The sequence below is a fragment of the Stomoxys calcitrans genome, chromosome 3 (assembly GCF_963082655.1).
Source record: "Stomoxys calcitrans chromosome 3, idStoCalc2.1, whole genome shotgun sequence".
In the NCBI taxonomy this organism is placed as follows: Eukaryota; Metazoa; Arthropoda; class Insecta; order Diptera; family Muscidae; genus Stomoxys; species Stomoxys calcitrans.
In genome coordinates, this window is record NC_081554.1 from 115,605,049 (window position 1) to 115,736,554 (window position 131,506).

General features: G+C 37.8%; 2 protein-coding genes and 1 long non-coding RNA gene across 3 annotated transcripts; 2 read left to right on the forward strand and 1 right to left on the reverse strand.

The window, feature by feature from the left end:
* The first annotated feature begins 23,585 nt into the window (after nucleotides 1-23,585).
* LOC106088592 (mitochondrial basic amino acids transporter) lies at nucleotides 23,586-40,719 on the forward strand. The gene is made up of 4 exons (XM_013254183.2): nucleotides 23,586-23,792; nucleotides 39,132-39,249; nucleotides 39,317-39,778; nucleotides 39,845-40,719. The coding sequence occupies exons 2-4, from the start codon at nucleotides 39,216-39,218 to the stop codon at nucleotides 40,456-40,458; spliced, it is 1,110 nt and encodes a 369-aa protein (XP_013109637.1). The 5' UTR covers nucleotides 23,586-23,792; nucleotides 39,132-39,215; the 3' UTR covers nucleotides 40,459-40,719.
* Nucleotides 40,720-54,019: 13,300 nt separating this feature from the next.
* On the reverse strand, nucleotides 54,020-54,438 carry LOC131995516 (uncharacterized). The gene is made up of 2 exons (XR_009397472.1): nucleotides 54,354-54,438; nucleotides 54,020-54,287 (listed from the first exon to the last, which is right to left on the reverse strand). It is a non-coding gene; the product is annotated as an uncharacterized LOC131995516 (long non-coding RNA).
* A 161-nt stretch (nucleotides 54,439-54,599) lies between these two features.
* Nucleotides 54,600-76,582, forward strand: LOC106088596 (coiled-coil domain-containing protein 40). The gene is made up of 6 exons (XM_013254186.2): nucleotides 54,600-55,580; nucleotides 55,648-55,790; nucleotides 66,368-66,927; nucleotides 75,197-75,341; nucleotides 75,415-75,623; nucleotides 75,691-76,582. The coding sequence occupies exons 1-6, from the start codon at nucleotides 54,697-54,699 to the stop codon at nucleotides 76,498-76,500; spliced, it is 2,751 nt and encodes a 916-aa protein (XP_013109640.2). The 5' UTR covers nucleotides 54,600-54,696; the 3' UTR covers nucleotides 76,501-76,582.
* The last annotated feature ends 54,924 nt before the right edge of the window (nucleotides 76,583-131,506 follow it).

A 131,506-nucleotide genomic window follows, 5' to 3' on the forward strand; every position in this document is an offset into this window, starting at 1 on the left:
CCCATAGACACTTTTCCCGAATATTGATATCAAATTCGTGCTTTACTCCCAAAGACCTTTCATTTGAGCCCCATATTGCTATGGTCGTAAATTTGTCCCCTTTTGGGGATGTTTTTGGTGAGAGGCGGCCCCCAAACACTTGGATATCAAATTTGTATTATACGTTCAAATACCTTTTATTTAAGCCCCATATTCCCATGGTCAGTAAATAAGTCCTGTTTGGTTAGGGTGTTTTGGGAAAGGAGTGGACCCCCTGAAACGTGGTCCCACATTTGGATATCAGATTCGTATTCTACTCGCAAATACCTTTCATTTGAGTCCACTATTGCCATGGTCGGTATATATGTCCGATTTAGGGGTGTTTTGGGGCTTGGGGTGGTCCCCCTAGCAATTTGGCAATTTGGTCCGACAATTGGATATCAGATACGTTTTCTTATCCTAAATACCTTTCATTTGAGTCCCATATTGCCGTGATTGGTAGGATAGGTTTTAAGGTGGGGCAGCCCCCCTAGGTACTTTATCCGAAATTTGGTTACCAAATTTTTATTTTTAGGGTACTATATGAGACAAAATTAAAGTAAATCGCACCACCCATCTCCGAGATCTGACGTTTCTGAAAATTAGGATAAGGGGGAGGGTCCGCACCCCCCCTCCCCCCTCAGATATCAAAAAATGTAGTACCCTATTTTCACCACGGGGTCATTATGCACCATCTGTGAAAATTTCAAGAAAATCGGTTCAGCCGTTTCTGAGTCTATAAGGAACACACAAACATACAAAAAAACAAACACAAATTGATTTTTATACATAAGATTAATATTAATCTCCCGTCACCCGTCTAGAATATGGTCCAGATCAGACTATATTTAAATATAACTGCCATATAAACCGACATTCCCATTAAGGGTTTTTATCCCATTAAAAGCGAATTTGTTGCCCGATTTAGGTGAAACTGTGACTTGTATAAGAGTTCTCTGGACCTAAATCAAATATGATCCAGACAAACCCCGATTTGTATTTCACAATGAATATAGTAGTGGAGTTATTATAAAAGAGTATGGTTAATTTATCGATCGTGGTGGGTATCCAAAGTTTCGCACAGTAGAACATAACACATTTTTACTTTTCTTCACTATTGTTTATTTTTGGAATCGAAATATCACATAGGGGTATGATTTTCTTACTCCTTGGTTATGTTAGATATAAACAAGAAAAAGCGTGCTACTGGATCCTACTAAAAATTTATGCAAAATAAATTTAGATGAAGGGCATAATTTAAATCTACATACCAAACTTCTGTCAAACCAGCAAAAGTTAAAGCTTCTACGAACCGAACAAGGATAATCGAGAGACCGGTTTATATGGGAGCTATATCAGGTTAAAGACAGATTTTGACATTACTTTTCGCAGAACACCACATGCAAAATTTCAGCCAAATCGGACAAAATTGCGGCTTGAAAGGACTCAAGAAGTCAAATCGGGGGATCGGTTTATATGGGAGCTATATCAGATTACATAGCGACTTAAACCTTACTTTTCACAGTTGTTGGATATCATAACAGAACACCACATGCAAAATTTCAGCCAAATCTGACAAAAATTTCAGCGTGTAAGGGTTCAAGAAGTCAAATCAGGTGACCTGTTTATATGGGAGCTATATCAGGTTATAGACCGATATAGACCGTACTTGACACAGTTGCAAGAAATCATAACAGAACAAGAGATGTAAAATTTCAGCCAAATCTGACAAAAATTGCGACTTGTAAGGGCTCAAGAATTCAAATCAGGAGATCGGTTTACATGGTAGTTATATCTTAACCTGAACCAATATGGCCCATTTGTTATCCCCAACAAGTATCTGTGCAAAATTTCAAGCTGCTAGCTTTACGCGTTTGGCCGCTATCGCGATTTCGACAGACGGACTGCCATGGATCGACTCAGAACGTCGAGACGATAATGAATATATATACTTTATGGGGTCTTAGACGAATATTGCGCGGTGTTACAAACGGAATGACTAGATAAGTACAATATACCAACATCCTATAGTGGCGGGTATTAAAAATATTTATTAATTTAAAACAAATTCACTAAGTTATAATAACCTGTACCGCAGTAGTGGTGTGGGTTATAAATATATATGCTGAAGAAAATTGTGGAGGCAACTGATTTTCTGATGGGGACTTAGCTGCCCCCGGGATCCCAAGCTACGCCAATGCCATTCATATAAACCCATCTCCCGATTAGACTCCTGCGGTCCCAAGAAGCTTCAATTTGATGCTGATTTGGCAGAAACGATGTACGTAAAGTGCACATGTCCCCTTGAACTAAGTTTTGTTGTGTACATTTGTAGTAGAATTCATGGTGGTGGATTTCCAAGATTCGGGAACGATAAGCACGAGTTTACTTGTTTTGTTAAATATTATTTGCAAAAATTAAAAATTTTGTTTTATATTTCCACCTGACATAATTATTCTGGGTGCCTAAGATCCTCTCCCCGTATAGGCCTATCTACGCTTATGGCTGCCTCGATTTCGCTGGACAGTGACCTATGGTAGACATTTCGACATCCGTGCCATATATGGCTTAGATCGGTGAATATTTGGGTATAGCTGCCATAAGGACCAATATTCTGTTTTACAAACTACAACAGCAAATTGTATTTATTAGACCACTTGACGTCCGTGACGACTTTGGTCCGAATCGGACTATATTTCGATATAGCTGCTATGCGTTCATAAATGATTCATTTCTCACCAGATTATGGCGAAAGTTAGTTTACATACATACATACCCGAACTTAATGCCTTTTTTCATGTTTACTCGAATACCTTTCATTACAGCCCCATATTGTCATGGTTGATCTATATACCAATTAGTCGGTTTTTGAGGGGTGCGAACACCAGGCAACCCACTGGAAAAATGGATACCAAATTTTTGCTTTTAGGCTAAATACGAGTGCAAAAAAATGTTGGTTGCTTGGACCACCCACCATCGATATCTGGCGTTTTTGAGAATTAGGATAATATGAAGTTCTTTCCTCAGACAATGTGCCTTAGATATGGATATAAAATTCGTGATCTACTCCCAAATACCTTTAATTTGAGCCCCATATTGCTATTTTTGGTAAATATGTACAAATCGGATACCTGATTGACATGTCCCATCATGACGTAAGGTGATTTAAGGAGGATACCTGATTGACATGTCCCATCATGACGTAAGGTGATTTCAGGAGGTAGAGCGCCACTTGGATACAAGTTTTAATGTCATATTTGTAACCTATTCTCAACTACCTTTTATTTGAGCCTCATATAGCCATTATCAACTAATATGCCCATTTGGAGTCCAAATAATGGACTTGATGTTTAGGCCATATTCTAAATCTACTCCCCAATACCTTTCAACTGAGCCCCATATTGACATGAACTCAAATATGTCTGTTAGAAGGAGTTTTGGGTTGAGGCGGCCCCAGTTCACAAGTTTTAATATCGTATTCGTATTTTTCTCTTCAATACCTTTCATTTGACACCCATATTGTCCTGATAAATACACTTTTGATTTAGGGTGGTTTTTTTGGGTTTTTATACCCTCTACCATAGGATGGGGTTATATTAATTTCGTCATTCTGTTTGTAACTCCTCAAAATATTAGCAATTTTTATTCAATTTGGCTGAAATTTTGCATGAGTTGCTTTTTTATTATTATTTTCCATTCCATTTCGAGTTATTTTTGGTATTTTACCCCTATAAAGATCACGTTTGTACCTATTCCACAAAATCGGCTTGAAACTAGATCCATTTTGATTTTTTTTTCATACTTCAAATACGATTATTCAACTTTATTAAACAGTAAAAATCGACTTCGACTTTTTTACACAAAAAGTGGATGTATAGATTAGTCGAAAGCCGACTTTTAGATCCCTAACAACGAGCACTTTTATGCAGAATAGGTGCGGCAAGTGATAGCATGTGTAGGGCATGTGGGGAAGATGAAGAGACATGGAGCATTTCGTATGTCATTGCCCGTCTTCTGCAGCTAGCCGACCGGCATTTGGGTGGGGACACAATACCAGACTTGAACCAACTTAGGGGCGTGGAATGGAGAACAATTATCATATTTTTTTCGAGGTTATTTTGTTTAGAGCGTACAACATGCCCCAACACTCTTTTCAACCTAACCTAATCTATTGCTCAATGTGTCCATACTTAGCATTATGCCTTTAAATATCCTACATTTTGCAGGGACTACCCTTTTGACTAATTGGGTGTAACAGAAATCTCATCTGTTTAAAAACATTCCCCTATTTAGGAAGTTTTCGAATTTTTCCGTCAACAGTTTGGGAATGAAACTTGAAAAATTTTTCACTGTCAATGTAACGCCTGGCTGGTACATGGTTGATAAATAAATACAAAATAAAATGAAAACAAGTAAAAATGCATTAAGTTCGGCCGGGCCGAACTATGGATACCCTCAACCTCGGGTATATATGTAAATCCCGTTTCGTCACAATCCGGTGAAAATTGGATAACTTAACCACCCAAACTTAACACGGACATTAAGTGGTCTAATATATATGTCACTATTCAATTTTGTAGAACAAAATATTGATCTCTTTTGCAGATATATCCAATTATAAACCGATCTGAACCATATTAAGGTCGGATTTCGTGAGACTCAGAAAGACTCACTGTTTCAAATTACAGCGAAATCTGGTAATAAAGAAAGCTTTTATGGGCCTTAGTCCCCCTATCCGCAGATCGGTCTATATGGCAGCTATATCTTAATATAGTCCGATCTGAACCATATTAAGGCCGGATGTTGGGAAGTGAGTGAGTGAGTACTTTATTCACTGTTTCAAATTTCACTGCAATCGGGTAATTAATAAAGCTTTTATTGGCGTCAGACCCCTTATCGGCTGATCGGTCTATATGGCATCTATACCTAAATATAGACCGATTTGAACCATTTTTAAGTCGGGTATCAGGAGGCTTAAAATAACTCGATGTTTCAAATTTTAGCGAAATCGGTTAAAATATAAAGCTTTTATGGGCTTCAGATCCTTTATCGGCAGATCGGCCTATATATTTAAATATAGTCCGATCTGTACCGTATTTGATTCGGATGTTGGGAGGCTTAAAACTGCGCACTATTCCAAAAATAAAACTTTTATGGCCTTCAGACTCTCTACCGAGAGATCGGTCTATATGGTAGATATAGCTACCATATAGTCCGATCTGAACCATATTTGGGTTAATTCTCGGGAAGCTTTAAACTACTCATTGTTTCAAATTTCAGCAAAATCGGATGAAAAATAAAGTTTTTATGGGCATTAAACCCTTTATCGGAAAATCGGGCTATATCCAAATATGGTCTGATTTGGCCCGTTCAAGAGCTTAACCAGCGTGCATCAAAAATACGTATCTGTGCCAAAATTTCAGATCAATAACTCAATTTTTTAAGGCTCTTGAGTGATTACAACAGACGGATGGACAGACACACGGACATCGTTAAATCGTCTTAGAATTTTACGGCGATCCAAAATATATATACTTTGTAAAGTCGGAAATTGATATTTCGATGTGTTGCAAACGGAATGACTAAATGAATACACCCCCTATCCTAATGAAAGTTGGTCAATTTTGCCAGGCCAGTGCAAAATTGCCAACAACAAGAGTTTGGCAATGTTGATGTGTTTTGTTGTTCTAAGTATTGATGATTAGTTTGTATCGGAATAGTGGAAAATAAGACTTTCTGCTCTCTGTGCTTGCGAGAGCGAGTAGATTTATTGAGCCCCGATTCAGAACAAAAGCGAGTTCTATACCGTACTCAATAGTTGTTGGGTATGTAGAGCAATTTAATCTATTTGACAAAGGTGTTCATCCACCATGCCAGTCAAAGTCAAAGTGTGAAAACGGCACACACTTGTCTAACATTTATAAGTCCTTTGATATGTTTTTATACCCACCACCGAAGGATGGGGGTATATTCATTTTGTCATTCCGTTTGCAACACATCGAAATATCCATTTCCGACCCTATAAAGTATGTATATTCTTGATCAGCGTAAAAATCTAAGACGATCTAGACATGTCCGTCCGTCTGTCCGTCTGTCTGTTGAAATCACGCTACATTCTTTAAAAATAGAGATATTGAGCTGAAACTTTGCCCAGATTCTTTTTTTGTCCATAAGCAGGTTAAGTTCGAAGATGGGCTATATCGGACTATATCTTGATAGAGCCCCCATATAGACCGATCGGCCGATTTAGGGTCTTAGGCCCATAAAAGCCACATTTATTATCAGATTTTGCTGAAATTTGGGACAGTGAGTTGTGTTAGGCCCTTCGACATCCTCCGTCAATTTGGCTCAGATCGGTCTAGATTTGGATATAGCTGCCATATAGACCGATCCTCCGATTTAGGGCCTTAGGCCCATAAAAGCCACATTTACTATCAGATTTTGCTGAAATTTGGGACAGTGAGTTGTGTTAGGCCCTTCGATATCCTCCGTCAATTTGGCTCAGATCGGTCTAGATTTGGATATAGCTGCCATATAGACCGATCTTCCGATTTGGGGTCTTAGGCCCATAAAAGCCACATTTATTATCCGATTTTGCTGAAATTTAGGCCATTCGACATCCTCCGTCAATATGGCTCAGATCGGTTTAGATTTGGATATAGCTGCCATATAGACCGATCCTCAAATTTGGGGTCTTAGGCCCATAAAAGCCACATTTATTTGCCGATTTTGCTATGATTTGAGACAGTGAGTTGTGTTAGGCCCTACAACGTCTTCGTCAATTTGGCTCAGATCGGTTCACATTTGGATATAGCTGCCATATAGACCGATCCTCCGATTTAGGGTTATATGCCCATAAAAGCTACATTTATTATCCGATTTTGCTGAAATTTGGGACAGTGCGTTGTCTTAGGCCCTCCGACGTCCTCTGTGAATTTGGCTCAGATCGGTCCAGATTTAGATATAGCTGCCATATAGACCGATCCTCCGATTTGGGGTCTTAGGCCCATAAAACACGCATTTATTGTCCAATGTCGCCGAAATTTGGGACAGTGAGTTAAGTTAAGCCCCTTGACATACTTCTGCATTATCGCACTGATCGGTCCAGATTTAGATATAGCTGCCATATAGACCGATCTCTCGGTTTTAGGTTTTGGGGCCATAAAAAGCGCATTTATTGTCCGATGTTGCCGAAATTTGGGACAAAGAGTTAAGTTAAGCCCCTCCACATATTTCTGCTATGGGACATAAGTTATGAGTTTTGCACCGGATTTTGACGAAAGGTGGTTTACATATATAGCCGAGGTGGTGGGTATCCAAAGTTCGGCCCGGCCTTTAACGCCTTTTTACTTGTTCTTTGAACAGAAAGCAATGTATATGATCTCGAGCTGGAATATGTTCGAAAAATCATGAAAAGTTTTTAGAAAATGTCATCAGATTTTTGTCTTTAGGAAAAATTTTATTTCCACAAACTATTGAAATTTTGTCTTTAAAAACATAACATCCTGGTGTGCCTGGGCCAAATATTTTTCACTGATATATGATGGCCGCATCGGCGAATTGCTACAACAAAGCATCTTTTTTGGAAACTCGATACGTCAAAAATTGTAAACAATTTGCCGTAGCACATTTCGGCACATTTTTTTCAACCCATCAAAACAAGATTTTTATTTAATTTTAAATATGATCGCAATTGCCATCAGCTCCTAAAAGCTCAACCCATTGTCATGTCCAAGATGCAGTAACAAAAATAACATGTAGACGCACCCAAACGCAAGTCGAAAAATGCCCACAAAAGTATTAGGAAATCAAAAGGTTAGGAATCAGGAATAAGTAGTGCATCAGGTGACTTTATATCACGAGGATAGGGTAGGGGTAAAACCAATACCTCCCCGCCATGGGCTGCCAGACGTGACGATTTTACTTAATTTGGAAGATTTTTTGTCCAAAATTTGGCACTTCGACGCTTGACGATATTCGATTTGAATCCCTTTATAAATTGACGATTTTTTTTGGGATTTATTTGTACTGAAATTGATCTCAAGTCAGAGAAAAAAAGTTTAGAATTATCGTTTATGGCAGAGTTTGTATGACAAATCCGCATTTGCTGTGTTTTATTTTAGTACTGGATAGACAAGCCGTGAAGGGCAAGTCAAGGCAGTTCATGTCTGTTTGTTTGCCATGAAGTGGTAACGCCATTTGCCAACCTATCAAAACAATACGAAGAAAAAAGTGCAAATATTTGTAAAATGTATTACTAAAATTTACAAAACATGTGTGGACATAGCAGTCAAATAAAATTTATTATGATTTGTGCACACATTGTATAAATAATTGGCTATAATATTATTTCACCATTCACAATAGAGGTATTTTGCAAGTGGCCACACTTATTTGTGAAAAATATATCATGGCAATCCTGACAACAGATGTTCTACATAAACCTGCACTGGCAATTTATCCAGAACTTCGTTGTCCTGCATAGATGTCATTTTCATACAAGTTTCATTGCACTGCTCTATATTGTCCTATTTAAATGTAAAGGACGGTTTAATTTAAAAGCGCTGATGTTTATAACTTAAATGGGTTGCTCATTTGTGTATTTTTCCATCATTAAAATTGAGTTAGTCTGAAATTAAAAAATGTCAAATGGAATACAGGAAAGAGCTTGAGACCGGCCGTTAACATTAAAAAAAATGCAATTCGGACTTCAATATGATTGGAGGGCTAATAATATTTAAATGGCTAAATATTATTAGCCCTCTAATCATATTGAAGTCCATATTTCTTGTTATCGCTCGTTTTATTTTTGCAATAAAAATTATATCATCTTTTCAAAAAAATTTATATATATTTATATGTTTATTGAAAAAATATTAAAATTAAAAATTAATAAACCTTCAATGTTATTGAAGTAACTGGATTGGTAAACATTCTAGTTGCCTTCCATCCTTCGAAAATCGCACCATTTCATTGATTTGGTCTAATTTGGGGGAGTGACGATTTGTTCGCAAATTTTTGACGATTTTGATGATTTTTTTTTATCAATTTTGACGATTTTTTGCGAAAAATAGCTGGCAGCACTGCCCACGGCAGACAAGTGTAGTAGCACGAATATATGAATCTCGGGTGGACAAGAGAATTCTTCCTCTTCAAATGAGCTTGGCTTAAGAAGAACACCACAACTAGGGGCTATATCTCCTACTTTGAGTCTCTTGGTAATCAATGGAGTTTTCAGGTGTTTTGAAGAGCAGAGGGTGAAAGTTGGTGCCTACGAGGTCAGGGGAACTGTCCTGGATAGGGTGAAACTGCCGCTCTCACTAAAGTTGCATTGGCAACATAAAGAGGCAGGCTTCTCCGAATTTGCGGGGATGAGAAGTGGTAAACGAGTGAGCTATCGTTGTGACACTGTCCTGAAATTACGGGAAGAAGACACTGGATTATGGTGAACACCTGATTTTCTGTCTGGATTCTCTACAGCCACATGTTCCACTCGCCGTTCTTGACTACTATGGGGGCTTGATATGGCAACTAAGAGGCAATTTGGCCAGTGCGATTGGCTCCCAATATGATTATAGGCTTTGGATAACAATTAAGGTTGCGAGACGCGTGCCATTCAACCTATCAAAACTTAATTTTAATAATTACCACATCAGCAATCACCAAATTCATAAAATTTTTATTTTTAACTTTAATTAACGTTTGGTTTTTGTTACGCGAACTGTTTTGACATTTGCAGTTCCATCAGCTGTGCTGTTGCGACCACTTTTTAAATACGCCTTGACTGATATTTTTTCTTTAGATAAGTACAGAAAGTCAGAGGTTCAGAAAGTCAAATTGGGTGATCGGTTCATATGGCAGCTACATTAGGTTATGAACTGATTTTGACACAGTTGTTAAAAGTCATGTCAAAACGACATATTCAAAATTTCAACCAAATTGGATAAGAATTGCGCCTTGTAGAAACCTAAGAAGTTTAATCGGAAGATCGACTGATTCAGATCATACTTGGCACAGTTGTTGAAAGTCATTTCTCAGCGATATGTGCCAAATTTCAGCCAAATCCGATAAGAATTGCGCCCTTTAGAAGCCCAAGAAGTCTAATCGGTAGATCGGTTTATGTGGCGGCTAATTTAAACCATATTTCTCATCGTTGTTTCAAGTCATACCAAAACGATATGTGCAAAATTTCAGCGCAGTCGGGTAAGAATTGCGCTCTCTAAAAGCTCAACAATTCGAATCTGGAGATCGGTTTATATGGCAGCTACATCAGAAACCGATTTGAACCATACTTAGCACAGTTGTTGGAAGTCATAACAAAACACTACGTGCAAAATTTCAGCCAAATCGGATAAGACTTGGGCCTTCTAGAAGCTCAAAAATTCAAGACCCAAGATCGGTTCATATGGCAGCTATATCAAAACATTGACCGATTTGGCCCATTTGCAATCCCCAACCGACCTACAGAAGGACAAATCAACATCTACCATCTCTTTGTAGACACCAAAGCCGCTTTCGATACTCCTTTACGTTCAAAGGTATTTCAAGCCATATCTGAGTTTGGTATCTCTGCAAAATTAATGAGACTCTGCAGGATGGCATTTGCTGATACGCGCTCTTCAGTAAGAATCCCTCCGAACCATTTAATACCAAACGAGGTTTCTGACAAGGAGACAGCCTATCGTGTGACATCGGTAATATCCTGCTGGAGAAGATTATACGAGATGCAGATGTGAATAGATATGACAAACTAATCACAAGAGAACACATGCTACACGCCTATGCCGACGACATCGGCATCATAGGTCGGTGATTTTTTTGAGGTTAGGATTTTCATGCATTAGTATTTGACAGATCACGTGGGATTTCAGACATGGTGTCAAAGAGAAAGATGCTCAGTATGCTTTGACATTTCATCATGAATAGACTTACTAACGAGCAACGCTTGCAAATCATTGAATTTTATTACCAAAATCAGTGTTCGGTTCGAAATTTTGTTCAGCGATGAGGCTCATTTCTGGTTGAATGGCTACGTAAATAAGCAAAATTGCCGCATTTGGAGTGAAAAGCAACCAGAAGCCGTTCAAGAACTGCCCATGCATCCCGAAAAATGCACTGTTTGGTGTGGTTTGTACGCTGGTGGAATCATTGGACCGTATTTTTTCAAAGATGCTGTTGGACGCAACGTTACGGTGAATGAACACATTTCGAACCGAACACTGATTTTGGTAATAAAATTCAATGATTTGCAAGCGTTGCTCGTTAGTAAGTCTATTCATGATGAAATGTCAAAGCATACTGAGAATCTTTCTCTTTGACACCATGTCTGAAATCCCACGTGATCTGTCAAATACTAATGCATGAAAATCCTAACCTCAAAAAAATCACCCTTTAATAAAAAGTATTTGTGCAAAATTTCAATCGCCTAGCCTTATTCCTTCGAAAGTAAGCGTGCTTTCGATTGACAGACGGAGGGACGGGCATGGCTAGATCGAATAAAAATGTTATGAAATGTTAAGAAAAGCCACGCATAAATAATTTACCATTTTTATATCATCCACCATACTATGGGTCTATACCGACTTCGTCATTCTGTTCGTAACCCATTGAAATATTTATTATGAGACGGTGATCCAAGCTGCGAAAAAATTGGAAATAATCCAAAACTTTTTACCTGATCTGAACAATAAAAATATTCTAGACATTTGTAGAGGCGGACAAAAACTTTCAAGAAAATGGCTTTGTTTGTCTGTATCTTAAGTGCAGGGTGAGATAAAGGACTTCAAGGTCGCCCCGGCAGCTGAGTTAGTAGCGTGCGAGGGTCATGGGTTAGATTCTCAACAGAGGCCTGCTCTGTCGTTACTGCGGTATCACAATTAACTAAATTTGTCTGACTGAATCTGTATAGACAAACTTCTGGCGGCTATAAATTTTGATCTACTTAACCAATTTCCATTATTTAGGACTCTGGCGAGATCTAAAAATAAACGTCATCGTGTAGCGTTAACGAGATATGAAAAGTTCAAAATCTTGCCTAGTCATAAATGATGTCGTGGCAACCAAAATGCTAAAAAAATGGTTGAGGGTATATATGTAAGATCCTTCCTGGCCGAATTAAACGCCTGTTTATATTCATTCGTTCACAACCGAAATTTTATATGCATGTGTATACCTTTTTACAATAATTTTGCTATGTTGTATATGCATGGTTATGATTTTTTTAATACTTTCGCTATGTTTATAATACCTATGGTACTAAAAACATTTAGATAAGCCCTGGTTCCACCATCCCATCAACACTGACGAGAAAGTATGCACATTCTTTGATATCCCACATCTTTTAAAATTTTTGAGGAATCACTTTTTGGACACGGGACTACTTATCATCAAAGACCTCTTGACTATAAGAACCATTTGGGAAGTATTGAAACACATAAATAAGAGTGATTTTGCTATAATGATCAAAGTAACGGAACAACATCTCACGATTAAAGGTTGAGGTATTTAAAACTAATTTTGAACTTGAAAATTTGTCTCATGGTTTCAATTCTAGCCAGGCAAAAAGTTAAACTAGCCGCTCAACTGTTTTCAAATTTGTTTGTTCGGTATAGACTCAAAAACGGCTGAACCTATTTCTTTCAAATTTTCACAGATTGTCAGGAGTGGTCCGGAAGTAGCTCTCCCCCTTACCCCAAAAGTACCACCCAAAAATTAAAGTGGACCGATCGGGGCAATATGGGACTCCAATGAAAGGTATTCGGGAGTAGAATACAAATTTGGGTCCAAGTACCTTGGGGGCTGCCTTGACCCCAAAACCCCTTTAAATAGGCATATGCAGAGATGGTCCGTAAGACGATTTTTTTGGTTTCCGACTGTCAAAAAGTTGTAAAAGTCGAAAACGTCGTATACTTGTATAAAACGTAGACAAAGTCGCAAACGTCATAAACCTTAACTCAGTGTAAAAGTTTGATTTTTAACAAATATTATTGTCACTTATTTGTTGTATATAGAAGAGTTTATATGTAAAAAAATTTCGCAATAAAAGAAATATTAAGTTTTTTTTTTAATTTTTGCATTTACATTTTTCACACAATAAATTGGAAATATACGCAAATTTCAAGTCAATTTATAAAGTAATGTTTAAGGATTTTTTTGTGAAGCAAAAAATCAATAAATTATTAGTTTTCATCAATTATATTTAGAAATTGCAATTATTTTGTATCCTTTTGCAAAATTATTTGCTTCTCCCGTTTTAATTTGCTTTTTGAAAGCTGTTGTAAACGACATATGTTAAAAATGCATGACATCTGAGGAAGTGTCAAGTGAAATGGTACATGGAGTGTTAATTATGTTATTCAATAACAATACTTAAAAATAACATTACTTATTCAATAAAATACTTAACACGCCATCTTCCATTTCACTTGACATTACCTCACATTAGCATACTTAACACGCCATCTACCATTTCACTTGACACTACCTCAGATGTCATTCATTTTATAACATATGTCGTTGTCAACAGCTGTCAAAAAGCAAATTAAAGCGGGAGAAACAAATAATTTTGCAAAAGGATAAGAAATAATTAATAAATAAAAATGTCGCAACCACCCAATAACTCGCAACAGCCAGAGGGATTTTGCGTGTGCCACAATTTGTGAAGATCGGTTAACAAATGACCACATTATTGCAATATTGGTAAAAATCGTGTAAACCTACGGTAGCTTTTTCTAATTCTGAACCGATTTTTTCCAATTTCAATATTGTTCGTCTCCAGGAGGAAAAAATTACTTATGCCAAAATTTTTAGTTAATCAGATCAAAAATTCGACATATTTTCGTTCGAATTTTTTTTTCTGTCAGAAACCTAGTTTTTTGGCTAGGTTTACGACGTTTTCGACGTATGTAATATACGTCGGAAATGTATGTCATATACGTCACTGTTTCTGACAGGCCATCTCTGGGCATATGGGACGATAATGAAAAAATGGGACTCGAATGAAAGGTATACGGGAGTAGATTACGAATATTTTCAGAAAGGAGGAATAGGCTATATAATTTGTTGATATTGGAAGGGGCGGACCCTTCCCCGTTACCCCAAAAACCTCACCTAAAATCAACGTTTTTTGGGGTTACGAAGGATATAGGAGAGTAGAATACGAATATGGTATTAAAAGTTGAATGCAAGGAACCCATGGGCCACTACAACCCCAAAAGTTTCCCAAACAAACATATTAGACGTACAATCAATATGGGACTCAAATGAAAGATATTCGGGAGAAGATTACGAATATGATATAAAAAACGATGTCTAAATATTTGCGGGTCGCCCCACCCCCAAATGGGAGTTTTACTCGATCATAGCAATATAAGACTCAAATGAAAGGTATTTGGGAGTTGATTACGAATATGACATTAAACTTTATGTCCAAGAACCTAGGTCGCGCTTTAGCTCAAAAACTCGCCTCCAATAGATTATTTAACCAATCAAAACATTGGGGATCAAGTGATAGATATTTTTGTGTAAAGTCCGTCATTCAAATATATACTCAAGTGGCAGATGGAGTGTGGCGCACAACCCTCACATAGACACCCTTCACCAAACGGCTGTATACACCAATCATGACAATATGGGGTTACATTAAAGGTATAAAGTTGTGGACTGCAAATCTGAAACAAATAAATGTTGGCCGCCATACCCCAAAAATTATGACGTTCAGCGTGATAGGATGAGTTGCAAACCTTAACGCTAAGATTGCAACCATTTTTAGCTCAATGATAGACAAGACCAAACAGAGTACTGATGGGTAACAATTTTTTGTTCAAAAGTTTTACATGGTTTAATAGTTAGAACTATCGCTACCACACCAAATATATAGACTCGCTAATTAGTTCTTTATCACAGAAAATCGTTTGATATGGCAATTTCATTTGATTTAAAAAAGACTAAATGATGACTATATAATGGGTCATATAGTCATTTATAGACAACTACCACATGATGATCAATGTTATAGGCGTTAAGCCACCTCAATCGAGTAGTAGTACTAACATTTTAGTTAGCGCCGTCTGCTGGCTGTTTTCAAATGGATTTAGTTGATCCAATTGAAAAAGCCAGTAAATGGCGCTAATTTGTAGAAGCCTACATGACAAAACAAGTCCCAGATCGGTTTATATGACAGCTATATCAGGTTATGGACCGATTTGAACAGTTGTTGGATATCATAAAAAAACACGTCGTGCAAAATTTCATTCCAATCGGATAAGAATTGTGCCCTCTAGAGGCTCAAGAAGTCAAGACCCAAGATCGGTTTATATGGCAGCTATATTAGGTTATTGACCTATTTGAACCGTACTTTGCACAGTTGTTGGAAATAATAGCGAAACACGCCGTGCAAAATTTCGTTCTAATCGGATAAGAATTGCGCCCTCTAGGGGCTCAAGAAGTGAAGACCCAAGATCGGTTTATATGGCAGCTATATCAAAACATAGACCGATATGGCCCATTTACAATCCCAACCGACCTACACTAATAAGAAGTATTTTTGCAAAATTTCAAGCAGCTAGCTTTACTCCTTCGAAAGTTAGCGTGCTTTCGACTGACAGACGGACGGACGGACATGGCTAGATCGACATATAACGTCACAACGATGAAGAATATATATACTTTATGGGGTCTCAGACGAATATTTCGATTAGTTACAAACAGAATGACGAAATTAGTATACCCCCATCCTATAGTGTAGGGTATAAAATGAATTTGTGTTTGCTTGTTTGTTTGTTTGTTTGTTTGTCTGTTCCGTATAGACTCAGAAACGGCTGAACCAATTTTCTTGAAGTTTTCACAGATGGTACATAATAATCCCGTGATGAAAAAAGGGAACTACATATTTTGATATGCGAAGGGGAGGGCGGACCCTCCCCCTTGCCCTTATTTTCAAAAACGCCAGCTTTTGGAGATATGTCGTGCGATCAATGTGGGACCAAGTGTTCGGTGACCGCCCCTCCCCAAACACACCCCTCAAAGGGGACAAATTTACAACCATTGCAATAAGTGACTCAAATGAAAGGTCTTTAGGAGTAAAGCACGAATCTTATATTAATATTCGGGGAAAAGAGTCTGTGGGGCCACCCCCATATCACCACCCAAATAGTACGTATTTGCTCACCATTGCAACATGAGGTTCAAATAAGAGGTATTTTCGAGTAAAACAAGAATATGATGTATATTTTCATGGCCAAGTCACTGAGTGGCTGTTCCATCCCCTCAAAACACCCACTAAACCGGACAAGTATATCGATTACGGAAATATGGGGCTCAAATGAAAAATATTTGGGAGTAGACCACCAACAGTCCAGAGAACGTCCCACCCCCATAATCACCCTCTAATAGTACGTATTTGCCATTATAATTTGGGTCTTAAAGAGAGTGGAACTCGATATTGATAGTTTTTTGGGTCCATACCCCAAACCGGACATATTTCAGACCTTTGCAATAAGGTGTTTAATTTAAAGGTATTTAAGTGGGGCTCAAACGAAAGGTATCTACTGACCATCGCAATATGGCGCTCAAATAAAGGTATTTGGTTCAGCTAGTAGGTTATATAATTTGTTGATATCACAAGGGGGCAAACCCTCTCCCTTACCCTAAAAGTACCACCCAAAAATAAAAGTGGACCGATCGGGACAATATGGGACTCAAATGAAAGGTATTCAAGAGTAGAATACAAATTTGATATCAAAAGTTGGGTCCAAGTACTTAGGGGCCGTCCCGACCCCAAAACCACTTCAAATAGGTATGTTGGACGATATTGACAACATAGGACTCAACTTAAAGCTATTCGGGAGTAGATTACGAATATGGTCTGGAAGGAGCAATAGGCTATATAATTTGTTGATATCGAAAGGGGACGGACCCTCCCCCCTACCACAATTTTGAAAAATGCCAGATCTCGGAGATGCGAAACCCGATTTAAGCGAAATTTTGTATGCCACCTCATGGTACCCCAAAAACACGAAATTGGTATAAAATTTTGAGGTCAACTAACCTGAGGGGACGCTCCATCCCAAAATCCACCCGAACGAATAAGTTTACCGACTGGGACAATATGGATATCAAATAATACCATATTTTCAAAAACTCCAGATCTTGGAGATGGGTGGGGCGATTTAAGCAAAATGTAGTTTATTTAGAATAACTCGAAACCAGAAATTTGGCCCGCGCCACCTCCAAAAACCACCAAATGGAAATATACACCAATAATGACAATATGGAGCTCAAATGAAAGGTATTTGGGACTAGAGCACGATTCTGATATATGGGCGTCCACCTGCCCCCAAAAGTACCCCAAGCCTAAAATGAAAGGTATTTGGGAGTAGAGCACCAATATAATATCCCCAAACATGACTTATTTCCTGACCATGCCAGTATAGGGCTCACATGAAAAAAAGAGTGAAAAAAGACACAGCAGGGCGAGCCGTGTCCAAAACTTAAAGTGTGTTTGTTAGTCTCTTTGTTTGTTTGTTCCGAATAGATTCGAAAACGGCTGAACCGATTTTCATGAAATTTTCACAGATTGTGTAGGATGATCTGGAAGGAATAATAAGCTATACAATTTTTTTATATCGAATGGTGGGTGGCCCATCCCCCTTACTCAAAAACACCACTCAAAAATAAAAGTAGTCCGACATGGGCAATATGGGACTTAAATGAAAGGTATTCGAGTGTTAGGTACAAATTTGATATTAAAAATTGGGTCCAGGTACCTACGGCGTCGCCCCGACCCAAGCCCCTCAAAAAGGATATTACGAATAAGATCTGGAGGGAGCAATAGGCTATTTAATTTGTTGATATCGGAAGGGGGACGGACTCTCCCCCTTACTCAAAAGCTCCACCCAAAAATAAAAGTGGACCGATGGGGACAATATGGGATCCAAATAAAAGGTTTTCGAGAGTAGAGTACGAATTTGATATTAAAAATTTGGTCCAAGTACTTAGGGAGCCTCATCAAACCGAAAATACACTCAAAACGCTCACATTTTGGCTATGTGGGGTACAAATAAAGAGTATGGTATTTAAGAGTATATAAACAAATTGCTATGGGAAGATGCATATGGTTTTAAGAAAAAAAAAACATATTTTGCGCATGGTGTTAATGAAGACGCAGCGGAGCGGATCGGACGCAGCTAGTTTGTAAATATATACTATACTCTACCATTCTACCCAGCCCAGTCAACAAAAATGGAAGAGTTTAATGACCTTGATGAGGCTTACATAGTCGATACTGATCATCTCCAAGAAGATGCGCTAGAATACGTTTCCGAATATGTTATGCGAAAGTTGAATTGTAAAGATTTTGAAAGTGATGTCCATTATTATACTTGGGTTGATCAAGTTTCTCAAGGCTCTCTAATAAAGCCAAGTGAACAATTTCTTACGCAAATGAAACTCTTGGAAGTTCTCTTAAATAATACTAACAGCAAAGGAATTTTGCATGGCTCTAAACTTCGGCAATTCCTAATTTAGAAAATCAAGAATGTACAACTTCCAGAGAATGTAAAAGAATTATTTTTTATATGTCGCATTTTTTTCAGTTTAAAACATTTTAATAAGCTCCTTAAGGTACAAAAAGGTGAAACAAAGGATAATGGGTTATAAGAAAATGTTAAAAATAAACATATAAACTATTTATGATAGCAAGTATAATTTAGCTTATTTTATACCATTGATTATATTTCACTTTAGATAAATCCACCTTGCTCAAATTGACACAACTGCACTACCTACCAACCCAACACCGCAACGCCAACACGAGCATATCTATAAGTTTAATTACGAACACTTTGTTAAAAACCGCAGTACTAGAACTATAGCAATCAATTGTTTTTTCTTTCTTCAATATCCTTAATAACATTTGAATAAGTTTTTAACTTTGGCAGAGGTATTCAGATATCCTGTAAAATACTCCATGTTGTTCAATACACTCAAAAAAAAAAGTGACCCAATGGTTGAGTTAAAATAAATTTCTTTCGAATAAAGAAATACAGCGCTAAAGGCATTTTTATATATATGAACTTCGTTATATTATATATTCGTATTATTATATTCCAAAATATTTACTGTGTGGTAATATATCTGAACAAAATTTTGGCAAAATGTCGGCTTCTATTCCGTTCAGATTTAACCAATGCGCATGGAATAATAATTCAATTAATTTTAGATGTATTTTTCTTTTTTTTCATATTAATCCTTTTTTTGTTTTATTAATATATATAAATTTCGCATATATTAACTTTGGAAAAATTCCCAAATAAGTCACAGAGGTGTAAACAGCACATTTTCCCAGAAGTTCCGTTACGCCATATGCACAAAATTGTATAGACTGTTGAATAAGAAATGAAAGTGAAAGTCATTTGCGTTAAAATATTCCATCGCTGCATAAATTGTAGATCGCATTTCATTTTTAAAAGTTCCAGCAAACAAATTTAAATAAAGATCAGTAAAACAAAAGAATAGATTTTGGTTTTTTAATTGCTAATGCTTACCCAAATTTCGGGACGGGATTTCATGCAGTATGTTTAGCCTATTCGATTCGGAAACGATTAGAACTACTTTCTGCTATACCACTACAGCATATTAAATTTCTTCGTGTAATTATATTCTGAGACAAGAATGGAAAACATTATTTGAACAGAAAAAAGAGATGGATATCGTGACTCACCAAATTTACCATGGTAATTTTATGTCGTATTTATGCATTATTTCTTTTTTTTTTTTTCTTGCTCCACACAATCTACGTCCTCAATCTTTCTTGGAAAATACGTATAACACCCAGCGGCACATGCGCGTCACGGGAAAGATTTGCATGGTTTTCAGCTGTTACCTGTGTGTGTGTGTTGCTGAGCCTTTTTGTCGGCGGCACATGCTCATGATGCTTAACTGCACAACGCAGTTAAATAGAGAAAAATATAAAAGGGTGATTTTCTTCTAAATAAGTATTTGTGTCAGTTACAAACCTATAAATGACCTTAGAAACGGGCATTTTATTTAGAGTTTCTGACATGGATTTATTTATCCTATACAAAGTGAAGTCAGAAATCAAATGTTCTTGTATTATGATATGATAAGTTTTTAATCATTATTGATTATTGTATGACTGACAAACAACCTTTATAATTGCATTAAACCTATGTTTGGTATTACTAATAAGAATGGATTTAATCATCTTTGGTACAAAATCTGTCAACCTCAGTTTATTTTTTTATTTTAAACAAAATTTTAAGTTACAACTTGTTATTGAATTAAATTTATTCAATTATACTGAAATTTGAGAAATTCATAAACAATTTTGAACGAAAATTTATTCAAATTGAAGAATAAAGGTTTATAGTAAGCGTTGAACTTAACATAACAACATGTTTATATTTGGTAAATAAAAACGTTGTTTGGTTAAGTAAAATGACATCCCAAACTCCCAAGTTAATGAACTATTTGCCACTACTTACAGAAGAGTAAAAATTACTACAAATTTGCCAAATTAGATTACAATTTGCTAACTTACATTTCCACATGAATGTAGATGGCTTCAACAACAAAGTAGGAATAATATAATACTAACAGGCAAACTTCAATTCTAACTTCAATTGGGACTGGTCGAAAACACTTTGTGAATTTACTTTTTTCCAAAGTCAAAACCGTTTTCTGTTTCGCTTGTTGTACTTCCATCGTTAGTTGGATGATTCCATCGCAGATTATGAGGTTGCAAACAGTCCTTATTAACTTCTTGTACAAAAATTAATTAACAAGTTTAAGAGCATAACACAAGATAAAAACTCAATACATAATTGAGTTGGGAAAAGGGCTTCACGCACCTTAAACTAATTTAAAATGTTCATGACATAATAGGGCCGTAGAAGGAATCGTCACAACTAAAATGTTAAACACTTTCGGGTGCACGGTTGACAAAGTTTTTTTTTGCGCTGTTGTTCCCAAATACAACACACAAACATAGGTAGCCCGAAACGTGTATATCCTCCATGCCCGACATATCCAAAATACCTCTTTCCAGCTTGTAGTCAGATTTCATGATGGGCGCTGTGTCTTGTCAATATTGTCAATAGTGTCGTTGGCGGAAGAGCTTTGTTAATAACTCCAGCACAGGATACCTTAGTTTTTGCTACGTTAGTAGTTATCTTATGACATGCCAAATTTAGCACATGTTGAGTTGTACATGTCGAGTCGATACAAACAAAACTAACATATAAAATTCACATTTCATAATAGCACATGCAATTTTTTCGATTATAGCGTGCTCTATTCCTTCTGACAAAAATATAAAGAAATTAGCTGCTATTTTTTGTCAGTTGAATGAAAGCAATCCCAAATTAAATTGTTTTCACAAATTTATGATTTAACCAGCTTTCTCACAACTTTTTTTACAAATAAAAAAATTATTTTTTGCTAAAATTTTTGGTAAATTTTGACAAACATTTTCAGTTACAAAAAGTGACATGTCATAGGGCGTCTACATGCCGTGTAATAGCCCCTTAAGCAAACCGTTTGCTTGTGCAACATAATGTTGTGATATGCTTTACTATTACAATTCCATATGTTTGCTGCAGTTATGCGGCAGTAGCGGAAGTAAACTTTGTACCAAAAACTTCTTTTTAGCCAACATTTTGCTTAACATCGATATCCGGATGAATTTTTAATTGTTGATGCATTGCTGGCCAGCTTTTCCATAGTTCACATTTTGATTTCTTATTCTTTTCTAGATTATTCTCGGCTTTTAATTTGGTACGCGTCTGCACAATATCTTCGTGGTTTTAACGCTTCACGTGCTAATGGTATTTTTGTAATTTTATTTTTTCTTTATTGACACAACGGCTTGGCTCAAAAATAAATTCAAATATTCCGATTGGTTGAAACAAATTTGCCGAAAATTTTAAATGTCATGGCGAATAGAATTTTATTCGCCTTTCTTACAATCTTTGACCTATCAAGTTCCCAAAAAAGATGCTTTGTTGTAGCAATTCGCCGATGCGGCCACCTTATTAAATACGCCTTGGGTCTGCCCGTTGATTTAAACGATCCTTTCAGGTCAAATTCCAAATTGTTAGCCGTGCCGCTTAGCGACGCCACTTGTTGAGAAGTTTTAACACGGCTATTTACCCTACAGATGCCGCCAGCATTTGTAAGGGGATCGATCAATCAATCTAACCAAATGAAATTGTTAGTGCGCACAGTATGACCAACTTAGTAAACCTCCCTCTTCGCCTAAATATCATTTAAAAATAAACCCTATCTTTGAAAATAATATAAACATACATAGATTTGTTGATGTTTTTATAAGTTTTCAACTGAAACAAAAAAATATATTATTTTGTCATTGGGAATACGCGGCGTTCGGAAAATTATGACGTTCAACTCCTCATTATGGGCTATCTACGCCTTTCATAAGGTAAAGTTCAACCAATCGGAATGATTCAATTCGAAACGACAAAGTCGGCGTAGAGAGATTAAGTTGTGAGTTTCCTGCGCCGACGCCTTCGTCGGTTACCAACAAAAAAATCCTATCATTTAGGGCAGGGTGATTTTCCGATACCCATTGATAGCAGGCTGAGTTTTTGGACATCGATGTTCCATTAATATGCGGCCCACCATTGAGCTATGACGGCAGCATCTAATTTTATGTGGCCATAGAAAATACTGCGGTTACAAATGCATGCTCTCTTGGTCGTCCCATACATTGGTCCCGTTTGACATCAGCAATGCTCACCCAACAATCTACTCTCCGGAATGAGCGACAAATCGGTGACCGTTTTGTGCAGCGTATCTATCAAATGCTGATAACCTTAGAATCGAACTGCGGCTAGTGTTAATACTCGATCGGCAATAATAATATGTATTAAGCATAGAATGGATGAACAACGGACGCCTTAATGGAATGGAGCGGTCGGGAGGACGACGCACTGGCAGCGTTGTTTGGCGTACGTTAGGCAGTATGGTATGGTGTATGGCAATGACTGCGGCGGGGTATGGTATGTAATGATCCAAGCCCGGGCTCTTTTATTTGTCTGTTATGTGCCACACTGAAGTATCGCTGTATTTTTCCTGAATGCGCTGTTGATGATTGTCGTAGTTAAACCGAACCTTCTTATCTTTTGAATGAATTGTGCGATTTTTGTTTTGTTTTTATTTTTATTATTTTTTTTTAATTTTTAGAAACATCTTCAAGACAGCCTTCGGTAATAGCATCAGTAGCACATAGGCGTTTGCGTTTGACTGCGCCTTCGACAACGCACATATGTTGAGGAGATTTCTCAAATTCGATTTGAAAACAGTTTTACCAACCCAACCTATAGGGACGGCAGCGATTCCCATTGAATCGCCAAGCCAGTCTTCAGTAAAGCTCCGTCGCTATAACAAGCATCAAGAAAAATTCCACCAGTTAAAACCGCCGAGCACTATTACATAGATATTCGATCGGCCATTCGTTAAGCAAACAAAAAATAAATAAATACTGCAAGCTTTCGCGGGTATCGAGGAGAATCAAACAGAGCAATTGAAAATTTGCCAACGGTCCCATAGGTGTTGGACATCTCGCGAATGGTGCAGCTGAACGATATGCATATACTGGTATATTCCGTGTATTTTCTTATTGTGTTCAGTGGCATTTGTACTACAGGGTAGATTGCAGACTTTCCAGCCCCCTTTCCGAAACAAATATTCCAAAAATCTCTTGGCTTCATTCATTGCACCCCAAACCAAAAAATGTAAGTAGACAATACCGCAGCAGAAATGGCTTGGCTCGACATAATTTTAACATGTTGGATTTGCCAAAAAAAAACGCAAATAAAATATGCTACGTTCGGCCTTCCCGGATCTAGTGGGGATTGCATTTGCCAAATTTTATGAACAATTTTTTTTAAAGCAAAAACTAGCAACAATCCATATGCAAAATTTGTTTACAATTCGAATTGCAATTGCGCCATATTCACGCTCATAGAGATCGGTTTATACTGCAACTATATCTGGTTTTTGACCTATTCGTTCCATACTAAGCATAGCTGTTGAAAGTTGAAACATACAAGATTGCATCAAAATCGAATAAGAGTTTATTCCATTTTCTTTTCGGCTATGGCATGATTTTTGTCTCTCGACAGATGACTTTGTCCTTTAAATTGCCACTTAGTCCAAAGCGGCATATATTGACCGATATTAATCTTCTTTTGATCTAAAAACTGATGTTGTCTGTTTTGGTTATAGCAGTACCAAGGTTGATTATATCGATGTCTATTTCTAGTTACAGTTATCAACATTCAAAATATTGATGGCTCGTATTATACATAATTTTTAATCCTAATACTGCAGTAACTGCTCGCTTTGATTGACTCATATGCCAAATAGTGGGCCATTTGTTGAAAAGTGTGCCTTTTCGATTAACATCTACGTTGCGTATAATCTCCTCTAGCCGGATATTGCCAAAATCACACGATATGATATGCCTTCATATTTGAAACCTCGCTTCACAATGAATGTTTCGGAGTGGTTCTTGCCCATTTAAAATGGCGATAAAGTGTCAGTTAAGCTCAATCTGCAATGTCTTATGCCGCTATTACCGCGGCATGTAGTTGTCTTTTGACATGTCACTTTTTGTACTCACCTGTAATATAAAATGTTTGTCAAAATTGTCAAATTACATACGATTCTTCATTTTTCCTGTCACACCTGTTATTTTCGTATGGTATCACCTTAAAATGTGTCCATACCTGATTTTTTATGCGCAATCATAAATTTGTGAAAACAATTCAATTTGGGAATGCTTTCATTCGACTGCCAAAAAAACAGCTGATTTCTTGATGTTTTGTCAGAAGGAATAGAGTACGCTCTTAACCAAAAAACTATATGAGCTAAATTTGACATGCCATAAGACATCTACATGCTGAGTAATAGGGCCTTTACTAGTTTTTCACAAAGCAAATTAAAAGATGACTTCAAATGGTATGGAACAGGTGACAGCAGCCTTGAGCCCGATAGAAATAAGTTGATTTGTTTCTCATGGTGTTTCTTTGGGTGCTGTTTTTGGAGCTAATTCCAAAAATTATGAAGGCTATAACACATTTCAGACCAACCTAAGCAGTTTGTTATAAAAATCCAGATGGCAATAGAACTGATTTTTTGTTCCAAGGAAAAAGGAATCTTGAAAACAAACCACCATCGATTCTATTCATGGTACATTTAAGAGGTAGTGTCATTAGCACAACAACAAAAATCTACCCCAAAAGAAACTACCATAAATTCAAACGTCAAACTGGTTTTAGAAGTAAACGCCGTTTTGCCACTAATCAAGCTCAAATGTGTTTCATATTTGTATTTTCATTATTATAACACTGTTATGTTGCTTCTGGTGGAATATCGAATCAAATAAAACGTCGTTCTAAGGTCTTAGAAAAAATCACAGCTGTGTTAACAAGCATTTCACATTTAGATTTATTGCAAAATTAAAATAAAAATAAAAAATTGTACTCAGCTGTTCGCATGACCTCAACTTATAAGTCCATTCTGGATTCTACTAAAGATTTCTACATACCAGATTTCTGCCATACCAGGCAAAATTTTAAGTTTCTGGGAGCCATAGAAGGCTAATCGGCAAATCGGTTTATATGGGAGCTATACCAGGTTACAGGCCATTTCGAAACATACTGGGCACGAATATTGGAAGTCTTAATGAAACACTATGTGCAAAGTTTCAGTCCAATTGGATAACAATTTCGGTTTCTAGGGGCTCAAGATATCAAATCAGAAGAATCGTTTTTATGGGAGCTATATCAGGTTATGAGCCGATTCGCACCATGCATCGCACGATTGTTGCGGCTCTACGGGTTCAAAACGTCAAATCCAAGGACCACTTTTTATGGGAGCTATATACAAATCTGAACCGATATGGCCCATGCAATCCCCCAATGACCAACATCAACAAGAGGTAAATATGCAAAATTCCATGACAGTCGGACGCGTAATACCTAATTTCTACAGACGGACGGATGTGGCTACTTCGACTTAAAATGTCAAAAATAAATATATATATATATACTTTATTTCGAAAATATATATTCTTTATTTATTTCAATATTTTGATTCTACAAGTTGGTCTTTGCCATTTACTTTTTGAAAATAACTGTATGTAAATGTGACACGCCGCTCCCTTTCAACTGGTTCATCTGTAAGGTTCAATTTTGCTCCCCTGCTGTTGACTGTAACGTTTTCCACGGTCGTCTTTGCAAAAACGTGATGATAATGCTGCCTACCAGCCCATAAACCACACCAAACTGTCGTTTTTCGGGCTGCATCAGTAACACAAGTATAGCTGTTCTTCACATGTGGCAGGAATGAACCTCATAGCTGAATACAATTTGTCAATGAAACGGTAGACCAACATCGATGCTCGTTTGTGAATTTCTTCAAGATGAAATGGCAAAGTATACTGAACACTTTTCATTTGCGCAATTATCAGCCAGTACTGTCATCCAGAAAAACTTAACTTTAGCTTCCTATATCCTTTGCTTTTCTGTTGGCCCCAGAAAAAATATTCCTTTAAATCTATAAGCTATGATATGTATTTGACTATTGCCTATTACATTATAGTAATTGCAAATTTTGCCCATGAACATTCCGCTAAGGAACAGGGGCAAACTTCTCACATATCAATGACCGCAGTCCGATTGAAGTTTAAGCTCAATGATAAGGGGCCTCCTTTTTATAACCGAGTCCGAACGGCGTGCCGTAGTGCGACACCTCTTTGGAGAGAAGTTTAACATGGCATAGTACCTCACAAATGTTGCCAGCATTAGGAGTGGAAAAACCACCCCTGAAATTTTTTCTGATGGTCTCGCCAGGATTCGAACCCCGACGTTCAGCGTCATAGGCGGACATGCTAACCTCTGCGCTACGGTGGCCTCTATCTTATAGTAATAGAGTCCCCATATAGGCCGCATTAGGCCAGTAAGCAAAGAAAGCCAGTTCTTAGCGGTCGAGTTTAAGGACGTTGTTGCTTTTATACAAACAATTGAAACTAACAACAAAAGAAGTAACATTGGTCATGTTGGCTCAAAAGATTTAAAAAAAATTAATAAAAATGTTTAATTTCATGACTAGGCTACACTTATCTGCTAAGAAATCTTCGACTGTGGTAATCACACATACCGACTAATCTCAATTCGATGCTGTATATGCTTTAACCTGCCTATGAAAAACAACACTAGCACACTGAAAGATGCCATGGAAACAAGATTGGAAGTAAAGGAAATCTACAGACCAGAAATTCAGTTTGAAAATAAAATTTTTTTAATGCTAACAAATCCATTTACAAAAAGTTGCATATTGCCGTCATCACACATGGTTTGAAAGCAAGAACAGATAGGTTAGGTTAGTTTAGATGGGCAGTCTACTTTTTAAACAGATCCACAATGTTTTAGTGCATTGTGATTCCACAGTAGCGACAGACCAGGCCACGTTTGGAAATCTAACCCACGCCCCCTGCACTGGTGTACGAGCACGGCACCAACTCGGAAATATGTCTTCTATCAGGCTTTCAATACTGAAAGGCAAACGGATTATACTCGTGTTTTTAAAAACTTACAGTCCATACCACAAATTTTGCCCTTGTTCCGGAACATTCCAAAAAGAAACAGAGGCAAACATCTCACATATTAATCAATTAGTGCTGTCCGATTCAAGTTTAAGGTTAATGATAAGGGACTTCCTTTTTATAACTGAGTCCGAAAGACGTGCCCCTGTACGATGCCTCTTTGAGGAGAAGTTTTTAACATGACATAGTACCTCAATGTCGCCACCATTAGAAGGGGAATACCACCGTTGACAACTTTTTTGGTGTTCGCGTTTGAATTCGAACACATAGGCGGACATGAGCTAATGTCTGAGCTATGGTTTTTGCAATCATAAAATGCAAAAAAAAAGTTTTGACTCACATTTTTGCGTCTTGTAGTTCTAAGCCGGTATAGTCATGTCCATCGGTCTTCAGATTTTTTTAAACAAATGTGAGTCTTTGGGAATTGCCAATGGGCCATACCGCTTTACACTTTAGGTATAGACTTCATATATAAGATTCTCCAACGGCATATACATCAAATTCCGCTTTTATAAGTCTATAAATAGAAACAGCTCCCAATATAATCGGATTCTCAGATTTGACTTCTCCGAGCTCCGAGAAGCCTCTAATTTACAAATTTAACGGAAACTTGGTATTAAAAGTGCACTTGCAAAAGTCCTCTTACAAACACATAATTTCACCAAATGTTATCCAGATAGGAATATCAAATTTATCAGTCGATCTTCTCTATAACGTATAAAATTAAAAAAAACCCCAACTTTTTCCAGTCATTTTCACCCATTTCAACCTCTATGTAACGATATTCTCTATACTTCTAATACTTCTCTGTAACGTAATGTTTTTAGAGTGCAAATTGAAATCCTCACACAAAATAATCTCTTTATAAATAATCTCTTTCAAACTTTTTTTATTGAAGTTTACACAAAGCAAGTAAGAGCGTGCTAAGTACAGCCGGCCGAATCTTATATACCCTCCACCATGGGTCGCATTTGTCGAGTTGTTTGAGCGGTATAAGAATTATTATGGTATAGGAACTATATCATGTTATAGTCCGATTCGGACCATAAATTAATACAATGTTGAAGACCATAGTAGAAGCCATTGGGTAATATTTCAGTCCACTCGTAATCGGGAGATCGGTTTATATGGGAGTTGTATCAGGCTACAGATCGATTCAGACAATATTGAAGGTCATAGGAGAAGCCGTTGTACAAACTTTCAGCCAAATTGGATAAGAATTGCGCCCTCCGGAGGCTTAAGAAGTCAAGATCCCAGATCGGTTTAAAAGGCAGCTATATCAGGTTATGTACCGATTTGGATGATACTTGGTACAAAAAACATAATGCACAATTTCTGCCAAATGTGATGAGAATTGCGCCCTCTAGAAGCTTATGAAGTCAAGATCCAAGATCGGTTTATATGGCAGCTATATCAGATTATGGACCGATTTAAACCATAATTAGCACAGCTGTTGGAAGTCATAACGATCGTGACTGTCAAGAATATATTTACTTTATGGGGTCTTATTCGAATATTTCGAGTTGTTACAAAGGAAATGACGAAATTACTATACCCCATCCTATAGTGGCGGGTATAAAAAAGATAACGCACTTGCAGACAGACAAAACAAAAAACAGTGTAAAATATGTTTCATATGCATTGACTGCTATGCCTAGTTCCTCGTATACACCCAGCAGGGCTTTGTGTTTGCTTTGGTGTTCAAAAACAAACAGAACAGTGCCGTGCAAATAGTATTAGTTTAATATAGTTAATGATCGGAAGACAGACGAACCTATGGCAAAAGGTAATTAAAGATAAGTACCATATTATATCCAAAGTTGATAAAGGCTCTAAAATAAGAAGGAATATCGGCTAGAGCTAGGCTTGTCAGGTCCCCTAAGCTCCAAGTCGGGAAACGCAAAACTGACGGTCGGGATTAAAGAATTTATATTACGTCCACCCATTTTTGTATGGATCAATAAAAAATATGTACGCACAAAAAAAGATATATTGAATTGGAAACGCTTCATGTCAACCACCCTTTATTCTTCCATACTGTGAGTCGACAAGTTACTCCCCTTCCTCAGCTGCCAAAAATGTATAGAACTCATAGCAATTCATATTAGGGTTCAATCTTATTATTAATTAAGCCGATTCTATATCATTCTTTGGTATATACACTACTTAAAATACCGAACACTTTTTCGCAATGGGCATTACTTATAGCTATAGAAAATATACAAATCCCGATCTACACTGTTCTTAATAGTTGCTGGGTATGTAGAACACCTTAAACAATTTGACAAAGATATACGTTGTATCAGAAATCGCGATTCACTATGCCCGTCAAAGTACTTTTACAATAGCACGCACTTAACGAGCACTTCATAAGTTCTTTGCTATGTTATTTTTTGAATAGAAGGCATTGAATTTCAATGATTTCGAACTGGAATATGATCGAAAAATCATAAAAGAGATAAATTTGAAAAAAAATCCAGCCATAAAACATGTCATTGAGGTTTGTAAGATTCTTAGAAATTCTTCTGGAAACGAGCATTATTTTGTAATATTATTATTATAAGCTGAGTGCACTTGGGCAGACGAATCTGAACCACTTAATTTGTCCCAACACATTAATTTGATTGTAAATTTTCAATCGATTTCTGAGAACGATTAAAAGTCGGCATTTTGAATATTTTTTTTCCAATAATCTGGAGTCGGGACTGCCTCAGATAGTCGGGATAATCCCGACCATCTGGCAAGCCTAGCAAAATAGAAACGACATTCGCAATTTATTGTATCTAGCAAATTACAGAACGTAAGGATACCTGAGTATTCAGATGCTTTACAGTGGGTTGTAATCGAAAAAATCGAAAAAAACTTGCCGTATGAGAACGGGTAAAGAGTTAACGGGATTTTGTTCAAATGTCAAGACCTTAATTCGTCTGGGCGCCTCTCAGCAAACCACTAACATTGCTCACCTCGGCATTTCGAAATTTTTTTCGGGCTGGCAAATCTTACTTTGTCGTCCGATTTTTGCTTGAAAATCCCTATAAAAAGTCCGCTTGATATCTAAAACGGGTTTGCACCAAACAATATTTTAAGACCACCTTTGCTTGCCCGAAATGGGTATTTGGGAGTTTTATTAAAAAAAATCGGTTAGTTTTTAATTTTTGGTGTTATACCCACCACCATAGGATGGTGGTATACCATTCTAGTCATTCCGTTTGTAACACCTCGAAATATTGATCTAGGACCCCATAAAGTATATATTTTTGATCGTCTCGAAATTCTGATTCAAACTAGCCATGTCCGTCCGTCCGTCTGTCGAAATCACGAAAGCGGTCGAACGTGTAGAGCTAGCCGCTTGAAGTTTTGCACATATACTTTATATTGATGTAGATCGTTGGGGATTGCAAATGGGCCATATCTGTTCAGATTTAAATATAGCTCCCAAGCCAAGTACGGTTCATATGGGTCTATAATATGAAATAGCTCCCATATAAACCGATTTCCCGATTCGATTTCCTGAGCCCCTCGAAGCCACAATTTTTTCCGATTTTCTGTTATGACTCCCAACAACTGTGCCAAGTACGGTTCAAATCGCTCAAGAACATGATATAGCTCCCATCAGGAAAGTAGCCAGGGGGGCTCTCCGCCCTGAGCCCCCGACAAAATAATTTTGTCTAAAGAAAAAATTTTAATTAAATTTATTCTTAACAAAACATTTCAAAAATTTTTTTAAATTTATAAAATTTCATATTAATTATATTCTACAAAGACAAAATTTTTCTTAGGCCATTGTCGCCTAAAAATTACTTTCTTAAGGACAAAATTGTAATGAAATTATTAGTAAAAATTAAATTTTAATGAATTTTTTTCTAACAAAATTTAATGAAATTTTTCTGAACACAAAATTTCAGCGTTATTTTCTCTAATACTTCGGACGGTCCGGAACCCCTCGAAAATATTTTTAAAGACAGCATTATTAATAACATTTTTCTAAACAAAAAAATTATTAAAATAAATTTCAATAAAATTTTTTCTAAAGATTCATTTTAATAAATTGTTTAAGGACTGAATTTCAACGAAAAACTCTTTAAAGACAACCTTACCTCGAGATTATTTTTTAAAGCCAGAATTTCAATAAAATTTTGCATTTGCAACACTACATTTTGCATTGACGATTTTAAAGTCTTTTATTATTCTTATCTGTCCCAAACAACATTTTCCTAAAATTTTTTCTATAGACAAATATTATTTGCGCCTGACCCTCGATTGCCTTGCCCGATTTTGATGAAATTTTTTACATCATTTTCATTTTTGCCTGTTAGGGAGAAGATCATTAAATTCCACAGTTTTTTTTTTGTTTCTCTTTCGAGACGAACTCAATGATCGGAGATTTTGTTTGCAAATAGAAAAAGAAAGCCAGAGATTGCAACACACCCAACCACTATGTGACGCGTTTCGTCTTTTCGACTTTTCAACCATATTAGGTATGATGCCTTCAAGGGCCGTGCGTTGGTATGTTGTATTTCAATCGTATTTATTGCGAGAACGCCTCTATGACACATTAACTAAGCTCGACAACCCTTTCTATTAGCTATACTTTTTCCCAATGCATGTGTTTTTGTGTAATGGCAGATTTGTTTTTCTACTACAATTAAACTACTTACATGGTAGACATGATTCTGTACATCTGTTGGAAGTTGTATTGATGGATTCCGAACTAGACAACGGCCGCTGTTGATCCGTGTGACCAGGTTCGAATCACGGCCCTTGAAGACATTTTCATATTCATAATTTAGGGAATTTATACTGACGTATCAATTTTTTTAAATATTTTGCATTTTAAAGATGTTTGAAAAAATTCTTTATATTTCATAAGCCCCTATAATAAATATCTATTTTCTTAATATTTTATGACCTTTTAGGGAAGAAAGCTGGATTTAATGATTTCGGCATAAAATCGCACCTGCTGTCAAAAGAAGTAGGATAAATGCCATAATTGGTTTTTATATAGAAACTAAAACTTTGAGAATTTTTTTTGTTTGATTTTGGAGATATAAGAAATTGCCGACTTTCGACAAGCCAATTTATCTCCAAAACATGACGAGAAAATTTTTTAAACTGGTTTCAGTCATCCATTTTATGTTAATTCAAATTTTATTACGATACCTCTTTCCTAACTCGAGCTAAATTTTTTCTAAGCAGCGCTATTCTTGGTTATTTTTCGTCTTTGATGTGTTGATGCAATTTTTTTTAAAGACCGAATCGCAATATCTTTTTTAAAGATAAAGTCTTTGTGTTTGTTCTAAACCGAAAGTTATTAAAAGTTTCTTTAAACCAAAATCTTCATGAATTTTTTTGCAAAAAATTTTTTATAAAATTTGTTCCGGAAGACAAACATTTAACAAAAATTTTACTGAGACATAATTCTATATGAATTTTCTCTGTATTTTTTTTTATTTTAATTGATATTGATAAAAAAAAAATCTCTTTAAATGAAATATTTTGCTTGTTAGTCTGAAAAACTTTTCCGAAGAATAATTAGTACTAATTAATAATAAATTATTTGATTATTATTGCTGATGTAAGCAATGAAATGAGCGGGAATTTTCGAATTTTAGAAACGCAATTGTTTAATTCGATATTTATTTATAGAAGCTTTGACATATAAATGTATATACAAGTCACATAACATCCATTAAATACAAGATGAAATTTCATTCGATACGAAAGCGCACTCGATCACTTATGCGGTAATTCGGACCCAGTATTTAAGGCAATTGATACGGAGCTCATAGTGATTAGTAGAAATTTGTTAGTTCTGTTGACTTTGACTGTAGATTTGTGCTTGAGCACAGTGAAATATTAATTAAAACATTTAAAAAAAAGACTTTAAATTTTTGATTTTCTTTCAAGGTAAATCTTTTGTAAATGTCAATAGTAAATATATTCTGACTTACTATTGACTTTGTCACCAGTACTGACAAATTGTATCCAAGCCCATGCATACTATAGACATTTTATATATATGAGCTTGTCACTCAGAAGCCAAAAGTAACATTTTCAATTGTAAGTCATATATAGTGTCAATAGTATGTCAGTAGGGACATTATATAGACATTTTTAATTAACAGTCCGCAACTTTTGACTAAATTACAAAACGAACTGAATAAGGCAATACAATTAGTTAAAACACTTTGTATTTATTAATTTGTTTAAAATATACATATGTTTAGTAAAGAAAAAAAATTAATTTTTTTTTAAAAAGGGAAACCGGCATTGAGTGTATTTATCTGCCGTGTCTACGAAATACAATCAAGAAGTTATATGCTAATAAACATCACTCTCTAAATTCGCGATTCAATTGTTTTTTAGAATTTTTTTTTATGAACCGGCAAAATTATTTTCAACAAAAATTATATACCCTCTACCATGGATCGCATTTGTCAAGTTCTCTGAATGACTTTTCCGTATTTGTCATACCGCACAAATCATAGAAAAATAACCCCTCCAAAATTTCAGGCAAATCGAGTAATAGTTGCGCCCTCAAGAGCCTCAGGAAGTCAAATTGGGAGTTCGATTAATAAGGCGCAAAATTTAAAACAAATTGGATAACACTTGCGCTCTCTAGAGGACCACGAAATCTAATCGCGAGATCGGTTTATATGGCTGCCGTATTAGGATATGGATTGATTTGGACCATACTTGACACAGTTGTTGAAAGTCATACCAAAACGAAATGTAAAAATTTTCAGCCAAATCGGATAAGAAATGCGGCCTCTAAAAGCTCAAGAAGCCTAATCGGGAGATCGAGTATATGGCAGCTATATCAGGCTATGGACTGATTTAGACCATACACCCAGATAAATCATTGGTTGGAATTCGATTATATGTATAAATTGATGATAATGGTACATAATTTTTATTTGTTAGCACCAAATATCAGTCATTTTCTTAGTTCAGTAGTTAACTTGACGTCCATAATCAATCCATTGGTTGTGCCTATCAATTGCATAAAAAATAAATTTGTTTTGCCTCCAATTGTATCAACTACTTATTATTTGAAAATTCCTAACGAAACACTAAGAGTTAGCTCAACTATGATTTCAGTCATATGCATACAATTTCTGTTTCAGTTAGTACTTTAGTTAGTTAGTAATGGCCACAGTCATCACGGAAGGGGAAGATGGTCGCTGATAAAGGTAAGGAGCCGCCCTCTTACTCCGTAGTGGCAAGGAGGCACAAATAAGATTAGATGACTTATGCAGTCATTGATATCGGCTGTGCATCCGGTAGGATTCCACCAGATCGTCGGTCTTAGGTGAGGCATTTGGTAAACGATCGCGCTATCGAACATGTATTGAACCAATTATGAGCTGTGAGTATAGAGAGGACATCTTAACGCTGCGCTTTGCGTCAGTGGATTGTACTAATACCGTCAAAAAGCTCGTTGGAAGTATCCACACTTCCTGGGGCGCAAAGCTCGAGCTTGTGAGAAAGATGGAAATCCCACAGCTCACAAAGGCGACGGTCTTTAACAAGGATGTGGGCGGCGAAATCGCGACGGAATGCATTATGGAAGTCTCAAACAAGCAAAACCAAGATTTGGTGGCAGGATAAGGAGGAGGGAACTCTCCTGGTGGTTGGCATTGATCAAGTCTCCGCGACAAGTTTGGCTAAGACTAAAGGCATGGCGTACTATGGGGCCATGGCCGTCTTTTTCAAGATTGGGAAGAAAAGGATAGGCGAATATCCTCATATTGAGCCATCAGACGGTGCAGTGGCGGGACACTAAATAACGCCTAACGGGCAGGTGGCCGACGACGAGACTATCACCGACTCTCTCAATATTGGGAAGACTGGGATAAGTTAAGATCCTAGTATTAAAACATCAGGCAGTGCAGGGGCGAGAGACCAAACACAGCCTAACAACAGGGACGCGACGACGGAACCATCAACGACTTTCTCGAGATTAGGAAGACTAGGATGGATAAAGATCCTAATGATGAAACATCAGGCAGTGTAGTGACGGAGAACTCAATGCCCCATTACGCACAGAGAGCGACGATGAGACCACAACCTACTCCCAAGAACCCCATTTACTCAAGATTTGCAAGACTAGTACAGGCAAAGATCCTAATATTCGAACATCAGACAGTGCAGGGACGGTAGACTCAATAGAGCCTAACAAACTGGCACCCGATGATGGTACCATTACCATCGGAGCTATCGACGACCCTGAACAAAGTTTCTGAACTGAACCATACAAACTACCAATTATTCTTTGCTTACACTGGTACTCTGTCGAGGTCCTGCGTTATTTGTAATAAAAATTAAAACTATGTATTTTCTCCACAGTTGTCAACGTCGGATGCAACAGTGATGAGACTTTACACCGCCACCTATGTCGGAAGTGCAACGGTTGGTGTGGAAAGCAAAACAGACAGGAAATTAGGTACTAATGGGGTACGATGCGAACTCTTATCACATTTAGTGGGGTAGTACCAACACTAATAAGCGGGGCCAAGCCCCGGCAGAATTCTTGAATACTAATGCCCTAATAACACTTAATATTGGTAACACCGCCACCTTTGTTTATAGGATTTAGGAGCGGATTTTGGATGTGACTATATGTTCGGAAAATCTAATCGATGAAGTTAAGAATTGGAGGGTCTCCATGGAGCATTTCTTCTCAGACCATCGCCACATTAGGTTTAGAGTAGCACGGCCAGCGCCGAATCCGATAAGCTTCCGTAATAAATTGAAAACCAACTGGCCAATATTTGGAAGACTACTCAGAAAAAGACTTGGGAAAGATAATTTAAATTGTCCAAGCATAGAAGTCAATGTCTTCTATGCTTGGACAATTGGGAAAGATAATTTCAATTGTCCAAGCATAGAAGTCAATGTCTTCTATGCTTGGACAATTGAAATTATCTTTCCCAAGTCTTTTTCTGAGTAGTCTTCCAAATATTGGCCAGTTGGTTTTCAATTTATTACGGAAGCTTTTCGGATTCGTCGCTGGCCGTGCTACTCTAAACCTAATGTGGAGATGGTCTGAGAAGAAATGCTCCATGGAGACCCTCCAATTCTTAACTTCATCGATTAGGATGAACAGGATTGACATTTAGTTGAGTCTTCCGAAGATAGTTGTCCTCTTTGAGAACGGAAATCAGCACAAGAAAAGCCCTGGATGACTGGGGAGATTCGAAACATTGGGAAAGAGGTCCGCAGAAGTTTTAACAGAGCACGTCGTAAAAAATCGGATGTATATTGGTATGTGTACTGCACACGGCTCAAGGAATACAATAAGATTACCAGAGCGACAAAACGTGCCTCCTGGAAAATTGTTTGTGACCAGGTCAATAGCGTTAATGACGCCGCCAATATGAAAAACTTTCTCTCAAAAACTCATGTCCAATTTGAAACGATAGTAGACGACATGCGAGTGAGAGCAGAAACAACGGAGGCCATGTTGAGGCTTTTGATGAAAACGGGGACACCGGAATCTTGGAAAAATGAGGTTTATCGAAGGTTTATCATAACGGAATTTGTGATCAAGGAAGCCTTGAGGAGCTTCAAAACATTTAAGTCACCCGTAAGATGGAATATTTTTGGCGTGCCTATAAGTCTTACGTCCTTTCTATTCAAAACCATGGAATACATTGTGGATACTATGATAAAGAGTAGGACATCCAGCGAACTGCTTAAATACAAACAGCATGCCTATATCATGGAAAGGTCGGTGAAGAGTTGCACGAGGTTGTGCATAAAATAAAAGAACCCTTCGATGCCAAGACGTACACACTGTCGGTATGTATTGACATCGAAGGGGCTTTAAACAATGTGCGGAGCGACACACTGATCCAATCCTTAGACCAACACCGGGTGGACCGGGTCCTTAGAGTTTGTATAAACCATATGCTTAGGAACAGGTGGATAAATTGCGGGTCCCATGACATAAATATAAAGGAGAAAGAGACACAAGCCACGCCACATAAATAACATATTACGGATGCTGACTGAGGAGGGATTTGAACCCGTCTGCTATGCAGACGATGTTATAATACTTCTTAGAGGTAAGGATCCGAACCAGCTATGCAGAAGGGCCGAAAGGGTCTTACATATGACTGGGCCAGAGAAGACAGAAATATGCCTGTTCACGAGGAAGAAAAAGGTGGGCCAATATGACGCGCCACATTTCCTCAATAAAACGATTTCGATATCTCACAAGGTGAAATACTTAGGAGTGATCTTGGATAGGAAACATTATTTGAAGTGTCACATTTAGGAGCGAACTGAGAAGGCTCACAGATGTTGAGCACTATGAGACGGACACTAGAAGGATAGTCCACTGGCTCTAAAGAAGCGTAATTAGACTTACGCCTCAGTAGTGTTGGACTGCTATGGAGAAAAAGTTCAACGTTAGGACCATACAACAAGTTCAGAGAACATGATATCTTGGTACCAATAACATAATATGGCAATAACCTCAATTTCAACATTGGTTGTCGCTACCGAACTGTTTATGAACCTTCGTAGTATTTAAAACCATCAGCAATCGGTTGGCAAAAAAATTGGTTGAGGCAACGAATCTGTTTTCTGTGTGTACTTGGCACAGTTTTGGAATAATGAGGTTTATCGAAGGTTTATCATAACGGAATTTGTGATCAAGGAAGCCTTGAGGAGCTTCAAAACATTTAAGTCACCCGGACGATGAAATATTTTTGGCGTACCTATAAGCCTTACGTCCTTTCTATTCAAATTACGGCGAAATCCGACAGAACACAAACAAAAGTCAAAAAACCACATACAACAAAGTTTACAGTATTGAAGCAGAGTTGATTGGTGTCAAAACACCACGTGCAAAATTTCAGCCAAATCGGATAAGACTTGCGCCCTCTAGAAGCTCAAGAATTCAAGACCCAATATCGGTTTATATGGTAGCTATACCAAAAGATTGACCGATTTGGCCCATTTACAATCCAAAAATTTCAAGCACTTATCTCTACTCCTTCGAAAGTTAGCGACAGACAGACGGATCGACGGACATGGCTAAATAGACTTAAAATGTTATAATGATCAAGAATATATATACCTTATGAGGTCTTACACAAATATTTCAAGGCTTTACAAACGGAATGACGAAATTAGTAAACACCCATCTATACAATGTAGACAAGAGTGTAGATATTTTGTCACACACACGGCAGACACAAGTGGTGACTTAGGCACACCTAACCCCAGACTTCCTATAGGGTAGTTATAGCCCCCAATAAATAAACCGATTCCCCGATTTAACTTCTTGCGGCCCTAGAAGCGTCAATCATTACCCAATCCGATTTCTCCAAGCTTAACCAGATTTAAACCAAGTTAAAACGACACATGCCGAGTTTAGTTTTTAAACGCCCGTTTTATGCATGTCCTTGAAAGGAAAAACTAATTGCAAAATATTTATATTTACAATTTACAGTTAAAAGGACACCTGCTCCAGTTGGATTGTGAACAAGACAGGAATCGGAAACTTATAAAGACCGAGTATTTTTGGAATCGAAGAATGGCTTTAGATTTTCTAGCTGGTTGTATTGGAGGTAAGTGGCACATCTATACGAACCTCACCTGGACTGCATTGATGTCATTTCATTCTCAACTATTTAGGTTGCGCTGGAGTTTTAGTGGGACATCCCTTGGATACGGTCAAAGTTCATTTGCAAACCCAAGATCCCAAAAGTCCAAAATATAATGGCACATGGCACTGTATACGAACCATCGTGGCGCAAGATAAGATAAGCGGTCTATATCGTGGCATCACTAGTCCCATGGGTGGCGTCGGTTTTGTAAATGCCATTGTTTTTGGCGTATATGGCAATGTACAAAGATCCAGGACGGATCCTGATTCCCTAGCATCACATGCTCTGGCTGGTGGGGTTGCGGGTCTTTTTCAAAGCATTGTCTGTGCTCCCATGGAGTTGGCAAAGACGCGGCTACAGCTGCAAAGCGAATCGTCGCCTGGTCAAAAATTTAAAGGACCAGTGCAATACCTGCGCCATATTGTAAGACACGAGGGTTTGCGCGGCACCATGAGAGGTCTAACGTTTACAGCCTTCCGTGATGTCCCAGGTATGTTGTCCTTCGATTTCGCACACTAAGATCACCCACAACAAAAAGCCTTTGCGCTTATTTTAGGCTTCGCCAGTTATTTTGTCAGTTACGAATTCATGATGCGCCAGCAAAGTCAACCCAACATCGTCTATGGCCTTTGTGCCGGTGGTCTGGCCGGTATATGCTCCTGGCTGGCTACGTATCCCATTGACGTGGTCAAGACTTGCATCCAAGCTGATGACCTGAAACACCCCAAATACAATGGTTACATGGACTGCATACGAAAGGGCTATGAGAGCGATGGCATACGTTTCTTCTTCCGTGGCATGAACTCCACCCTGATAAGATCATTCCCAATGAATGCAGCCTGTTTCTTTGTGGTCTCCTGGATTATGAACTGGACAAAAAAACGTGACGTCGACGTGGTTGTCCACACGGGTGATGCCGTGGCTTTAGTGAGTGTGGCCACCAGCACGCCTCTTTGTCACATTCCGCACATTGACCGAACCGAAGACCAGCTGCGACATCGACGTTCACTACTGGCTCAGAGTTTACGATCGTTTGGTGCATTCAACGAGGCCGTCTGTCACAGCGAAACACAGGAGTTGGCCACCGAATTTTATCCAGACAAAGAAAAGTACTACATATTCGAAGATGAACGGTTGCTGCATAGGGCAGATGAGCCAATTCAATTTTAAATAGTTCGTAGTCCAACCCCAAATGGGAAAAACCAAACCAACATCCTATTTTTTATTATATTTTTAAACACTCCAATCTAATGTATACAAATAAGTGTATATACGTATTTATACATGTGAAAATGTACACATGTAAATACATACATACACCTATGTTTATGATATCTTGCTTATGTGCAAGTAAAACAATGATAAAAGCCTAGATCCTAATAATACAAACTATACTGCCTAGAAGCTTCAAGCTTCCCCATGTAAAACAAATATATATTTTTCAATTCTGATGCATATCCCTATGTAATAATAACGGGATCATGCTCTGGCCGTGCGATATTCCACATTAAGCCTAGTACTGACTTCATTCGCTGCAAAAATGCCCATTAAATTACTGCGAAATCCGACAGAACACAAACAAAAGTAAAAAAAAAACATATACAACAAAGTTTACAGCATTGAAGCAGAGTTGATTGGTGCCCATTTCGCAAACAGTTAATTGCATTTGCATTTAATTGAAGTGAAATCGTTTTAAATAAAACGCAAACGATTTGAGATAGTTCCAAAATTTAATTATCGGCTTAAAGTACAATCAAAACAGTTTTGAATGGAACTCGACTTTGTTGGTAAATCCAGCGCGGGCCCGTTTCCATCTGTCAATACGTTGGATCCAATTTTCGATGACTCGGCCACACATTGCTGACGAAACGGTCGCTATTTCCCGTTCAATGTGGGCTCTGAGCTCTTTCAACGTCGCACAGTGGGATAGAACCGAACAAAATAGAAGATATATGCTGTATGAGAACGGGTAAGATATCTCTTTGAAATTTGCAATGGTTAGAGCTAAGCGAGCTGTTAACGAGATCATGAGCATAATTTCAAAGCCCGAGGTTGTCCAGGCGTCACTTTGGTCACCTCGGTATTTCGAAAATTTGTTGGGGCTGCCAAATCTTAGTTTATGGTCCGATTTCCAAAACATATTGCTGGATAGAAATATGTTTTGGAAAATACAATAAGTCTGCTTGCGGTCTACAATATCTTGTCTTGTTTCTGGGATATTCAACTTTAATTTTTTTTTTGACCGAGACCTGCTTCATATTTTCCAATTAATGAAGGTATTTGTGGTTCGATTGTCACTTTTGTCCATGATTTGGATTCTTGAAAAAATTTACAATGACTGTTGCAAAAAGTGTTCACATCTGATTATTCAGTTAAAAGTAATGCTGTTTGGATGTTAAACAAGTAAAAAGTCGTAAGTAAAAAGTAACGCCCACCACCTCGGGTATATATGTAAACCACCCTTCGTCAAAATTCATTGAAAAATGGACCGATTTGGACCAAATTCTTATGAGTACAACTCATTGTTCAATTGTGTATAACAAAATATTGGCATTTTTATTAGCAATATCTAAAAATAAAATTATCTGAACCATATACGATACGGATGTCGGTAAGCCTAACATAACTCACTGTGCCAAATTTCAGTGAAATCGGATTATAAATGCGCCTTTTATGGGGCCAAGACTTAAAATCAAGATATCGGTCTATATGACAGCTATATCCAAATCTATACCGATTTGGGCCAATATTCAGAAAAATGACGAAGAGCCTAAAACAACTCACTGTCCCAAATTTCGGCGAAATAAATGCGCCTTTTATGGTCCCAAAACCTTAAATCGTGAGATCGGTCTATATGGCAGCTACATCCAAATCTCTACCGATCAAAGCCAAATTGAAGAAGAATGTCGAAGGGCCTAACTTAACTCACTGTTCCAAATTTCGGCGATATCGGACAATAAATGGGCCCTTTATGGGCCCAAAAGCTTAAATCGAAAGATCGGTCTATATGACAGCTATATTCAAATCTGAACCGATCTAGACCAAATTGAAGATGAATGTCGAAGGGCCTTACACAACTCACTGTCCGAAATTTTGACAAAATCGGACAAAAAATGCGCCTTTCATGGCCCCAAAACCTTAAATCGAGAGATCAGTCTATATAATAGCTATATCCAAATCTGGACCGATCTGTGCCATATTGCAGAAGTATGTCGAGGGGCTTAACTTAGTGAGTTAAGTTAAGCCCCTCGACCCAAATTTCAGCAAAATCGGATAATAAATGTGCCTTTTATGGGCCTAAGACCCTAAGGCCCTTTATCTAATCTGAACCGATCTGGGCCAAATTGAAGAAGGACGTCGAAGGGCCTAACACAATTCAATGTCCCAAATTTCAGCAAAATCGGGTAATAAATTCAGCTTTTATGGGCCTAAGATTTTAAATTGACGGATCGGTCTTCGAACTTAACCTGCTGATGGACAAAAAAGAAGAATCTGTGCAAAGTTTTAGCTCAATATCTCTATTTTTAAAGAATGTAGCGTAGTCTATGTAGAAGAATCTGTGCAAAGTTTTAGCTCAATATCTCTATGTTTAAAGAATGTAGCGTGATTTCAACATATAGACGGACAGACGGACGGACATGGCGTTTTAAGTAAAATTTTAACAAGATATGCCAACTTAAACGGGTGCTATATGAACTTCAAAATACATACTTTACTTTAATTGGCTACGACAGAACATTAGTCCCATTAGCCGAACGTAGAATAGCGTTCCAAGTTCCTCGATCTTCTGCGCTCATTCTATAATCTCTGACACTAAGTATCGAGGTGTCCCCCACCACTTGATCTTTCCATCAGGCTTTTGGTCGTCCCGCATTGCGTGTATCAGCGTGATTGCCTTCAAAAAGCTTCTATGCTGGAGCTTCTTTATCCATTTTGACAACATGACCTAGCCATACGTGTTACTATGCTATCGTCGTCATACAGCTAGTAATTCATACGGCGCCTATATTCTCCATTAACGCAAGCTGGTCCATATATTTTACGAAGAATCTTTCTTTCAAATACTCCAAGCACTGCCTCATCTGTTTCACAAGAACCTATGCCTCGGAACCATATAACCACACGGGTAATACCAGTGTCTTGTATAATGAAATCATGTACTTCAAAAAATGCACTTGGGCCCGAGACACCGCCCCAACCCCCAATCACACCAAAAATTATTTTGTCTATAAAAAAAAATAAATTAACTATATTCTAAACATCCCATTTTAGTACAACTTTTTAAAATGACAAAATGTCATATTTTTAATACTCCACAGAGACAAAGTTTTGATCAGACGTGAACCACCTTAAAATTATTTTGTTAAATAAATTATAAAAATTCTGTCCCAAATAATAGAAACAAAAACAAAATGAAAAATCACAAGTAAAATACAGAAAGGAATTTTTCCTATGAAAAGATTAAATTTGAAAAACATTTCTTTCCAAAAGCAAAATTTCTATGAAATATTCTCTAAAGGCAAAATGTTGCTCAGGCCTGAGCATCCTCGAAAATATTTTTTCTAAAAGAAAGATTTCGATAAATTTCAATAACATCAAACATTTTCAAACGAACACATTTTCCTAAAATTTTGTCTGTAGACAATTTTCAACAAATATGACACTCGATTCCCTTGTCCAATTTGGATGAAATTTCATATATTCATAATTTTGATCATTTATATTAACTTAGTCATTAAAAAAAATTTAACAACATTTTATTTGAAGAAAATTAAAAAAAAATCGTAAAAATTTTTGAAAAAATTAAAATATCTTTTTATTTCCTAAGCCACAATGTATTTACAAAAATAATTAAAAAATTAATAACCACTAAGCGAAGAAAGGAGACCGTGGCGCAAAGAGGTTAGCATGTCCGCCTATTACGCCGTTCAAATCCCGGCGCAAACATCAGAAATAATTTGGTTATCCCCTTGCTAATGCTGGCTACATTTGTGATGTATCGTGCCATTTTAAAAATCCCCTTATCGTTGAGCTTAAACATTTATCCGAGTGCACTCATTGGTATGAGAGAATGATTAGTGTGTTGACAAGCATCATAAAATTCAGCTCCGATTTTAACCAAATATCACTGCCAATGGGGCTGTTCCTGCAGCCAGTAGCGACCACAATTTTCAAAAAAAAAGTTTTGGGTATCTTTACCAATTTCACAGTAACAGAAAAATTTTGGGAATTTTCGATTTTGAAAAAATATGGGGTGGACACAAACCGAAAACATTAAGCAACTAAATACAATTGTTAAATATTTCAAAAAAGAAATTTCGACCAAGTTTTACAAAGGACCATCTACATTTTGCTTAAATGATGTCGATAACTTAATTAAGTTCGAAGAAGAAAGTCGATCGAAAATCAGTTTTTAATTGAACGATGTCCGGTAAAAATTGCATCGGGATTCTGCGACATCATACTGTGTAGTGGCAGGTGACTCTACACCACCCAACATACAGGGGGCCGACAACGAGACAATCACGGCATCTCTCAATATTGGAAAGACTAGGATAAGCAAAGATCTTAATACTAAAATATTAGGCGGTGCAGTGGCGAGAGACACAGCCTAACAAACAGGAACCCGACGACAGACCCTTCACCCTTCAGTCTCAATGCAGCCTAACGAACAGGGAGCCGATGATGGTACCATCACGTACTCCCAAGAAGATTTGGAAGGCTAAGATAGGAAAAGATCGTGGTATTGAAAAATCAGGCAGTACAGGGAATGGGAACTCAATACACCCTTACCAACTCGGAACCATTACCGACTTTGTAAATAGTCGGAAAACTAGGATAGGCAAAGAACCTAATATGATGACATCATGCAGTGCAGTGACAGGAAAGACATTGCAGTCTAAAGAACAGGGAGCAGACGATGAGATCATCACCTACTCCCCAGATGCCCATTTACTGGAGGACCAATGATTGAGGTAATCTAATTAAACTTCTACCGGAGCGAGACTAATACACACGCTCTGATGAAGAAAATCAGCAAGGACAAGATTCATATTGCCTTAATTCATGAGCCAAAGCCCTGGCAGAGTTCTTGAATACTAACGACCTAATAACATTTAATATTGGTAACACCGCTACCTTTGTTAATAGGATTAGGTATGAGGTATAAGATGTGACGATATGTTCCGAAAATCTAATTGATGAGGTTCAGGATTGAAAGGTCTCCATGGAATACTCTTTCTCTGACCATCGCTACATTAGGTTTAGAATAGCACGGCCAGCGCCGAATCCGATAAGCTTCCAGAATAAGTTGAAGACCTACTGGACAAAATTCGGAAGGCTACTCAGAAGAAGACTTGGGTAAGATAATTTAGATTGTCCAAGCATAAATTGACGAGAATGTCAACAGGATTACGACTGCACTGGTGGGATCCTTCGAACATAGTTGTCCTCTTCGGGAATGGAAATCAGCCCAAGAAAAACCCTGGATGACCTGGATGGGAGATTCGCAATATTGGGAAAGAGGTCCGCAGACTTTTAACAGAACAGGTCGTAAAAAAGCGGAAGTTTATTGGAATGTGTATTACACACGGCTCAAAGAATACAATAAGATTACCAGAGCGGCAAAACGTGCCTCCTGGAAGCTTTTCTACGAACAGGTCGATAGCGTTAATGACGCCGCCAAAATAAAAAGTTTCTCCCAAAAACCCATGTCCAAACTGAAACTTTAATAGTCGATATGGGAGTGACAGCAGAGACAACGAAGGACATGTTGAGGCTTTTGATGAAAACCCATTTTCCACAGAATACGACGGGACTCACGGAGACACCGGAATCTGGGAATAATTACGTTAATCGAAGGTTTATAAAAACGGAATTTATGGTGAAGGAATACTTGAGGAGCTTCAAACCATTTAAGTCACCCGGACCTGATGGAATATTTCCGGCGTTACTACAGAAAGAGGCAGACTATCTGGCGCCTCATCTGGCCAAAATTTTCACAGCATGCTCAGAACTTGCATATACTCCGAAAGCCTGACAGGAGGCATGGGTGGTGTTTATACCCAAGCCCGGCAGTGCAAGTTATGCGACACCAAAGGCCAACAGACCCATAAGCTTTACGTCCTTTCCACTCAAATCCATGGAATATATTGTGGACACCATGATAAAGAGTAGAACATCCAGCGAACTGCTCAAATACAAACAACATGCCTATGTCAAGGGAAGGTCGGTGGAAACTGCCCTGCACGAGGTTGTGCATAAAATAGAAGAATCCCTCGATGTCAAACGTACAACCTGCCGGTATGCATTGACATCGAGGGGACTTTTAACAATGTGCGGTCCGACACACTGATCCAATCCTTAGACCAGTATCGGGTGGACCCGGACCTTAGAGACTGGATAAACCATATGCTAAAGAACAGGTGGATAAATTGTGTGTCCCAAGGCATAAATATAAGGGAGAAAGTGGCACAGGGCACGCCACAGGGGAGCATTTTATCGCCACTCCTATGGGTGACCACCATAAATGACCTATTACGGATGCTGACTGACGAGGGATTTGAACCCGTCTGCTATGCAGACGATGTTATAATACTTCTAAGGGATAAAGATCCGCACGAACTATGCAGAAGGGCCGAGAGGGTCTTGCATATGGCATATGACTGGGCTAGACCCAGAGGTCTCAATGTTAACCCAGAGAAGACAGAACTATGCCTGTTCACGGGGAAGACGAAGGTGGGCCAATTTAACGCACCACGTTTCCTCAATAAGACGATTTCGATATCTGACAAGGTCAAATACTTAGGTGTGATCTTGGACAGGAAACTGATTTGGTAGTGTCACATTCAGGAGCATTCTGAGAAGGCTCACAGATGTTTGGCATTGTGTAGACGGGCCGTAGGCTCGAAATGGGGCCTGAATCCAAGGATAGTCCACTGGCTCTACAGGAGCATGATTAGACCAATAATTACTTACGCCTCAGTAGTTTGGTGGACTGCTATGGAAAAAAATTGCAACATAAGGACCATACAACAGGTTCAGAGAATATGTTGTCTTGGTATAGGCGAAGCGATTAAGACTACGCCCACTAGGGCATTGGAGACTTTTCTAGATGTCCGACCCATTGGCTTAAGACTTAAGGCGATGGGAGAATGGATTGAGGATGGGAGCTCAATTCATACCATCGCGGTATAATCGAGGCGACGATAGGAAACCTGGAAGGAAGGGAAGAGGTTTCCGATTGGATACCTGAGATGAACATTGAAGTCGAGTGCGAGGTACTGCTGCCATCGGCACAGTCTTGGATTGACGGAACCCTAGTATTGCCATCTGGAAGATCATGTTACACGAATGGAACAAACCTGGAGGTCTACGAAACGCAGGAACTGGGATCTGATTTAGACTGCCTGACCATAATTGAGTGTGAACATTTTACTGTCCAAATGACTATAAGGGCAATAACAACCAGGACAGTAAGGTGACAGGCAGTCGGGTGCCGGGCCATTACGGAATAAGGAGGTATGAAATGGCAGTGAAGGCCAGAGAACTTCCGTTAATAAACTTGGTTAAGCCTTTGGGGTCGACGCAGTCCGATGCAAGAGCGTGGGCGATAAACGCGCATGCAACACTGTGGAACAGCGAAACAGACGGTGGAACGGCGAAAATACTATGGGGCGATCCGAATCGTGAGAGGAAGAGGTTATTACTGAAAGTAAGTAAGAAGGAGGTCAGTATAGCTTTTGGTGTCATAACGGGACACATAGGACTACGAGCTCATTTATGCAAAATCAGTGCGGCAAGTGATAGCATGTGTAGGGCATGGGGGAAAGATGATTAGACGTTGGGGCATTTACTGTCATTGCCCGACTTTTGCGGCTAACAGACACCGGTACTTAGGTGGGGTCATAATAGCAGACATGAACCAACTTAGGAGAGTGGTATAGAAAACAATTAAGGATTTCGTAAGTTGCACGAAATTCCTAACTTAAAGTTTTCTTTTTAGTTTTTAGAGCGCGCAACAAGCCGATTACTGGCTTAGGGTTACGTCCATAGGCATGGGGCGGATAAATATCTTCACCGCCTTTTCAACCTAACCTAACCTATTTTTTCTTGCTTTAACTGTAAAAATTTTTTTTTTTATTAATTTTTTCAAGAAAATATTTCATTTTTATTTTATGACATTATTGTCGTTTGCTCAAAACAGCTTTGGTCTGAACATAGTATTACCCTATATCTACATTGATTCGTTTTGCTTTTGTCGTTTTGAAAAACATCTCAACCGTTCACACTACACCCAGAGAAAAGTTGATACCAAATGTGCTCATTTCAGTACCATGCGGTATGGTACATAAACAATACCGGTATGGATGAAACAAAAAATGATAAGTACCGTTTGGTACTAGCCTTATTGCCTAACTGGTATTGGTTTTAATGCCAAACTGTTATTGATTTTAGCACCAGACCGTTATTGCTTTTAGTACCAAACCGTTATTGAATATACCACCCCCTAATGAACCAAATAAAACATTGAAAATAATTTTAATGTAATTTTATTTCGAGAAGTTGTTTTATATGAATACACCAACACAGCATCTTTTTCCACACAAGAGACTATCATGTTTTTAATGTAGCATGTCCTTAGAATTTGTACTATTTCCATTTTCATCGCTTTCGAGTATTTGAACAGGTTTTGACGCACTCAAATTGTATTAAAATATTTTATTTATTTGATTAACAAATATTGTATAATGGCGTCAGTATTTTAAGTACAAAGCTCAACAGCACTTCTGGCGCGATGGCAAGAATAAAAATGTCTGGTATTGAAGTGATACCAAAAGGGAATTAAAAATCTTTGCCAATGACGCGAACAAAATAATACCAGACGGTATGGGCAAGGTAGGCCCTTAATTGCGATCATTTTTGTGGCAAACGTGAAGGAAAATCGACTTGTTTTCAGAGCATTATAAACGGAAAACATATCGTTTGCCCAAAACAAAAGCGGATTTATTGCCTGATTTCGCTGAAACTGTGACTTGTAAAGAGTTCTCGGGAACTGAATCAAAACTGATCCAGATCAGCCCTTATTTAGATATAACTATGCATATGGCAATGGAGTTATAATAAAATAGGATGATTAATAAATCATCCTTTGGCAACCCTATGCCTGAGTAGTGGTGTTTTAAAACGCAGCTGATCATTTCTCTGTTTTTTCTGCTTTATTGACTGCTTTTAAGCGTTCCTGTTGATTCGCGTTTGCTATTACCGATAATTAAATCAGGATAAATAGGAATTTTAATTGAAGTGCTGTTTTTTGCTGCGAATATTGCTGAAGTACATTGCATAACATTTACCACCTTCGTTTAGTAGGCATTGTTATTGTTGCTGCTTGCTATTGCTGTTGTTGCTGCTGTTTATATCTTGCTGCTTTGCTGATTGTTATTTATTTGCGAAATGCCGGGTGCAAAAACTGTTGATTGTGGCACTTGCAACACCGCGATTACGAAGACCCAAGGATGTATTTCGTGCAAGATCTGTTCGAAATGGATTCATGCATCTTGTGCAAAATTATCGGATAAGAATCTCATTGCACTAAAAGCAATCAAATCGAGTGCGTTCATATGTGCTGGTTGTGAGTATAACCTCACAAATCGACATGACAATGACAGTTTGCTGGTGATGTGCGGAACCTTAGCAAGAAATTTGATGAGTTTATCGTAAGCAATAAGGATGAACAAAACTCTATTAAGCTAGCCCTAGATGATATTAAAGGAGAAGTTAGTGCGTGCCTTAGTGAAATTAAGAGTGATATTACCAAGTGCAATGATCGTATTAATGGTGTTGAGACAGTCGCATTCTCTAAGATATCTAATTTGGAAGCTGGTTATAATGCCTCACACCGAAGATTGAATCGTGCTGATTTTTTGATTAGTGGGCTACCTGAGGGGCTTGACGATCTTATGGCTCCTGTTATAGCTGTAGCTGCCAAATTCAATGTTGACTTGAATTCAATGCGAAACATGTTATAAACCGTGTTTGCTACATCAATGGAAAGCGAAATATACTAGTAAAGTTAAATAGCGTTGCGAATCGTGACAAGATTATGAGGCAGTATTTTAAAACCCGTACACTCAGAGTTTGTGATATCATGGGAACTACCTTAAGCGACATTACTAGCCGTGTTTATTTGAACGATCATTATACACCGGCTGCTTCTTTCTTAAACACTATCTGCGTCAAGCTTCGTCGGCTGAACATAATCTCTAAGTTTAAAATTTTAAACGGTGATAAAGCCACAGCTAAGATTACTCTCTTGGATGGTAAAGAGATAATACGTGATATTGAAGGATGTAATGCTATGCTCAACGGTGCTGCTGCTTTAAGCTGAGTATTATATTCCTCGTTTTCCTGATGTTCCATTTTAGACCGGGATACAGTATATTTTTTAATAATGAATTTAGTTTTTTCCTCTGTTTGGTAAATTTGTATAGTGTACCTTCTTGTATTCTGGTTCTATTTCTTTTGCGAATTAATTGATCTCCATTTGGCTTATTCATTTGTAATGATTAGCTGCATTACAGTATGTATATTTTTTAGCGAATTAAGAAATGTATTTGTTAAAAGTAAGTAATTTTGATTTGTTTTTTTATTCCACAATTTGGTTCCCCGCCTTAATCTACTATGATGATTTCTGATGATAATCTTGGTCCTATAGTGCACGATAATTCATATATTAAATCTGTTCTCCTACGGTTTCGAAATCAATTAAGTATATCTCATATGAATTGCAGGAGTCTAAGACCACCTTTTAAAATTAACGAGCTGCGTTCTATTCTTAATGAGAACTTCTTTAACATATTTGCGGTCTCTGAAACGAGGCTTACATCGGATATTTCGAACCGCATGATCTCCGTACCTGGATATAAAATATGTCGAAATGACCGTCTAATTTCTGGTAGGGGAGGAGGTGTAGCGATGTACATAGCTAATGGGTTACGTTATAGAATTGTTTTTAAGTCGTCCGGTTCACGTTGTGAGTCGCTATTTATTGAGTTGATCTTAAATGAGGTTAAGCTGCTTCTTGGTGTTGTATACTTACCGACAGGTGATTTGGACGACTTTGAGAGCTGTCATAAAGATCTTTTTTCTAGGTATGCAGGAGTTGTTGTCCTTGGAGATTTCAATTGTAATCTCTTTAATATTTCTAAGGCGAATTCATGTCGTTCTTTTTGTACGAGATATAACTTAAACATGGTTCACAATTCCAAACCTACACATTTTGATTTAAGGTGCCGGTCTACTTCTTTAATTGATTTCATGTTAGTTAGTAACCCTTCTTTAATTTCTTATTCGGATCAAGTACAGTGTCCCTCCGTTTCTGACCATTCTCTTATATTTGCATCTCTTCATTATAATTTTTAGCAGCCACCTGAGTTTTTTGAGTTTCGTGACTACAAAAATATTGATTGGGTTGGTTTGTTTGCCTCTTTAGAAGATTTCGACCGTTATGCTGTCTTCAACGCCAGGGATGTTGATACTAAATGCGCACTGGTTTCCCCTCTCCTAGATAGTTTGTTCTCTTTTGTTCCTACAGTCAAGAGAAAGATACGTGATTGTAATGACAAGTGGATGGAGTCTAGAGAGATTTTTCTGGCTAGATCTTTAAGGGATTTGTCGTATTCTGCATTTCTATCTTGTAGATCAGATGAGAAGTGGAAAACGTATTGCAAGTATAGGAACAAGGCGAAGTCTGTTATTCGTCGGATAAGACGCAACCATTTTTCTAAACTTTGTTGGGGTCTTGATGCAACTGGTATGTGGAAAGTTCTCAAACATTCTGGATATGTTGGTGATGATAACTTCAATGATGATTTTGATGCGAACGAAGTTAATGAGTTTTTTGTTGAAGGTGGTGGAACGCACGATGATGGGTCTCAATTCTCATGTGAAGGAGAGACTGACTCTTCCTTTTCGTTTTGTTGTGTGAATGAGTTTGAAATCATTGAAGCTATAAGTAGGGTAAAGTCTGGGTCAGTTGGTGTGGATTGTATTCCAATGCGTTTTATCAAGACCGTCTTTCCTTATGTTTCCGATGTTATTTTGGATCTTGTTAATTTTATTCTGATGTCTTCTTCTTTTCCCTTGGCTTGGAAGATTGCCAGGGTTATACCGATTCCCAAAGCGAAGCATGTTAGAAGGGTTGATGATTTACGGCCTATCTCCATACTTCCTGCAATGTCTAAGATTGTTGAACACATAATGAAGAATCAAATATTACAATCATCGCAGCTTCGAATACACGATATGCAATATGCCTTTCGCCAAGGACTCAACACCACTCATTTGCTGCTTAAGCTAACTGATTCCATCCGAGTGAATGCCAATAACGGAAAACGCAGTGTGATGGTTTCTCTTGACTTGTCAAAAGCCTTCAATTCTATTAATTTTGTTCGATTACTTACTAAATTGCGTGATTTTTTCAATTTTTCTACATCTGCCTGCAAACTGATACTTTCTTACTTAAGTAACAGATCTCAGTTTGTGGTTCTGAGCGGTGCAAACTCAAGCATGCTTTCTCTTCATTCTGGTGTACCACAAGGTTCCATCTTGGGTCCACTTTTATTTATACTTTACGTGAATGATTTGCATCGTTTTACTTCTTGTAGGAGTTGTGAGGCGTTTATGTTTGCTGATGACATTTTCTTGCTTTTTAATGGCAGTTCTACAACACCTGATATTCTTGAGAATGATATAAATTGGGTTTTGGGCAGGGTTGTTAACTGGGCTTCTGCCAATGCTTTAAGGATTAATCCCTCTAAATCCAAGGCTCTAATGTTTGGAAACTTTACTACCACATCTCTTAACATTTTTGTTGGAAATTCGGAGATTGAGTTTGTCGACCGACATACATAGATGTTTGGGTGTTATTGTTGACACTGAGTTATCTTTTAGGTACCATATTGATGCCTTGTCAGGGAAGGTTTGGTCTTGCCTTCGTAAAATGTATTCTTCTATTATTTACCTACCTTTCAAGGTGAGAAAGCTTCTGACTTATTCTCTGTTAATGTCTCAGATACTTTACGGTTTGGAGGTTTTTTCAGGTACTATTCAGGCTAACTTTACAAAATTGAGGCGAATTGTAAATTCCGTTGTGCGGTTTGTCTACAATGTCCGAAGACGAGATCGTATATCTTGCTTCGTAAAACGTTTTCTTAATTGTTCATTTAAAAGGTTTGTTGAGTGTAGGAATTTACTACTTTTTCATAACGCTTTTGCTAATATTAGACCTGTTCCTCTAAGGAGGATTTTTGTATTCTCTCGGTCTACTAGAAACCCGCAATTATTTATTCCTAGAATTAGAAGAAACATATATGCGAGATCATATGCTGTTAGAGTAGCAAGATGCTGGAACCGACTGCCTCATGAATTACGCATCTTTTCCCATTCCAACAACGTTTTCCGTTTAAAACTTCTTGATTTTTATAACTCTTTTGCTGATGGTTAATTTTTTTCTCCTTGTTCTATTTTTACATCGGATTTTCAAAGCTGCACTATTTTTAAAAATAGCTGCGCTATTTTTAATTCTTGTGCACTTTGTTGGACCACTTTCTATTTATCGCTCTCTTCCATTTGGATTTCTTTTATATTCTTTATTTTTAATGGCTGGGGAGCCAAATATTAGGTAAATATAATAAAGTACCTCATTATGTTAAGAAATGAATTTAATTATCTGTTATACTCAGGCTACTGAAATGTTTGTATGTAATTATTTTATGGGCCTTATTGGCTTTATATTACATATTTGGTTAATAAATGAAATGAAATGAAATGAAAATCCATGGTGGTGGGCTTCCAAAGTACGGCACGGCCGATCTTAATACGTTTTTACTTGTTTTGGTTAGGTTTACGATGTTTTCGACGTATCTATTATGCGCCGGAAATGTATGTCATAAGCGCCAGAGTTTCCGACGGACCATCTCGGATTCGCATTAAAATTCATCCTTGGAGATTATTTTATTAAAAGCTTAGCTTTGAATAAATTTTTAATCTGAGAAAATACAGCTTACTTGCTTTCCCCTTTTCGCATCATGCGACTTCACGTGACTTTTCATTAACTGCACAAATTACCTTTCCGAGAAATCTTTTTCACATATTGCACACAATGTTCAGTTCGATTTAAGAAGGGTTGATGTGGAGGCAACCAAAATTGGTATTGTATCTATAGAAACTGCATTCCAGCAACTATGGGCAACATTTGTTTGTTATAATAAATAAGAATTTGTTTGCCTTACAGTATACATACACATACGATTCAGTATAGTTTTCGCTTCATCATACATAGACTTTGTTGTCTCTGTAATAAATCGCATATATTTGAATCGCATATTATATTTATATTTCGCATATATAATGCTGAAAATGTCTAAAAACAAGGAACAAAGTCTCCTTGAAGAAAATGATGAAAAAGTCCTCGCAGTGTTTGAAGATGATTCGGACCCCAGTGTATCGTGTGACGTGGACATTATTCCTCCAAATGAGGCAACAAATCCTTTGGATGTTCCGTTGGCTCTTTTGCCTCCCGACCATCCCTTATTGCAGAAGTTTCAACAATCTTTGAAGGAATATCTTTTGCGAACTCGAGACAAGCTTATCAATGAAATTGAAGAAATTAAATACTCCACCAAACAGAAAGAGCAGGAGCGCGAGGAACAAGGAGCAATTCTATATGACATGCAAGAAGATATTATGCGCCAGAACAAGCAGCTTGAGACCTTTGAAGAACAAATTCAAGATCATCTTCAGAAACGACATGTCGAGGAGGAATCAGTTCGAAAGCTCAAGGAAGAATACGAGGAGAAGAGCCAAATGAGCAAAGAGCAAAAGACGAAGTACAACAAACGAATGGCCGAATTAGAGAATATGCAAGAACTGGAGAAGAACATAAGCAGGTGGGCCGACGACGTGGAGGACGAAGTGAAGAATGCAAAACGCGTGGTAAGCCGGGATGCGCAACTGCAACAGGAGCTTTCGGAAGAAAAGAAAAAGTCAGATCTTTTATCTTACCACTTGGACGTGGAGGTAAAGAGAAGTGAAAAAGAGCTGGAAATAGTCCAGAATGAAGTAAAAGATATGGAGGAGGTGTTGAATGTTCTTGGCATGAGCGTTTCAAATGCTAATGCAGATCTGGAGGCCCTTGAAAGTGAGCATAAGCGCTTAAGCCAAGCCTGGTCCGAAGTCATTGTTGCAATATCATTGCGCGATCGCATACTCTATCAGGTTCAAGAGGCCATGAAGTAAGTGTTTTTAACCTCTGTAAAATATGTAGCTACTTTAAGTATCGCATAACATTCTCTTTTCAAGCAAGGAGAAGGAATCGATTAAATTGAGTACCGCTGGAATGCAAGCCATTCAAAAGCAAATACAAAAGGAACTGCAGCTTAACGAAAAACTTGAAATATTCAAAAATCGTTTATCAGACGACTTTATGGTGTTAAGACGGCAATGTAAGTATTAGCATTGTGAACCACTACGCCTTGGGGCTTTATATTGTAAGTTGTACTCAACTCTGGTCAAATGTTAATACGCTGATTATATGTATCTAACCAAGTTTCTAGCATGACAATTCATGTATTCGGACCATGGCTAATGACTGCATTATTTTGTTCACAAGATTTGTTAGGAAAAGTAATTTTAGTTAAGTTTGGATCAGGGCAGCCAAGACAGAGTCGGACGGAGTCGGACAAAATCACCTTGGCTTCGAGGCCAATGTAAATTAAATCTAGGAAATTCTATTTGTAATAGGAGGACGGTCCCAAATGTTATCGGCTATAGGTGGCCAAAATAGTTAAAATACGTTTCAAGCACTTAAAATAAAACGATCTTAGCGAATTGCAAATCTAGAAAAAATATATCACCTTTATGAAACACAATACTTTCATTTGAAAGGTCTATCTCCAACCAATATAAAAAAAAAAAACAATTTAAATAAAAGGTATCAACCAAAAAAATTCTAATTTTTAGGGATTTATGTGCACAAAATTTTAAGATTTCCATTTGTATAATAGAACAAGCAAAAGCGTAATAAGTTCGGCCAAGCCGAATCTTATGTACCCTCAACATGGATCTCATTTGTCAAGTTTTTTGCCCAATATCTCTTTAAAGGCAAACAAAGGATAAAATTGCTATGCTGTTGGAGCTATACCAAGTTGTGAACCGATGGGGGCCATACTTGGTTTGGCTGTTGGAGACCAAAGTGGAAGTCATTGTGCAAAATCTGATTGCGCCCTATAGAGGCTCTATAATCGGGAGATCGGTTTATGTGGGAGCTATATCAGGTTATGGATTTGAACGCAGGCGTTCAGCGTCATGCAAACCTCTGCGCTACAGTATATATATATATATATATATATATATATATATATATATATATATATATATATATATATATATATATATATATATATATATATATATATATATATATATATATACATATATATATACGGTAGCGCAGAGGTTACCATGTCCGCCTATGACGCTGAATGCCTGCGTTCAAATCCTGAACGACATTTGGGAGGTGCCTTGCCATGTAAAAACTTCTCCCCTAAGAAAAGTTGCTCTGATTTTGGTTTATGAGAAAAATATGTGATACATTTTTTAATAAATCGAATCAGATATTGATAAAGGGCTAATATGTATGCATATCAAGCCATTTGGTAGAAATTAAACAAACAGATTTTCGAAAAATTTTAATTTATTCGTAAGGCATTATTCTACATACCAAACTTCTGTCAGACCAGAAAAAATTAAAGCTTCTACGAACCGAACAAGGTTAATCGAGAGACCAGTTTATATGGGAGCCATATGACGTTATAGACTGATTTGGACCGTACTTGGCACAGTTGTTGAAAGTCGTAACAGAACAGCGCATGCAAAATTTCAGCCAAATCGGACAAAAATTACGGTTTGTAAGGGCTCATGAAATCAAATCGTGAGATCGGTTTATATGGGAGCTATACCAGGTTATAGGCCGATTTGGATTTTACTTAGTATAGTTATTGGTCAAAACAGAACACTACGTGCAAAGTTTCAGCCAAATCGGACAAAAATTACGGCTCATGAAAACAAATCGGATGATCAGTTTATATGGGAGCTTTATTAGGTTAGAGACTGATGTGGACCGTACTTGGCACAGTTATTGGAAGTCGTAACGGAATACCGCACGAACAACTTCAGCCAAATCGGACAATATTAACGGCTTCCTGGGACTCAAGAAGTCAAATAAGGAGATCGGTTTACATGGCAGGTATTTCAAGTTATAGACCGACTTGTACGGTACTTGGTACAGTTGTTGGAAGTCATAACAGAACACTATTTGCCAAATTTTAGTAAAATCTGACAAAAATTGCTGCTTCCAGGGGCTCAAGACGTCAAATCGGGAGATCGGTTTATATGGGAGCCATATCAGGTTATAGCCAAATCGGACAAAAATTGCGGCTTTCAGGGGCTCGAGAAGTCAAAGTGGGAGATCGATTTATAGGGGAGTTATATCCAAATCTGATATGGCCCATTTGGAATCCCCAACCAGCTACATCAAAAGTAAGTATCTGTGCAAAATTTCAAGCGGCTAGTTTTCGCGTTCGAATGCTATTTGTGATGGACGGACATGGCTAGATCGACTCAGAATGTCGAGACGATCAAGAATATTAAGGGGGTCTTAGATTAATATTTCGAGGTGTTACAAGCGAAATGACTAGATTATCCCCATCCTATGGCGGCGGGTGTAAAAAGCGCCAAAAATCCAAATTGGGCAAAAACTGTAGCAAATTTTGTAACATTGGCTTAACGCATAAAGCAAATAGGTTTGAAGTTTCAAAAATTACACGAAATCGTGTTAAATTGAAAAATCAAAAAAGTACGTGTTTATAAACCGACTACAACCAGTTAAGATGGCCTAAGACCATATTTTTCCGGAATTAGAAAGAGAATTTTATGCCCTTTTGCTGCATAATATTTCAGTAAAGCTTGGAATTTTAATTTTACCTCTTGGTACAGAAGTTCTAACATGGCAGGATACCTCACTCATGTGGCCAGCATTAGTAAGGAGATAACCAACGCTGAAAATTTGTATTATGTTCACGCCGGGGTTTGAACCCAGGCATTCGGCATTATAGGCAGACATGATTACCTCTACTCCACGGCGGCCTCCGTATTTTATATTTATTGATTGTCATTTACTATTGCCGATCAATATGATAATTAAAATGATTCTCAATTCTTAGAAATATTTTCAAAAAATCCAGCGTTATTTTCAAAAAGTTTTTGGCTGCGGCACTGTTTAACACGCCATAAACACAACTAAATACTTTTTCAAAATATTGTGCCATTTTGAAAATCTTCAGCAGAAGTCGTTCAGACAGTGACCTGTCATGACGAACAGAATGACTGAGGCGTCTGTTCTAGCTAGCGACAGCAAAGCGGTAGAACTCTTCAAGTCTAGATCAGGCCAAAAAGCTGCTCAGGCAATGAGTAATCCACACTGCCTGGAACATTTGACATTGCATCATTTTTGGAAAACTCTTCGGAGGTGTTTGTTTTTAATGTGTGATCATGGACCCAAACATAAACCTCAAATTAGTGTTCCAGGAGTTTTACATATGTGAACAATGTCGCATTGAAATCGAAGGTGCGCCCTACACAGCTCGCTTTTCGCAAAAATTAAAATATAAAATTTGAATTTTTTCAATTAAATTTTTTATTGATTCAACTAAAAAATTAATTGGAATTTTAGAAAATTTCAATCATTTTTTAATTGAATTAATTAAAAAACTCATTGAAAATTTGAAAAAAATCAATCATTTGTTTAATTGGATCAATTAAAAAATTAATATTGGAAATTTCAAAAATTTCCAATCAATTTTTTAATTACATATTCAATTTCTTAAACTGAAAATTTTTTCAATCACCCTTTTTTAAAAACTGTTATTTTTCAAAAGCTGTGATTATCATTTTCGTGATTGAAGCAGTTTCCATTAAAATATTAATTGGATAAATTAATTTCGTGATTGAAACCGATTTTTATTTTTTTCTGTGTATATGCAATTTAAATTCGTGAACGAGCAAAATTGGATCATTTTTTGAAATAGCCGCCATATAGACCGATCATTCGGTTTATTTTCCGATTTCGTTGAAATTATTAACAGCGAGTTGTACTAAGGCCCCCGATATCCAAACCGAACTTGTACACATAGGGCCATAATTAGATATAGCTGAGATAGGCCGACTTACCGATTTAAGACGAGTTTTTATTAAAATTTAAAACCAGATCAAACTATATTTAAATATAGCTGGCACTTAGGCCGATCTGTGGAATGAGGGGTTTAAGCCCATTGAAACCCCGTTTGTCACCTGACTTCGCTAAAATTTGAAACAGTGAGTCGCACTAGGCCTCTTATAGTCCGAACTGAACATAGTACAAATCGGACCAAGTTTGGATATAGCGGCCATTTAGGCCGCTCTAACTGTTTAGTGTCTTAAGCCCATATGGTTGGTTCCCGTTTTCCGAACTACTTTCATACTTTCATATAAATTTGGAAAACGGAGTTGCACTCGGCCGCCCGATTTCCGAACCATATGGACCAATCTGCAGATCAGGGACCTTAAGCCATAAAATCCTTATTTATAACATTATTTCCTTGAAGTTCTAAACTGTGACTTATATAAACTTTACCCACACTTGGACATTAATATAGATATAATAGGTTTATAATAAAATAGAGTAATAAATATTTCCATGGGTATCCAAAGTTCGGCACAGACGAACATAATGCGTTTCTACAATACTTGTTTCTTTATATTTGGCTAGGAACTGCTTCCGGTGTTAGTTTACGAAGTAAAGTCTGGTGATCTGTTTAAATTATTATGCCAAATTTGGTTCAAATAAAATAATTACTGAGCCTTCTAGACGCTTGGGAAATAAAACCGGGAGGTCAGATTATACAGGAGTTAGATGCCGTAGTAGAAATTATGCAAAATTTCACCCAAATCGGATAAGAATTGCTCCCCCTAGAGGCTCAAGAAGTACAATCGGGAATCGGTTACTTAACAAAAATGTTGTAGGTCATAAAAGAAACCGGTTTGCAAAATTTCGGCAAATTGAATAAGAATTGCGCCCTCTAGAGGCTAACGAAATTAATTCAGAAGATCGGTTTCTATGGGGGCTTAATAAGGATATAGTCCGATATAGACGTAGACCGGAATATATTGCTTGATGCTTTAAATCACAAAATTAATATATCACATCATAGGGCACAGTGTGTATAAGAAGAAATTTAAGAGGAGCGAAAAAAAATTTGCAGGAGCGAAAAAAGGTATCCACCCTGGATATAGATATGTCGATTTGAATTGTAAATAGGCCAAATGGATCGTGTTTACTTTCTCTTTCTCTTTTAACTAAAGGCTGGCAGTGTATCGCTTTTCACGAAATATTTTCGTGATAGCCTTTATTTGATAATAGATTTTGAAGCAAAAAAATCTTGCTGATCTCATTCAATAGGACATTCCCCCATAATTTATGAATCAATTTTAATAAAAGTATCATGTTGTAATTGGGATTTTTGTAGTGCTCCGAAAAAGTAAACGAGAAAAACAGACATAGTACCAGCCGTAAAGCAAAAAAAAAACTCAACACCATAGAACGAAATTTTGCCCAAGTAGGGCTCAAATGATCGACAAAATGCAGACAAATGACACGTTTCGATTTTTAACATCCAAACGATTTCTCGCTTAACCATCCTAAATTATTTGTTTATTGAAAAACGTGTCATTTTCAATTGCTCGATTATTCGAAAGGTCACGAATAATCGAATAGCGATTAACCGAGTGTAACACTAGGGTGATAACTTTCTGATTATTTTCTCAAAAATTATTTCCTGTAGCACGAATGAATGAACTCTGGCCTATATTTTTAAATCATACAAATCGAAAACTGAAGAAAGTGTCAAGAAAAGCCATATAACCTATGTACAAAATGAGACATTGGTATCTCATTTTTAAGCGAATGTACAGTGATGGTCATACAATTAGCGACACCGTTTTTAAATTTGAAAATTTTACGTTTTACTGAATTTAACATTTTTAACAAGGGTTCTTTTGTGTTCTATTTGTAATAGAAACAGATTATCCTTTGGTCTGCAGTCGGACAATATCCGATTGTATGTTTTATTGAAAATTAAAAATAAAACCACAATTTTTCATAAGTATACCATAAGTGATCGGGAAAAGATTTATATATACAAAATATAGGCGAAAAAATGCTGACATGCTAAGTAGGTTGGGTTGAAAAGATGGTGTATATATTAATCTTTCTCAAGTCACTATAGACATACACCTAAGCCAGTAATCGGCTTATTGTGCGCTCTAAAAACAAAAAAGTAACCTCGAAAAAGAAAATTTTAAGAAAGGTATTCCGTGCTACTTACAACATCCTTAATTGTTTTCCATACCACTCCCCATACCACCCCACCTAAGTACCGGTGTCTGTTAGCCGCGAAAACCATGCAATGACATCGGACGTCTCCAACGTCTTATCAACTTCCCCACATGCCCTACACAGGCTATCACTTGCCACACCGATTATGACACCAAAAGCTGCCTCTTTCTTACTTCCTTTCACTGTTTCTCAGTTCCACAGTGTTACATGCGCGTTTGTCGCCCACGCCCTTAAATCGGACTGCGTCGACCCGAAACGATTCGGGTTAACCAAGTTTATCGACGGCAGTTCTCTGGCCTTCGCTGCCAAATCGCCCTTTCATTCCCTCTTACTCCGTTATGGCCTGGTACCCAAACGATGTGGATTGTGCCATCCTCAGAGAAGGCGTTTATCACCTTCTTACACTGCAAGACTGTTTGTATCACGCATTCCGGGCGATCACGGAATGCGTGAGGTGGTGTGGTGCTAACGTGAGGATGTCGAGTGTGAACATCTTTACGGAGAGTAAAATGTATAAGGTAAAAAGGGGTATGATTTGTATAAGCTAATTTAGTTCTTCGGGTTGTTCTGAAGGTTCATAGATCTAGTTGGGTAACCCTTTCATGTAAGTACTGCTCTTCAACTTAGGGGAAGGCTTGCAACTAATTTTTTAACGCACTTGGGAGCTATTTAGCCAAAATTCTTGTATATTTCAGAATAACTCATCCAACTTGATCTCCTCCCCAAAGATTTCGAGAGTTTTTTAATGGGCGATCTGAGGGGATCAACCCAATAAATCTATGTATTTTATTGGAAGCCAGTATTTTATTAGAAAAGCCTCCAAATATCCCTGGAGGAATATTTTGGAGCACTATCGTCCATAATAACGAATGAAGTGGGCATGTTGTGGACCACAAATGCTTTCATTGTATTTTTTGTTACATCTCTATGGTAAAAGTATTCTTGAGTATTCTTACGTTTAGAAAAAAAATACGATGAAAAAGCACCTTAAAACCATTATGTTGCCTCCATCAAGATTTATATCCTTTAAAGTACACTGAGTGTCAAGTTTTTTGTTTGGAGGACGTCGTTTGTATTTTTCAAAATGAGAGTCAAACAATAAACTTAACCCTCAGTATATTTTAAAGGCCATAAATCCTGATGGAGCCAACATTATGGGTATGAGGTGCTTTGTCATGCTATGCTGTGGTTCCTAAACGTAAGAATGCTCAAAGAAAGGATCACCATTTCCACAGAGTTGTAACGGAACGAAAAAAAAAGCTTTCCGCTGAGGAAAGCTCCTCGTTTGACTGATTACTTGGTAAGCACGGAGAAGTGGAAAAAGCACTTTGACGTCAAACTCCTTGAGAGCAGAATCGGAGAAGGACCACAGAATGTGTTAGATGAGTTCAACCTGTGGGTATCAATTGTGATGATTGTTGCTGATTTAAAAAGCATGAATACCGGCAAAAAGACAGGCGTTGTAGTTCGACTGTAGCAATTGTTCGGGAAGAAAAGTCATCCCACACCCAAATTCATCAGTTTCATGTGCTGGATAGCGTTCTTCGCGTTGTCATGGACGATGAACTCCATGAGTCGACTAAAATACCAAACATCTAGTACATGATTTGAAAAACAATTATGACCAATTAATAGCAGCTTTCAGCAATGGTAAAATTGAGATTAAGAAAATAGGGGACTGCAGAGAAACATTAAGTTCCTTTTCCACCTCACTCGTATATTTCGTTACTTCACTGCAAATAGTGAGATTCCTTTTGTAAAGTTTAAACACATCCCAAATATCTGCAATGCAATCTACCTCCTACTAAGATCCATCCTCTCCAATGACAACGTGAATATTTAACTTCCATGTGTGTTTTATGATCCTATGTAATGTATCATATGCAGTTTGTATTCGATTACACAACTGCTTACAGTGACATCAAAAAAATGCCCAAATGCTGCAAAAAAAATATACAATCATTTTGTGCATCACCTTATATGTAAGATTTTATCTTGTCTTAAATAAAAGCTCATCCAAATATGATACAGGGATATGACGTTGTAAAAAAGTCATCACCCTAATGAACACCCTAAAAAATGTACAGTGACAGTTCGATAATTAGTGTAAGAGTGCGTTCACAAAACAAATTCAAAGTTGGCAAGACCCTTTTTAGATATTCCATAGAGATTGGGGTCTAAATTGTAGAAACTAAGTCCATATAAGTGAAAATCGGGTGATATGTCTATATAAGAGCTATATCTAAATTTGAACGAATATTTACAAAAATTTTAGTAACATGGTTAAACAGAATCAGGAAAATTGTTTGAGTCGAATCGTACACTGCCACATAACACCAGCAGTGGCCCAGATAGGCTTTCCAGGCACCCAAAGCTTAAAGTCGGGATTCTCCGAAAAAAAACATCATTTTAATCGAAATTCAGTTTTGATTATAAAGAAAAAACCAACCATTACAAACAAACAAATCGAAGGGCGGGTCATTATTTTTTAAGGCATTCTTGCTTTATGCAACGATGCAGCTTTCAAATCAGCTTTAAAAATATTTTCCCGATAAAAGTTTGCATTTAATAGTAACCATTGGCGGTCATATATGCCCATCCATTAGTTGAGATAGAAAATCTCTGGCTGTTCGTAGACATAAATTCTTGTACGTGCGCCCGATTGAATTAAGGAAATTTTTCTCGAAAATTGGGACAAAATTTATGACTTGTACTTGCACCGTCGACATGGTGCACCGTAGCGCAGAGGTTAACATGTCCTGAACGCCCGAGTTTGTATCCAGGCGGGAACCCAGAAACAATTTACAGTGGTGGCAGCAATTGTGAGAAACAATGGAATGTTCATGGACAAATGTACATTACTTGCCGATTTGATACAGGCAATTTTTTGGTGGACGTTTGAACTCAGAGTTGTTGTATTTGCCTTAATAACAACACTTGTTCGATGTTTCCTTAAAAAATGGGATTTTAAAAGTTCCAGTATGAGATGGTATTACTCGAATTTCGGCATTCCGTTTTTTACACCTTCAAATATTGGTGGAAGAACCTAATGAATTCTCAATCGCCATATATGAGTCGTGAATGGAGTTAGACCTTTAGGTTGATAGCTGAAGGTAATACCTTTACGATTTAATATTCCTTCTATATCTCTCTTCTTCCTTTTCATACCCTATTCAAGAGCTACCTTACTTTTTTTACTTTTATGGAAACGTATCCAAACTTACTTTCAATGAGAAAGAATCACCCCAAGACGGAGCACGGCACGGGGGCAAGGAGGTAGCCACTCTCGATGAAAGTAAGGCCAACGTGCGGATCGTTACACATGACATGTTAAGTGTCCGTATATCTGTTGAAATCACACAATCTTTTTATGAAGTACAGCTTGTAGCTCCAAATAATGGCCAAAGTACTTCTTATTGAAGTAAATCAGTTGGAATTGCAAATGAGTAAAATCCTAGAAGGCGCATATCTTATCCGATTTGGCTTAACTTGTGAACAAAGGCTTCTGTTAGGACTTTCAATCCATAAAACCCCATCTCTAGATTTGGCTTATTGAGAACCTGCAATTAGCTTTAATGAGCCTTAGAATTTCAGCTTAAAAATATATTAGTACAAAGAACATAACAAATGATATCCTTGGTGGAAAGTATGTACATGCTCTACTCCGATTTTACTTCAATGAAATATTTGTTCTAATACAAAATTAGATTTTGGTATATTTGTTCAAATTAAAACCAACGTTGGTGCAGGGAACTGTTATTAAATACGCCATCCATCCTTACGATCTGCAAATCTATCAACTATTTCTGACGCAAAGAAGTCCATACCGAGTATACCAATTCAAATAGGAATCTGAATTTGTACTCTTACACCTGTAACACGATCGTTTAGAACCGACTTATTTGATAGACTTTGACGAATTTTGCCAAGAAGTCATTAAGAAGTATGTGGTGCCCATGACATTAAGCCTACAATTAAAGAACAAGGAAAACTGCAGCTTTTATGTAATAAAATCGATCCTATTGATTAAATTTTAAGATCATTAGTATACGAATTATTTCATTCGTATAAGGAAGCTGCGAGCTACCGGGCAAGTTCACAGGTTACGGATAGTGGAATGCTCCATGCGGACTAGCTGCAACGGCAGTCGCGGACAATCAGCGGTATCGAGCGGAGAGTCTCAATGAGAGGCCAGGCGGCACCGGCTCTTGCACAAATACTGAGTGCCTATGATGCTCGATATGACAAGGCGAGTTGGTGGTGCCTTTAAACCGGAACCAGTTTGCTCACCTACAGAAGCTTGACGGGGATCGCCACCTCCACATGAAAACGTGGCTACAACAACAACAAGTGCTCCAGTGTACAGTTCATTTATGGCACTTAAATGCCATTTAAATGTGAGAATGAATGTTTTTACTCAAGGTCCGACTGCAAGGTTGAATGAACTGCAGCATTTTTGATCAAATTTTCTTTGTTAGTGCTGAAGATGTCTTCAGTAACCTAAAATAAAAATTTATTTTTTTATTGCTTATCTCACACTCGACATCACTCATTCTTTCGTTCTCTCTCTCATTCTCTCTTGTGTTCTAGGTAAATCCCAATCGGATATTTTAGCCGATTTAGAACAAAAACTTACGGAAGTACCAATTATGCTTGAGCAAACCGAAAAAGACCTTAAAGAAGCCAAAATGGAGGGAAACAATCTACAAACGGAAATACATAGAATCCAACTGAAAATCGACAAAGAGTATAATAAAAAATACGAAACCGAAGAAAATATTCTCAAACTGGCCCAAGAGCAATTGATAAACGATAAGGCCAGTGAATACCGCTTGAAATTGCTGAATAATTCACAAGAAGAGAGGCGAAGCATGGAATTAAATTTGACTCAGGCCCAAAATCAACTGGCCGAAACTCTTTTGGAAATGGAACGCCACAAGGCGAATAACTTTCGAAAAAGCCAAGAGAATGAGAGACTCAATGACAAATTATTGTCTTTAGAGCGAAAATCCGATTTGTTAAATATGGAACTTAAACAACTAGAGACTCAAATTGAAATTAAAATAAAACGAATGGATAAATTGAATAACCAGCTGGATGAGCTGCTACGTTCCAACGAGGGACAGGAGATAAGTCCAACCGAAGTAAAGGTAAACATTTAAACTGATCACCGAAAAACATCCATCGTGAAGATCTCAAACAGACTTGCACTAAAAAATCTTTTAAGTTTTTCAAACATTGTCCAAATAATCATCAGTTCATGCTATACAGCACGTGGAGATAAGTAATATATTAATAGGGTGAACAAAAAACTGAAGAACTCCGTGGTGTCCAGCACAAGTTTTTTCGGAAATACTTTTAAATAAGGGACAAATAGTTTTTAAATTAAACACGGTTTTATTTATTAAAGGCATTCAGAAATCAAAACCGTTAAAAATTGTTAATTGTAATATCACAGGGTCTTTAGAAAAGAGGATGCCATGTAATTCCTGCTGTTGAACCTGCCAGATCGCTTTACCCTTATAACATGCCTATGAATATTCACATTCGTTAATTCAGACAAATGTAAATTTCCCGACAAACATGAGGAACAATGTGAAATTCTCTCATACCAACTAGTTCTGTCCCAGAACAGAGCTCAATGATAAGAGACATCCCTTTGAAAAGTACTTCCTCCTTAAATATCTATCACAAACCGTTGGGTTCACTATCTGATATCAGAATAGATTTATTTCCAGAAGCAATTAAAGTTCTGACTATATCCTTCTGCGTGTAACATCAGGGATCAAAATACAACGATCAAGTGCTATGCCATATTGTCAAAACGAATGAAGAACATAAGCACTTGATCGTTGTATATTGGTAAGGTTAATACCGCCAACGTCGATATTCAGCTGGATGTTAGGTTAGGTTGAAAAGAAGGTGCAGATATTAATACGCCCCATGCCACTATGGACAAACACCTAATCCAGTAATCTAAAAACTTACAAGTAACCTTGAAAAAGAAAATTTTAAGTTAAGAATTCCGAGCTACTTAAAAAATCCTTAATTGTTTTCCATACGGTTCATGTCTAGTATCGTGTCCTCATCTAAGTACCGGTGTCTGTTAGACGCGAAAGCCGGGCAATGACATAGGAAATGCTCCAACGTTTCATCGTACACATGCTCTACACATGCCATCACTTGCCGCACCGATTTAACATAAGTAAGCTCGTAGTCCTGTGTGTCCCTTTATTATACCGAAAGCTATACTCACCTCCTTCTTAATTCCTTTCAGTTATAGCCTCGTCCTCTCATGGTCCCCATCTCCCCATAGCCCATAGTATTTTCGCCGTCCTACCGACTGTTTTGCTGTTCCACAAGTGGCATATAACACTTGTTAACAGTTGTCGCCCACGCACTTAAATCGGACTGTGTCGACCCGAAAGGCTTAGGGTTAACCACGTTTACTGCCAAATCGTTTGCCAAACGATGCAGATAGTGCCGTTCTCAGAGAAAACGTTGATCTCCTTCTTACACTCAAAGACTTTTCGTGGCCTTTCACTCCTGGTTGTTATTGCCCTTATGACCATTTTACTGTCCATAAACATGTTCACATTCGACGTCTTCGCGTAAGAACCACACCACCTCATGCATTCCGTGATCGCCCGGATCTCCTCCTGTTGGACCGAATTATGGTCAGGCAGTCTTAAACAGATCTCAGTCCCTGGGTTCTTAATGTAGACCCCCAGGCTCACTCTGTCCCCTAGCTTTAATTCATTCCCTGTATCATAATATTCCAGACGGCAATACTAGGGTTCCGTCAGTCCAAGACAGCTGTGCCTCGCACTCGACCTCAAGTGTCGTCTCAGATATCCGATCGGAAACCTCTTATTTTCCTTCCAGGTTTCCTATCTTTGCCTCGAATATACCGCGATAGTATGAGCAGCTGCCATCCTCAATCCATTCTCCTATCACCTTAAGTTTCATAGCCGCAGTGGCTACCTCACACTTAATCTGTATGTCAATGGGTCGGATATCTAGTCTCCAGTGCCCTAGCGGGCGAGGTCTTCATCGCTCTGCTTATGCCAAGATATCATGTTCTCTGAACCTGTTGTATGGTCCTAACGTTGCACTTTTTCTCCATAGCAGTCCAACAAACTACTGAGGCGTAAGTAGGTATTGGTCTAATCATGCTTCTGTAGAGCCAGTGGACTATCCTCGCATTCCTGCCCCATTTCAAGCCATATACATAGTGCCCAACATCTGTGAGCCTTCTCAGTACGCTCCTGAATGTGACATTTCCAATTCAGTTCCCTGTCCAAGATCACACCTAAGTATTTGATCTTGTCAGATATCGAAATCGTCTTATTGAGGAAACGTGGTGCGTCTTCCTCGTGAACAGGCATATTTCAGTCTTCTCTGGGTTAACATTGAGACCCCTGGGTATAGCCCATTCAAGACCTTTTCGGTCCTTCTGCGTAGCTGGTTCGGATCCTTACTTCTAAAGGCACTTTAACACCGTCTGCATAGACGGGTTCAAATCCCTCTTCAGTCAGCATACGTAGAAGGTCATTTATGGTGGTCACCCAAAGGAGTGGCGAAAAAATACACCTGTGGAGTGCCTTGTGCCACTTTCTCTCTTATATTTATGTCATGAGACCCGCAATTTATCCACCTGTTCCTTAGCATATGGTTTATCCAGTCTCTAAGGACCCGGTCCACCCGATACTGGTCTAATTATTGGATCAATGTGTCGGTCCGCACATTGTTAAACTCCCCCTCGATGTTAATGCAAACCGCCAATTTGCACGTCTTGGCATCGAAGGATTCTTCTATTTTACGCACAACCTCGTGCAGGGCAGTCTCCACCGACTTTCCCTTGACAAAGACATGTTGTTTGTATTTTAGCAGTTCGCTGGATGTTCTACTCTTAACCATGGTATCCACAATGCGTTCCATGGTTTTGAGTAAAAAGGTTTATAGGTTTATAGGTGAGTAAAAGGTTTAAGGTTTATAGGTCTGTAGGCGGGTCGCATAACTTGCCTTGCCAGGCTAAGCACGCTGTGAAAATAGTGACCAGATGAGGCGCCAGATAGTCGGCCTCCTTCTGTATCAACGCCGAAAATATTCCATCAGGTCCAGGTGAAGCTCCTCAAGGCTTCCCTGACCATAAATTCCGTTATGATAAACCTTCGATCGACCTCATTATTCCAAGGTTACGGTGTCTCCGTGAGTCTCTTCTTATCATGTGGAAAATGCATTTTCATCAAAAGCCTCAACATGTCCTCCGTTGTTTCTACCCTTTCACTCTCAGGTCGCCTACTAACGTTTCAATTTGGACATGGGTTTTTGAGAGAAACCTTTTCATCTTGCACCCGACGTTAACAACTCTTGGGAAAATACATAATTTAATTCTATTACAAATAACGCAGGTCTTCGGCCGAGTACCAGTGTTAGCATAGAATAATTGGTAGTTGATATGGTTCAGTCCAGAAACTTTGTTCCGGGTCATCCACAGCTCCTGAATTAATATGAATCTTGCACTTGCTGATTTTCTCCATCAGAGCGTGAGTAGCTGTCTCGCTCCCGTGGAGGTTTATCTGGATGACTTTAATCATTGGTCCTCCATTAAATGGGCTTCTTGGGAGTGGGTGGTGGTCTCATCGTCTGCTCCCTGTTCTTTAGGCTGCATTGAGTTTCCCGTCACTGTACTGCCTGCTGTTTTAATATTGGCAACTTTGCATATCCTTTGCAAATCCTGTGACAGTCGGTAATGGTTCCATCCCCGGGTCCCTGTTCGTTAGGCTGTATTGAGTTTCCATTCCCTGTACTGCCTGATGTTTCAATACAAGGATTTTGCCTATCTTAGTCTACCAAATCTTAAGTAAATGGGCTTCTTGGTGTGGTTTCATCGTCTCCTCTCTCTGCGTTTGCACGGTGTGATGTTTCTGCATTACGATCTTTATCCATCCGAGTCTTCCTAATCTCGAGAAAGTCGTTGATGGTTCCGTCGTCGGGTCCCTGTCGTTAGGCTGTTTTTTGGTCTCTTGCACCTGCACTGCCTGATTTTTTAGTATTGAGAGAGTCCTTGTCTTAAAAAGACGGCCATGGCCCCGTAGTACTCCATGCCTTTAATCTTAGGCAAACTTGTCACGGAGACTTGATCAATGCCAACCACAAGGAGAGTTCCTTCCTCCTTATCCTCCCTGTGGAAAACCTCACATTTCTCCACCACCAACTCTTGGTTTTGCTTGTTTAAGACTTCCATCATGCGTTCCGTCGCGATTTCGCCGCCACATCCCCTTTGTGAGCTGGGGGATGTCCATTTTTCTCACAGGGCCGAGTTTTGCGCCCCATGAAGTGTGGATACTTCGAACGAGCTTTCTACGGTATCAATACATTCCACTGACGCAAAGCGCAGAGTTAAGAAGTCCCCCCAATACTCACAGCTCATAATTCGTATGGGTGGACCCCCTTCAGAGTTCACTACAAGTTTGATAACCCGATCGTTTACCAAATGCTTCACCTGGGACCGACGATCTGGTGGAATTTTACCGGATGCACAGCCGATATCCATGACTAAGTCATCTCACTCCGGCGTAAGAGGGTGGCTCCTTACCATTCTCAGCGACCATCTTCCCCTTTCTGTGATGGCTGTGGCATCCTTTTGGAAGTCACAATCCTCCATGAAGACTCAGGAGCCGTGCGCGCTTCCTTCCTTTCCTTTGTCTCTCTCCACAGGATACTATCATGTTTGTCCACTGCGGAGGGGCTGGCTTGGTCTTCCCAGAGTACTTGAAAGCGGGGTTATCCTGCACTTTCCAGCATCCTGCACCTTTGGGCGATTGTGTTGGCTGTACATACTCCTCTGTCTCCTTCGTCCCCAGATTGCTTTCCCTGTCTGATTATGTGCTTAGCAAAACCATCGTTCGATTCGGATTCGGCTGCGATGACTGTTTTTTTAACACTGTCGATGTATGAATCCGAGTCGGAAACACCAACTTTACTTAAAGGCTGGGGACGAACTGTGCATCCCACTGGTTTAGTCTGACGACTAGTAGTTCTCTTGAAGCTTTACTCTCGACTACAGGTGCCAAGGCACCCACACCTATAGGAAGGGAGGATAACATGCTGCGATCTGACGCCACCACTGCAACTGTTGGGTTGTTGGAGTCCATTTTGACCCTACTCCAAAAAGGCTTTAAAATGCTTCGAGATACAGGCATTTTTCTTTGAGGAGCGAAATGAAAACACATCCGCTCCACTCACCGGTTACTTTGAGACTTGATCTTACTGTTGAAGCACGTTTAGATCTGTTTTAATTGCCATAAATACGGATTTATGTGAATAGGGTTCTAAGTTCGTGTATGCTTTATATGAAACTGAACATCTATTAATAACTAGCTGACCCGGGTCCGCTTCGCTGCGCCTTCTTTTACTTTATATGGAACAAAAGTTTCCTTGGAATATTTCTTTTCGACAATTAAATAACTTTTAGTGAAATACCATGCTACGAAAATAGTATATCGCTTGACTAATTGTTTAACAATATAAGTGATAAGAAACACACAAACATACAAACAAACACAAATTGATTTTTATATATATAAGATATCCGATCCATGGTGGCAACCGAACTAGCATCGATTAGCGCTCTTTTTTATCAACCACGGAACATGTAGCACTGAATTCTCTAATAAAAATTATAACCTGAATTCTTGAAATATAACTTCTTTTATTTCACTGGTAATTTCCGACTCCTTTCACACCTCGTGATTGAGTCAATTTTTGTAATAGCCTTTATTGGAACGTGAAACTACAGCATAATAGGAGCACAACTGTTAATGGTTTAATATTCCAACCTCCTTGAATATTATAACCTTAGCCACATCTTACCATTGTAATCATTGCTGAGTATCCAGCTTGTGTAGTTTTGAAACAATTACCCACAAGTCTCTATTTACAAAATCCACGAATTTAGACGTGGATTTTCTCGCGAAGATCAGAGGATTTTACAACTATTTCAAATCCGTCAAAATATGCTTGACTTTGCGAATATCTTAGTTTTTCGACGAATCAGTTTCAGTATTTTGATGAAATTTTTTCTTTTACGCTCATTTTAATTTCCTCTCAAACTAAATTTAAAATTTCAACAGATTATTGTTTATGTCGGGCAATTGGTTCTAAATGACTTTTATTTCCATAAAATTTTACGCAAACAACCTAAAAACATTAATCAAACTATAATTGTTAAATATTTCAAAAAAATTAATTTTAACAAATTTTTACGAAGAGCCATCTACACGCCAAAAAATAATTCGTTTCACATAAAGGAAATTTTCGCCAAGTAAACTTATTTTCAGAAAAACATTGGACATTGTTACCGATAAAAATACATATTTGTATGCGATAAATTCTTGCAAGAATATATGGCAAATATTAAGTTGTTTTTAATCCTGACAATACCTTTCATTTTTGGTAGTTTTTATACCCTCCACCATAGAATGTTTGCAACACCTCGAAATGTTCGTCTCAGACCCCATAAAGTATGTATATTCTTGATCGTCATGTCATTTTACGTCGATCCAGCCATGTCCGTCCGTCCGTCTGTCTTCTTTTATGCTTAGGTCAGTTGGGATTGTAAATGGGCCATATTGGTTCATGTTTTGATATAGCTGCCATATAAACCGATCTTGGGTCTTGACTTCTTGAGCCTCTAGAGGGCACAATGTTTGCAGTAGTAATATTTTGGTATCTTCTCCAATAACTGTGTTAAGTATGATTCAAATCGGTTCATAATCTGGTATAGCTGTCATATAAACCGATATTGGATTTAGACTTCTTGAGCCAATAGAGCGCGATTGGGCCGAAATTTTGCATGAGGTGTTTTGTTATAACCTCCAATAACTGTGCTAAGTATGGCGCAATTCGGTATATAACCTGATATAGCTGCCATATAAACCGATCTGGGATATTGACTTCTTGAGCCTCTAGAGGGCGTAATTTTCATATGATTTGGAAGAAATTTTGTACAACGGCTTCTCTCATGACCTTCAACATGGGTGTCTAATATGGTCTGAATCGATCAATAGCTTGATACAGCTCCCATATAAACCGATCTCCCGATTTAGCTTTTTGAGCCCCTACAAGGCGCAATTCTTATTCGAATGAACTGAAATATTATACAATTGTCAGCAAATATGTCCGGTTCGGGGTATTGGTCCTAAAAACTATGAATATTAAGTTCCATTCTCTTTAAGAACCAAATTGTCTTGGTGGGACGTCCGCTAGACAGTTGGCTCCTAATGTTGATATCAGATACGTGGTCTACTCCCACTTACCTTTAATTTGAGCCTCATATTTCCATAGTCGGTAAACATGACCGGCTTGGGGGGTGTTTTGGGGGATGGGCGGCCACTCAGTGAGTTGGCCTTGAAAATATATATCGGATTCGTGTTCCACTCTAAAAACCCTCTTATTTGAGCCTCATATTGCAATAGTCAGAAAATACTTACTTATAGGTGGTGTTGTGGGGTGGCGTGGCCCCATAGACACTTTTCCCGAATATTGATATCAAAGTCGTGCTTTACTCCAAAAGACCTTTCATTTGAGCCCCATATTGCAATGGTCGTAAATTTGTCCGCTTTGGGGGATGTTTTTGGTGAGAGGCGGCCTCCCAAATACTTGGTCCCATATTTGGATATCAAATTCGTATTCTACATTCAAATACCTTTTATTTAAGCCCCATATTCCCATGGTCAGTAAATAAATCCTGTTTGGGGGGTGTTTTGGGAAAGGGGTGGACCCCCAGAAATTTTTATTTTTAGGGTACTATATGAGAGCACACAAAATTTCGCTTAAATCGCACCACCCATCTCCGAGATCTGGCGTTTCTGAAAATTAGGTAAGGGGGAGGGTCCGCCCCCCGCCCTTCAGATATCAAAAAATTTAGTACCTTATTTTCACCACGGGATCATTATGCACCATCTGTGAAAATTTCAACAAAATCGGTTCAGCCGTTTCTGAGTCTATAAGGAACACGCAAACATACAAACAAACAAACAAACCTACAAACAAACACAAATTGATTTTTATATATAAGATTAAGATTTATAATAAAATTAAAAAATTTTTTAGTGAAATTTTATGTTTAGAATAAATTTTCTGGCTACCTCCCTGACCCACATATTCTCTGATAGTATGTTGGATGACTTAATAAATATTGTTTGCCGGTTTAGCAGGAATATATGTTCAATATTTTAGCAGATTTCATACTTGAATCAGCAGATTTTGTTAGTTAAAAACAGACCGAATTGGTTGCTAAAACAACAGGCCTATCTTACTAGCAATCATGACTGCTTTCCGATTATCAGCAGATAAAAATTGCTGTTTTTTTCATTTTGATTGCGCTATCTTTTCTTTTCTTATTGCTTCCAGATAAAACATTTGGAGAAGACTGTGCACGAAAAGGATCAGCAGCTGCGAGACTATCAGAAATATTGGATTATGTTTCAAAATCACTATGTTAACCTGTCCCAAAAGAGAAGTGCACAAATGAGTCAAATTCAAATAACCAGAAAACGTGAGTATACCCCATTTCGCTATGACACAAGGAGGACTCCCTAATCGATTGCATTGGCTCTTTTCTCCCAAAGAACTATCGATTATAAAACAAAAGTCCCTTAAGTTGGACCAGGAGCTCGAGCAGTCGGAGGTCAACACGAAAGAGCTGAATCGAGACATTCAAATATATCAGTCAAAATTGGAATTGTTAAACGCCAGAGTTGCCAAGAAACGCCAGCATCATGAATTGGTTGAGAATGAGTGCGAGCAAGAACACGCGGAGTTGGTAGAAAAACTCAAGGTAACCCTTAATGCCCATTATTCACTATGTCCTTATAAAACTTGCCTCTATCCCATTGTTTAAGCAGGACAATGAAATGCGTGTATTGGAATTAGAGGAGTCTATTAATGAATTACAAATCGAAATCGAACACTACAAAGACGAGGTGTTGGACAAACACAGAGAATCTCTGTCGTGGGAAACCAAATATAAATTAATTGAGGAAACTCTTCGTTGGCGCAGAGAGGAGGGAGCTCTTGACAGTGAACTTGGAACAATGCGCACTGAAATCCATCGTATGCAAATTCGACATCAACAACTGAAACGAGCTCAAGAGAAGCTTATCCAAGATCTCGATCACTGTGTTATGCACCGCGAGCACATCTCAGTGACAGCATCTAGCAAGCAGACCATGGAACAATCAAAACCCACAGCAGCTAGACAAAGCAACACTTCAATTAAGTACAAAATTAACGATTTACGCAACAAGCTCAAACAAATCCAGTCGGAAATCACTCTTATTTCCGACCAGCAGTCAAAACAAGCTACCAAAGAATATCAATGTATAGAAGAAGATATAAAACGATTGCGAAGCCACATTGAGCAGGAAACTGCAGAGGACAACAAAATCCGTTGCGAAATAGAAGCCGGCATGCTCCAAAAACATGAAAATTTAGAAAATATTATTCGGAAGCAGAACAGGGCCAAGTCCTATAGGCGTCTTAATGCAGCCGCACAGCCTTTGAAGTTGCCTCGATCGGAGGCTTCCATTCTGGCTCAAATGCAAAAGCAACTTGAAATGAATGACCACTTGATAGACGCGATCCAGTCTCTGAGTAGCGACCACCCTGAGAAGCAGTCATTCTTCTCTAAACTGCTCCATGTTCTTAAAACATAAATTTCTAATTAATTAAAAAAAGCCTTAATGTATTTTTCAATTTTAACATTAAACTTCAGCCTTTGCTATTAATAAATTTGCAGTTCTTGAATTTTTTTTTATTGAAGCTTTCCACATAGCCGCAATTTTCTTTTTTTTACACTGAGGCGGCAGCCGCCCGATACGGGATGACTATGAGCACCACACAGGTTGGAACTTTGAGCTCGGACTTGTGTGGTGCCCATCGTTATCACAGGAAGCTTAGCTGAAAGCTACCGGGCGCGTCCACAGGTTGCGGATGGTGGAAAGCTCAGTTTTTATGCGGACTAGCTGCAAATGCGGCCGCGGGCAGTCAGCGATTTTCGAGAGGAGAGTCTCAGTGAGGAGTCAGGTGGCACTGGCTCTGAATTAAATAGTGAGTGCCAATGATACTCGAGACGACAAGGCGAGTTATTGGCGCCTTCAAATAACCAATGGCCAACATCAGCGTCTGTTCCCAGGTTAGGAGCGGCTGGCGGCGAGCGTCGGATCTTGGAGCAAGCGGCTCGCCACAACGAGGGATACATGCAATCCCACAAAACCCATGTGGTTGGGGCGCTGGGCCAGTAACCCTGGAAAACATAGAGCTACTATGAAAAATGATATTAAAATCGTTCTGGGAGATTTCAATGCGAAAATAGGGAAGGAAGACATTTTTGGTCCAACAGTCGGAAAGTTTAGCCTCCACGAGGTAACGTCCAGTAATGGGTTGAGGCTGATAGATTTCGCCGCGGCAAAAAACATGGTAGTTAGTAGCACCAGATTTCAATATAAAAATATTCACAAAGCCACATGGCTGTCACCCGATCAAAACACGAGAAACCAAATTGATCACGTTGTAATAGATGGAAGGCATTCATCCAGCGTGTTACATGTACGATCGATCCGTGGAGCGAATATAGATTCGGATCATTATCTTGTTGCAGCAAAGGTTCGCACCCGTTTGAACATGGCGAGGAAAGTACGATCTGACACTGCACGGAAGCTGTACATTGAAAAGCTGCAAACACAACAAATGGCAGCGGCATACTCCACTCGACTGACCCAACTGCTTCATGAAAGCAGTCCTTGTTCCGATGATATAATGGCGCAGTGGCAAACTATTGCCCACTCCATGGAAAATGCCGCGAAATCCGTACTGGGGTACCGGAAGCCTCCTCCAAAAAACCGATAGTACGACCAAGAGTGTCGAGATGCTACTGAAGCCAAGAATGCGGCATATAGAGCAACCCTGCAATCAGTAGCAACGCCAGATAAAGGAGCAGTATCGGAAGAAAAGGGGAGAGAGGAGAAATGTCTATTCCGCAGAAAGAAAAAGGAAATGGAAAGACGTGAGTGCGTGCGAATTGAGATGTACAGGATTCAGAATGAAGTCCGGAAATTCTACCAAAGAATTAAACACCAAACCGATGGCTTTGGTGCAGGCACATCCTCCTGCAGAGACAAAGAAGGAAATCTGGTACCTGACACAGACAACATGCTGAGGATATGGAAAGAATATTTTACCCAACTGCTAGTGTCCGATGTTGGCGGCGAAGAGGATACCGCAGAACCAATCCCTGATGATGGTATAGAATGTTTACCTCCTAGTCAGGCTGAGGTCCAACTAACAATAACCCGGCTAAAGAACAACAAGGCAGCAGGAGCCGACGGGTTACCCGCTGAACTATTTAAGACCGGAGGCGACACGCTGATAAGGCGTATGCATCAGCTTATCTGCGCAATCTGGCTAGAAGAAAGCATACCCAATCTACTGTTTGAAGTACAAAAATCTCTTATGTTTGCCTGTTACTTGTCTTAATTACTTTAGGCATTTCTTTAGATTTTTTTAGAAAGCTACATTATCCATCCATTGTTATACATTTCGAAATGTGGCACTGCTCGTTGACATTTTTTGTTATTGCTCTACTTATGTCTACATGCTACACAAATAAACAGATGCAAAGACAATTTTTTTCTATTAACAAATCATTCAAGAAAGAGCAACTGATTCATAAAAAATACGTAGAAGTCATACTTCATCTGAAGAGAGACAGAACTGGAAACTACACTCATAGAAAAAAGTTTGCTGAAAATAGTAAATACTGTCTGCTGAATATTAGTAGTTAATTTTGCTGCTATTGTAGCAGTAGATTAGCAGGCTTACTATTGAAAAGTCTGTTGTTTGCTGAAAATGACTGCTGCTTGATTATGAAGGGGATGCTAAAAGAAAAAATGGAATACATATGTAAATGTGTCTCAGTGGATGTATATAATCACCACTAAATATGTACATTACTTTGTGTGATAATGGTCCTATCTGAGTAGCAGTCATTCTTCTCTAAACTGCTGCATGTTCTTAAAACATAAATTTCTAATTAATTAAAAAAATTACACTTCCCAATCACTTGGACGACAGAGTTCTTATTTGATTTGGTCGAAATTTTGCATGTTTAGTCCCATTGGTACTCAGAATCAGTCTCTAACCAAAATTAGCCCACCTTATGATTTGACTACTTGATAGCGAACAAAGAGAAATTCTAATCCGAATACTAAGCAAGTAAAATTGCGCTAAGTTCGACCGTTCATACGTTTCTGCTATATCAGCTAAAAATTGGAGCCGTAGAGGACTAATCAGATGATCAATTTATATGGGAGCTATATCACGTTATATCGAAGCAAAACAATACGTAAAAAATTTCAGCCTGAAGATCTTAAATCGGTTTATATGGGAGCTGTATTTTTTTTTATTTATTTAATGAATACCCACACAACAAGATTAAAGTCTCATATATATAGCAAAATTTCTTTCTTAAGAATTAAAAAAAATACAATTTGAAAGAAATAAAATTTGTTGAGCATCAATATAGGTTAGGTTAAGTTGAAAGAAGGAGCAGATATTAATCTGCCCCATGCCACTATGAACATACACCTTAGCCAGTAATCGGCTTGTTGTGTGCTCTAAATATTGTACAAAAAGAAGTAACTTCGAAAAAGAAAATCTAAGTAAGGAATTCCGTGCTACTTACAAAATCCTTAATTGTTTTCCATGGCACTCCCCTTAGTTGGTTCATGTCTAGTATAGTGTCCCCACCCTAGTGCCGGTATCTGTTAGATGCGAAAGCAGGGCAATGACAAAAGAAATGCTCCAACGTCTCATCATCTTCCCCGCATGCCCTACACATGCTAACACTTGCCGCACCGTTTTTTCATAAACGAGCTCGTAGTCCTATGTGTACCGTCATGATACCAATAGCTATACTTAGTATGAAGGAGGTTTTTCTAGCTTTGATCCATCCCTGTAATATGATCTTCCAGATGACAATACTAGGGTTGCGTCACTCAAGTGTGGTCTCAGGTATCCGAGCGGAAACCTCTTCCCATCGTTCCAGGTTTCCTATCGCTTCCTCGATTATACCACGATGGTATAAACTGCTCCATCCTCAATCCATTCTCCCATCGCCGCAGTGGCTGCCTCACATTTGATCTGTATGTCAATGGGTCGGATATATAGAATAGTCTCCAGTCCGCCTATGCCAAGACAACATATTCTCTGAACCTGTTGATCCTTATGTTACACTTTTTCTCCATAGCAGTCCACCAAACTATTGAGGCGTAAGTAGGTATTGGTCTAATCACGCCTCTTTAGAGCCAGTGGACTATCCTCGGATTCACGCCCCATTTCGAGCCTACGTCCCGTCTGCATAGTTCCCAACACCTGTGAGCCTTCTCAGTACGCTCTTGGATGTAACACTTCCAATTCAGTTTCCAATCCAAGATCACCCCTAAGTATCAGATATTGAATTCGTGTTATTGAGGAAACGTGGTGCGTTAAATTGAACCACCTTCGTCTACTTCGTGAACAGACATATTTCAGTCTTCTTTGGGTTTAGATTGAGACCATATGCAAAACCCTTTCGGCCCTTCTGCATAGCTGGTTTGGATCCTTACCACTTAGAAGTATTATAACATCGTCTGCGTAGGAGACGAGCTCAAATCCCTCCTCAGTTAGCATTCGTAATAGGTCATTTATGGTGGTCACCCATATGAGTGGCGATGAAACGCCCTCCTGTGGTAGAGCTGAAAAAATATCGATGGCACTATCGATATTAAATTTTTTGACTGAATATCGATTGACATTTTTCGACACTGAATTAAGATACATTGCGCCTATAGAGGGCGCAATTGTCATCCGATTAGGCTAATATTTTTGTACAAGGATTTTTCTCATGACTTCCAACTGACTTGATTAACCTTGGTTTTATTTAGTCAATGCGTTGATATTGCTCCTATATAAATCGTTCTATTAATTTTTTTTATTTCACATCTTCGCTTGAAATATAGGCGATGGGAAATTAACGATACACAGTGGGCCAAATGGCAAAAAAATTGGAAATAAGTCTACAACTTTTTATCTGTTGATTTTAGCCATACAAAATGTTCTAGACATTTGTAGAGGAGGACATAGGCTTTCAGAAAAGTGCTGTTGTTGGTCCATATCTTTAATACAGGGTGAGCTACAGGGTGTGAAAGTTGACCACTTTTGACTTCTCCAAGCTTCTGGGGGCCATAACTTTTGATCTACTCAACCGATTTACATGATTTAGGACTCTAGAGAAAGAGCTTGACAAGATCTAAAAAACTTATGCATAAAGTACCATGCCATCGTGTACTGTTAAGGAGTTATGAATTGTTTAATTTTAAAATATGAAAATTTGGCCTTGGTTTTTTTCAGTGTTTTTTAAATAACTCCGTCAATTTTAAAGCTATAAACTTCATACTTCACACAAATTATGCCAGCATATGTGTGCATAAAATACAAAAGGAATCACGTGAATATCTTTGGCGGTTTAAAAATGGCATCGTTTTCAATATGAAAAATATTTTTTTTGTCAAAAAATTGCAAAATTTTTCAAAAAAGATACTCCCATTTCCTTTAAGTTTTCGCAAACTTTGGCCATCAAAGCATTATCATTTCTTTCCATTTTCACAAAGTCGAGGTATTAAGAAAAGTTTTAAGTGCTAATTTGGCTAATTTCGATATCAAACAACACCGTTATCTTAAGACCAAAATGGCCAATTTTTTTACTAAACTTCAAAAGTTTCTCACTGGAAAAAAAGTTCCACGGGGATTTTTTCGCTTTTTTTGAACTTAAATGAAAGCTTAAAATGTTCCCAACATTTTAAGGTATGTCTCGCCATATCCTAGCCATAAATGAGATCGTAGCGATCAAAATACTGAAAAAAGTCAATTTTCAAGTAGTGCTATATTCATTGCTAAAAAACAAGTATTACGTCACATTTTATTGCAAAGATGTTAAATAAACTTTTATTTGGTAACACTTCTTCTACAAAACACAAAAAGAATCATGGAAATATCTCTATTCTATTCCATTTTATGGAACCGGCAATAAAAAAGTCAATTTTTCAAAAAAGTCGAATTTCCCAAATTTTGTTTTTGTTGTCCTAATTGCACATGACACACTATAGCCATATTTACGCAACATACCTTATCGTAAAGGAAATTTTCATACCTTTCCAACGATGTATAAAACATTTCTCAACTCGGATTCTATCTACTCTAAAATTCATTTACACTTCATTAAACTCTATATAAAAATGTCTATTTGTGAAATGGAACCTTATATGGGGCCTACACTAAAACATTGATAGATTTGCCCAGGGTTTACAATACAAATGTGTTAGAATAAAAAAAGGTCTCCTGCCAAAGTTTAAAAAAATTGGAATAAAAATATGTGTTTTAGAGCGAAAACACTTCGCATCGGCGTGCGTTTATATGTATATTAGCTACTCCCAAAATAAAAAAGCATTTTAGTTTTGTATTATTTGATTTTATTCTCTACCAAATAATCTAAGGTATCAAAATTTAAAAGCTCTTTAATTTGAATGGCATCGGGATCGTCCTTATCTATATCGTCACATATTTTTGGTAGCCATTTAGTTCTGATGCTGTATAGTACCGGATCAGACGATAACAATAAATATTGAAGTAAATCATAATTTTGGTTAAATTTGGTGCTCTTTCGGGTATTGAAAAGCCGGAACTGTTTAACATCTCTATTACGGGATTCCTGAGCTTCTTCTGTAAGTTCTCCTAACGGAAGTATGTTGTATTCCACAATTTCCTTGCCATGATGTAAGACTTTATGTACTGTCGGTGTTAAAGCTTTCCACGAATATAAATCAGATAAAATGTTTTTTGTGTCATTACTATAAGCTTCAAATTTGGTTGAATTTATCATCTTTTTGCTATTGATTACAGCCAAAATCACTTTGAATCGTCTTAGCAAGTGTTCATCAAGACCGGTTATTTTAGATGTCGATACGGGGTCCTCAAAAAACCGCCTTGCCGAGTTGCCATCATTTGTGCTTCCGTATCCGTAAAGAGGTTTATCTATTATAAGTCCCTTTTGTTTAAACTCCAACTGGATTCGATTCTTCTCTTCCTGCCTCATTTTGTGAAGATCTTGGTTGTTTCTAGCAGAGACATCGCGGTTTCCAGGGCTAGTCCGATATTTAAGGTCATACGATAAATGCAAACAATACTCCATGAATCGAATTCTACAGTGCAGGGGCGAAATACCGAAATTGAGCGCATTTTCGTTTACTAAATTTTCATCAGACTTGTCCTCGAATTGCCCATTCTTCTTGCCACAAATATTGCATCTCCAATTGGACATAACGCCAGTTAATGCGTTTGCCACCTTTCCATCGATCATAGTGAGTTGTAGTTGAAACGAAACTTTTATATTTCTTCCCAATTGGTTTATAACAATCATGGGTAATGCAGCAATTTCTTCCTTTATTTCGTTCACCAAAGATCGTGTTGTGTTCCGGTCTTCCTTTGTATACTCAAACCGAATTGGGCGACATAAATATTTTGACCCAGGTGTTCTATTTATCCATATATCTTGAAATGCATTTTCTTTCGATGATGAAGATTGGTCCTTGTACAATCTCATTCTCAATGGTACTAATGATGCCATGAAAATTGATGCGAAGTTGGTATCTATTTCTGTTTGTTGCTTATATTCGGAAAATCCAGATGATCCATCACAACCCCATTTGCTGATCAAAACCACTTCGGAATTATTACATGTGTTCAACTGTTCTTCAGTAAAATTAGAAATAATTCTAACAGCTGTATTTTCAACAAGATCAGCAAGTTTCACTCTTGCTTTTAATTCGTCCACGTATATATTTGATGGCACCATTTTCGTCCTGGTGTTGTACAATTTATGTTTTGAGGGTAAACAACCCCATCCTTTTTCACGAAGAGCCTTCCTCATTGTTGAGTATTTGTTTCTTGAGAGGCCTAGGTTCAAAATCAGGGCCAGTGCATCTTCCTCCGTGAATTCTGTAGTCGATTTTGGAGTTGGAATACTTTCTACCATTCTCTTTACCCTTTTCGGAGATGCTAATGGTAAAACATCGACAATTCGTCCAACATTTTTTGGTTGTGTTTTTAACAATGCTGTTTTGAACGTATCTTTTATTAAATTTGGCGGATGTGCCGCCAATAGTTCCTCTTGTTTTTTCTTTTTGGTTTTCTCCGTAACTTCGTCGTATGCTTTGCTAGGCCGGCCGGGAATCAGCGGTTTAATTTCAATAAGTAGATCCGATTTCAGCCACTTCTCATACATTTTGAAAAACTTGATTTTTGCGAATGAACATTCTGGCAACCTTCTCTCAAATGATTTGTAGAATTTTTCAAGTTTGTCTAAAGCGTCTTTATTTAGCCTTATTCCATATATGTGGTCCAAAGTGTAAACAAGTTCCTTAAATGACTCCGTGTATGATTTGGAATCATTTTTGATGTCCCATACAATTTTCGAAAGAGTGGAATACTTCAGTATGACTTCCATAACTTATAAATGTCCTTTACGCCTCTACAAAATATAATGAAGAAAATTTGGATTTTGTTCAAATATTTATGCAATATATTCACAATTAATGACCCATTTCAGGTATCAGACGCAATCGTAAAAAGGGGTCCAAAGTGCCTCTTTTTACTTACTCTTCTATAATTATTTACCTGGACTCGAATTTGGTTAAAAAAAATGACAATGAATTTTTTATGGGTAGGTTTTTTCACATTCATTGATACGGTGGATTTCCTGGGAATTCGACATAGCGAAACAGGTAACATTTGTCTGCATCAAATCTTAACACAAATATATATATATATGCAGGTATATTTCTAGGTTACTTTTTATTCAAAAATCATCAGCTTACATTAAAAATAGATGTAGGTACTATACAAACGCACGCCGATGCGAAGTGTTTTCGCTCTAAAACACATATTTTTATTCCAATTTTTTTAAACTTTGGCAGGAGACCTTTTTTTATTCTAACACATTTGTATTGTAAACCCTGGGCAAATCTATCAATGTTTTAGTGTAGGCCCCATATAAGGTTCCATTTCACAAATACAGCGGTCAAAAAAAGTATTCATCATTCAATGTTTTTTTTTTAATAAGTCTACAAAAGACAATTGGAATAAAAACATATTAAACTAATGATGCAGTAGTGCTTGTGTGATATATATGTACACAATTTCATTGTTTTTAAAGAAAAAAATAGTATTTATTGGAACAAAAAGGGCCATTTTACAGCTGAACACAAAAAATTAAACAAAAAAAGTATTCATCATTGCAAAAAAACAAAAAAATAAATAACATAATTTAAAAAAATTAATACTTTGTTATTCGACCACCGCGTCTTATAACTTCTTTTAAACGGTTTGACATCGATTGGACTAATTTAGCGGTTATATTTTGGTCTATATTAGTCCATTCCTCCATTATCACCTGTTGCATTTGACTCTTGCTCGAAAAATTGCGCGTTCTCAATTTGCGTTCGAGATGTTCCCAAAGATGTTCAATTGGGTTCAAGTCGGGACTTTGAGGAGGAGTTTTAATGACTTTGGGGCAGTTATACAGCATCCACATCTTGGTATTTAAAGCAGAATGTTTTGGGTCATTATATTGATAATATTGAAAGTTATTACCAAGCCCAAGTTTTACAGCACTATCTTTTAAATTCCTCTTTAAAATGTCAATGTAATACTTATGATCCATTACTCCATTAATAATTTCAAGATTTCCCGCTCCTGAAGCCGCCATACACCCCCAAACCATTAAACCACCTCCACCATGTTTTACAGTAGCAACTGTGTTTCGTTCTTCAAGCTCTGTATTTGGTTTTGTGTACACTATGACCTTTCCATCGCACCCAAAAAGATTAAACTTGCTCTCGTCTGCAAAAATGACTGTTTTCCAAAATGATTCGGGCTGTTTTGCATACATTTTTGCGAAGTTTAGCCTTTTCACTCGGTTTATTTTATTTATAAAGGGCTTCTTACGTGCAGTTCTTCCTCTGTAACTATGCCTTTTGAGTGTATTTCGAATTTTTTGTGTAGTAACTTCCTTCCCTAAATATTCCATAGTGTTTTTACGAAGAATGGTCGCATTTGTCTTCGGAGTTTTCTGAACTTGCCGCACTAGCCAACGCACATCTCCAACTGAAAGTGCTTTTGGTCGACCAGATCTTGGTTTATTGTCAACAGTTTTCGTTTCTGTCCACTTTCTGATGATGGATTGTATAGTAGATCGTGGTCTATTTAATATTTCACTGATAGTTTTTTGAGTTAAACCATTCCTGTGGTGTTTTATTATCAAAACTTTTACCTCATCAGAAACCTCGTTTTGCTTACGACCCATTTTGACAAAAACTATATTTTCAATGAAATTAAATATTTGCTGTCAAGGGCAAAGCCTCCTTTACTAAATAAAACAGAAAAGGGGGATTCCCAAATAATATTTGAATTTGACTTTGATGATAGCACATCAATGATGAATACTTTTTTTGTTCTGTTTTTGGTGTTATTATATAAAATTGCATTTTTTGCGCTAATTAAATTTATTTTTTGAATTTATTTTAAAACATATTACGAAAAATAAACTATTGCATAAAACTGCATTATTTGTTTACTTTAAATTTTCTTCAATTACCCAAAATAAGTGAATTTATTATCAATTTTGCTAATGATGAATACTTTTTTTGACCGCTGTAGACATTTTTATATAGAGTTTAATGAAGTGTAAATGAATTTTAGAGTAGATAGAATCCGAGTTGAGAAATGTTTTATACATCGTTGGAAAGGTATGAAAATTTCCTTTACGATAAGGTATGTTGCGTAAATATGGCTATAGTGTGTCATGTGCAATTAGGACAACAAAAACAAAATTTGGGAAATTCGACTTTTTTGAAAAATTGACTTTTTTATTGCCGGTTCCATAAAATGGAATAGAATAGAGATATTTCCATGATTCTTTTTGTGTTTTGTAGAAGAAGTGTTACCAAATAAAAGTTTATTTAACATCTTTGCAATAAAATGTGACGTAATACTTGTTTTTTAGCAATGAATATAGCACTACTTGAAAATTGACTTTTTTCAGTATTTTGATCGCTACGATCTCATTTATGGCTAGGATATGGCGAGACATACCTTAAAATGTTGGGAACATTTTAAGCTTTCATTTAAGTTCAAAAAAAGCGAAAAAATCCCCGTGGAACTTTTTTTCCAGTGAGAAACTTTTGAAGTTTAGTAAAAAAATTGGCCATTTTGGTCTTAAGATAACGGTGTTGTTTGATATCGAAATTAGCCAAATTAGCACTTAAAACTTTTCTTAATACCTCGACTTTGTGAAAATGGAAAGAAATGATAATGCTTTGATGGCCAAAGTTTGCGAAAACTTAAAGGAAATGGGAGTATCTTTTTTGAAAAATTTTGCAATTTTTTGACAAAAAAAATATTTTTCATATTGAAAACGATGCCATTTTTAAACCGCCAAAGATATTCACGTGATTCCTTTTGTATTTTATGCACACATATGCTGGCATAATTTGTGTGAAGTATGAAGTTTATAGCTTTAAAATTGACGGAGTTATTTAAAAAACACTGAAAAAAACCAAGGCCAAATTTTCATATTTTAAAATTAAACAATTCATAACTCCTTAACAGTACACGATGGCATGGTACTTTATGCATAAGTTTTTTAGATCTTGTCAAGCTCTTTCTCTAGAGTCCTAAATCATGTAAATCGGTTGAGTAGATCAAAAGTTATGGCCCCCAGAAGCTTGGAGAAGTCAAAAGTGGTCAACTTTCACACCCTGTAGCTCACCCTGTATTAAAGATATGGACCAACAACAGCACTTTTCTGAAAGCCTATGTCCTCCTCTACAAATGTCTAGAACATTTTGTATGGCTAAAATCAACAGATAAAAAGTTGTAGACTTATTTCCAATTTTTTTGCCATTTGGCCCACTGTGCGATAGTATCTATACTATCGCTATTTATAAGTTAAACTATCAAAATATCGAATTTTTGGATTATCAAAACCTTGCCAGCTCTACCCTGCGGCGTGTCTTGTGCCACTTTCTTCCTTATATTTATGCCATGGGACACAGAATTTATTCATCTGTTCTTTAGCATATGGTTTATGGGTGGACCTGGTCCTTAGAGACTGGAGGACTTTGGTGTAGCATAAGTTGCCTTGCCGGGCTTGGGTATAAATACCACTCTTACCTCCTCCCAGGCTTTCGGAGTATAAGCAAGTCCTAGGCACGCTGCGAAAATATTGGCCAGGTGGGGCGTTTGAAGCTCCTTAAGGATTCTTTCACTATAAATTCCGTAATTATAAACCTTCGATCAACATCATTATTCCAAGATTCCGGTGTCTCCGTGAGTCCCGCCGTTTCCTGTGGAAAATGGGTTTTCATCAAAACCTCAACATCTCCGCCATTGGCTCTGCTCTCACTCCCATGTTATCTGCTAAAGTTTCAGTTTGGACATGGGATTTTGACAGAATTTTTATGTCTTGGCGGCGTCATTAACTCTATCGACTTAATACACATCCCAGTGAGCTAACGCTTTTTTAACGCTGCGGACCTCTTTCCCAATATTGCAAATCTCTCTGGTCATCCAGGGTTTTTCTTGGGCTGATTTCCTTTCGAGACAACTATATATTCTTTAATGTCTTCTATTCATGGACAATCTAAATTATCTTGCCCAAGTCTTCCGAATTATGTCCACTTGGTTTTCAACTTATTCCGGATGCTTATCGAATTCGGCGCTGGCCGTGTTATTCTAAACCTAATATAACGATGGTCAGAGAAAGAGTGTTCCATGAAGACCCTCCAATCCTGAACCTCATCGATTTGATTTTCAGAACATATCGTCACATCTAATACCTCCTCCTATTAACTAGGATAGCGGTGTTACCAATATTAAGAGTTATTAGGTCGTTAGTATTCAAGAACTCTGCCAGGCATTATTGGTGTTGGTACTACCCCACGAGATTTCGCGTCGCACCCTATTAGTACCTCGTTTCCTGTCTATTTTGCCACCAGGGGTTGCAGCTCCGATTTTGGGTGGCGGTGTCGGAGAGTCGAAAGGTAGATAAAGTGATGCCAGGTATGCTCCACTGTCTCCCTGTCTCATCACTGTTGCCTCCGACGTTGACAACTCTGGGTTCATTCCAGAAACTTTGTTCCGCGTCGTCCATGGCTCCTGAACTAAGGCAATATGAATCTTGCCCTTGCTGATTTTCTCCATCAGAGCGTGAGTAGCTGTCTCGCTCCGCTAGAAGTTTAATTAGATTACCTCAACCATTGGTCCTCCAGTAAATGGTCATCTTGGGAGTAGGTGATGATCTCATCGTCTTTCCTGTCACTGTCGGTAATGGTTCCGAGTTCGTAAGGCTGTATTGAGTTCCCATTCCCTGTACTGCCTGATTTTTCAATACCACGATCTTTGCCTATCTTAGCCTTCCAAATCTTCTTGGGAGTACGTGAGGGTTCCATCATCGGCTCCCTGTTCGTTAGGCTGCATTGAGACTGAAGGGTGAAGGGTCTGTCGTCGGGTCCCTGTTTATTAGGCTGTGTTGGGTCTTTCGCCACTCCACTGCCTGATAGTTTAGTATTGGGATCTTTGCACATCCTAGTCTATCCAATATTGAGAGAGGCGGTGATTGTCTCGTCGTCAGCCCCCTGTTCGTTGGGCGGTATTGAGTCACCTGCCACTGCATGGCCTGATGTCTCAATATGAGGATATCTGCCTATCCTAGTCTTCCCAATATCGAAAAAGACAGCTTTGCTCCCTTAGTGCGCCATGCCTTTAGTCTAGCCAAACTTGTCACGGAGACTTGATCAATGCCAACCACAAAGAAAGTTTCTTCCTCCTTCTACTTCCTGTGGAAGACCTGCCACTTCTATGCGACCAAACCTTGGTTTTGCTTGCCCAAGAATCCCAACATGCGTTCCGCCGCAAATTTACTGTCCCGTCCCTTGATGAAGACCGTCGCCTTTGTGAGGTGGGGTCCATCTTTCTCACCAGGTCGAGCTTTGCGCCCTCCCAGGGAGCGTGGATACCTCTGACGAGCTGTTTAACGGTATCAATACATTCCGCCGATGCAAAACTCAGCGCAAATATGTCCCCTCTATACTCGTAGCTCATTATTTGTATGGGTGGACCCTCTACAAAGTTCCAGATATGTTCGAAAACCCGATCGTTAACCAGATCCTCCACTTGAGACCGATGATCTGGTGGAATCCTACCGGATACACTGCCGATATTGATGACTCGTCTCTGTTGTGCTGCCTTGCAACTGTGGCGTATGAGGGCGGCTCCTTATCATTCTCAGCAACCATCTTCACCTTCCCTTATAGCGGTGGCCCTTTCTTGGAAGTCACAGTCCTCCATGAAGACTCAAGGGACGTTTGCGCTTTTTTCGTTCCTGCTCGTCCGCAGGACACTGTCCGGAATCTCCTTTGCGGGAAGGCTGGCTTTGTTTTCCCAGAATACTTGAAAGCGGGTGGCTCTTTCTCTTCTTCAGCATTTTAGCAGTGTTATGCTCTTCGGGAGATCTCATTCTCTTTCCAGCTTCCGTAGAAGTGCTTAGAATGTCAGTTCTATCCCTTCCAGCATTTTGCACTTTCGGCGGATTGCGTTTCCAGTGCATACTCGTCTATCTCCTTCGTCGTGCCCCGGATCGCTTTCTCGGTCTGCTTGTGAGCGTTGCAAAGCCATCGTTCACTTCTGCCGTCATACCGCTGGGAACGAAGTGTACATCCCTTTGGTTTATCCGTCTCTTACATATCCGTAAGTCTGTGCGGTTAAAGCATTATATATAGGAGGGGAGGGCAATTTGATACGGTCTGATGCCACCACCGCAGCTGTTAGGTCTTCGGAGTCCATACTCCAAAAAACCTTTAAAATTTTTCTTAATAGGTAGTATCATTCCGAAATACGGATATTTTTCTTTGAGGAGCGAAATAAAAACACGTTCGCTCCATTCAACGGCTACTTAATGATAAAAATTTGTTAAACATATGTCTTTTTTACCAATCACATGTCATGATTCAATGCACAGTAGAATTTCAATGTAAAAATTTATCCAAGCAATTAATCACTTTTTTTATAAATGCGTTTATTAGCCAATAACGTGTTTGATTGGTAAAACTTAAGTCAATATTTTTTATATGTATTTTTACACCCTCCACCATAGGATGGGGTATACTAATTTCGTCATTATGTTTGTAACTACTCGAAATATTCGTCTGAGACACCATAAAGTATATATGTTCTTGAACGTCGCGACATTTTATGTCGATCTAGCCATGTCCGTCCGTCTGTCTGTCGAAAGCACGCTAACTTCCGAAGGAGTAAAGCTAGCCGCTTGAAATTACACAAATGCTTCTTATTAGTGTAGGTCGGTTGGTATTGTAAATGGGCCATATCGGTCCATGTTTTGATATAGCTGCCATAAACCGATCTTGCGTCTTGACTTCTTGAGAATCTAGAGTGCGCAATTCTTATCCGATTGGAATGAAATGCACGACGTGTTTTGTTATGATATCCAATAACTGTGCGAAGTATGGTTCAAATCGGTTCATAACCTAATATAGCTGCCATATAAACCGATCTTGGATCTTGACTTCTTGAGCCTCTAGAGGTCCCAATTATTATCCGATTTGCCTGAAATTTTGTACGAGGGATCCTCTCATGACCATCAACATACATATGGTCTGATTCGGTCTATAGTCTGATACAGCTCCCATATAAATCGATCTCTCTATTTTACTTCATGAGCCCCCAAAGGGCTCAATTCTTTTTCGAATTGGCTGACATTTTACACAAGTCTCCAACATATAATTTAATTGTGGTCCAAACCGTGGTAAATATGCCGCCTTATATTGGGAAGAGGGATGAATAAAATTCCCGAAGTGATCAAAAACCCTAAGCAGTGGCATTTGGAAGCTGCTTTGGAGCCATGGACACGTAAATATTTCGCCCATAGACAATGGACGTACCGACCAACAAGTCTCGGCAACGTGTAAATCAAGTACGGCTAATAAATCATGTTCCGCACTTAATTTCGCTCACACAGTGGCTGTCCAAGACTAAAAATATGCCAGTATGAATGCGCACTTCATTTACTCACACAGTGGCTGTCCAAGACTAAAAATATGCCAGTATGAATGCGCTAAGCTAATTGTACGGGGAAGCTATTGTACGGGTTGTCATAAGGAACAAAAGTGAATGGATTCTTAATTTAAGATTACATTTAAACCTTTTTGTCATTTGAATCAATAAAAAAATTCCACACAAAAAAAATCGTCGTTTCAATATTGTTCCTCCACTTGATCTTTCCATCGAAATACGTAAAGGTATGGGGGGGATTTCCCAAAATCGTTCATTCAATGGTTTGATAAGGTTGCCATATTTGATTTTTTAGTGTTTCTTTGGCCAAAATGTTGCCATTTACATATAAAAATTAATATGGCACCAATGAATTTATCAGCTGCTTACGTGCATGTGTACACAAATTTGAGTGTTAGAGCGATATCAAGATATGGTCCGGTTTGGACCACAATTAAATTATATGTTGGAGACCTGTGTAAAATTTCAGCCAACTCACTGAGTGGCCACCCATCCCACAAAACACCCCCCAAGCCGGTCATGTTTGCCGACTATGGAAATATGGGGCTCAAATTAAAGGTATGTGGGAGTAGACCACGTATCTGATATCAACCTTAGGGGCCAACTGTCTAGTGGACGTCCCACCACCATAACAACCCCCAAATAGGACATATTTGCTCACCAAGACAATTTGGGTCTAAATATTTGTAGTTTTTACGGCCAATACCCCAAACCTGACATATTTGCAGACTTTTGCAATAAGGAGTTTAAATGAGATTAGAAAACGAATTTGAGATCCAATTTTGAGGGCAATGGCAATATGGGGTTCAAATAAATGATATATAGATATAAGAGAATAGACAAGCTTAAATGAAAGGAATTGGGGGGTAGAGCAAAAATTGATATTCATTTTCGGGACCAATTTTCTGGGGTTCTACCCCTTTCCCAAAATACCCCACAAACAGCAATTTTTTAGTGACCATCGCAATATGGGGCTCAAATAAAGGTATTTGGGAGTAGAATACGAATTTGATATCCATATGTAGGACCATGTATTTAGGGCATCACCCCAAAACACCCCCAAAGGAAAAAAATGGTTCGACCATGCCAATATGTGGCTCAAATAAAAGGTATTTGAGATTAGAAAATGAATTTGATAACCTATTTTGGGGACATGTGTTTGGGGGACGCCTCATTCTGTAAACTCCTCTTAAGCCAATGGCAATATGGGGTTTAAATAAGTGGTATTTGAGAGAAGAGCACGATGCTGATATTTTTTCAGGGCCAAGTATCTAGGGGACCACCTCTCCCCCGAAAACACCAATAAATCAGACATTATGAGAATATCGGGCTGAAATGAAATATTATAGAATAGAGTACACCTTACATCCAAACTTAAATTCGTAGACCAATAAAGATCATGTGGGATTCAGATAAAGGCACTTATATTGTTAAACTGTTAGTCAAGTTTGCATGGTATTTCACTAAAAGATCTTTAATTGTCGAAAATAGATATTCCAAGGAAAATTTTGTTCCATATAAAGTAAAAGAAAGCGCAGCGGGGCGGAGTTTTACCGCGAAAACCGAATATTGTACCAACCTTATGATGCGAATTCATATGCTAATTATTACATTCAGCGTTAACCTCATAATTTTCAATTTCAATAATGGATATTTCTCATTATACGTCCAACATTTCTTATATGTTATCACAGTAAGCCGTATTTCATGTAGTTCAGCCATTATCGGCTGTAAAATTAAGCAGCACATTGATAGGAACAGTTTCCCCCTAACTTTTAACCGAATCGGTGTGAAATATTTGAGCTTTTACCGTTTTATAACCGTGAATTGACATAGAGCCGCATGTCTATGAAACGTGAAACCCCAATAAGCAATTTTTGCCGAGCGCTCTGATGTTAGAATATTTTCTGAAGTTTCCTGATGTTTTGTAAGAAAATTTGCCAATTTCTCAAATGTCCCTTAGAAATTAAACAGATTTTCGGCCAGATTTCTTCTGATCATTTTTGCTTTTTAGTCGTTTAGAAGCATTCGAGCGTTCGAACGTCAAACGCTAATTTTCTTGTAAACCTGTAAGGAAGGGCAAAAGTCGGGCGGTGCCGACTGTATAATACCCTACACCTACCATATAAGTACAATGTGGGAGCTTTATCAAATTTTGAACCAATGTTGATGGACTTCGGCGGATGTTTTCGGTGGGTTATTAAACACCCAAAATCTGGAGAACATTTATATGGGAGCTATATCTAATTCGGAACCGATTTCGAGCAAACTTCTCTTATAATGTGGTAGTCGTCGGGGAAAGCTTTGTGCAACATTTTGGCAAAATTGATCAAAAAATGCGCTTGCAGTGCCTCTTGGAGTGGAAATCGGGCGATATAAATCTGAACCGATTTGTATGAAATTCACCAGTAATGTCGAGAGTCATAACAAAATCCTTCCTGCAAAATTTCGAGAGAATCGGTTAACAATTAGCCCTTTTTTGCAATATTTCTCAAAATCGGAAGAACATATATAACATATATAAATCTGAACCGATTTCGAACAAACTTCTTAAATAATGTGATAGTCGTCGGGGAAAGCGTTGTGCAAAGATTGGTCGAAAAATGTGTTTACAGTAGCTCTAGGAGTAAAAATCGGACGATATACATATATGAGAGCTATATCGAAATCCAAACCGATTTTCATGAAATTCACCATTTATGTGGAGCGTCAAGAGAAATTCCTGCCAAATTTCAATAGAATCGGTAAAAAATTACCATTTTATTGTAATATTACTGCAAATCGGACGAAAATATATATGAGATCTATATCTAAATCTGAACCGATTTCGACCAAACTTTATAGACATTGTGGAAGCGCCGAGGAAGCGTTGCACAAAATGTTGGGAAGATTGGTCAATAAATGCGCTTGCAATGGCTCTAGGAGTGAAAATCGGGCGATATACATATATGAGAGCTATATATAAATCTGAACCATTTTCCATGAAATTCACCTGTAATGTCGAGAGTTATAAAAAAATCCTTCCTGCCAAATTTCGAGAGAATCGGTAAACAAATGACAATTAATTGCATTATTACTGCAAATCGGACGAACATATGGGAGCTGTATCCAAATCTAAACGGATTTTTTTCAATTTCAACAAGCTTCGCCTCTAGGCCGAAAAGCATACCTGTACTAAATTTTAAGACGATCGGATGAAAATTGCGGCCTGTACTTAGTACACAAATTAACATGAACGGACGGACATAGCTAAATCGTATTAGAAAGTGATTCTGAGTCGATCGGTATACTTATCAATGGGTCTATCTCCTTCTGGGTGTTACAAACAAATGCACTAAGTTAAAATACCCTGTACCACAGTAGTGGTGTAAGGTAAAAATTTGTTAAAAATTTTAAAATAGTGATAAGCCTAAGTACTATAGCCAATCAAAATATGTTGCAATATATATATATATATATATATATATATATATATATATATATATATATATATACAATTAACATACTTATTTTTATTTTATAATTTTAGATACGCTAAATAAAAGCTTAAGCTTATCAGGAGATTTGTTCACGAGGACTTAAAACGTTTTTCGGCTTGCTATATTCTATTATAAATAAACAATTTTGTTTAATAAAAAATTAAAAAAAATTATTATTTTTCAAGGAAATTTTTTAAGCTTTCGGATTATTTTCTAATCAAACCTCCGAAAATTCTCTGGGAAGTAAGTATTTATACGGGTAGATAAAAGCAAGCATTTTAAAAAGAATTGCTAGGAAAAATTAAAAAATTTTCAGATCCAACGTTCGAAACTTTTAAGAGTTTCGGATCAAACATGCGAAAATTTTTGAGTCAAACATCGGAGGAGCTTCATATTATTCTGGTAATTGTTGAATGTTCTTTTAGAGTTTTGTCCGAAATTGTTACGAACATTTTTCAGAATACCAGAAATATCTGACTGTTTTCAAAAACTACCTCAGAACTTCCCAAGACTTTTCTTACGAATTCTAAAAGAATTCGTTACACAACTCTGATGCTTATTCCAAATTTCCACTGACAGAGTTTGTGTTAACCGCCCAGAGTTTGTGTAGACCACCCATATAACTTTCGTTACGGTTTTGCCCATGCATTCGGAATCCGAATCGGACTTGGCAGAGATTCCGACCGAATTCGTACCGAACTCGGCAAAAATTGTTCACTGGGAAGTGCATACTTATAAAAGGTGGTCGTTTATCGACGGTAGTAAAGACACACGGACATCGTTAAATGGCCTTAAAATTTTACGACGAACTATAATATATATAAATACTAGCTGACACGGGCCCGCTCCGCTGCGTCTTCTTTTACTTTATATGGAACAAAATTTTCCTTGGAATATCTATTTTCGACAATTAAAGATCTTTTAGTGAAATACCATGCAAACTTGACTAACAGTTTAACAATATAAGTGCCTTTATCTGAATCCCACATGATCTTTATTGGTCTACGAATTTAAGTTTGGATGTAAGGTGTACTCCATTCTTAAAATATTTCATTTCAGCCCGATATTCTCATGATGTCTGATTTAGTGGTGTTTTCGGGGCAGAGATGGTCCCCCAGATACTAGCCCCTGAAAAAAAATCAGCATCGTGCTCTTCTCTCAAATACCACTGATTTAAACCCCATATTGCCATTGGCTTAAGAGGAGTTTACAGAATGAGGCGTCCCCCAAACACATGTCCCAAAATAGGTTATCAAATTCGTTTTCTAATCTCAAATACCTTTCATTTGAGCCACATATTGGCATGGTCGAAACACGTTTTTCCTTTGGGTGTGTTTTGGGAAAGGAGTGATGGCCTAAATACATGGTCCTACATATGGGTATCAAATTCGTATTCTACTCCCAAATACCTTTATTTGAGCCCCATATTGCGATGGTCAGTAAAAAATTGTTGTTTGTGGGGTATTTTGGGAAAGGGGTAGAACCCCAGAAAATTGGTCCCGAAAATGGGTATCAATTTTTGCTCTACCCCCCAATTCCTTTCATATAAGCTCCACATTGACATGGTCGGTAAACATGCCCGATTTAGGGGTGTTTTGGGGATTGGGGTGGTCCCCCAAACACTAAGCCCGGAAAATATGTCAGCAACGTGCTCTATTCTCATATATCTATATATCATTTATTTGAACCCCATATTGCCATTGCCCTCAAAATTGGATATCAAATTCGTTTTCACATCTTATTTAAACTCCTTATTGCAAAAGTCTGCAAATATGTCCGGTTTGGGGTATTGGCCGTAAAAACTACAAATATTTAGTTTCACTCTCTTTAAGACCCAAATTGTCTTGGTGAGCAAATATGTCCTATTTGGGGGTTGTTATGGTGGTGGGACGTCCACTAGACAGTTGGCCCCTAATGTTGATATCAGATACGTGGTCTACTCCCACATACCTTTAATTTGAGCCCCATATTTCCATAGTCGGCAAACATGACCGGCTTGGGGGGTGTTTTGTGGGATGGGTGGCCACTCAGTGAGTTGGCCTTGCAAATATATATCGTATTCGTGTTCCACTTTAAAAACCCTCTTATTTGAGCCTCATATTGCAGTAGTCAGCAAATACTTACTATTTGGGTGGTGTTGTGGGGGTGGGGTGGCCCCATAGACACTTTTCCCGAATATTGATATCAAATTCGTTCTTTACTCCCGAAGACCTTTCATTTGAGCCTCATATTGGTATGGTCGTAAATTTGTTCCCTTCGGGGGATGTTTTTGGTGAGAGATGGCCCTCCAAACACTTGGTCCCATAGATGGATATCAGATTCGTATTCTACATTCAAAACCTTTTATTTAAGCCCCATATTCCCATGGACAGTAAATAAGTCCTGTTTGGGAGGTGTTTTGGGAAAGGGGTGGACCCCCAGAAACGGAGTCAAACATTTGGATATCAGATTCGTATTATACTCGCAAATACCTTTCATATAAGTCCCATATTGCCATGGTAGGTAAATATGTACGATTTAGGGGTGTTTTGGGGGTTGGGTCCGACAATTGGATATCAGATACGTTTTCTTATCCAAAATACCTTTCATTTGAGTCCCATATTGTCGTGATTGGTCTAAATATATTGTATGTTTGGTAGGTTTTAGGGTGGGGCAGCCCCCCTAGGTACCCCATTCGAAATTTGAATACCAAATTTTTATTTTTTGGGTACTATATGAGAGCACACAAAATTTCGCTTAAATCGCACCACCCATCTCCGAGATCTGGGGTTTCTGAAACTTTGGGATCGCCCCCCCCCCCCCCCCCTTCAGATATCAAAAAATGTAGTACCCTGTTTTCACGACGGGGTAATTGTGCACCATCTGTGAAAATTTCAAGAAAATCGGTTCAGCCGTTTCTGAGTCTATAAGGAACACACAAACATACAAAGAAACTAACAAACAAACAAACACAGATTGATTTTTATATATAAGATAGGGGCGGAAATGGATGTTTCGAAGTGTTGCAAACGGAATGACAAAATGAATGTACCCCCATCCTTCGGTGAAGCGGTATGAAAAAGGCACAGGGAAGCGTGCTTCGGTGGGCTAGTTTTTATAAAAAGCACATTGACTTTAAAAATGTATTCTCTTAAAAATTGGAATTTTCAAAACGTTTAAATAATGTCGGTAGGGCTTAAGCTACCATTACACGACAAGACATGTCAAATGAGCTGTCACTTTCTGTATTCATAAGTCTCGTCTTATCTACGTCGAACACGAATAGAGCGTGCTCTAATCGTCATGTATTCTCATATGTATTGTACTTTTTTATATACATGTATGTTCCATGAAATAAAAGCACGATTTAATTGAAAAAGTTGCATATTTATTCCAAAATCCATTTTTCATATCAGAATTTTCGTTCCTCAACCAAATTTGTTATTCATAACGGCAAAAATGTTAGCTAAAACAGCAGCTTTTGTCTGTGAAAATGGGAAAGCAGACATTACTTATATTTCAGCAAACATAGTGCTTCTGTATTAGCAAACATTTCGGTCAGCTAAATCAGCAAACAAAATCTGCTCCTTTAAGTACAAAAATCTGGTGAAAAAATCTGTATGCTATTTTTTATGTTCGCCTGTTACTTGTTTTGATTACTTTAGGAATTCTTTTTGAAACTTTGTTGGAAGAGATGATTTCAATTTGTTGAATATTAGTGTAAAGAAGCTACCTGATCCATCCATTATATACATTTCGAAATGAGCTCGCTCGCTAAAGCTGCCATTAGACGATAAGACATGTCATATATAATTTCAAAAACAGTAACTCTGAAAGTTGTATACATTGTGTGATACGTACACTCATAGAAAAAAGTTTGCTGAAAATAGCAAACACTGTCTACTGAATATTAGTAGTTAATTTTGCTGTTATTGTAGCAGTAGTTCTGCTATTATATCAGTAGTTCTGCAATTTCAGAACACCAGGCTTACTGCTGAAAAGTCTGTTGTTTGCTAAAAATGACTGCTGCTTAATTATGAAGGGGATGTTAGAAGAAAAAATAAAATACAATGTGTGTCTCAGTGGATGTTTATAAAGGGTGATTTTTTTGAGGTTAGGATTTTCATGCATTAGTATTTGACAGATCACGTGGGATTTCAGACATGGTGTCAAAGAGAAAGATGCTCAGTATGCTTTGACATTTCATCATGAATAGACTTACTAACGAGCAACGCTTGCAAATCATTGAATTTTATTACCAAAATCAGTGTTCGGTTCGAAATGTGTTCATTCACCGTAACGTTGCGTCCAACAGCATCTTTGAAAAAATACGGTCCAATGATTCCACCAGCGTACAAACCACACCAAACAGTGCATTTTTCGGGATGCATGAGCAGTTCTTGAACGGCTTCTGGTTGCTCTTCACTCCAAATGCGGCAATTTTGCTTATTTACGTAGCCATTCAACCAGAAATGAGCCTCATCGCTGAACAAAATTTGTCAAAATTTGAACACATTTCGAACCGAACACTGATTTTGGTAATAAAATTCAATGATTTGCAAGCGTTGCTCGTTAGTAAGTCTATTCATGATGAAATGTCAAAGCATACTGAGCATCTTTCTCTTTGACACCATGTCTGAAATCCCACGTGATCTGTCAAATACTAATGCATGAAAATCCTAACCTCAAAAAAATCACCCTTTAATCACCACTGAATGTATTCTTTCCATTATCTTTTTTCTTTAAATTTAGAACAGGCAAACATAAAAAATAGCAAAACATTTTTTATCAGCAGATTTTTGTACTTAAAACAAGAAATTTTGTTTGCTGCTTTAGCTGATCGATATGCTTGCTGATACAATAGGCCTATGTTTGCTGAAACAGGAGTAATTTTTGCTTTCCCTTTCAGCAGACAAAAACTGCTGTTTTAGCAAACATATTTGCTGTTTTGAATAACAAATTTGGTTGAGTGTATTATACGCATTCGTCGGAGGTTATTGGGGAAATTTTGTCTGAGCCGAAAATCCTAAGAACGATAAAAATTTTCGACTTCTTTAAGTCGCCAGGTGTGTCCGATATACTTACTCATTGGCTTAAGGAGGTATACTCTGCTTGTATCAGCATGTCGTATATATCTGTGGGATGAAGGGACGCAACGGTAATTGTCAGTCCAAAAGCAGAAAAAGCTTACCACGCGAAGTCGAAAGATTTTCGTCCTATTACTCTGTCATCCTTTATGCTGAAGACTCTAGAGAGGTTGATAGAAACATAGCTTAGGGCAAAGGTCCTAGTGATCGATCCTAGTGATCGCCTGTCTCGGCAACAGCATGCATGTAGTAAGGGCAATTTTGAAGCAGTCTTTCACGACCTAGCATTTCTTGACATTAAAGGTGCTTTCAGTAATGTTTGAGGGACCACCCCAACCCCAAAACAACCCTATATCGGACATTTTTACCGATTATGGCACTCAAATGAAATGTATTTGCGAATAGAATACGAATCTGATGTCCATATGTGGGATCACGTTTCTGGGAGTCCATTCCTTCCTCAAAACACCCCGTAACTGAGCTTATTTACTGACCATTGGCAATATGGGGCTCAAATAAATGGTATTTGGGTGTAGAATACGAGTCTAATATATAATATGGGGATCAAATGAAAGGTTTTTGGAAGCAGACCAAAAATCTGATATCAACATTAAACAACAACGGTCTGGGGGACATCCTACCCCCATAATAACCCCCATATAGGGCGTCTTTGGTCACCATGAGAATTTGGGTCTTAAAGAGAGCGGAGCTCGATTTTAATTATTTTTTAAGCCCATACCCATACCAGACATATGTACTGACTTTTGCAATAAAGGGTTTAAATGAAAAGTATTTGAGATTATAAAACGAATTTGATATCCAATTTGAAGTTCAAATAAATGATATTTGAGAGTAGAGCACGCTGCTGATATATGTGTTTTCAGGGCTAAGTGCTTGGGGAATCGGACAAATTTACCAACCAAGTCAATGTGGGGCTCAAATGAAAGATATTGGGGAGTAGAGCACTAAATTTTTACCCACTTTCGGAACAAAGTTTCTGGGGGTCTACCCCTTCCCCAAAACACCCCACAAACAGCAATTATTTACTGACCTTCGCAACATGGGGCTCAAATAAAGGTAATTGGGAGTAGAATACGAATCTGATATCCTGATGTAGGACCATGTTTTGGGGCACCGCCCCTTCCCCAAAAACACCTCCCAAAGAGTACAAATTTAACGACCATGGCAATATGTGGCTCAAATGGAAGGTATTTGAGATCAGAAAACGAATTTGATGATCAATTTTGAGGCCAAGTGTCTGGGGGACACCTCATTCCATAAACGTACCTTAAACCAATTGCAATATGGGGTTTAAATAAGAGGTATTTGAGAGTAGTGCGCGATGCTGATATTTTTTCAGGGCTAAATATCTGGGGGACAACCTCACCCCCAAAAACACCCCTAATCGGACATATAATACATATTTACCGATCATATCAATATGGGGCTCAAATTAAAGGTATTTGGGAGCACGAAATTCATACCTACTTTCGGGAGTCCACACTGGAGGTCCACACCACCCCCTAAACCCACCAACCACCCCCCTAGGGGCCTTCCCACTCCCAAAATCCCGGTGGAAATATTGAGCTCAAAGTCTTTTAAGAATGGAGTGCATCTAACATCCAAACTTAAATGACCCTAAACCCTCCGAGCGAATTCATAGACCAATAAATAAAGCGAATTTCCCCTATTGGGTAAATTGTCAGCGATGACTCGTTAATGAATGATTTTAGTGCTCCGCTCAATGGTAACGTAAACATAGCTTATTTTAATGCGCAGTCTGAACCCAGGAGGAAAAATCTACCAAATTCACGGAGATTCAAAATATTATATCTAGTAAATATCTAAGCATAGGTCGAATTGCGGAGACATGGCTCAAACCTTACATTTCAAGTAAGTCTATTCATATGTCCCAGGGACCGAATTAGCGCAGACGTGAACGAGGAAAATTGTTCGAAAATTTTTGATTTGGCATTACCGCATTCGTTAACGAATAAGCACTTTCGACATTCGAGATTATGGCATTCGTTAACGAGAGCATAATCGAGTATCAGTTGTTCGAAATCCACTCGTGAACTCTGGAGCAATCGAATAGAATTGTTACTTGATATAAATAGTTAAAATAAAAGTAAACATTTAAGTTTTTGAGTGTTATTATAATATGAAATAAATAAATACATACTTTTTCATATCTAGGAATAGTTTATGCAAAATAAATGGGCTACAAAAGGCTGAAATGACCCAATTCCTTATCATCCAAACTTTACAAAAAAAATCCAAATTGTAGCCAAGGAAAGGCAACATCTAAAGAACAAATGATGCCAAATCTTGGAGAAATGTAAGAAACGGCCAATTGCAGCTTTGTTGGTGCCGTGGTGGACATGAGCCCTTTGAAGTTTTGCTCAAACCAATCAAAGTAAAAGCAATTTATTATCATATTGTAACCGTTGAGTGAAGAAAAAAAATATATATCCGTATCTTCGAATAGGTACTACCTATTACGAAAAAAAATTTAAAGCCTTTCGGTGGTGACGTCAGACCGTAGCGTGTTGTCCTCCCCTCCTATAGGTGTGGGTGCCTTGGCACCTGTAATCAAGAGTAATGCTTCAAGTGCACAACTAGTCGTCAGACTAATTAATGAGGAAGAGACGAATAAACCAGAGGGATGCATAGTTCGTCCCCAACGTTTAAGTAAAGGTGGTGTTTCTGACCCGGATTCATACAGCAACTGTGTCAATGAAATAGTCATCGCAGTCGAATCGAGAGATGAGGGCATGGGGATGACAGCAGAAGTGAGCTATGGCTTTACTAATCTCACAAGCAGACCGAGAAAGCGATCCGGTGCACGACGAAGGCGACAGAGGAGTACGTATCGGCAGCGTAATCGGGCGAAAGTGCAGGATGGTGGAAGGGATAGAACTGACATTCCAAGCACTTCTACGGAAGCTGGAAAAAGAATCAGATCTCCCGAAGAGCAAAACACTGCTAAAATACTAAATAAGAGCTGCCCGCTTTCAAGTACTCTGGGAAAACCAAGCCAGCCATCCCGCAATGGAGACTCCAGACTGTGTCCTGCGGAAGTAGACAAAGTTGGAACAGGAATGAAGAAAGCGCGCACGACCCCTGAGTCTTCATGGAGGACTGTGACTTCCAAAAGGAGGCCACAGCCATCACGGAAGGGGAAGATGGTCGCTGAGAATGGTAAGGAGCCACACTTTTACGCCAGAGTGGCAAGGAAGCACAAGGGATGGGGCAGTAAATTTGCGACGGAATGCATGTTGGGATTCTTGGGCAAGCAAAACGAAGGTTTGGTCGCAGAGAAGTGGGAGGTCTTCTACAGGGAGGAGAAGGAGGAAGGAACTTTCTTTGTGGTTGGCATTGATCAAGTCTCCGTGACAAGTTTGGCTAAGACTAAAGGCATGGCGCACTACGGGAGCAAAGCGGTTTTTTTCAAGATTGGGAAGACTAGGAGAGGCAGAAGTTTTCATTCTGCGACATCAGGTCGTGCAGTGGCAGGTGACTCAATACCGCTCAACAAACGGGGGCCGACAACGAGACAATCACGGAATCTCTCAATATTGGAAAGACTAGGAGAAGCAATGATCCTAATACTAAAATATCAGGCAGTGCAGTGGCGAGAGACACAACACATCCTAACAAACAGAAACCCGACGACGGACCCATCACCGACTTAAAGATTCGGAATACTGGAAAAGGTAAAGATCCTAATATGACAGTGCAGTGACAGGAAAGTCTAAAGAACAGGGAGCAGACGATGAGATCATTACCTACTCCCAAGATGCCCACTTAATGGAGGACGAATGATTGAGGTAATTCAGATAAACCTCCACCGGAGCGATGATGGAGAAAATCAGCAATGTTATAATACTTCTAAGGGATAAGGATCCGAACGAGCTACACAGAAGGGCCGAAAGGGTCTTGCATATGGTACATGACTGGGCTAGACCCAGAGGTCTCAATGTTAACCCAGATAAGACTGAAATATGCCTGTTCACGAGGAAGACGAAGATGGGCCAATTTAACGCACCACATTTCCTCAATAAGGCGATTTCAATTTTCTGACAAGGTCAAATACTTAGGTGTGATCTTGGACAAGAAACTAAATTGGAATTGTCACATTCAGGAGCGTACTGAAAAGGCTTACAGATGTTGGGCCCTATGTAGACGGGCCGTAGGCTCGAAATAGGGTCTGAATTCCACTGGCTCTACAGGAGCGTGATTAGACCAATAATTGCTTACGCCTCAGTAGTTTGGTGGACTGCTATGGAGAAAAAGCGCAACATAAGGACCATACAGCAGGTTCAGAGAGCATGTCGCATTGGCATAGGCCGAGCGATGAGGACCACGCCCACTAGGGCACTGGAGACTATTCTAGATATCCGACCCATTGACATACAGATTTAATGAGAAGCAGCCACTGCGGCTATGATACTTAATGGGAGATGGGAGAATGGATTGAAGATGGGAGCAGCTCATACCATTGCGGTATAATCGAGGCGACGATAGGAAACCTGGAAGGAAGGGAAGAGGTTTCCGATCGGTACTGCAGGCGGAGATCCGGGCGATCACGGTATGCGTGAAGTGATGTGGTGCTAACGCGAGGACGTCGAGTCTGAACATCTTTACCGACAGTAAAATTGCCATAAGGGCAATAACAACCAGGACGGTAAGGTCACGAACAGTCTTGCAGTGTAAGGAGATTAACGTCTTTTCTGAGGATGGCAAAATCCGCATCGTTTAAATGACAGGCCATAACCGAGTAAGGAGAAATGAAAGGGCAGACGATTTGGCAGTGAAGGCCAGAAGACTACTGTCAATAAACGTGGTTAGCCCTAAGCCTATCGGGTCGATGCAGTCCGAGTACATGCGACATTGTGGAACAGGGGGGATCCCCCGAGGCTATTACTGAAAAGAAGCAAGAAGGAGGTCAGTATAGCTATTGGTATCATAACGGGACACATAGGACTACGAGCTTACTTATATAAAATCGGTGCGACAAGTGATAGCATGTGTAGGGCATGCGGGGAAGATGATGAGACGTTGGAGCATTTCCTCTGACATTGCCCGGCTTTCGCGTCCAACAGATACCGGCACTTAGTTGGAGACACAATATCAGACATGAACCAGTGGTATTGAAAACGCTCGGCGTCGTGCTTTAGCACGTGTAAACCAAGAATGACTAAAAAAAAGCATGTTGTGTACTTCATTTGGTCCACAGAGTGGATGTCCAGTTCGGCACATACCAATCCGACGGGCTTTTTTATTAAGGCCACTTTTGAGAGCAAGGTAAGGACTACAAAATATGGCCGTATGGATTCGTTGAAGAAATCCATTGTACGGGAATAGGCCAACATACCGACAGATTACATTCGTGCTGCTTGCAATTCGTTTCTCCAACGACTCAGAACAAATAAAGCGGATAAAGCGTACATAAATAATCTAAATAAAACATTTATTTTATTTTATTTTATTTGCAATTCGTTTCTCCAACGACTCAGAACAAATGATATCGCGCAAAAGTGAATGGATTTAAAAATTTTTCTTTTGTGTGAAATTTTTTTTATTTATTCAAAGTACGAAAATATGTAGAAAAATTTTTAAATCCATTCACTTTTGCGCGATATCATTTGTTCTGAGTCTTTGGAGAAACGAATTGCAAATAAAATAAAATAAAATAAATGTTATATTTAGATTATTTATGTACGCTTTATCCGAAAATGACATTGGATAACTTGTATCTAACATTTCTCTGCTAATACGCACAAAGTTATTGTCCTCTTCAGAATCAGAGGGCCACAGGCACAACAAAAGCAATGTAACCATGCTTTTTTATTTATTTATAAATTCACGTTTGTTTCAATAAATTTTAATAAAATCATATTTTTTACAAAAGCTGGGTAAATGTTAATTGTCTGATGCAAAAAATAATCGGAAGCCAATTGAAAAATGTTGATACGAAAGCTTTCGAGTACGTTAGTACATCCGTGACGAAATCTCATTCGATACAAATACGTACTCGATCACGTGTGCGGTAAATCGGCCCAGGTGGTGGCGTCGCGCTCTATGTATCATCTTCCTTGAAAACTCAGTTTGTGACAATGATTTCTGACAGTGGTAAATGTGAGGCCTTGTTTGTTCGTGTTAACTCAGACTCCTTCAGCGTTGTGGTAGGGGTTGTTTATTTACCGCTTAAAGATATTGAAGCATTTCAAGAGCACGTTGCGGACATTACTGCCCGATGCGGTCGCATCATTATCATCGGTGATTTCAATTACGATCTTACTATTCGCAGAAATTATTCAAATTTTAAAGATATTCTAACTAACCCAGGATTCACCAATAGAATTGAGAATTTTTAACAAGAGGCATCAAAAGTGTCATAGGGGCTTAACATGCAGTAAAGCCGAAAACCCATATTTGCTCGAAATTTGTACATTTTGTGTTATAAACCATCTGAAACCCTCTGCCAAAGTCTTTTGAAATCGGTTCAGAATTATGTTGCCCTATATCGCTTATGAGATAGCTTTTGGGTATTATATAGTCTGAACCGCCCGACTTGTGGCTTTCCTTACTTGTTTCTATTAACATTTTTGGGATCTCCTTTTAAACGAACGAATACGATTAGACCAGTACACCCTCACAACAATCAACAATTAAGGCACGGGATAGCTATGAGCACCACACAGGCTACAAACTTCGCCCTGTCTGGTTGTCATCCCACCTGATGAGGATCGCTACCTCTACATGCAAATGTGACTACAACACCAAACAGGCAATATTCATATGTAGGATGCCTATATTAAACGGCGGATTACTTCACATTTTTTTTTGCAATAAATACCATTAATATACTTGTACATACGGATACAAAGTTCTTACTCAGTCTGTGTCCCAATTTCACGTCTCATCGTATTTGATTGTGGAATAGTTTTGCAAGGGCATTCCAAAATAGCATCTATTTTATCTTCCAATACATTTAATTCTCTAAAATAGAAAATCTTTAATATTTATGTATTAATTTATCTCACTATACAAACTCAATATTGCATTCATTTTCAGATTCGTCCATTGAGGTAAATTCCACCCTAAATAAAGTGCAAAATATTAATATCAATAAGTTCCCTTGAACTTGCTATGGGACATCTTACTCTTCTAAACAATCGGACTTCTTTACCAAGACAAAAAAAGGTTTCGCTTTTTGTAATAGCACTTTTCTATTACTAAATGATACAACCTCATCTGGAAGGAAAAGGTCACCGCAAATAAAATGTTTGGCTTCCAGTTCAATGCCACACAATTCGCTCCATTCCTGCAGGCTGACCAAATCCTCCGGCACACTAAAGAACGGTCCATTTATTTTGTGGTCCTGCTTGTTGCACAAAGCACACCTACGCATTTTTCTTTTTATTTCTTTAATATTCTTTTAATAAAACGCGAAATTTTTTGTAGTTTTTCAAATCTTTTATTTCGAAAATTTCAAACGTTTCAAAATTCAAATTTAAATAAATGACATATGCAAACCATCAACGAATGTGAGAATGTAAGCAAAGAGTAAGTTGACATCCTCAATGCCGACTACTGTCAAAAATTCAAAAAATTGTATGTCGGCTGATTGCTTGGCCTAACCTTATTCAGTGAATCCTGTGTGTCAAATAAGGTTCAAATCGGTTCATAACCTGATATAGCTGCCATATAAACCGATCTGGGATCTTGACTTCTTGACCCCTAGAGGTCGCAATTATTATCCGATATGCCTGAAATTTTCTACGACGGATCCTCTCATGACCATCAACATACGTGTTTATTATGATCTGAATCGGTCTATAGCCCAATACAGCTCCCATATAAATCGATCTCTCTATTTTTTTGAGCCCCCAAAGGGTGCAATTCTTTTACGAATTGGCTGAAATTTTACACATGTCTCCAACACATAATTTAATTGTGGTCCGAACCGGACCATATCTTGATATCGTTTTAATAGCAGAGCAACTCATTTCTTATATCCTTTTTTGCCTAAGAAGAGATGCCGGGAAAAGAACTCGACAAATGCGATCCATGGTGGAGGGTATATAAGATTCGGCCCGGCCGAACTTAGCACGCTTTTACTTGTTCATCATTATACACTACTAGCTAAACCGGGCCCGCTCCGCTGCGCAATCTTTTATTTATGTGGAACAACATTATCTTTTGAATATTTACTCGATAATTAAATAATAATTCGATAATTAAAGAGCTTTTAGTGAAACACTAAGCTACAAAAATAGTATAGCTTGACACGGCCGACACGGGATAACTATGAGCTCACACAGGCTGGAACTTTGAGCTCCGACTTGTGTGATGTACATTGTTATCACGGAAAGCTTAGCTGAAATCTACCGGGCGAGTCCTCAGGTTGCGGATGGTGGAAAGCTCCGTTTTTATGCGGACTAGCTGCAAATGCGGCCGCGGGCAGTCAGCGATTTTCGAGAGGAGAGTCTCAGTGAGGAGTCAGGTGGCACTGGCTTTTAATTAAATACTGAGTGCCAATGAGGCGAGTTATTGGTGCCTTCCATTAACCAATGGCCAAAATCAGCGTCTGTTCCCAGTTTAGGGGCGGCAGGAGGAGAGCATCGGATCTTGGAGCAAGCGGCTCGCCACAACGAGGGATACATGCGCAATGTCACAGAACCCATGCGGTTGGGCGCTGGGCCAGTAACCCGCCCCGGAAAACTACTATGAGAAACAAAGGAATAATAAAAACGGTCCCCCCAACGTTGACGACCCACGCAAACGAAAAATATAGCTTGACTGACAGTATAACAATATAAATATTAATAAATCCTATATTATTTATTTATTTGTAAATAATCAATCGAATTCCCTTAGTGGAATATACATTGATAGGACGGAAGTTTCATTACACAGAATAAAAAAAGAACTATTGTATATATAAATATTTAGAATTTAAACACATGAACATACAATCGAACTGGTGAATTTTTCAAACATTAACATAAAAAATAAAAACTTAAGATATAAAAACTAAAATAAAAAATCTTAAACATAGAAAAAGTAAAAAATTAAAAATCTAACGCACCTTTCCCTACGTAAAAAAGAAAAAATAATAAAAAGCAAATTGTCAGGTAGACTCGGAAGGAAAGACCTTGAAATATGACTCAGTCAAATCTATGGCAATAAAATACAACAACAGTTACTTTAGATGTTTAAAGAACGGAAATAAAGAATTAAATTTCTTTTGCAAGCTGAAGGACTTACAGCTAAAATTTTTAAATTTTGCGGTAAGGAATTCTATAGACGCGAAACACGATTATGGCAAGATCTTTCAAGAATAGTACAATTGTAACGTTCAATAAGTATGTGGGAGTTTCTGCTACTAGTTGGAAAGTTGATAGTGTTAAACAAATAACAGGGCTGTCCATATCTAATAATGCAGAAGTGATAATATAGACACCCAACGTTTATGTAATGCTCGAATGAGCATCCGAGAAATTCAATGGTAAAACTTGGTAATCGCTGCGGCAGTGATTACCATAGACCAGGGACGTAGCCAGAGGTGGCCCTCAGGCTCGACCCACCCCCCAAATGATTTTGTCTACAGAAAAAAATATAAATTCAATTTATTCTAAACACAAATTTGATTAAAATCTTTTAAAATGACAAAATTTCATATTTATAATATTCTACAGAGACATAATGTTGATCAGTCCAGGGCCACCTTCAAATTATTTCTCTGAAAAAAAAATATTTAATGAAATTTTTTCTAAAGACACAATTTTAGCGTAAGAGGTCATTAAAATGTCATTGTAAAGACAACATTTTAATAATTCAGTGTATAATTATCTTTAGTTCGAGTTGAACCCCCCTCTCGAAATTATTTTTTTGAAGACAAAATTTCATTACAGTTTTTCCTAAAGAGAACATATTAATAAAATTTTTTCTACCTTGAAATTATTTTATAAGCCAATATTTCACTAGAATTTTTGTGTCTGCTCAATGCAGTTTGCGACACCACATTTAACATTAACATTACACATTTTTAAAGTTTTTTTATTATGCTTTTCTGTCCCAAAAAAAAACAAAAAAAAAGTGAACATTTTTCTATGTAAAGATAACACTTTCAAATTTCAATGAAATAAAGACAAAATGTTGCTCAGAAACGGGCCTCCTCGAAATTATTTTTTTTAAAGAAAGATTTCAACGAAAAAATTTTGTTAATTTTTTTTTATAGACAATTTTCAATAAATATTTTTAAAGTCAAAAATTTAACCTATTATGCTGACCCTCGATTTCTTTGTCCGATTTGGATGAAATTTCATATAATCATAATTATGGTCTAAATTATGATTATATGAAATTAACGTAGTCATATTTTTTTAATTTTTGTAACAAAATTTTTTTAAGAACATTTGTAAACATCTTTGAAAAAATAAGTAATGGTCATTTTATTTCCTAAGCCACAATGTATTTTCAACAAAATTATGGCTTTTCGCCATAAACTTATTTTTTTAATATAGAAAATTTAAAAAATTACCCACTTTCGACAAGCCAATTTTCCCCCAAAACATAACCTTATGTCACGGGAAAATTGTTTTTAGCTACTTTTAGATGTCCATTTTACGCCAATCTAAACTTCATTAGGATACCTCTTTGCTAGCTCGAGCTGGAATTTTTCTAAGACAGCTCTATTCTTGGATATTTTTTTACCCATTTGTATTTAATCGGCTAATATCATTTTCTTTAAAGACCGAATTGCAATGTAATTATATTAAAACATAAATTTTTGTGAGATTGTTTTAAACAAAAATTATTAAAAGGGTCAAAATCTCCATGGAATTTTTTTCAATTTTTTTTGTTCCGAAAGATAAATATTTGGCATACATTTTTTAAGATACAAATCTATATGAATTTTCTCGTAAATGTAGTTTTATTATTTTTATTTGAAATTTTATCTGTAGAACAAATATTATTTAAAAATTGTCTTAAATTTTAAATATTTTTCTTGTTAGTTGAAAAAAATTTTCCGGAGAATGATTAGAAATATTTTATTATAAGATATTTGAATTACATTAGCAGTGAAATAAAAAATTTTATTGAGTCGGAAACACAATTTTACAAACCCGAAATGATCACGCAGATTCATTAACATTTTAAAATAATTATCCCAAATGAAACCAATTCGTTTTTCTTTTGGAATTTCATAATTCAAAATACAATATTTAGGCAATTTTTACGGAGTTCATAATGACTTACATAGTATCGAAATCTATCTGTTAATAGCAAGCAGTGTTGATTCTGGTAGAAATTTTATTATTTTTTCTTTTTTTCAAAGAAAATTTTTTACAATGAAAATAACTTAACGTCCACCTTAAATAAGGAAATGTGTTAAAATAATATGAGTCAGCAGACTTTTATCAATGAGTTCGCGTTTTATATCTCACTTACGGTTGTCGCTAGGTCATTTGTCATTATTTATTTATTTCATTTACGGGGTAAAATTTAGTGGGCGTGAAAACCTTTTCTTATTTTATCCCGAATAAATTAGGAAAACTTTAGGACATATAAAGACATGATGCATCTTATAGGCATATACGGCAATAGTTGGATACAATTTCTGCCGCACATCTTTACCATCGAAAACGGATTAGCGTCATCATTTAAGCAGAACGAACGCTCGTCCTAAAAATAGGTCAAAATTTATTTTTTTTTTTACATTTATAGTTGTTTAATTTTTAAATTTGTTTGCGTGAAATTTTATGGAAATAAAAGCAATTTGGCCGACACAGACAATAATCTGTTTAAATCGTAAAACTAGTTTGAAAGTATATACAAATGAGCGCGAAAGAAAAAATTTCATCACTGTAACACTAAGATATTAGCAAAGACAACCACATTTTGAAAGCTTTGAAAGACTAGGATCGGCCTATAAATATTGTATTGGCAAGCAGTACAAAATTCAGATCTGTCTTTAACCAAATGTTACCACCTATGGGCTAGTTCCGGCAACAAGTAGCAACCACAAGTTAAAAAAATGAGGTATCTTTTCCAATTTCACAGTAACAGAAGAATTTTGGCAATTTTTGATTTTGAAAAAGGTCCTGGCTACGTCCCTGCCATAGACGTAAAATAATATGAAAACAGGATAAGAGCTTGCGATGATTACAGGAATTTGCTCCTGAATAAATTTCTAAGTCATATAAAATATGTGGAATTATAAGAGAATGAGCTAAGAAACGTTGATTATGCACTGGGAGAATTAAATTTAAATTATACAATCTTCAAAGAATAACATTTATTTTAGAATTGACATGTGAAATATGTGATGTGAATTTTAACGATGAGTCCAAACTAAACCCAAAAAGTGAAGCCGACGCCTTTGTATCAATAGTAAAGGGTGATTTTTTTGAGGTTAGGATTTTCATGCATTAGTATTTGACAGATCACGTGGGATTTCAGACATGGTGTCAAAGAGAAAGATGCTCAGTATGCTTTGACATTTCATCATGAATAGACTTACTAACGAGCAACGCTTGCAAATCATTGAATTTTATTACCAAAATCAGTGTTCGGTTCGAAATGTGTTCAAATTTTGACAAATTTTGTTCAGCGATGAGGCTCATTTCTGGTTGAATGGCTACGTAAATAAGCAAAATTGCCGCATTTGGAGTGAAGAGCAACCAGAAGCCGTTCAAGAAATGCCCATGCATCCCGAAAAATGCACTGTTTGGTGTGGTTTGTACGCTGGTGGAATCATTGGACCGTATTTTTTCAAAGATGCTGTTGGACGCAACGTTACGGTGAATGAACACATTTCGAACCGAACACTGATTTTGGAAATAAAATTCAATGATTTGCAAGCGTTGCTCGTTAGTAAGTCTATTCATGATGAAATGTCAAAGCATACTGAGCATCTTTCTCTTTGACACCATGTCCGAAATCCCACGTGATCTGTCAAATACTAATGCATGAAAATCCTAACCTCAAAAAAATCACCCTTTAGAATTCCGTACTGTCAGGTAACATAAAGGAATATTGCGATCATAAGAAAATACCAAACATTCAGTTTTATAGTTATTCATGAGGATTCCATTTAAAGTTGCCCACTCACAGACTCGACCAATGTCCTCATTCAATTGGTTAAGGCATACCGCAATGGATTCGGCGTTACTAGATGCAACATAAAAGAAGCGGGCCTAAAATATATCCCTTTGGGACACTGTGTGGGTAGCGTTGGAGACTATACCATTAGATAATACAAATTGGGAACGATTATATAAAAACGATCGAATGAGATTGCAAGCCGTATGTACTGACCTCCTTCTTGCTTCCTTTCAGTAATAGCCTCGTCTTCTCACGATCTGGATCCCCCCAGTCCAACCGACCGTTTCGCTGTTCCACAATGTCGCATGCGAATTTTTCGCCCACTCCCTTAACTCGGACTGCGTCGACCCGAAAGGCTTCGGGTTAACCAAGTTTATTGACGGTAGTCCTCTGGCCTTCACTGCCAAATCGTCTGCCCTTTCATTTCCCCTTACTCGGTTGTGGCTTGGCATCCAAACGATCCGGATTTTGCCATCCTCAGAAAAGACGTTAATCTCCTTCTTAAACTGCAAGGCTGTTCGTGACCTTACCGTCCTGGTTGTTATTGCCCTGTCAGGTAATATAAAGGAATATTGCGATCATAAGAAAATACCAAACATTCAGTTTTATCGTCATTCCTCATTCAATTGGTTAAGGCATACCGCAATGGGTTCGGCGTTGCTAGATGCAACATAAAAAGAAGCGGGCCTAAAATAGATCCCTGTGGGACACTGTGTGGGAAGCGTTGGAGACTATACCATTAGATAATACAAATTGGGAACGATTATATAAAAACGATCGAATGAGATTGCAAGCCGTGTGTGAAAATTTAAAATGAGCATATAGTTTTGAAAGCCAAATTGTGTGATCAATAGAATCAAATGCTTACCTCATATCTAGTATTGCGGGGCACAGGCATATTTTCTATCAAGACATTGTCTGACATTTTCAGTCAGATGTAAAACAAGTGACGTAGTGTTGTGATGCCTCCGAAATCCAGATTGACATGAATGTATAAGATTTCTCTCATCTAAATAACTAGATATCTGATTCTTCAACAGTATCTGTAACACTTTCGAAAGAGCAGGCAATACTGATATTGGACGGTAGTCCACGCAGTTCAATCCGGTTGTATTTTTTTTACGAAGAGGTATAACTTTCGCTAGCTTCCAAGACAAAGGAAAGTTACAAGTAGTTATAATAGTGTTAACGACGTGCAGTAAATGTTGCCTGATGACAGGAAAAACTATTTTAATAAATCTAACAGATATTTCATCAACTCCAATGGCATTCAACCTAATTGTATAAAGCATCACAAATCTCCAAGTCGTCAACATTTCCAAAGCTAAACTCGTCCAAACGAAAAACAGAGGGAAAATTATTATAATTGGTATAATCCAGGATTCACTGAATAAGGTTAGGCCAAGCAATCAGCCGACATACAATTTTTTGAATTTTTGACAGTAGTCGGCATTGAGGATGTCAACTTGCTCTTTGCTTACATTCTCACATTCGTTGATGGTTTGCATATGTCATTTATTTAAATTTGAATTTTGAAACGTTTGAAATTTTCGAAATAAAAGATTTGAAAAACTACAAAAAATTTCTCGTTTTATTAAAAAAAATATTAAAGAAATAAAAAGAAAAATGCGTAGGTGTGCTTTGTGCAACAAGCAGGACCACAAAATAAATGGACCGTTCTTTAGTGTGCCGAAGGATTTGGTCAGCCTGCAGGAATGGAGCGAATTGTGTGGCATTGAACTGGAAGCCAAACATTTTATTTGCGGTGACCATTTCCTTCCAGATGAGGTTGTATCATTTAGTAATAGAAAAGTGCTATTACAAAAAGCGAAACCTTTTTTTGTCTTGGTAAAGAAGTCCGATTGTTTAGAAGAGTAAGATGTCCCATAGCAAGTTCAAGGGAACTTATTGATATTAATATTTTGCACTTTATTTAGGGTGGAATTTATCTCAATGGACGAATCTGAAAATGAATGCAATATTGAGTTTGTATAGTGAGATAAATTAATACATAAATATTTAAGATTTTATATTTTAGAGAATTAAATGTATTGGAAGATAAAATAGATGCTATTTTGGAATGCCCTTGCAAAACTATTCCACAATCAAATACGATGAGACGTGAAATTGGGACACAGACTGAGTAAGAACTTTGCTTCCGTATGTACAAGTACATTAATGGTATTTATTGCAAAAAAAAGTGTGAAGTAATCCGCCGTTTAATATAGGCATCCTACATATGAATATTGCCTGTTTGGTGTTGTAGTCACATTTGCATGTAGAGGTAGCGATCCTCATCAGGTGGGATGACAACCAGACAGGGCGAAGTTTGTAGCCTGTGTGGTGCTCATAGCTATCCCGTGCCTTAATTGTTGATTGTTGTGGTGTACTGGTCTAATCGTATTCGTTCGTTTAAAATGAGATCCCAAAAATGTTAATAGAAACAAGTAGGGAAAGCCACAAGTCGGGCGGTTCAGACAATATAATACCCAAAAGCTATCTCATAAGCGATATAGGGCAACATAATTCTGAACCGATTTCAAAAGACTTTGGCAGAGGGTTTCAGATGGTTTATAACACAAAATGTACAAATTTCGAGCAAATATGGGTTTTCGGCTTTACTGCATGTTAAGCCCCTATGACACTTTTGATGCCTCTTGTTAAAAATTCTCAAAGGTAACACTAGTCATATGCACCTTCCCTCAAAATTTAAGGTAGATACAATTGCAAATAACGGATTAATGATGATTTAAAAAAGGCCTAAGCCGAGTTTTTTCCGTGTCCTGTAAATTAGCAAAAAATTGAGTAAGGCCCTTTTTATAATGAAAGCATTAACGTAGTTTCAAAGCACCCGTTCTGGCTGCTCTATACAAAACAATTAATAGTTCATTAAGCTACCCCTCACGAAGGATCGTATTTCTCATGTTTGAAAAAAACAAAAATTTTAAGAGTTATTAACAGATGCATTTTTTTGTTTTTTAAATTGGCTGATTCAGAATTAAAATTGAGAGTTGTGCGGTTATAACAATTTTAAACCAATCTTTAGCATTGATGTTGGAAGTTATACTACAAGCCATTGTGCAAAATTTCTGCTAAAGCGGATAATAACTGCGGCTTGTTGGGGCTCAAGAAGTCCAATAAAGACATCGGATAAATGTTACGACGATCAAGTATTTACTATATAAAGAAGTAAGCATCTCCCATACTATGGTGAAACATATATGTAGAAAGGCTTGTTGTGGTAGAAACTACAAGGTAATAAATATGCCAAAAAAAAATCTAAGCATATATTTCATCGTAGAAAATAGATGTTTTATTTAAAAAAGTATTTAAATTAATTAAAAGTTTTTGTCTTTTTAAAACCAACAAGTAAAAACGAATTAACCCACATCTACAATCCCATGGGAGCCGGTTGTACAAATTACAAATTTTGCCCCCGGCACGGGATGACGATGGGCACCACACGGGTTGGAACTCTAATCTACGATTGTGTGGTGCTCAACAAAGAATAATGGCTCAAAAAAAATTTATGAAATTGAAATTATAGAAAATGTAAATATTAAATTATCTTAAACTTAAATTACTTTTTACCTATGTAGATAACGATTTTTTATTTACTTATTTATAAAGCTGTATTTTATCCCATAATTTAAAATTTTGACAAATATTCCATAAAAATCCCAAATTTAATCATCTGCCTTTTAGCATAAATAAATCGATTTAATAGACAATGTCTACGAAACACATAAGAAATAGAAATTTGTTTTGCGAAATTTTTTAACATTTTTTTTTCTCAGTTTGAAAAAGGCTGGACCCTTGGTAACTTACACCACATGTGGATTGTGAAAATAATTAATAAATTAAAAAAAATGTTTAAGCCGGTTCAGATTTAGATATAGCTCTCACTGGAGATATCAACTAGCTGTCCCTATAACAGAATAATTGAATATGGGAGTTACATTCAACACTGAACCCATTTTAATCAAATTAAGCGGAGGCTTTCAGATGGATAGAGATGAACTTCTACCCCCTTTGGGGGTATTAACCCGATAAATAACCTACGTGTAGGTATTTATTCAAAATTGTATCTAATACGTCCATATACATAAGTGTAAATCGGGCAATATATGGGAGTAGTATTTTTATAAATCTGAAACAATTTGCACAACACACAACTTAGCTATGAATGAATGTATGCAAAACAAACAAGTAAAAAGTCGTTAAGTACAGCCGGGCTGAAACGATCAGAACCATCGAGAAGCCTTACACAAGCCACTGTGCCAAATTTCATCGAAGTCAAATAACAAATGCGGCTTTTATTGCCCACGACCTTAAATTGCGAGATCAGTCTACATGGCAGCTAGATTCAAATATAGCTCTATTATTACCATATTCGGTACGAATGTTGAGAAGCCTATGAAACCTCATTGCGCTAAATTTCACCGGAATCAAAATTTAAATTCATATTTAGGTTAGGTAAGAGTGGCAGTCCTTTACAGACTCACTTAGACAATTTTATGTCCATTGTGACCAACTCGGCTACCGGGGCGCCTTCAGTTGGTTTATATTTATGGGGTTAAAACCTTATATCGGTAGATGGGTTATATGACAGCTATAGCCAAATATGAAATTATCGGGACCATATTGAACATGGATACCTAAGAGGCCAGCACACATCACGATTCAGCGAAATCGGGTAATAAATAGGCATTTTATGGCCTGAAACCCTTAAATCGGGAGATCGCTATATATGGCAGCTATATCCAAATATAGACCGATCAGTATATAGAGCACAAATGTCGAAAAGAATAACAAATGAGCCTTTTATTGGCCCAAGATTTAAATCGGGACCTTGTTGGGACATAAAAACAAGTAAAAGCACATTAATTTTCGCCGAGCTATTACATACCTTGCCTGGATAGTTAAATGTGTTCATATTAGGGAGCCGGTTGTACATGGGAGCCGTTGTACAAATTACAAATTTTGCCCCCGGCACGGGATGACGATGGGCACCACACGGGTTGGAACTCTAATCTACGATTGTGTGGTGCTCATCTTCATTACGAGCAGCTCAACTGGGCGCTTCCACAGGTTGCAGTCTCGCGCAATCAGCGATATCGAATGGAGAGTCTCAGTGAGATGCCGGGCGGCCTATTCTTGTTTAAATACTGAGTGCCTGTGATACTCGATATGACAAAGCGAGTTATTGGCGCCTTTAAATAAACAATTGCTTACATGGAGCTTGTTTTAACATGTTTAACAAACAGCAAATAACAAAACAGATAGTTTTTTTTCAGAGAAAGAAGGAGAGAATGAAAGAAAACAAAAATCTACAGACATTTGATGACATTTCCAATCGGCACATTTGACATCCTCAATGATGTTATGGGGCCTATTCACTTTATGTTTTCGAATGTGACCTAACCTTCTATTGGTGAATCCTGTTTGACACAGTTGTTGGAAGTAAAAATTAAATACGTCATGCAAAATTTCAGCCAAATCGGATAGGAATTGCGCCCTCTAAAAGCTCAAGAAGTTAAATCCCCAGATCTGTTTATATGACAGCTATATCAGGTTATGGACCGATTTCAACCATACTTGGCACAGTTGTTGGATATCATAACGAAATACTTCGTGCAAAAATTCATTCAAATCGGATAAGAATTGTGCCCTCTAGAGGCTCAAGAAGTCAAGACCCAAGATCGGTTTATATGGCAGCTATATCAGGTTATGGACCGATTTAAACCATACTTGGCATAGTTGTTGGGTATCATAACAAAACACGTCGTGCGAAATTCCATTCCATTCGGATAAGAATTGCGCCCTCTAGAGGCTCAAGAAGTCAAGACCCAAGATCGGTTTATATGGCAGCTATATCAGGTTATGGGCCGATTTAAACCATACTTGGCACAGTTGTTGGATATAATAACAAAACACTTCGTGCAAAATTTCTATTCAATCGGATAAGAATTGCGCACTCTAGAGGCTCAAGAAGTCAAGACCCAAGATCGGTTTATATGGCAGCTATATCAGGTTATGGACCGATTTGAACCATACTTGGCACAGTTATTGGATATCATAACAAAACACGTTGTGCAAAATTTTATTCCAATCGGATAAGAATTGCGCACTCTAGAGGCTCAAGAAGTCAAGACCCAAGATCGGTTTATATGGCAGCTATATCAAAACATGGACCGATATGGCCCATTTACAATACCAACCGACCTACACTAATAAGAAGTATTTGTGCAAAATTTCAAGCGGCTAGCATTACTCCTTCGGAAGTTAGCGTGCTTTCGACAGACAGACGGACGGACGGACGGACAGACGGACGGACGGACGGACAGACGGACGGACAGACGGACGGACATGGCTAGATCGACATAAAATGTCACGACGATCAAGAATATATATACTTTATGGGGTCTCAGACGAATATTTCGAGTAGTTACAAACAGAATGACGAAATTAGTATACCCCCCATCTTATGGTGGAGGGTATAAAAATACGTTGAATAACGGATCAATCTCACATTGACCTATATGTTCGTTTGGGGTTCTTTTGGATGCAAGGCGGCTTCCCACACACTTTTGTCCAACATTTTTTTGGCATTCTCTTCTCCACCTTTCCTCATTCTATGGTGGTGGGTACAAAAGAAAGTATTTAAAAATGTTCCCATTGAAAGCTATAAGACTTTATTCAATCAACACTAAACAGATTCACACCATCCGCTGCATATTCGTTGCCTTTGAGAGTGTTAAGTGAGATAAATAAAAGACATGCAATGCAATGCACGGCTTTCTTCATATTCTCAATGAATAGTGTTGTTTTGAGATTATGTGTGGTAAGGACAAAATGCATTATTTTTACCAATGGATTCATAGGCAATGAAAATGGTATTCAAAGTATTCTCTGGTCCACACGTTGCGGCTAGTAGTATGCTCCGCATACGGAATAACTGCCACTACAGTCGCGTACAATAACCGCTATCGTGTGGAAAGTCTCTGTGAATGGCCGACAGGTACAGGTTATTGATAAATACGAAGTCTTGATGCTGGAAACGACAAGGCGAGTTCTTAGCGCGGATGCATAACCAAAGGCGATAACGTTCCCACTGCGATCTGAAGGAGGTTGTCGAGGATCGCTATAAATATGTGGCTACCCAGTGAACCAAATTTCGGATATCAGACATTTCTGTACATATTCTGAACTCTTTCGACAAGATCTTACCGATATCTTTTCGAATTCCGTTGGATTTTCTAAGGGTTTTTTCCGACAGTTCTGAAAGAATTCTAAATACTAAACTTAGGGACATCTATTTGAAATCTTTCGGTAGTGACTCCAAGATATTTGTTTTTACGGAAACCTAGCATCGGTATGATCAATGCCAAGTTTATAGATGTGACAGAGTAGGTAGACTTGGTCGGAGGTGTGCTTATAGCTGTTCATAACTCCATGGCTTCTATACGGGCTACACTAACCGGACAACTATTTGAAATCTTCCGATAGTGCCTTCAAGATATTCGTTTTTACGGAAACCTGGCATCGGTATGACCAATGGCAAGTTTATAGATGTGATAGAGTAGGTTGACTTGGTTGGAGGTGTGCTTATAGCTGTTCGTAACTCCATGGCTTCTGAACGGGCTACACTTACGGATTATGATAATATTGAGTTTTTATACGTCAAAACGAAATATTTTGGCCAGATTCTCATTTTTACGTTCTTCTCGTTCGCATCGAATTCGGAAATAGATATTTACCTGAGGCATTCTGAATTGATAAGGGAGGCATCGAATCTTCTACAGATTCCGATCTTGTCTGTTTCGGTGACTTCAACTTACTCCAGATATCGTGGGACTCGAAAGAGAACGACATTGTCTATGTGTCTGTTTCTTCAACAGTTTCATCATTTGGTATGGATACATTCTGGGAGAACATATTTGATCAGTGCTTGTTTCAAATGAAAACCATTTGCAATGTAAAAGATAGGATTTTGGACCTAATGTTTACCACCGTCGTGGACGTTTCTTTATGTAGATGTTTGCCATTTGCGGAACCTGAGAATGGATACCATCCGACTTTGACTGTTGAAGTTCAGTTGCGGGGTGGTTTGCTGAAAGATATTCCAGTAAAGGATACGGGATTTAGATTTAACTTGGCAGTATCTACTTTGATCTGCTGCAATCGAATTTATTCGGCAGAAGTTGGGTTTCTGATTGCTACTTGGATTTACGTATTTCATCTTTTTATAATGTTCTGAATGATGCTTTCAAAAAATGTCTGTTCCCACTTACTTTACTTTAATTGGCTATGACAGAATATTTGTTCCACTAGCCGAACGTAGAATAGCGTTCCAAGCGCCCCGATCTTCTGCGCTCATTCTAAATCTCTGACACCAAGTTTCGAGGTGTCTCCCACCACATGATCTGACAACATGAAGTAGCAAACGCAGCCGTTGTATTTTGATACCTGCAACTATGCTATCATCGTCATACAGTTCATGGTTTATACGACGCCTTTATGTTCTCCATTAACGCAAACTAGTACATATATTTTACGAAGAATACTTCTCTTAAACACTCCAAGCACTGCCTCGTTTGCTTTCACAAGTATTCATGCCTCGGAACCATCTAACAACACGGGTTGTATCAGTATCTTGTATAATGTAATCTTCGTCTGTCGAGAGGTGGCCTTGTTTCTAAACTGCTTACTAAGTCCAAAGTAGCATCAGTTTGCCAATAATATTCGTCGCTTTATCTCAAAACTGGTGTCATTCGTTTCGGTTACGGCGGTGCCAAGGTAAATAAAGTTACTGACTGTGTCAAAGTTGTGGTTCCCAGCTTTCTCCATTTTCTTTATCTGCACGGTTGTGCAAGGCTTTTTGGGAGTTGAAACCATCCATTTCGTCTTACCTCCATTTAAAGCCAGACCCATTTTCGCTGACTCTCTTTTCATTCTTTCAAATGCAGCAGTTACTACTTCCGCTGACCGACCTATGATGTCGATGTCATCGGCATAGGCGAGTAGCATGTGCACTCTTGTGATTAGTGTGCCATATCTATTCACATCTGCATCTCTTATAATCTTCTCCAACAGGATATTAAAGAGATCACACGATAGGCTGTCTCCCTGTCTGAAATCTCGTTTGGTAATTAAATGGTTTGAAGAGATTCTTTCCTATTCTTATTGAGGAACGCGCATCAGCAAGTGTCATCCTGCAGAGTCTTATTAATTTTGCAGGGATATCAAACTCAGACATGGCTTGAAATACCTTTGAACATAAAGGAGTATCGCATACGGCTTTGTAGTCAACAAAGAGATGGTAGGTGTTGATTTGTTCTTCTCGGGTCTTTATTCGACTTTATTCGGCAACATTCTGTACCATCATCAGGGATTGGTTCTGCGGTATCCTCTTCGCAGCCAATGTCGGACACTAGCAGTTTGGTAAAATGTTCTTTCCATATCTGTTCCCACTGTGAGCCCTAATTATGAAAGGGGACCTGCATGGTCTACCCCGTATTTGAGACGCTTGCGTAATGTTAAAAGTGGACTTTTTAAGTAAGTAATTTATGTAATACTTAATTGAATTATACCAATTATTCGAGAGCGAGGGCTCAGTACAACACTGAGAATACTACACTGAATTCTGATTACCATTTCAGAATTAGGAATTGTCTTTAATCCCAGTAACTTTTATAAGTTTGTGAGTTCTAAGAGGAAGGTTCGGGAATTTCGTAGTTGCATGAAGCTTGGTAGTAGGAAATCCTCTGACAAATCGGAGATATTCGAAATGTTCGCTGACTTTTTCCAATGCAGCTATACCAAAATGTCTTCCGGTTACAACCATTCTTATGACATTGATAGGTTGAATTATTTCCAAGGGATTATTCTTAAGAAGAATTAGGTGCTGAATGGTTTAAAGTCATTAAAAAGTTCCAAAACACCAGGGCCGGATGGTGTACCGGCAGATATTCTTAAATCTTGTGTCTACGAGAAGTATTATTGAAAATTATAAGGGTATTGCGAAATTAAATCAACCAATAAGTTATCTCTTTTCAGGGCTAGGTGACTATTATATAGGTTCTTATAAATTTTGAAAAGCCAGGTTCCTTTACTGATCTTGCCGTTATTTTGGGTGGTAGATTACGTTTTAATTTGCACATTTACTTGTGCTTCAAAAAGGCAAAGTCGTTGGTGGATCACAAAAAACATTGGTCCAAGGAGATTGATGATCCTTATGTAAGCAAGCGTTTGTTTACAAGCTTAGTCCGACCTACATTGGAAACGGTTGTGTGGTTTAGAACCCATTCTACAAGTGCTATTCAGATTGAATCAATCCAGGTACAAATTTCTTATTTTTGTGCTGTGGCTTACTATGGAACTCGGCTGAAGTTCTTCCCCCTACGAGAACCGCTCGAAACTTATTGATTTACCAACGCTCGAAAGGAGACGCTTAATGCTTAGAGCAGTATTTATTTTGGAATTATTGAATGGTCAGAATTAAATTTTAAAATTTCCCTCGGCGGCATTACAGACATACCTCTTGAACTACATTTAGTGCAGCGATGCCCAAAATGAAAATGTGACTGTATGTACGAAATACTCTCTTTTTAAGTATTTTGAATTCTATCAATGTGTAAAAAATCATTTTTGGACTGAATGATTGGTATTTTGCAAAAAATAAACATAAAATAAGAATACTAAATACTTTTTAATGCGTTCCAAACGTTTAATCGACAAAAAATAATTGTTTTTAAACTAAACACAGAAAAACGATGCGTATATACCTCTACGCACGCTCATTCGTTGCTGTCTCAACAAGAACTGAAACAAAGAGAATAATAATAAATGTGACTTACCGTCAACGCCACCATAAGGGGCTGGACATCGCTGCATTAGTGATACCTAATTACGAATTCAACAATCCGCTTCACTCTTTGTGTCATGTATAATAGTATATCCTACACCGATCCTATGCATGTAATAAAGAATTCTATCCTTCGTCTGTAGTTGTGTAATATCTAAAGGGTGATTTTTTTGAGGTTAGGATTTTCATGCATTAGTATTTGACAGATCACGTGGGATTTCAGACATGGTGTCAAAGAGAAAGATGCTCAGTATGCTTTGACATTTCATCATGAATAGACTTACTAACGAGCAACGCTTGCAAATCATTGAATTTTATTACCAAAATCAGTGTTCGGTTCGAAATGTGTTCAAATTTTGACAAATTTTGTTCAGCGATGAGGCTCATTTCTGGTTGAATGGCTACGTAAATAAGCAAAATTGCCGCATTTGGAGTGAAGAGCAACCAGAAGCCGTTCAAGAACTGCCCATGCATCCCGAAAAATGCACTGTTTGGTGTGGTTTATACGCTGGTGGAATCATTGGACCGTATTTTTTCAAAGATGCTGTTGGACGCAACGTTACGGTGAATGAACACATTTCGAACCGAACACTGATTTTGGTAATAAAATTCAATGATTTGCAAGCGTTGCTCGTTAGTAAGTCTATTCATGATGAAATGTCAAAGCATACTGAGCATTTTTCTCTTTGACACCATGTCTGAAATCCCACGTGATCTGTCAAATACTAATGCATGAAAATCCTAACCTCAAAAAAATCACCCTTTATATTGCTTCAGACAGTATGTGTATGTTAATCTAAATCTAGGGTTTAACTGGCTGCAAAATTTCTTTTGTCAGTATTACCCAAACCCTCCATAGTTCGGGTTACGGGTTGTACGCATCCCTACGTAAAGGGAGGTGACCCCCTTGGTCAACAGGGGCGGGTGTGAGTCGAGTGAGAACACGCAAAATAAAAATAAAAAATGTCTGAACGTCTTGTCGTTCGAGTTTTTATACCCTCCACCATAGGATGGGGGTATACTAATTTCGTCATTCCGTTTGTAACTCCTCGTATTATTCGTCTAAGATCCCACAATGTATATATTCTTGATGCGCATGACATTTTAAGTCGATCTAGTCATGTCCGTCCGTCTGTCTGTCGAAAGCACGCTAACTTTCGAAGGAGTAAAGCTAGCCGCTTGAAATTTTGCACGAATACTTCTTATTAGCGCAGGTCGGTTGGGATTGTAAATGGGCCTTATCGGCCCATGGTTTGATATAGCTGCCCTATAAACCGATCTTGGATCTTGACTTCTTGAGTCACTAGAGGGCGCAATTCTTATCCGATTTGGCTGAAATTTAGCATGAGGTGTTTTGTTATGATTTGTAGTGTGGTTCGAATCGGTCCATAACTTGATATAGCTGTCATATAAACCAATATGCGTTCTTGACTTCTTCAGCCACTACAGGGCGCAATTTTTATTCTATTTGGCTGAGGCAAGAGGTGTTTTGTTATGACTTCCAACAACTGTGTCAAATATGGTTCAAATCGGTCCATAACCTGATATAGCTGCCATATAAACCGATCTGGGATCTTGACTTCTTGCGCCTCTAGGGGGCGTAATTATTATCCGATTTGGCTGAATTTTGTACAAGGGCAAAATTCCAACATACGTGGAATTTTGTACAACATACGTGTCAAATATGGTCTGAATCGGTCTATAGCCTGATACTGCTCCCATATAAACCAATCTCCCTATTTTACTTCTTGAGCCCCTTAAGGGCGCAATTTTTATTCGAATTGGCTGAAATTTTACACAACGACTTCTTATATGGTCTCCAACATTCAGTTCAATTATGGTCCGAATCGGACGATAACTTGATATTATAGCTCCAATATCATAGCAATTCTTTACTCTTATCATATAAAGGGATACCGGAAAAAGATTTCTACAAATTCGATCCATGGTGGAGGGTATACAAGATTCGGCCGAATTTAGCATGTCTTTTTTTTTAATTTTCGTCCGGCACATTATGGGCGAATATGAAAAAAAACGGCCAAAATTAGACAATTTTGATGTTTCGTACATCAAAATTTATTGCATTGAGAATGTATGGATCTCTCTTATTTTTCAAAACCCATTTTTGCTTTGTTATTCTAATATAATTTGAAATACTTCCCCTGTAATCGCTTACCGTCACCGACCGTTAACCAACATTTAAGTTAAATATCTTCCTGATTTAGCAGCTTCAGATATATGTCCGTCCGTCGTTAAATAAAATCACTGTAAGGGAAGAGAGGTATCCACATGAAATTTTGCACAGATCCTTTTTGATAGAGCAGATCATTGAAAATTGTGCATGAGCCTAAATCTGTACCTGCTGCAACGAAATTTAACATGTGTTGTTAGTGGTGCAAAAAACTTTTTTTAGCAATTTACGGGCAAAACCGCTTTATAACCTGCGTATTATGGATCCATAAGGGCAATTTGAGTTGTACATATATATGGCAGATATATCCAAATCTGAACCGATTTCTACCAAATTCAGCACGCAAAGCGTGAGATGCATATGAAAACAATTTGCAAAAATTCGGTAATATTGGTTAATTTGCTTTGCCATGGCTATAAAGATGAAAATCGGACATGCATATATATGAGAGATATATCTTAAGCTGAACCGATTTCTATAAAATTCATCGGCTATATTAAGAGTCTTCAGAAAATAGTCTGTGCCAAATTTCGTGGAGATTGGTTAACAGATATGTACAATAAAGCAATTTTAGTTCAAAATGGGGCAACATATTTATGGTAGCTAATATCTCCCAAATAAAACAAGGCATATATTTTTATACCCTACACCACTACTGTGGTACTTAGTGCATTTGTTTGTAACACCTAGAAGAAAGGGAGATAGACCCATTAATATGTATACCGATCGACACAAAATCACCTTCTGATTCGATTTAGCTATGGCCGTCTGTCTGTCCGTCTGTACATGTTAATTTGTGAACAAAGTATAGGTTGCAATTTTCATCCGATAGTCTTAAAATTTGGTACAGGCGTGTTTTTCGGCCTAGAGACGAAGCCTATTGAAATTGGAAAAAAATCGGTTCAGATTTAGATATAGCTCCCATACATATGTTCGTCCAATTGTAAGAAATATTGCAATAAAGTGATCATTTGTTAACCGATTCTCTCGAAATTCAGCAGGATTTTCTTATGACTCTTAATATTACTGGTGAATTTCATAGAAATCGGTCCAGATTTAGATATATCTGCCATATATGTATATCGCCCGATTTTCACTCCAAGAGCCACTGCAAGCGCATTTATTGACCAACATTTTGTACAACGCTTTCCTCGACGACTACCACAATATATGAGAAATTTTGTCGCAATCGGTTCAGATTTAGATATAGCTCCCATATATATGTCAGCTTTTGGGTAATAATACCCTATTATAATATTGTAACATAGTGCATTTGGTTGTAACACCCAGAAGGAAGAGAGATAGACCCAGTGATAAGTATACCGATCGACTCAGAATCACTTTCTGGTTCGATTTAACTATGTCCGTCTCTCTGTCTTTCTGTCCGTCCGTCCGTCTGTCTATGTTAATTTGTGTACAAAGAGCAAGTCGCAATTTTCATCCGATTTTCCTGAAATTTGGCACAAGCATGTTCGAAAAAAATCGGTTCAGATTTGGATATAGCTCCCATATATATGTTCGTCCGATTGGGACTAAAATTGCAATTATACCATTTGTAAACCGATTCCGTGGTCCGATTTGGTCTAGTATTGATTTTTACCTTCGACGACTTAGCCTGCATATCCAATGTGGTGTAGGGTATCAAAAAGTCGGCTTCGCCCGACATTAGCCCGTCCTTACTTGTTTGCAATAATGTTGCCATTTTTCAACCGTAGTTTTTACAGTTTGAACATATTTGCTCGAAATGTGATACGGATTGTTTAATAACCCATCTGAAAACTCAGAATTGGATATAAATCCCACATTGTACTTATAGGGTAGGTGCAGGGTATTATAGTCGGCACCGCCCGACTTTTGCCTTTCCTTACTGGTTTTGACTTCATTTTGTTCATCTCGATGAGTTATTTCGATGCAAAAAACAATCATGCAATTCGGTCTTGTACGTCAAAAGTTATAAGTCCTGTAAAGTAAATGATGGTAAAAATGACACCTTGTATTTCAACTCTATGCCAATATAGTGTATCTTTATATCAAAATATGGAAATATATAATGTCTCCTGCAATTTTTTCAAATTTCCCCAACATCGGAGCACATTTGTGGGTTTTATCGAATTTTGGCCACATTTCCCATTTCCGCCCATAGTGCGACGGTCGAAAGGAATTCTTAATGATTTCTGGACTGCTCTCTTTAAAATCTTTTTTTCGATAGTTTTAAAGAATTCTGATCGTCTTGTCATATATTTTTTTTATGTTCCTTTCTAAACGATTTCCGGACTGCTTATTCGCAGAAATGTTTTCTTCGGCACTTCGAAAGGAATTCTGAACTATATCTGCAATGCTTGTCTGTTTGAAATTTTTGAACGTCCTGTCGTATAGCTGTTTTTTTTATTATTTTTCTTCCGATAGTTCGAAAGGAATTCTGATCGACGTCTGAACTCCGTTTCGGATATTTTCGTCTTCTTTGTGCTTGCTCTTTCACATAATAACTTATATGAACCGTTAGGAATTTTTGCTCCGACAGTTCTGATGAGATTTGGAACGAATTCGGGACTCTGTGACGGATTTCTTTTATCTTCTTTTTTGTGGCACATTTTTTCCGATAGAATTTTTCCCCGACAGTTCGGAGGAAATTCTGAACGATGTTTGAACTCGATGTCGAATGTTTTGTCTTTTTTTTGTGCTTGCTTTTTGCATATATTTGTAGAAGAGCATCGTTGCTCCGAGGTTAGCACGTTCGCCTATGACGCTGAGTGACGGGGTTCGAATCCTGACGGAAACATCAGAAAAAATTTTCAGTCGTGGATATACTATGCCATGTAAAAACTTCTCCCCAAAGAGTTGTCCGCGTGCCGTTTCGACTCGGCTATAAGAAAAGAGATCCTTAATGAAATGTTTAAGAGCAAATTTGCAATTGAACAGTCGGAAAACACATTCGAATACTTTCAGAATTTGTTTGGAATTCCATAAGATAATTCGGAATGAACATCTCAATTCAAAAAAAAAAAAAATTATTCCAGAATTCGGTCAGAAATTCATGACAAGTCGAAAAAACACATCGGTAAGAAGTCTTAATGACAACTTTTAATTCCCTTCCTCATTTCCCATAATTTTGGTTCAGAATTCCGTAAGCATTCTGTCAGAAACATCAGATTTCCCTCCGACACTTCGTTCCAAAGTGGTGTTAACCGCTCCAAATATTTTTCTTTACAAATTCGAACAGACTTCGGATCTGAATTCGAATGAATTTGTCGACTTTCGTTGAGACTTTTGGTCCACTGGGTACTAGAACAATAATAATAACACAAATCTTCAAAATATTGCAGACTTTTTATGAGCCATTTTGACGAGAAAAATTTAATCTATTTCTATTCATCCACTTTAGCCAATTTAGGGTATCAAAAGCACATTGCAATATCTCTTACCTACCTTGAGCCAGCAGTTTTCTAAGACATCTGTAATTGGTCTACCGATTCTTCATTAAAGGCTGGTACTATGTTCGCTTTTCGTGACGAAAATCAATTTTTTCGCAATCACCTTTTTGAAACACTACAAAAATCTCATTGATTAAATGATAATTTTATTAAAATTTTAACATAAGTAATGAGGAAACGTCGTACTGAATGAATTCTGCAATTGTTTTTTTGTTCAAAATCTATTATTTGGTCCTTTGTTTGCTATGGCTTTTTACAGCCGAGTCATGTGAATCACATATGAGAGTAAATGAGTTATGAAGAGGAGAAATTACCATTTTTTCAGACAAATCAGGACACACAGATACCACACCACTGGTGGACACGTTTCGATTATGGGTAAGATAATCATTTTCAACACTATTGTGGGTCATATCCGTCCGTTTGACCGGCCAACAATTCCCATCAAACCGTTTATGCGATGGATTAGTCGAATGTCGAAATTTTTACAAAATGGTTTTATGGTTGTCGAAGACGAAAATTCGCTTACATTTTTGGTATCACATAAGTCGAATTCGACAGTCAAATTTAACGAAAGCGATCGATATATAAGTTAATTGCATTCTAAACTAAATCGCGCCTGTTTGTCGAAAGAGTATGGAACCTACTTTTATATTATTTTATACTCCACCATAGGATGGTGGTATACTAATTTCGTCATTCTGTTTTTAACTTCTCGAAATGTTCATCTAAGACCCCATAAAGTATATATATTATCGATCGACATTTTATGTCGATCTAGCCATGTTCATCCGTCTGTTTGTTGAAAGCACGCTAACTTTCGAAGGAGTAAAGCTAGCCGCTTGAAATTTTGCAAGAATATTTCTTATATCGGCCATACCGGTCCATGCTTTGATACAGCTGCCATATAAACCGATCAGGGATCTTGACTTTTTGAGCCTTTAGAGGGCGCAATTCTTATCCGATTTGGCTGAAATTTGGCATGACATGTTTCGGTACGACTTCCAACAACTGTGCGAAGTATGGTGGAAATAATCTGATATAGCTGCCATATAAACCGATCTTGGGTCTTGACTTCTTGAGCCTCTAGAGGGCGAGTAAAGCTAGCCGTTTGAAATTTTGTAAGAATATTTCTTATTAGTGTAGATCGGTTGGGATTGTAAATGGGCCATATCGGTCCATGCTTTGATATAGCTGTCATGTAAACCGATCTGGGATCTTGATTTCTTGAGCCTCTAGAGGGCGCAGTTCTTAACCGATTTGACTGAAATTTGGCATGACATGTTTCGGTATGACTTCCAACAACTGTGCGAAGTATGGTGGAAATCGG

What these genes read in the sequence shown, in the direction of transcription:
- LOC106088592 (XM_013254183.2), top strand. Translation starts at nt 39,216, where the DNA reads ATGGCTTTAGATTTTCTAGCTGGTTGTATTGGAG. An exon ending in TCTAGCTGGTTGTATTGGAG is followed by an intron (nt 39,250 to 39,316) that starts GTAAGTGGCACA and finishes TCAACTATTTAG; the next exon opens with GTTGCGCTGGAGTTTTAGTG. An exon ending in AGCCTTCCGTGATGTCCCAG is followed by an intron (nt 39,779 to 39,844) that starts GTATGTTGTCCT and finishes CGCTTATTTTAG; the next exon opens with GCTTCGCCAGTTATTTTGTC.
- LOC106088596 (XM_013254186.2), top strand. Translation starts at nt 54,697, where the DNA reads ATGCTGAAAATGTCTAAAAACAAGGAACAAAGTCTCCTTGAAGAAAAT. An exon ending in TAAGTCCAACCGAAGTAAAG is followed by an intron (nt 66,928 to 75,196) that starts GTAAACATTTAA and finishes TATTGCTTCCAG; the next exon opens with ATAAAACATTTGGAGAAGAC. An exon ending in AATTCAAATAACCAGAAAAC is followed by an intron (nt 75,342 to 75,414) that starts GTGAGTATACCC and finishes TTTCTCCCAAAG; the next exon opens with AACTATCGATTATAAAACAA.